The following is a 144,179-nucleotide window of genomic DNA, read 5'->3' on the forward strand; positions in this document are numbered from 1 at the left end:
GCTATTATGTCTTCCCATTAATGATGCTTTCAGATTTCGATTTTAGATGCCCGTGTCATATGTCTGAGTAGGGTGAGCCTTGGTTAAGTGCCGAGTCCTATTGACAATGTCTGATTTTTTTTTCAAAGGGGATTCGCAAACATTTGAATTACCATGAACGGGTGCCCTGAATTCGAAGGAACGATGGGGTGATGTCGTAGAACAATCCTCTTTATTGCGAGCTTACTGCCTTTACTACTTGTTGGCGATTATGACTGTGTCTAGGGGTGAAAGAAGGCCTTTAAGAGAACGACTATGAAAGAAGGTCTTTAAGTGAGTTAGTTCGTTTTAGGGAGGGTCAAGTCGAGTTTTTTAGAGGTCATGGACGCTTGAGCTAGCCCCCATTCAATTGAGGCAAAGCGGTCTTTTGAGTCTTGGCTAAGTGCCTAGGAGTGTGAGTGCTCCTTCTAGCAAGGGTACGTGCCCTTATTATTTTTCGATGTGTGCTCAGTAATTTTGGCATCTTGATGACTTGGATTCTTCCTTTGACTTAAATTTTTCTTTCGACTTGGATTGCAAGTAATTAAATTTCAATAAGGGACTTCTGTTTTTTATTCATGTTTTTTCTATAGGTTTTAATATTTTTGCAAATTGGTTGGACCGAATCATGGATTGTCTACGTATCCGCCTTAAATAGATTTAATTTGGAATCAGGTCTTGCGTAGTTCTTAGCCTAGAAAATGGTTTCTTAGAATGCCGATTTTAAACAAATACGTTCTGAGGTGGGAACATATTATTTGAAACGGTAGAATAAGTGAAGTTTATTATTATTTTAATCTGCTGCCTTGCCGTAAGCCAAAATTTTGTTTTATATTTTTTTTGAGTATTTTTTTTTTGGTGGTACGTATATCTGAATATGTGTTGTACCCCCCAAGTGTTCGTTATTTTTCCGTGTATGTGCGGATAAAATGACGAGCACTTCTGGACAAATTTTAGCAAGCAGAGAGATTCAGCGCCCAGGCTGGGGCGCTAAAGATTTTGGCGCCCAGCTGTGGGCGCTGAAAATGATTTCTGGGCGGATCTTTTTGGTGCGCTAAATGCTCTTTTTTCCTTTTAGACGAACTTTAAAGGTGCTTTGCAAAGTTTGCTTTTTATTATTTTTGTACTTTTCATTGGTCTTCTTTTTTATCCGTGACTCAAGACAGCTTGAAAGACGGGTTGAATGAGATAGGATAATTTGTATAGGTATTGGTCAAGCGCGAGGATTACATCAACCAAGGCCAATGAATAGCATGGGGACAGCTCAAGGGTATAGGATGTACCAGTTATATGGTCATTATGCTAATGGTGGCGTAAGAACAGGTTTGGGCTTTGGAAATAATGGGTATGACGCACGTGTCAATGGCCGTGCGTGGTTTGCGGTTGATAACAAGTTCAAAAACAAGAGTTGAGGTAATGGTTTCTTGGGTTATGGCAATGAGAACATGGATGAGTTAAATGAGCTGAACAGGGATCCCAGAGCGGAGGCGTCTAAGAGTATAAGGATTGGAAAGGGTAGACATCGTAGAATTTTATGATTTGGATTGGTTGACTCAATTCTTTTCCTTCGTTTACTTGGGTAGATTTCGCACTTTGGGAGGTACGGTAAATATTTCATGGCTCTTTTCGCTCTCCCTTTTCTCTTTCTCTTTTTTCTTTTTGCTTGGGATTTCTCCCCAACATAAATCCTTCAATCAATTTTTCGTTTGGGCTAAAAGGTAGATGGTTGTGGTCTTTGAGTCACGAGGCGAGACTGAGTGAGCCTCGTTTGGTAGGCCTATAGTGGACCTTTAACTTTAGTAGGCCTAGGGTGGACCTTTAGCTTTAGTGGGCCTTGGATGGACCTTTAAATTGTCTTACTTTGCAAGCGTATTTAGTCGTTTCTTAAAATGTGCAAATAGCGTAGATTCAAAATGTTGTTTTTACCTTATTGAAATTTAACGAAAGAATTACATCGAAAATAATTTTTTACAGTTCTCGGGATTTAATTGGAAGTTGTGATTTAGACTCGAACTTTCATTAATCTTTCTGATTATAACCCGTGTATGAATACAAGGAGGTGGCCTAGACTCAAAATAATGACGTGGCGTAAGCCTATAATACTTGACCAAGCGACTCTCAGACTTAGGCTAATTGGACTCAGACTTTCGTTGGTTGACACTTTAGATTTTAACCCTTGGGTGTTTATTTGTCATGCGCCATTTTGCTTAAAGTTGGCAAGGTAGTTAATTGGGGAGATCAAATTTTTATTTTTGTAAGACTAGAATCATTAGTGCGGCTTCACTCTTAGTGTGTATTGCTTTACCCCGATGGTAGCCTTATGGTATGCCGATTTGGGTATTTTCATGGTTGGTCATGTTGCATTCATGGAAAATCTTTTAGTCCGTAATTAGTAGTATTTCAAGGAGCGAGTGACTTGAGAGGACTATGATAGTCGTGACCCAATGTGATTATAAGCCTTGAGGCCATTAATTTTTCTTTGCCAATGGTGTTAATACCTTAGGTTCACTTTGGGGGTTGTGCGACTATGTGGGAATGATTTTCAGAATGTGACTGTTTCCATTTTGCAAATACTACAATATTTTCTTTAATTAGTGAGAGAGAGTATTGAGGCCGTAGACTCTTAGCAAGGGATGACAATTACATATTGGTGCTTATTGATTTAAATGTTAGGAAGGGAGACTCAATATGGTTTAACCTTTTGACTTGCAGAACGACACCAAGCATTAGGACCGATTCTATGGATAAGACAACTAAGACTTAGGATTTGGATTGTACTTTGGCATAGCCTAGTCTAGACTCGGATTTATTTATTTTTTATTTGAACATTATTTTTCTTTGAAGACTCTATTTGAACATCATTTTTTGAATACTTTGCCCATGTGACATTCAAGGTCATTTAATTAGCATGTTCGATTTTTTGGTGCCGAGCATTGTCGTCGTAGGAGGCCTAACAACGACACAAAGAGTTATTTTATTTTTTTACAAGTCGTTTTTAAAATCGAGTGCTTTTTCATACGCCCTCGTAGCAATTTTTTCGATTTTTTTTTTTTGCTACGTACATTCTTTTCATTCGCGGGCACCGAGGCTGCTGTGCCTGACCAAAAGGCCAGGCAGCAACTTCAGCGCCCAGCAGTGGGCGTGAGAAATTTTGGCGCCCAGCCAGGGGCGTTGAAAATGCGTCCCTGGCTGGTTCTCGTTTTCTGTTTGCGTATACTTTTTTTTTTGCGACTTCGATTTTGCGTGCTTGCCTAATAACGTCCTTTACGCATTGTGCAGCGTTTGTGGGATTCGTTACAGGCCATCCCGAGCGTCACTTATTTTTGTGGCGATCGTTCGGGTTTGTGGAACACGTATTTTGGTATAACTCTTTGGCCAATTGGTTTATGAATGTTTGGGTGATTTTTAAGGTCGTTGGTTTTCTAGCATTATTTGTCTAGCATTATTCGTACGCACAATCATAACATAGTCACACAGTTCGCTACACATAACTACATTACAAACACGGATTTGAAAATTAAATATATCACGTAGTTTATGATAGGCTTCTATGGGTAGTTATTTGCGCCTGGCTTGGTACCGCTTCTATCATAGATCCAACACATGCCCTGGTCGAGGTAGTGTCTTCAACAGACGAATTTCGCTCAAGAGGCCGACCCGCAAGTGCAAGCCAAGGGGGCATGCAGGCGAGAGGGACCTAATGAGCGAGCGATTGGGTTCGGGATAGGTGTACTACCTGCACAAGTACCGAGTGGGCAACATGCGCGGCGTATGCACCTCCCTATTGGCGAAAAAAGGTATCCTTAGTCCCAACTCCCGAGGGAGTCGAGATTCGTTATGCTGTTCTGCCCGTTCACATTAATATGCTGATTTTCAGGTCGTCCCAACTTGATGGGGAAATAAACGCGGGGTAGGATCGTTTCACCCTTCGGCTATTTTGATTACCTACAAGCACGAGTATTTCCTTCACTATCCTCAGTGGAGTCGCCACTGTGAGGGGGTCGAAAAAGCACGAGGCTAATGCGTGACCTCGTCCCTCGTGGGTGTGACGATTCTTTTTTATTCAATCAAGTGTAATTGGATTTCCTGTGAGTATACACCCAATTGACTAGTAATATAGGAGTCGTCATTCAGTTTTTAACAACAATGAGAAAAACTGACAAAACCCGGTTATCGTGACATAAAGGGAGTGCAATTATGTTTGACCACGACGGCCGTAGGTTCCCTTGTGATCCCTGGTGTGGGGATCTCTCAACATACACCCGCAAGGTAGAGATTGAGGGTTCGGGGGACTGTAACTACCGAGAGGAGTACTTCGCTCGTCGATAACTCCAGAGGCAGGATATCCTTACTAGCTCAGCATAAATAATTGAAGGGACATGCGTTAACTATTAAACTAATCTGAGTTGGTTTTAGCAATATGCAACATATAATACTAGATCGATCGCGATTATCTGATTTAGATTGCATTAAGGGACCTAGCATGATAATCCAATTTCCCAAAAACATTATATTTGTTAGGCGTGATAGAACAATCAGATGTAGTTAGTTTAACAGTTCATAAAAAGGGCGAGGAAAGCAATTAAATCATCGAAAAGGGACACATTACGACGCACCCTTGAGAGGTGCGTCACGGTTCTCAGAAAACTAACCACTTTGACTTTGCTATTTCTCCTTTTTATTTAACGAATCTCAATTATGGGACAGGATACGTTCTGTTCGATTTATGGATCGATTGCGACAGAACGCGTGAACAATTTCGCAGCGTGAGGCTTAGGCTAAGGGTTGGAGTCAATACTCCGAATATGAATTGTGTGTTGTGTCCTTTTCACGTCGAATTTGGGGCTGTATTTATAGGGAAGAGTTTGTGGAAAGATAGAATTGCAGAACTCTAATCCACGAAGAATTAGGAAAAAACACATACCCAGGTATTTTCAGCGCCCAGTGCTGGGCGTCAAAGATTTCGGCGCCCAGCTCTGGGCGTTGAAAATAGGATCCAGGCAATTTCAGCGCCCAGGGTTGGGCGTTGAAATTGCTGTTTGGGCCGTTTCTTTGTCATATTCGGATTCCTAGAATCCGGAGTGTTTGAGATTTAATCGAGTCTTTCATTGCGTATCAATTTCTTGACGGAATGCGCCTGGGCCCGTTACGAACTCTAGGCTCGTTAGGATTTTAATTAATACGTAACTCTTATTTTCGAATGATATTAGGAATAGGATTCTCGCAGTTTTCTATCTCATTTAGGATTTATGTTGGAGTGCAACACCTAATTCTGACAGGTTTCTATCTTTTATGACTTGCCACTTTTAGAAGCTACCCTTTACGGCAGTTACTATTTTTAGCAGGTTTCTATAAATAGCAGGTTTCGGGTGAAATGAAGAGGGGAATTGAGATTCATTTATTTTATAGGAGATGCGTTGTCAAGTGGAGATTTACGCTTTCATCATCGGACCTTTCCCTTTTGGGAATGGGGACAAAAATAGGTGTCTACACCTTCTAACATTCTTTGAAGCACAATAATCAATTATATCTTTATAATCTATTGTTTTCAAAATATCATTCTCAATTACAAATACAATATTTCAGCATTTGAAAAATCAAACAACAAATTAAAATTACATAAAATTATACTCCGTAGCAATACAAATATAAATCATTAAGAAAGATAGATACAACCTGGATTTATGGCTTGTCAAACAAAGAAAGAGGAGAAATTGATTGCTTCCCCTCTTAGAATTACTGCAAATTGTAGTTATTGATACTCTCAATTTCCCCTTCTTTGAATTGAAAAAATTCGAACTTGCAGATGACACTTGAGAGATCTTGATGACTTGATAAATATACTATAAGAAATTTACGTTGAACACTTTGATTTTAGGTGGATTTTTGAGAAAATGGATTGATAAGGAATAAAGAAGATGAACGGCAGTTTCATAATTGCAGAAAAGGTAGGTGAATATTTCAGTCAATTAGAGTATTTTTAGGAGAGATAATTAAGGGAATTAAGAAAATTAATTGATTATTTTTTGGAAATCAAACCATGGGAAGGAGAGAGAATTTGAAGAGTTATTTTTGGGTTCCATGATTGACGGTTTCAAGAATTCACGGGGAAGGGAAGAACTGAAGAAGACGTGCGTTTTTTTTTTTAGTTTTAATCCAACAGGCGTTTTTTTTTGGGCCCCCAAAATTTTGGGGCCCTGTGCCATAGGTCCGACCAGACCTCCCAATGGCCGACCCTGACTACAATAAAAAAAACTAATAACATCAATAAGGGTAACTAAAAGAACATAATAGGTGCTATAAGAAAAATGAAAAAATAGACTGGTGGACTAAAAATGGAGAAAAGGGCTAAGAAATTTTCGAACAAATGAATGAATTGATGAAAGATTCCTCCAGAGAGGAAAGAAGGAAAAAATTTGAAAAAAACATTGATGTGGACACGCTGCCTATAATTTAATTTGTTGGGCGGATAATCTTCGTCTTTTGGGTCGTCACACGTACAATATATATATATATATATATATATATATATATATATATATATATATATATATATATATATATATATATATATATATATATATATATATATATATATATATATATATATATATATAAAAGGCTCCCGTAAGAACACTTCTTACGGTGAGAACACTCCTTACGGTAAGAACACTCCTTACACCGTAGGATGAAATCTAATCCGACCGCCCAAAATCAACCTAATATTAATGGCATTTTCGTAGTTTAAGATAATCATTTACCCACTTACCCCTTTCCTCTCCTCTCTTTCACGACATTTTTTTCTCTCTCTAAGAACTCATCACAACTACCTCTCTCTCTCTTCTCTCTTCTCTCTTCTCTCTTCTCTCTTCAATTCGACATGATTTTTACCCCAATTATCACAAATTTTGTGTGAATTAATCAACAACTCTTAATTTCGTTTCGATTCGTGCAATTTGATGACAACGTTAGCGAGTTTCTTTTCTAAATTTTCGAAATCGAAATCGATTTCTTAATCGATTGTTCAATCGATTTCTCAGTTAAAATCGAATTTTCAATCGATTGTGTAATCGATTCTTCGAAATCGATTTCAAACGGTTTCTCAATCGGTGTTCTTCCTAGATTTTTCGATCCAGCAGCGGTGGCGGCAGCGGCGGTGGCGGCAGCGGCGGTGGCGGCAGCGGCGGTGGCGGCGGAGTCGGAAGCGAGGAGGCAGCGAAACCGAACCAGAAATCCGGCGAAACAGAACTAGAAATCCGGTGAAATCAAACTAGAAGTCGCCGGTGTGGTTGATACGAAAATAAATTCATTGATTCTGAGTAAGATCTATTTCCAGTGATACAAAAATAAATTCAGTGACACGAAAATAAATTCGCCGGTGTGGTCGTCCTTTCTGTCGATCTCAAGGTTGGCGGCTTCGTCTTCTCGGTCGCTGACCTTACTGGTGACTCTGAGTAAGATCTATTTTCTCTCTTCTCTGTTCCCTCTCTTCATTTCATTTTCTAACCTTTTGCGATTTTCTGGTGATTCGTGGCGTTATTTGCTTGATGCATGTTCTTTGGTTTTTGATGGAGTAATTTCTTATTTGGACTATTATTTTCTCCGATTAGGCTGAGTTATTATGCAGATAATTTATTTTCTGCATTTTATCTTTGTTTTAAGGTTGATTGATAATTTAGTTTCTTCATTTATTTTTTCTAATTTTGAAGGTTGATACGGAAAAAAATTCGACTTCTCGATATACGAGCATCGAGTTTTGAATTGAAATCGATTTCTCAATGCACAAAATTAAAATCGATTTCTCATTTCAAAACTCCAACAAAATCGAACCGAAGTTTGGAAGATATCGCCGATTGTGGTGGTGGTGGCTGAACTGGTCTGCGGTGGTGGTGGTGACATTCTCAATTGATTGTTCAAAATGTACTCGAATCTTGAAAAATGTAAAAATTAGAATATACTTTAATAAAATTAGAACATGCTTGAATATATTTTAGAACATGCTTGTATAACATTTGAATACTGCTGAATAAAGTTAGTACATGCTTGAATAAATTTAGAACATGCTTGAATAAATTTAGGACATGCTTGACTAAAGTTAGAACATGCTTGAATAAAGTTAGAACATGTTTGAATAAAGTTAGAACATACTTGAATAAAGTTAGAACATACTTCAATAAATTTTGAAACACAGTTGAATAAAGTTAGAACATGCTTGGATAAATTTAGAACATGTTAGAATAAATTTAGAACATGCCTGAATAGAATTAGAACATGTTTAATAATTTTAGAACATGCTTGAATTAATTTTGAAACACGGTTGAATAAAGTTAGAACATGCTGAAAGCTTGAATAAATTTAGAATATGCTTGAATAAATTTAAAACATACTTGAATAAATTTAGAGCATGGTTGAATAAATTTATAACATGTTTAATAATTTTAGAACATGCTTGAATTAATTTAGAACACGAGCTTGAAATTTTAGAACATGTATATATGTATATGTGTTGACTAGGTTCTCATGTTCTAAATTTAGAACATTGTACAATAAATTTAGAACATGCTTGAATAAGTTTAGAACATGCTTGAACAAATTTAGAACATTGTTGAATAAATTTAGAAAATGGTTGAATAAATTTAGAACATGAGCTTGAAAATTGAGGACATGGTTGAATAATTTTAGAACATGCTTGAATTAATTTAGAACACGAGTTTGAAATTTTAGAACATGGTTAAATAAAATTAGAACATGCTTATATAAATTTAGAATATAGTTGAATAAATGTAGAACATGGTTGAACAAATTTAGAACATCGTTGAATAAATTTAGAACACGTTTGAATAAATTTAGAACACGGGCTTGAAAATTTAGAACATTATATATGTATATGTGTTGACTTGTTCTAAATTTAGAACATGGTTGAATAAATTTAGAACATGCCTGCATTTAGAACATGGTTGAATAAATTTAGAACATCGTTGAATACATTTAGAACATGCTTGAATAAATTTAGAACATGAGTTTGAAAATTTAGAACATGGTTGAATAAATTTAGAACATGGTTGAACAAATTTAGAACATGCTTGAATAATTTTAGAACATTGTTGAACAAATTTAGAAATTTTTGAATAATTTTAGAGCATAGTTAACAAAATTTAGAACATGCTTGAATAAATCTAGAACATTGAGAGTGTGAAAGTGTTCTTACCGTAAGAAGTGCTCTTACCTAAGGAGGTGTTCTTACCGGATTCCTATATATATATATATATATATATATATATATATATATATATATATATATATATATATATATATATATATATATATATATATATATATGTGTGCTTACAAGTTATATAATCAGTAGGAAATTGCCCAAAATACATTTGGATAGTAACGATAGATTGCGTAACAAAAAACGGCAAGACCGTAAGTGACAGGCTAAATCGCACTCCTATCAAAGATAAACCTAACGTTCACCAACTAAAAATATAGCAAGGGAAGCAGGGATCGTATCCACAAGGAAACAGTGTTCTTCTACTATTAATAGACTAATCTAGACTACTGGTAACAAGAATTGGATTGGTTTGTATATTAAACTAAAGCAAATAATCAAATCGGAAAATAACAATATTGTACATAATAACCCTTATTGGACTTGGAATATGAGGGGTAGGGGTTGACACAACAACAAGGGTTTTATCAACTTCAACTTCCTCATGGACTTGCTCTATGACATATGGCTTTTCAGTTTCAACAAATCCTTCATCCATTGATCCAACAGTCAAATCATCATCCTCCAACTCATCCTCAACCTCTGTTATAAGTTCCTCCCACTCTTGGTTGCCTATGGGTTCACTCAGTTGACCTCCATCCCCAACACAACTCGAATCATTAATTTTCAATAATTTCTTGAACTTTTCTAAATCTCTCAAGAGTAGCCTTACTAGCTTTAATAATCTCATTAGTAGCCTCTTGAGATCTAGTACACTGAATCTCAATTTCAGAGTTTAATCTTCTTAATTCCTCTAAGAAGCTATCTCTGCTTTCTGATTCGGGTTGAACAGGATTGGGCAAGGGTTCACAATAATACACGGGAGAAGCAACAGTGGAATCATGAGGCAAAACATTGATATCCATGCAAGGGTTAGATAAGTCGTTAGAATATACATGATTATCATAAACATTAGAATGCACCTCATTATAACAAGCATTCAAGGGAGAGGGGGTAGAAACATGTAGATTATGCTCATAATTTGGATTAGCACATGTAACATGAATCGCCATTTCACGCTCATACAAATCCCTTGCAAACCACATATAGTAATCCCACATATCATCCAAAGACAAGGCTCGAAAATCACCATTAAATCTACTTTCTATCACATTCCTTGTATACTCATTTAACCCACCATAAGCAAAACCACAAGAATCCCAAAGATTAAAATTGTGGTAACCAATAAAATCATTTAGCCTATCGAAATACACCCAAAAATGCTCATTTACAAATTGAGGGAAAGAATAATAATCCATTTTTTCAGGGGGAAAATAAATTTTAAAAAAAATAAAAAAAAATAAAAAAATAAAAAAAATAAACTAAAGAAAATAAAGAAAATAAAATATATACATGGTCTCAAAGAACAGGAAGTTCTATGAGACTCAAGCAAATAATCTAGATCATAAAATTAGTAGCAGAAAATTAAACCGTTTCCCCGGCAACGGCGCCAAAATTTAACAGGCTAAATCGCACTCCTGTCAAAGATAAACTTAACGTTCACCAACTAAAAATATAGCAAGGGAAGCAGGGATCGTATCCACAGGGAAACAGTGTTCTTCTACTATTAATAGACTAATCTAGACTACTGGTAACAAGAATTGGATTGGTTTGTATATTAAACTAAAGAAAATAATCAAATCGGAAAATAATAATATTAAAGGAATCTAGGGCAGCGGTTCACCATAAATGCAGACCGGGATTGGACAACGGACAATAACAATCAATTAACAATCATAACTAGAAAAAAAAATCTCTCGAATCTTATGAATTCCCTAGAATAGAACAACTAGCGGGCTTTCGCTACGTACTAGAAATAATTCCTATCAAATAGCCACAGACCAGAAACATCAGATTTATACCTCTCGGCGCATAATCTAAGGTTAATCAAACTCAAATCAAAATAGTCCGGCCGAACAGAATTGACGAGCAATAATAATAAGCTATAGAAATTATAATCAATCAATCAATAATCAAGTCCACATATAATCCCAATCATGCATTCATGGATCCCCTAAACCCTAGAAATTAAACTACTCACTCATGATAATAAATAACAACGAAATTAACATAATGGAAAACATGATTAAAGCAATGAAATAAATTAAGGTAAGAAATAATACTGAATTAAAGGACAAATAAATAATAAAGCTTGAATCTTTGATTATAATTAAAACTAAGTGTTTGGAGAATATAGAGAGAACTAAAATAAACTAAGTAATTAGAAACTAGAATAATCAGATATCACTAAAAATATAAGGGGCTAGTATTTATAGTTTGCCCAAAATAGAGCCCAAAATCGGAAATAAAAACTCGCGAAATACGCTGGAGGTTGGCGTCGCCCGATCGGGCGATGTGCTCGATAGTCGGCCCGATCGGGCGGTTGCAAAATGCCCAGAACAGCGCCCAGAATGACGGCCCGATCCGGATCGGGCGAAGCCCGCCCGATCGGGCGCGTGTTGAAACTGCATGATCCTCTATCTTCAAAACGTCATATCTCCTTCGTTATTCGTCGGAATTAGGCGAGTGACCACTTGTTGGAAAGCTATTGAAGTCTAAAATACAACCCAATTGGAATTACTTCATTTGGATTTGTATAACTTGAGTTATGCTTAAAATAGTGGACTATAGTCATTTTTCTACTTCCTTCGTTATTCGCTTTGCTTCAAAACTCTTCAAACTTAATGTTTGTGCTCTCGAAAGTACATAATCTCTTGTATTGATTCAAATGAGTAGGAAATGCACAAAAATATGCTAATTCCTACAATGATGAACCTGAAACTACAAACACACTACAAGGAGCACATTAGTACTAAAAATCGCTCCGAAGAGCTCATTTGAGATCAAAAAGTACTAAGGGACGGGGGTAAAAACTCTATATAAAACACACATATCAGTAAGATTATTTGCGATCGAGATGAAAGAAGATACTCTTATCATGAATCTAACCTGACCAGATAGGAATTCAACAAATGTTCTACTCAAAAAAGTATAAGGGCAAATTGTTTTTTACCACCTATAAAAATCGAAAAATTGTTTTTTACCACCTAAAAAACTAAAACTTGTAATTTACCACCTAAAAAAGAATTAAAACTTGTTTTTTACCACCTAAAAACAAAAAAGTAGATGCAACCTTTATGTGTGGCTACCTAATTCAAATTCTCTCCAATTTTTTACACTCCCTTTATGAATTTCTTTAACTCTTTCACCATTCTCTCTTTATTTTCATTAAATAATTTTATGAATTAATAATAGTGAAAAATTATGTGAATTCATGGAAAATAAGAAAGCGGGGGAAGAGAGAGAGTTAATTACATGAAATAGTAGAAGAAAAGAACATATGTGAAATATTACCGTTATTGTGCACCCCACATAACATTTTCATCTATTTTTCCATTTTTCAGGTGGGAAAAAACAATTTTTTTAAAAAAATTAGGTGATAAAATACAAGTTTTAGTTTTTTAGGTGGTAAAAAACAAATTTTCGATTTTTTTAGGTGGTAAAAAACAATTTATCCAAAGTATAATGACTCTCTAAGAAATTTCATGTGAAAAAATTAAGAAATTATAATTCACATTATTATAAATTATTAGGAACTAGGAAGCAAAGTAGTACTCTTAGTAAATTTTCATTAAATAGTAAAATTAAATTGATTAAAAGACATACTACGTAGCTAGCCAGGGGCAGATCTTTGTTGTGGCTGGGGTGGGCCTGGCCCTCCGGCCGAAAAATTTGTAGTGTACTTTTAGTTACGGCCCCCTCCAAAATTTGTGTATAATTGTATAATTACATAGTATATTGCTTGATTTTTTTCTACCGGCCCCCCTCGTAAAACCGTTCAAGGTAAGCTAGCTAATACGACGTATGTAGTAATAGTCGAAGTATAAGTTCTTATAAAATATTGTTCAATTGACAGTTAATAAAATAGTAGACTATATATTATGTCTTTCACCTTCTAACCAGCTACTTCATATTATATTACTGGACATGGTTTCTGACAACTAATTAAATATCAACCGGGTTAATAGAAGACTAGCTAATTGTAGTCAATGATATGAGAAAAGTAAAAGTACATTTGTTCCTTATTTTTTTTTTTTTATGTTTGAAATCTTATAACTATTTAAAATTTGAGGAATCTACTAATTTATTTCAAAAATATAAGAAAAATCATAGTCTTGTGTAGTTTTATTTTATTCGTCCCGATAAAAGCTTTATTAATAAAAAAATTATATTTTTTACTAATACGAAATAAATATATTAATGATAAAAATTGTACTTATAAATGTGTACAGTAAAAAGATTAATTAAAAAGAAAGAAGGAGTACCAATAACTCCCCACAAAAAAAAATATCTACTTTACGTCATGAATTTTTTGTATCATTAGGTCATTACCCTTTTTTTTTTTATCGGAACTCGATGGTTTATAAATCTCATTTAAAAAAGTTTCAGCATCTTCTAACAATTAGCCCAAATATGTATCTTTTGATTTGTCAAATGAATTTGTAAACTAGTGGGGTAGGTTATGTTCTTTGGACATGTGCTTATATAATACTAATAATAGTATGTAATAATAACTCTATTATTCTAATTTATCAAACGAAATTATTTTATGCCTCTTCAACTTAACGACAAAACTAAAATTTGAGTACTAAATAGCCAATGTATTCAATAATTTTAATTTTTTATGGTGTAATAAATTCAATAATTTCTTGTAATGAATTGTCACAAATTTTCAATGTACAAAGATTCTACAAGTTTCTACATATTATAGCAATAATAATAATAACAATTAGTTATTGGACCGATAATTTCTCAAGTCACTACATATAATACGTTCCATGCTTTAATGGTTTAACTCTTTTAATAATTTGTTATTCCCTATCATCCGAAAGAATGAATTAGGTTGGTCGTAATTTAGAGGCTAATCTAGTTTTATTTTCTTATAAGAAAATACTATGTATAAAGTAAAAAAACCTACATGTAATACGTATGAGATTAGAAGGAGATTTTTATTTTATTTTTTTCTAAAAAGCATTTGTTGAACGTAGGAGATGAGGACAAAAGGCACACAATAGTTTGATGACTTTCCAATGTTTGGTATCACGGTCGATTTTCCATTTTTATTTTATTATTATTATTATTATTATTATTATTATTATTATTATTATTATTATTATTATTATTATTATTATTATTATTATTATTATTATTTATTTATTTATTTTTAAGGTAAGGAGAATATACTCAATAGCCTCTCCGCACGAGAGTCACTCGTAAGTAGTCGTTACAAATAATAGAGGATAAACTTTGACTAGTAGTAGGGTCTATATACATATTTCGACTAATTAGATGTCCAACATTTGCAATCCAATCTGCTAGTCCAACATTTGTAATCCAATCTACTGCCAAGTTTGCTTATCTGAAAACGTGCTTGAATTTCCCAAGTGTCAAAAAGGCTGAGAAGGTGCTTCATGTCGGTAATGATATATGTTGTGAATTTTTCAAGGTGTCGCCCATAATCCTTTGACTGCATTAATGATGAGAAGATTGTTGCCCTCAATCAGAATATGACCATGTTGAGTCTTCGAGCTTTTTGAAGTCCTTTGTGAAGAGCAATAGCTTCAACCATGAATGCTTGAGTGCGACCAAGGTTAAAAGTACAGGCGGAGATAGAATTTCCTATACTATTCGGATGATAATCCCTGCTGGTGATGAAGATTTACTAGAGCCATCAAAATTGAGTTTGAAGCTGCCCCTCTGCCTCTGTGCCTCGCCCAATGCGCTGGATTGTGGATGCCTAGCTACTCGCCCAGCGCTGCTACTTGCAAGCGCAGCGCACACAGCAGGCCAGCGCCTATAGCAGCCAGCGTGCAGCACATTGCTCGCCCCTTCGTCTCGCATGGACAACAACCACGTACCCCTCGCCCAAGTGCGAGTGGCTTGCTCGTCCAACAATTAAAAAAATTCAATTTGAATATACGAAATGAAAATTTGCACGCTTTAATTTTTCATAATTTCAACAATTGCAATCGTTTTAGATTACGAAAAATAATTAAAATGGGCGATGTACATAATTTCAAACAATCCAATTAATGAAATTTATAAATCTAGGCTAACGTATATTCAAATTTAACGAACGATGAACATCACCAAAAATTTGAATAATTATGATACTCAAATCTAAACATTTAAATCGTTCTAAACATTTAAATTTCAGATTTTTATCAAATTTGGTTTAGGTGAATGATTAAAATTAACAAATCTAAACAAAATTTTAATCCATGAATTTTTAAATAAGCCATTAAACATGAAATCATAGTCCCCTTCTCACCTAAATAAATTTTCAGATCTAACCAATTAATAAAAATTAATTTTCGATCAAAATTCATTAATTTAGGTTAAATTGGGATTAGGATTTATAATTAAAATTTATGAACGAAAAAATTACTATAGGTACATAATATTATAAACAACAGTAGGACAAAATTTCAATTAATTGGAAGTCGATTTGCTCATATAATTAACTTAAAAAGCCATTTAATGAATTGATTGCTTAGATCTCCTTCAAGGTATTTTGACTTTTTTGGAAAGAACACGGTTTGGAGGCAAGGAGAGAATTGAGTGTTCTCACTTAGATGCCTAGGGTTTAGTGTAATTGAGTGTAGTATGAAAAACTTGTGTATATGTTATTAAAATAACATAACAAACATAAGCAAGCCAACCAACCAAGGCCAATGGCCTTTGGTCGGCCAGCAAGCCTATGAAGGCACAACAACAAGCACGTAGCACGTTGGGCCATGGGCCGCGCCCTGGCCATCAATGTTGTTGTTGTTGCCTTATTTCTTTGCCATGCACGCCACATCAGCAGGCCATGGGCCAACACTGGTGCCTTGCGCGCTACACCCATGGGTCTTGCGCTTGTGCGACCCGGCTCGTGGGTGTGTTGCGACTTAATTATCTTACGATAATTTATTTATCATATAGTACATACGATCCAACGTCGTACATGCGATTATTCGTTTCGCATAGCTTACGAATATACGCAATACGATATACGATTCCGATCCAACGTCATATCGTATATTATGTTTTCCAAACTAATTTCCGAAAAAGCCATTTAATGAATTTCCGATTCATTTAATCTGGTGATCTGTTTTATGTCATTCGTGTGACCTTCTAAGTTCAGTCAAGAGTAAGCTGTGACCAATAAGGATTTAGAACTCACTGATCAGAAACATTGCTCCAGCTAGCTGTTCCGATCACTTGATCTTACTAAATTAATTATTCGTAATTAATTTGAACCTTGGTATTGGACCAATGCACCTTGTGTTAGGTTATGATACATATGATAATTCATAAATCATGCGGAAAAAACTATTTAGCCAGGAATACATATTATTTACACATAATCATATAGCATAGTTTAGATGCATACTCTTTGTTGCGTGCCTTCCCTAGCTGCGCCCGAACCGAACAAGAACAAGTCTTTAGGACTCCAAGTGTCGTCCCTCCGTAGATAGTCCACAGCACGTCCGGATCCGCCTTAAGATTGACCAACTAGAATCGCCCTTAAGGTACTAATAATTTCGGCACTTTTAGGCAAGATATGTGACTGAATTTTCTCTCAAAAACTCACTTTGAATACTTGAAAACTCGTTATAAATTGTGAACCCAGGCCACATATTTATAGGGGTATGGAAAGAGAATTGGAATCCTACTAGGATACGAATTAATTAAATTAGAATCCTAGTGAAACTCTTATTTAATTAATTTATCTTTTAGGATTAGGAATTTAATCATTAAACGAATCCTGTACGTTTTAGGTTTCGTATGTGAACACAAACACACACGCACGCACAGCAGCCCACGAGGGGCGCCATGCGCGCGCGCGCACAGCCCGAGCAACGCAGCCCACGAGGGGCGCCATGCGCGCGCGCGCACAGCCCGAGCAACGCAGCCCACGACTGCCGCAGCCTTGGGCGCGCGCTGGGCCTGCCTTGCGGTGGGCCTGGCGCAGCCTTGGGCTGGCGTGTTGTGGCGCGCGTTTCCCTTGCTGGACGTGGGCCTGGCTTCGTGCTGGGCCTTCGTCTAGCAAGCTCGTCCGATGCTAATTCGTACGACGCGCTTCCGATTAATTTTCCGATTCCGGAATTCATTTCCGATACGAACAATATTTAACATTTCCGATTCCGGAATTAATTTCCGTTTCGAACAAATATTTAATATTTCCGTTTCCGGAATTATTTTCCGATTCCGATAATATTTCCGATTCAGACAATATTTCCGTTTCCGGCAATATTTCCGATTCCGGCAATATTTCTATTTCCGATAATATTTTCCGATACGTACCATGTTTCCGTTTCCGGCAACATCTACGACTTGGACAATATTTATATTTCCGATACGATCCATATTTCCGTTTCCGGCAATATCATCGTTTCCGGAGTATTCATTTGCTTGCCTTTGACGATCTCAGCTCCCACTGGAACCAAGATCCGTCGATTCCGAATATCCATAGATGGAGTATTTAATGCCATTAAATACTTGATCCGTTTACGTACTATTTGTGTGACCCTACGGGTTCAGTCAAGAGTAAGCTGTGGATTAATATCATTAATTCCACTTGAACTAAAGCGGCCTCTAGCTAGGCATTCAGCTCACTTGATCTCACTGAATTATTAACTTGTTAATTAATACTGAACCGCATTTATTAGACTTAACATTGAATGCATACTTGGACCAAGGGCATTATTTCCTTCAGTCTCCCACTTGTCCTTAGGGACAAGTGTGCATTTCCTAATTCCTTTGTCGCTCGATGCTTGCTCTTGAACATAAGGTAAGAGTTGTCATCCTTATTATGTCCAGAGGTGTTCCTCGGTTTCAGAGTTCAACTGATCAAATAAACAGATAATCATAGCCTATGATTCATCCGAGCACGGCCATGCATTTCACAGTTTCTAGCTCTCCGAGTGGCCTTGTACAACTTTTAAGCATCTCATCCCGATTTATGGGAGGACAATCCCAATCTTGCGATCTTGAGATTGACTTCGTTTGATAGGTGATTACCTAAGCGTTGCCTTTATAGCCTCCTTTTACGGTGCGACGGTTGGTCAACGTCAAAGCAACCAGTTCTCAAACAAGTAATCTCAAATCACTCAGGTATTGAGGATTTAGTGTCTAATAATTTTAATGAAATTTACTTATGACAGATTTTCATCTCTTACAGTAAAGTTTCATAGGTCTTGTCCGATACTAGTCTTCCCAAAGTAAGTATCTATGCAAATGATTATGACATTGCCATGTCCACATAGTTCAAGAAACAGAACTACTAGTCATCTTGCATTCTAGTCGTCTAACATTTTCTATGCGTCCAATTTTATAGAAAACTCCGACTAGGGACCATTTTCAACCTTTGACATTCAAGTTCACTTGATAGACATTTCTTAGTCACAGGACTGGTCCTGACAGTCTATCTTGAATATATCGTCAAATTGAAGGGACTCATCATTTAATAAACCACAAATTAAATGGAAAAATGAATTCCTTTCATTTATTGTGAATGATTAACCAATAATGTTTTACAAAGATTTAAACTCTAAAACTTTAAAACATTAAACAGAGACATCAAAGCCATTCTCCAATATGCTTGATTCCCATCGCTGCAGTGTGCGAGTTATGCTTCGCCTGCGGCAGAGGTTTAGTCAATGGATCTGATATGTTGTCATCAGTTCCAATTTTGCTTATCTCGACTTCTTTTCTTTCAACGAACTCTCGTAGAAGGTGAAATCTACGAAGTACATGCTTGACTCTCTGGTGGTGTCTAGGCTCCTTTGCCTGTGCAATAGCTCCGTTATTATCACAATACAGGGCTATTGGTCCTTTAATGGAGGGGACTACACCAAGTTCACCTATGAACTTCCTTAGCCATATAGCTTCCTTTGCTGCTTCATGTGCAGCAATGTACTCCGCTTCAGTTGTAGAATCCGCAATGGTGCTTTGCTTAGCACTTTTCCAGCTTACTGCTCCTCCGTTGAGGCAGAAGACAAACCCAGACTGTGATCTGAAATCATCTTTGTCGGTTTGGAAACTTGCGTCCGTATAGCCTTTAACAATTAATTCATCATCTCCACCATAGACCAGGAAGTCATCTTTGTGCCTTTTCAGGTACTTCAGAATATTCTTGGCAGCAGTCCAATGCGCCTCTCCTAGGTCTGACTGGTATCTGCTCGTAGCACTGAGTGCGTACGCAACATCCGGGCGTGTACATATCATAGCATACATTATTGAACCAATCAATGATGCATATGGAATCCCATTCATTCGTCTACGCTCATCAAGTGTTTTTGGGCACTGAGTCTTGCTTAGAGTCATTCCATGAGACATGGGTAGGTAGCCTCGCTTGGAGTCCGCCATCTTGAACCTATCAAGCACCTTATTGATATAAGTGCTTTGACTAAGTCCAATCATCCTTTTAGATCTATATCTGTAAATCTTGATGCCCAATATGTACTGTGCTTCTCCTAGATCTTTCATCGAAAAACATTTCCCAAGCCAAATCTTGACAGAGTTCAACATAGGAATGTCATTTCCGATAAGTAATATGTCGTCGACATATAATACTAGGAAAGAAATTTTGCTCCCACTGACCTTCTTGTATACACAAGATTCGTCTGCGTTCTTGATGAAACCAAAGTCACTGACTGCTTCATCAAAACGTATATTCCAGCTCCTGGATGCCTGCTTCAATCCGTAGATTGACTTCTTTAGCTTGCATACCTTTTTAGCATTCTTTGGATCCTCAAAACCTTCAGGCTGTGTCATAAACACAGTTTCTGTTAAAACGCCGTTTAAGAAAGCAGTTTTGACATCCATCTGCCATATTTCGTAATTGTAATATGCAGCGATTGCTAACATTATCCGAATAGACTTTAGCATTGCAACTGGTGAAAAGGTTTCATCGTAATCCACACCGTGGACTTGCCTGTAACCTTTTGCAACCAATCTAGCTTTGAAAACTTCAAGTTTCCCATCCTTGTCCTTTTTCAGTTTGAAAACCCATTTGCTTCCAATGGCTTGGTAGCCATCTGGCAAATCGACCAAATCCCATACTTGGTTTTCAGACATGGAGTCTAATTCAGATTGCATGGCTTCTTGCCATTGCTTGGAGCTAGGGCTCGTCATAGCTTGTTTGTAAGTCGCAGGTTCATCACTTTCAAGTAATAGAACGTCATAGCTCTCGTTCGTCAAAATACCTAAGTACCTTTCCGGTTGAGATCTATATCTTTGCGATCTACGTGGGGTAACATTTCTAGATTGACCATGATTCTCACCAGATTCTTCTAAAGATCTCTGAGTTTCATCCTGAATGTCATCTTGAGCATTCTCTAGAGTTTGTTGTTCGACTCGAATTTCTTCGAGGTCTACTTTTCTCCCACTTGTCATTTTGGAAATGTGATCTTTCTCCAAAAAGACACCATCTCGAGTAACAAACACTTTGTTCTCAGATGTATTGTAGAAGTAATACCCCTTTGTTTCCTTTGGATAGCCCACAAGGATACATTTGTCAGATTTTGGATGAAGTTTATCTGAAATTAATCGTTTGACGTATACTTCACATCCCCAAATCTTAAGAAAAGACACATTTCGAGGCTTTCCAAACCATAATTCGTATGGAGTCTTTTCGACAGCTTTAGACGGAGCTCTATTTATAGTGAGTGCAGCTGTATTTAGTGCATGTCCCCAAAATTCTAATGGAAGTTTGGCCTGACCCATCATTGACCTGACCATGTCTAGCAAGGTTCTGTTCCTCCGTTCCGACACACCGTTCCATTGTGGTGTTCCTGGAGGAGTCAATTCTGATAGAATTCCACATTCTTTCAGATGGTCATCAAATTCATAGCTCAGATATTCACCGCCTCTATCAGACCGCAGTGCCTTAATCTTCTTGCCTAATTTATTCTCTACTTCACTCTGAAATTCCTTGAATTTGTCAAAGGATTCAGACTTATGCTTCATTAGGTAGACATAACCATATCTACTGAAGTCATCAGTGAAAGTGATAAAGTAGCTGAAACCACCTCTAGCATTTGTACTCATTGGTCCACATACATCTGTATGGATTAAACCCAATAGTTCATTTGCTCTTTCTCCAACTTTAGAGAAAGGTTGCTTTGTCATTTTGCCAAGTAAACATGATTCGCATTTACCATAATCCTCTAAGTCAAATGGTTCTAGAATTCCTTCCTTTTGAAGTCTTTCTAAGCGTTTCAAGTTTATATGGCCTAATCGACAATGCCACAGATAGGTGAGATCTGAATCATCCTTTTTGGCCTTTTTGGTATTTATGTTATATACTTGTTTGTCGTGATCTAATAAATAAAGTCCATTGACTAATCTAGCAGATCCATAAAACATCTCTTTAAAATAAAACGAACAACTATTGTCTTTTATTAAAAAGGAAAATCCCTTAGCATCTAAGCAAGAAACTGAAATGATGTTTTTAGTAAGACTTGGAACATGGAAACACTCTTCCAGTTCCAAAACTAGCCCGGAGGGCAACGACAAATAGTAAGTTCCTACAGCTAATGCAGCAATCCGTGCTCCATTTCCCACTCGTAGGTCGACTTCACCCTTGCTTAACTTTCTACTTCTTCTTAGTCCCTGTGGATTGGAACATAAGTGTGAGCCACAACCTGTATCTAATACCCAAGAAGTTGAATTAGCAAGTATACAGTCTATAACAAAAATACCTGAAGATGGAACGACTGTTCCGTTCTTCTGATCTTCCTTTAGCTTTGGACATTCTCTTTTGTAATGGCCTATTCCATCACAATAAAGACAGCTTGATGTGGACTTGTCCTGCTTTGATTTAGCATTGCCCTTGGACTTTCCACCTTTCTTGAATGGTCTCCTTCTAGCCTTGAGTAAATCTTTGGCTTCACAGTCCAGTATTATTTCAGCCTTTCTGACAAGGTGAACAAATTCTGCAACTGTTTCTTCTCTTGGTTCACTTAGGTATAGTTGCTTGAAGCGACCAAACCCACTGTGTAGTGAATTGAGCAAGATAGAGACTGCCATCCTTTCGCTTATTGGTGTTCCTAGTAGACTTAGGCGATCAAAGTATGAACGCATAAGATCCACATGGAACCTCAGTGGGACGCCTACCCTCTGTATAGTGCGAAGGAGCTGAACATGTGTTTCTTGGACCTCCATCCTATAACACCTGTTGGGAGAACTAACCTTTAGACCAGACATTGATTCAATCAACTCATGGACGTTCAGGTCCCTGTCCTCCGTGCTTCCACGACAGATATCCCTCAGATTCTTGATGAGCGTAAAAGGTTCATAGGCTACAAACCTTCTAGCCCAATCATCAGGGATATTGTTCAGCATGAGACTCATAACCTTTTTGAGATCCGCATCCCAGGCGTAAAATCTCTCAGGGGTCATGTCTCTGGCATAGTAGCTTGGCATGGGATGTGATAGTACATACTCAAGTCCATTGAGTTTGACTATTTCAACTAGCTTAGCTTCCTATTCAAGAAAATTTGCCAGGTTCAGCTTGACCATAAGCTCAGAACCTATGATGATGTTTTGATTGTTGTTTGCCATATTAAAACTACAATTGAAAAGAATAAACAAATAAATAACCATTCACAGTTTCTCTTAATAAACTTAAATTCTAGCATACATGCATAATTCAATGTTTATTAAGCATTTTATTCAATTTATGTGTTCCGGCAGGTGTGAATAAAATGATTCCAAGATCCTAAAATCATTGAAGAACTAAGCACAGTTTGTCGACTTAATCCTAAAACATCTTAGGTAAGCAAAAGCCTTTTGCTAATAGTCTAGAAACTATTCTTGGTTGATAGGTACGTCTAAGAACTTATTAGGTAAACCTATCGATTTTGCCACGACATAAAAGGACTCCTTACTTATATCGTTGAGTTTCACCAAAACTAACATGTACTCACAATTATTTGTGTACCTTGCCCCTTTAGGACCAATAAGTAACACCTCGCTGAGCGAAAACTATTACTAGATTGATGTAAAGGATATCCAAGCAAGTGTATATTTTGGCATGGCACCTTTTAACTCAATTTTTAAGTTTGGAACTTAAGGCTCTTACTATGTTGGTTAGATTTTAAGTGAACTAAAATCCTTAATCATGCAACATAATCAAGCCACAATCTCATGCATAATTAAGACATATTTAAAGCAATAAATAACTTAAAGCATGCATAAGATAAATGTGATCTAGTATGGCCCGACTTCATCTTGAAGCTTTAACTTCAAAGTCCGTCTCGAAAATCTCCGTGGGAGGCACCATTTTCTTCAAATAGGATAAGCTATAATTAAAACTAATTACAACTATTTGATGGTACGCAGACCATATTTGAATTGAAAAACGACTTTGGTACTTTAGACCAATTACATTCAAATTAATGGTACGCAAACCATATTTTCTATCCTATTTGGGCCATACTAGTCACTTCATAACCTGCAAAACAGTACATATACAATATATACCATTCACCCATTCATTATCATGAATGGCCCACATAGCTGGTTAGTAAAACACATTATGCATCACGTAAACATTTGCAGCAATTAATCAAGGGCACCAATAATCTACCAATTATTCAGTCCTTATTAATTCTAATCAAGTTGTTTTAACCTTAAGGATTTGTAGACCTAATCAAGAGTTTATGACTAAAAGGGCTCCCACTTAAACCAATAAATTCATATGCTTTACTAATTTTAAACATAAAAATGTATTTCTAGTCTAACCGGAAACATACAAATTTAATTAAAATTTAAAGCTCATATAAATTTATAATTGAATCCAAAATTTAATTTAATTTCAGTCGTATTTAAATTAATTCATGATTTAAATTTTAGTAAAATAATTAGAATAAATAAAATTTATTATAATTATAATATTCAAAATTAAAATCCAAGAAAATAATTTAAATTACTAATTTTAAAATTAATTTACGTAAACTGAAAATTTCAAATTAAAATTTCAAAACGATCTAATCGCAACGCAAACACCTCACGCATCACACGCCCATGGGCCACACGCATACAGCCATCGCTGGCCATGTGCGAGCAGCCCATGAACTGCGTCGCATAGCTGCTGCTTCTACCCTTTCGCAAGCCATCGCGCGAGCTGGTGCTCGCTGCGCGCGCGCCAGCGCTCGATGCACGCGAGCCATCGCTCGCTGCGTTCGCTCGCTAGCGCTCGCTGCACGCGGGCCAGCGCTCGCTTCGTGCACTCGCCAGCGCATGTTGTGCGCGCTCGCTAGCGCTCGCTTGGTGCAAGCCAGCGCTCGCTGCGCGCGGCATCGACGCTGGGCGCAGCACTCGTGGCACGCGAGCTTGCGCTCGCTGCGTGCGAGGCTGCGCGCGCTTGCACGAGGCAGTGCGCGTTGTGGCGCAGCTCGCTTGCTGCCCACACGCGACTGCCGTGCCTTGCCTTCGCCCATGCCCATTCGTCCATTGCTCATAGCCCACGACACAAGGCAGGGTTGCTGCCTTGTGCTCGTGCATCATGCCCTTGCTCATTGCATTCGTGCCGCATGGGCGACGAGCTCCCTTGCTCGTCGTCACATGCCCGCACTATACAACACCCCTTAAGGGTAACACGCAGCGTCCATTGCTTTGTGCGTGCAAGTTATATGAACGAATCGCATAAAATTTAAAAAATTTATACTTAAAATTAATGACAAATTAATAAATAATATTAATTTCATAATTTTAGGGCGAAAAATCGAAAATTTATTATTCAATTGATTTCCGATTAACATGGATTCAAGTCTAGGTCATAAAAATTTAAAATTTATCATAAATTTACAATTTTTATGGTGGTTTTTAATCATAGGTATCTAATTAAATTATAATTAATTATGAAAATCAAATTAATTCTAAATTATTCTAATTTTCAACAAATTAATCATAATTACAAATTAGATTGCATAATTAACAAGGCTAGGCATTCAAACTTGTTAAACATATACAGTAGGTCAATCAAAAATTCAAGATTTATCAACAAGAATCGCAAATATTTAATTTAACATCTTAAATTTACGAAATTTTGCATTCGAAAAACTAAAACCTTCGAAAAGTCATAGTTAGGCTTCGAATTTGAGAATTCTGGGTTCGGCCGAAAAGTATTTATTTTGTCAAAATTTTAGAATGCCTTTTACATGCGGAATTGACACAAAAATCACTCGATTTGGATGAGTGACGAAGAAACTGCCGAAAAACTGCGTACATATAATTAAATAAACGCAATTTGCAATTAATTAACAATTACGAAAATTAATCACCCCTTTTAATTCTTGCAAATTTGTAATATTTAACCATGTTCATGCAATTTAGATTATGAAAATAATAAGAGGCTCGTGATACCACTGTTAGGTTATGATACATATGACAATTCATAAATCATGCGGAAAAAATCATTTAGCCAGGAATACATATTATTTACACATAATCATATAGCATAGTTTAGATGCATACTCTTTGTTGCGTGCCTTCCCTAGCTGCGCCCGAACCGAACAAGAACAAGTCTTTAGGACTCCAAGTGTCGTCCCTCCGTAGATAGTCCACAGCACGTCCGGATCCGCCTTAAGATTGACCAACTAGAATCGCCCTTAAGGTACTAATAATTTCGGCACTTTTAGGCAAGATATGTGACTGAATTTTTCTCTCAAAAACTCACTTTGAATACTTGAAAACTCGTTATAAATTGTGAACCCAGGCCACATATTTATAGGGGTATGGAAAGAGAATTGGAATCCTACTAGGATACGAATTAATTAAATTAGAATCCTAGTGAAACTCTTATTTAATTAATTTATCTTTTAGGATTAGGAATTTAATCATTAAACGAATCCTGTACGTTTTAGGTTTCGTATGTGAACACAAACACACACGCACGCACAGCAGCCCACGAGGGGCGCCATGCGCGCGCGCGCACAGCCCGAGCAACGCAGCCCACGATTGCCGCAGCCTTGGGCGCGCGCTGGGCCTGCCTTGCGGTGGGCCTGGCGCAGCCTTGGGCTGGCGTGTTGTGGCGCGCGTTTCCCTTGCTGGACGTGGGCCTGGCTTCGTGCTGGGCCTTCGTCTAGCAAGCTCGTCCGATGCTAATTCGTACGACGCGCTTCCGATTAATTTTCCGATTCCGGAATTCATTTCCGATACGAACAATATTTAACATTTCCGATTCCGGAATTAATTTCCGTTTCGAACAAATATTTAATATTTCCGTTTCCGGAATTATTTTCCGATTCCGATAATATTTCCGATTCAGACAATATTTCCGTTTCCGGCAATATTTCCGATTCCGGCAATATTTCTATTTCCGATAATATTTTCCGATACGTACCATGTTTCCGTTTCCGGCAACATCTACGACTTGGATAATATTTATATTTCCGATACGATCCATATTTCCGTTTCCGGCAATATCATCGTTTCCGGAGCATTCATTTGCTTGCCTTTGACGATCTCAGCTCCCACTGGAACCAAGATCCGTCGATTCCGAATATCCATAGATGGAGTATTTAATGCCATTAAATACTTGATCCGTTTACGTACTATTTGTGTGACCCTACGGGTTCAGTCAAGAGTAAGCTGTGGATTAATATCATTAATTCCACTTGAACTGAAGCGGCCTCTAGCTAGGCATTCAGCTCACTTGATCTCACTGAATTATTAACTTGTTAATTAATACTGAACCGCATTTATTAGACTTAACATTGAATGCATACTTGGACCAAGGGCATTATTTCTTTCACCTTGGGTAAAGGACGTATTTCCTTCACTTATAAGACACCTTCTTCTTGTGGTTCTAAACACTACAAGAAAAAGGCAAATTTCCGACCGCCAAAAATAGTCGCAAAAAGAGCGTTTTTGGTCGGAAAAAAGTTTACCGACTAAAAATAGTTGGAAAAGGGTTGTCGGTGATGTTCTGGTCGGAATTTGGCAAAATTCCGACTAAAAAGTAGTCGGAAAAAACTTACGACTACTTTTCCGACTATAAATAGTCGGAAAATTACCGACCACTACATTAGTCGGAAAATTAACGACAACTGCTTTAGTCGGAATATTACCGACTAAAAAAGTGGTAGGTAATTTTCCGACTAAAAATTGTAGTCGGAATATTAACGACTACTTTTCTAGTCGGTAATTTCCGACCACTTTGTTGGTCGACAATTTTCCGACTACAATAGTAGTCGCTAAAACAATTTTTAAAAATAAAAAAAAAAAGCTGAAACCAGTAACTTGAATGTCCAGTTACTGGTTTTCAGTTTGACGATTCCGATTTCACACCGAATAAACATGCAAATTTATCAAAATAAATAAAAATAACAATCAAAACAACTTTTCATATTATTAACCCACAAAGAAAATAAAACCCAAACTTATATTCAAGAGTTATTACAATAATACTTGTACCAACAAGTTAGATCTAATAGAGTCGAAAAAATTATAATACTTAATCTAATCTAAAACGAAAATTACAAAATAAGATTTTGCTCCTCACTCCAAATATTTGCTTGAGATCTTCCATCCCCTACAACCAAATAAAAAAATATTACGAAATATCATATTAAATAAAGAAATTAAATATGAAGAACGAAAATTAAATTAGAAAAATGAAATTAGTTTAAAAACGGAAATAAAAAAACGAAAATCAAATTAAAAAACGAAAATGAAAAAATTAAAATAAGAAAATTAAATAAGAAAAACGAAATCAGATAAAAAAACGGAAAAAAAAACGAAAACTAAATAAGAAAAACGAATCATTTTAATAAACGAAAATCAAATTTAAAAACTAAATCGAATTCAATAACGAAAATAAAAATTAAGAAAACGAGATCAGATTAACAAAACGAAAATCAAATTTGAGACGAAAATCAAATTTGAAACGAAAAACAAATTAAAATTAAACAAGAAATTAAAATCAAATCTTAACTCAAATTAAATCCAAAAAAATACAAATTTCATGACGAAAATTTGACGAAAAAAGATTAGAAAAACCAAATTAAAAAAAAAACTCACCAATTTTGATGATCATCTACGGTGTCGATGATGATAAAAGGAGGTTGATGATGAAGGAGATCGGTGAGGTGATGATGATCTGAAGAAGAGAGGATTGAGAGATATACGTTGCATAGAATTAGAAAGGAGAGAGTTGGAAGAGGGGGAAACGACGTGAAGAGGGAGGAGAGAGAGAGAGGAGAGTAGGTTAGGGTTTTTGATGCGTGAAATACTGAAATCCTAAAGCCCAAAGCCCAAATCTCTAAAAGAGTACAGTAACGACTACTTTATTTGTTTTAATTAAAAAAAATATCACCGACTACTAAATTAGTCGGTATTTATTGAAATTTCCGACTAATTTAGTAGTCGGTAATAAATTTTATTATTTTTAAAATAATACCGACTACTAAATTAGTCGGTATTTATTGAAATTTCCGACTAATTTAGTAGCCGGTAATAACTTTTATTATTTAGAAAAATGTTGGAATTTTTTTTGGGCCGACATTTTATCGACTACTTTTTTAGTCGTTAAATTAACGACCAACATCAAAGTAGTCGGTAAAACTCTATTTTAACGACCAACTTCAAAGTAGTCGGTAAATTCCGACTACATTAGGTAGTCGGTAAAATTATTTGGTCGGTAAAAGTAGTCGGTAAGTTTTTTTGAAAATTTGTTTTGGTCGACTTTATTCACGACTATTAAGTAGTCGTAGTTTACCTGTAAAGTAGTCGTAAATCACCGACCACAAAATGTTAGTCGGTAAAAATTGAATATAACGACTACCTATTATTTAGTCGGTAAAATTTAATTTTAGCGACTATTTTTTATACGGTCGGAAATTTCGGTCGTAAAATCACCGTTTTCTTGTAGTGAAATATTTTTTGACAATATTTGATGATATTTTGAGAGTCGTGTGGGTTTATTTGCTTAGTAGTAAAACAGAAGTTGAGTTGATGTTTCTTAATTTTATTGCTATGATTAAACGACAATTTAATCAGATTATCAAAGTTGTTCGGAGTAACAATGGTACGGAGTTCAACTGCTTACATGGCTATTTTTTTCAAAATGGAATATTGTTTGAGTCGTCTTGTGTTGGGACTCCCCAACAAAATGGAAGAGTACGTAGAGAGGAAACATCAGTATATTTTGAATGTTGGTCGAGCTTTACGGTTTCAAGGGAATTTGCCCAAAACGTTTTGTGGAGAATGTATTTTGGCCGCATGTTACTTGATTAATAGGATTCCGACACCTCTTCTTTCAAACCAAACACCATATGAAATGTTATTTGGGAAAGCACCATCGTACGACACTATTCGAGTATTTGGTTGTTTGTGTTATGCTTATAATCAACGGAGTAAGGGTGACAAATGTGTATTTCTTGGATATCTTTTTGGACAAAAATGGGGCGAATGTTTGATTTAGAGACTCGTGAATATTTTGTTTCTCGGTATGTGAAATTTCACGAACATACATTTCCCTATAAGGAAGAGTTGGGTGCCAGTTTGGTGCCTCATATGTCGTATAATAGGGGTGAAGAGAGGTCATTAGATGTTTTGAGAGTTGGTCGTTGGATGAGGTTCCCTCTAGTGTACTAGACGTTGGTGTAGAGGGTGCATTGGATGATGGCAGGGCTTTGAGAAGTGAGAGTGAGCAAGAGGAAGTTGGGTTGTCACAATATGTTCTTGCTGAGTGTGATGTGCAGAGGGGGGAGATACGAGTGAGAGCCGACGAGGTTGTGAGTGAGGCGCTGCAGCTATGCACAGCTGGCCCGGCATACAATATGCGGGCACAACAGACTCACAACGGGGCGAGAAGATTTCTGCAAGCCAATGCATACTGTATGCGGGCACAACAGAGTCGCGGGGGGGGGGGGGAGAGCATGTTTCTTAGCATCAAAATAAAATCAATGAGGGGGATTAAGGCAAATGCAAACGTCAGAAATTTCCGTCTACAAGATTGCAAGATTGTGTTCTGCATACGATACGGAAAAAATATAGTAAGTCAGTTAGTTCATCCGCACAACCATCCTTCCCAGGTACGCCTTATCCTATCACATATTTTGTTAATTGTGAACGTTTTTCGTCCAAACACAGAAATTTTGTTGCAGCTTTGCAGAAAGAAAATGCACCTAAAACATTCAAGCAAGCTATGCGACATGAGGGTTGGGGAAAGGCAATGGCAGTTGAAATTGATGCTCTTGAGGAACAGAGAACCTTGACATTAGAGAGTTTACCAGCAGGAAAGAAAACACTTGGGAGCAAGTGGGTTTATACGGAGAAGAGAGATGAAGATGGAAACTTGCTCATGTTAAAGGAAGATTGGTCTGTCTAGGAAATCATGAAGAAAAAGGCTTAGACTGCAATGGAACATTTGCCCCAGTGGCGAAAATGGCGACAGTTCGTACTTTTCTAGCAGTTGCAACATTTAAATTGGGAAGTGCACCAGATGGGTGTTCATAATGCGTTCTTGCATGGATACTTAGAAGAGGAAATTTAAATGAAGATCCCTCCGGGCTTTCAGAATAACAATGTCGGCAAAGTATGCAGAATGAGAAAGTCTTTGTATGGTCTGAAACAAGAACCTAGGTGTTGGTTTGAGAAGCTATCTACGACGCTAAAGGGATATGGATTTCAACAATCATATTCCTATTACTCTCTTTTTACTCTTCGAAGGGCGAGTTCTAATTGAGTGTGCTTATTTATGTGGATGATATGATTATTGAGGGAAATAATAAATTTGCGCTGGAAAGTTTTAAAACATATTTGAGCGAATGCTTTAAGATGAAAGATCTATGTGCTCTGAAGTACATTCTGGGGTTAGAAGTGGCTCGTAGCAAGCATGGATTTTATGTTTGTCAGAGAAAATATGCCCTAGGTATTATTTCGAAAAATGGATTATTGGGTGCTAAACCTACAGACTTTCCAATGGAGTAAAATCATAAATTGGCCTTAGCAGAGGGCAAGGAGTTAGCAGATGGTGAGAAATACATACGCTTTATTGGGAGACTCATTTATTTAGTTGTTACTCGTCCTGATTTGGCGTATTCAGTGCATATTTTGTTACAATTTATGCAAGCACCAAAAGAGGAGCATTGGGAAGCGACATTGAGTGTAGTTCGATATTTGAAAAGTGTCCGGGCGAAAGTATACTTTTGCGTACTGACAATGCATTACATTTAGAGGGATGGTGTGACTCGAATTGGGCAAGTTGTCCTTTGACTCGTTGATCGTTGACTGGTTGGTTTGTATTACTTGGTTTTTTGCCTGTGTCCTGGAAGACTAAGAAACAACATACAGTTTCACGCTCGTCTGCAGAAGCAGAGTATCGTTCTATGGCAGCGCTAACATGTGAGTTAAAGTGGTTGAAGCAACTACTTCGAGATTTGGGTGTCGAACACAAACAAGGTATGAGTATGTTGTGTGATAGTCAATTGGCATTTCACATTGCCCAGAATCTGTTATTTTATGAGAGGACGAAGCACATTGAGTCTGATTTTCACTTTATTCGAGATGCGATCAAAGAGGGCGTCATTTCACCTTCGAATGTATCGACAAATGTGCAATTAGCAGATATTTTCACAAAGGCGTTGGGTAAGGCGCAGTTTGAGTTTTCTCTAGGCAAGATGGACATTCGAGATCTTCATGCTCCACCTTGAGGGGGATGTTGCGATAATATATATGGAGTATACGAAGTTCATTATGTTAATATTGTAATATCCTAAATATACGGAATTACCTAGAATAGCCCTTCCCATGTAATATATATACGGAGTTCATTAATGAGAATATCAGAGTTTAAGCCGCGTTTTTAAGTGAAAAATGACGTTTGTTTTTTAAAAATGGCGTTTTTGATATGTTTTTGCTAATAAATCTCTGAGTGTCGTCTCATCGTTCTCATTCCCGTATAAGCGATCCATCACTCCACCCTCCAAATCTTAAATTATAAATTTTCCAATTTCAATTCGGTCCGATTTACTACGGTTTTGGACCGGTGAAAAAAACCCCAATCAAAGAATGAACACAAATACACAATCAATCAATCATAAATTCATAATGCACATTTGGACTTGCCCGACCTATGTAAGTTAGGAGGAAGGGTAAGTAGGTAAGTGATTGATGAGGAGTATGCGTCACCAACTTCACGAGGGAGGAGAGAGAAAGAGTGTGTTTTGTGTGTGTGGTTGTTCCTATAAATTCCAAAGGCATTGGAGCTCCACCCTTTTCCAATTCATAACCCTTTGTCACCCGCATTTTCTGTATATAAAAACAATAAACCCTTCTTTGTTTTTTTAACCCCACAATTATAGATCCTACCCTTCTTACTCCTCCAACTGAATCTTATGAGGTAATACATTCCTCTTAATTCTTCATCAAATTTGCTTTATTTTGTTAATTTATCATCAATAACATTTCTGGGGTTTAATTGATTTCATCTGTAATTCTATCATTTTGAACGATAATAAGTTTGATTTATTGTTTATCGTTTTATTTGAATCTTTTATCGTCTTGTTGATTGATTAAGACCCAAAAGAGCAGTATAATTTATGAGAATATTCTCCAAAATGAATACTCGAAAATTCTGTCAAATGATTGTAGATGTTATGTTTTCTCAATGTATGTGATTAAAGGCGTTTGATTTGCATAATTCTATGAATGATAGTATGTGTCTATGTGATATGACTGCTTAAATTGTTTTCTACGGTGGGAATGAACCACCGGGGGAAATACACATTACAATGAGGGAGGGGGAGTCGAATCTGCAATTTATTAGACTTAACCATTAGATCAAGACCTTATTTATATGAGTCCCTGTGACTGCTCAGATTGTAGAGTTCATTTTCTAGAAGTTTCTCCTAGAGTTGTTGTATAAGGCCCTCCGTTTGGTAGGACCTAAAACGTTTTCATGGAAAACGATTTTCCCCTTTTTAATCATTTTACTTGTTTGGTTGACTAAGGGATGTAAAACAATTTTCCATGACTCTTCAAAGTTGGAAAACCTTTTTCCATTTGAAAGGGAGGGAAACCACTTTTCCTTCTTTCCTCCTTACCTCCCTCTCATTTCTTCCCCTCAATCTTCACCATCTTCTCCCATTTTGCTTTAAGTTGCTAAACAAAGGAAAACTAGTTTGGAATTGTGTTTTCCCTGAAAAAAATGTTTTCCATGTAAAATCATTTTACAATGAAAACGTTTTACGCCCTACCAAATGAAGCCTAAGTATGCATTATTTGAACTGATATCTGACCCGGTTACTGAAATGGTAAAACAACCCTCCTGGAACGGTGCTTGATTTCTTCCAAAACCCAACCCGATACAAGTTACTAAATTACAAAGTTCATATGTTCTAAACATGAGCTTGTGAACTTTTTTTATGTGAAAGAGTGTGGGAAATTGCGTTGCATGAGGAATAAAAGTGAATCTAGAATATTCCAACACGGCCCAGATTGCTTCCTGGTGGTTGTGGCCCAATGATGGCCCGAACCCGATCCCGAGCCTAGAAATAAGATGGATTAAGACTTGCATTTGTTGTTCACCACATGAAAATGACTTAAACCTGCCCAAACAAATAACTAATTACTTGTCCAATTGCCACCTCATGTTTGGAGATGTCTTACCACTTTCAAAGTTGGTCTTGCTCCTATTTGATAATGATTGATTTTGATTTGTAACGTGCTAAAACTAAGGCAAGGTATCTTTTGATAGTGGCATACTGGCAACTTGTTTGATTGGAAGCACTAATAAGACAACTTTGTTTATTTCAATAACTTAAATTGGTAATTGAGATAATTTCTAGACAAATTTCTGTTATACTCCATATTTGGTTTAAAGCTTCAATAAGCCTACACATATAACATGGACCACATAGGAAGCATGAGTGGATGTATAATAACCTTTGAGGATCAATTGACATTTCTTTTAGCTTACAAATACATTTTGTGTCACACGATAGTGTGAGTTAAGGGAATTGATTTTGACACACTCACTATGAGTTTTTTGTGTTCTACTCACAAAGGGTGTGCCAAAATCAGTTATCATGAGTTGACCTTCTATGTTGAGAGATCTACAACCTGCACTCTTTTATAAGACAATACAATCGATTTAGAGTATTTTAAAATTGGAATCACAAGAGTAGTACGATCTCCCTTGCGCTATAGATGTTCGTAGTGTCTCGTGTAACATTAAATTGAGATATTCACACTCTATGCTCGTAGATTAAACCTCTCTATCTTTGATAAGACAACATAATTAATGAGTAGGAATTGCTAGTTGTGTTTATTGGGTTTGATAAATGACAATAAAAGTTGTATATTCTATGGTACTTCTTGTTTTGTTGGATTGTTTAGATATTAGCCTCATAGGTGTTTCGCTTTTTAGTTTAATCCAAAACATAGTAAACCAGAACGATCTAATTTGATGCCACAAAGAATTTCCTGAATCTACCGGGGTTTAGCTACATTCGAGTCCCACTGTCCAAGTGCGATTATAAAGTGAAGCTGAGAGAAGGGGAGTAACTTATTAGGTGTAGGTTACAAAGAACCTTCCTCTTGTTTTTTTTCATCTAGGACAATTTCACATGTAGGTTGTTCAGGTCCTAGATTATAGGAATCCACAACGAACCGATTCTCTGTAATGCATAAAGTTTTCTGTCTATTTATGTCGTATTATTGCTCGCAGATTTTCATACTTGTAAGTTACCTTAAGGAAGTATTTGACATGGTTATGTAACTTTCTACAAGAACTTTGTATATGGACATGATGATGCTTGTTCATATTTATGGCTTGTTATGCTCCATCATGTTGTTCTTTATCTGTTCATTTTGGTTGCAATTATCATAGGAGTTCCTATAGGTTTGAGTATTTATCTAGTGTTAAACATGCATGATATTCTGAAGTAACAATAATATACCACTGCGCTGACAAAACCTTCTGATTGTTCTTTACAGGTAAACTAGTTTGTAATCAATTAAAGCAAACTCTATTATACTCTAGCACTGAAAATTCCTGGTGTTTGTCCAACATATCCATCTTTGCAGCCAAACTTTATCAACTTTGGATCCCCAGTTATACACAAAATAAACAGGGAATGCTGCAAGATGTGCATGATTTCTAAGGATTCCTGGTCTAAACCCACCTTGTTCATAGCTCTATTTGAGCTACCTTTATCAGCCATCAATAAGAACAAGCACGTCATTTGCAGTTGTATATGTTTTGAGCTTTACATGCCCACTGTTGCCAAGAATGTCAAAGATTATCTTGTTTCTACATATGAACTCTGTGAAGATGGCTGATTGATTATCAGTATTGCATTTATCAGAGTAAGAAGATTAGATACTTCTCTGTTATATAATCTATCATCTCTGAAAAGATGGCGGAAAATAAAGTGACCATCTTGATGCAGAGGTATGAGCTAGGAAAGTTACTTGGACAAGGAACATTTGCAAAGGTGTACTATGCAAAAAACATCAAAACTGGTGCAAGTGTTGCGATTAAAGTAGTTGACAAGGAGAAGGTTTTGAAGGTGGGGATGATTGAGCAAATAAAGCGGGAAATTTCAGTTATGCGACTTGTGAAGCACCCAAATGTGGTGCAGCTGTATGAGGTTATGGCCAGCAAAACCAAGATCTACTTTATCATGGAATATGTAAGAGGAGGCGAGCTGTTCAACAAGGTTGCTAAAGGAAAGCTGAAGGTGGACGTTGCAAGAAAGTATTTCCAACAACTAATCTCAGCTGTTGAGTACTGTCACAGTAGGGGGGTTTACCATCGAGATTTGAAGCCAGAAAACCTCCTTTTGGATGAAAATGAAAATCTTAAGGTTACTGATTTTGGGCTTAGTGCTCTGGCTGATACCAGAAAGCAAGATGGGTTGCTTCACACCACCTGTGGGACCCCTGCCTATGTTTCTCCGGAGGTCATTCTCAGGAAAGGCTATGACGGAGCAAAAGCTGATATTTGGTCATGTGGGGTAGTCTTGTTTGTGTTGTTGGCGGGATATCTTCCATTCCAAGATCCCAACTTAATGGAAATGTACCGAAAGATTGGAAAGGCAGAGTTTAAATTCCCTACTTGGATTCCATCTGATGCAAGAAGATTGCTGTTCAAGATCTTGGATCCAAACCCCAAGACAAGGATATCAACAGCAAAGATAATGGAGAATTCTTGGTTCCGAAAAGGATTTGATTCTAAACTTTTACAAGTTAGGCCCGTGGTTAATGATATGATATCCGATGTGCTAGATGTTGATGCTATCTTTGGGCCTTCTGAGAACCTAGAAGCAAAGCAAGCAGATACCCATCCATGTTATAACTTGAATGCATTTGATATCATCTCCTCCTCAGAGGGGTTTGATTTATCTGGCTTATTTGAAGAGAAGAGCCAGAAAAAAGAGGTTAGATTTTCTTCGTGTCAGACTGCTTCAACTATCATATCAAATCTGGAGGAAGTAGCTCAGAAGTCAAAGATGAAGGTGAAGAAGAAAGATGGAGGGCTTATGAGATTTGAAGGGTGTAAAGAAGGTAGAAAAGGGGTTTTGTGTTTCGATGCTGAAATATTCGAAGTTACCCCGACCTTTCATATGGTGGAGATGAAGAAACGTGGTGGGGATTCGTTGGAGTATCAGAAAGTTGTGAAGCAGGAGATGAGACCAGCTCTCAAGGATATTATTTGGAGTTGGCAAGGTGAACAAGAAGCACAACCTTCCCCTGTGCTCCCACCGTCTGCACCTTCCTCAGCGGAGTCCTAAGTTATTGTATGCCTTTATTTCTATCTTGAAATATTTTTTACTACTACTGTCATAAACATGCTTTTGGGATTAATCCCCTTTTGTGTGTCTGATTATTTCTGAAGTACTCCTTGTGATATTATGTTTTAGTTAGTAATCATGTGATTCTATTATTTCCATATGTGATGTGTGTATATGATATGAAAGATTGCATATTCTGCTGTGATTCTGATTTCTGAAGCTGTCTAGACTCTAGACTCTGGCTTAAATTACGCTATTCTAACATCTGTCTAAAGGAAGAATATATACACTCGATGTGAACTTAACCCTGTTTCTTCTGTTTATCACCTAACATATGATATGGTGCTTGCGCAAACGCAGATATGCTGAAGCTATGTAGCTAGCCACATTCTACTTTAGATACCATGCATGATTCGATACTCTATACTCGATACTCAGACATGTGTGTATGATTCGATACTCGATACTCGATACTCAGACATGTGTATGAACAATTCACACTACATTTTCAACTAAAAACTTTGAAAATTTCCTTGGATGCTGTTTTAATTAAGAGACTAGAGCTGCGTAGAAATTATCAGTATAATGAGTGGTAATAATATGCATGCAGAGATGAGACGAGTAGAGCTGCGTAGAAATTATGAGTATAACTTGGATTTATGTCAACTATGAATGCGTACATTCAGCCGTCTCAGCCAAATTGAATGAATGATCATATGAAAAACATCGAATCTCTTAGGAGGATCGTTCATTACAAAATGTCTTTGTACTTGCCTCACTCCCTCGTGCATTTGCAAGTACTTTTCATAAGGTATTTCCATGAGTATTTTCTTAAGATTTGGAATTTCAGTAAGTGAAACTTGGACTGAAAATGTGGTCCAATCAAGAACATCACTAAAAGGAAGAATGTAATTCTGGGAGATCAAAACTGGGACACATTCAGCATAGATGGCTTCCACAACTCGGGGGCTAGCAACTTCATAACCACTAGGACAAAGGCAATACTTGCTTCTCTTCATCATTTCGCTATAAGATTTATCCTTAGGAAGTTCTTCATAAACTTGCAGGTCTTCATCTTTACCCTTCCAGTAACTAAGGAGTGCAGGCCTAATACGGCCATGCATCCGCCCTGCAAAGAATCCAAGGATGTTACGATCTGAAGGGACTGATCCTTGGATTGGAACTGCAAATTCCCCAGTTGCTAAATTGATTTCAGGGATTGATAAATCTTTTCTTGGATTGAAATTCTCGGATGTGTTTGCGTTGCATAATGCTCGAATTGAATGGAAATACAGTAGCGGATGGTACCATGTTGCTCGCGGCCCCTGCAAGTGCAACAACGTACTTGTAAAACCATACCAACTTTAACTTATGGAGCATTTACTTACTTTCATATACATCACTTCATAATCATATACTACATCCGTTACAAATGATCTTTGCAGTTACTATTTGTATAAATATTAAAGACAAAATATTCTAAGTGTAAAAACGTTAGTGGATATAATCAAATATGAATAAAGTATGGTAATTGTGTAAAAGGGTGGGTGAATTTTAAAAATATTAATAAAGTAAAAGAAATTGAGTGAAAAGATGTAAATGTTGTCAAGTAAAAGGGGTGAAATAGTAAATTTTCATGTCCAAAAATAAAATAAAATACAACGTAAGTATTGTTACGAGTCAGAATAAAATGGAAATTATAAAGATCATTTTTAAACGGCAGTGAGTTGTAACACATACCCAATCATGGCAAGATAGCATGAAGTGATCGGCTCCAAGACTCCTATTCCAATAAGGGTACTTGTGTGATATTATGCTCACATAATCAACAACTGTGCGCTCTAAAACTGCTTTGTCGCGGATAATTGGATCAAAGAGATGTTCGATTATCATTGCAACACTAAAGGGAAGAAAATAAACATGAGCTTCATCTCGATTTTTCGTTATAAATTGATTGTTTTTCTCTATCAAATTTATGAAGATGCCTTCCATGGAGTATATGCTTCTACATGGACCATGATGAAATAAGGGTGGCTCCCCTTCGTCATAGATATAAATCTTGAACATTTTTTCCATTAATAAGTAGCTCCTATATATAAATAAGAAAATCTCAAAGATTAAGATGAGGTGAGTGCTTACAAATTACAATTAATCAATAAAACAATAATAAGTATTCCATTGAAGCCACACATAAACCATTAAATTATATTTGAAAAACTTAAAGTGATGGACAATGCAGTAATATCAACCAATAAATTAAAAATAAAATAAAACGTGTCAAACAAATAATACACAAATGATTGGATATATCCAACGAAAATGATGTGAAAAGACTATGGAAAATTGTGCTTTCACAAAGTCATAGTTTTTTTTTTTTTTTCTACTATGAGGAGTTCTCACTCCGCCTCCGACAAGTTGGCTAATCTCCTACGAGAGTTTGCATGAATATTTCGATGGGCAATATCCCTCCAAGTTGAGATAGTGAGTGTGTTAAAATCATTTACCGTACATACATATCATACAACGAGTATTGCTTGGTTTGACACACTTTTTTTTTGGCAGAAGGTTTGACACTCTAGTACTCGTAAACTTGTACTTAAAACATTTTAGATATTTACATTCAAGAAACCTACTTAGATGAGATGGAAAGTGACCATGTTCCAAGTGTAAATGCATCACATGGGTTTAATTGCCGACGATTTAAATGCTGTACAAATCAGGTATTGTACGTCACACTTGTCAGACTATCAAATCAGAAGTATGGAGTAATTTTCAACAAAATGTCTTGCGCGCACAAGGTGTACAATAAATTTATTGTACACCAATATAACTTTTACTCATTTTCTTGTAACTTTAACCTAATTTTGATTAACTTTTATATTAGTAAAAAAAAGTTGATAGATAAACATTTTAAATGGTTATATGATTAATTTTATACATTTATTAGTGATTTTGAAGAAATAAGTTTTATTAAAAATGAAAAAAAATTCACTAAAAAATAGATAACTTTTACATATATAAGCTTGACTTTTAAGCATTTTGAGTTAACTTTTACTCTAGTGTACAATATTTATTGTACAACCTTTGTAAATAAGAATTTGTGAATTTTCAACGCCAAAATTGACAGACGGAAGCTGCTACTATACTCTCTTGATATCAAATAGTAACGAGTTCGGATTCTCTAGAGTTTTAATAAAAGTTTACGGGATAGAGTTGTATCTAAACCATACATTTTAAAATCAATGGTTTATATTGATGAGAAAAAATAGAGGAAATTTTGGAAAGATAATATATGAACCATTGATTTTTCATTCAATGGTTAATATGTTCAAACTCTACCCTGTAGAGTTATTTTAGAACTCTAGAGGAACCAAAACCAATAGTAACATACCCTGTTTTTCTATCGGTTGTTTTCACATAAGCAACCCCACATGAGATTAAAATTTAAATCTAAAACAGCAACTCCACGTGGAATTTAAATTTTTAGACCATTCACAACAAAGGGTATCATACCCTTAGTGTCACGGTCCGAATGTTTTGACACACCGTGCAGCGCACTCTTGCCTATTGGCGGCAAGGATGCGAGCCTTGTGCGTAATGAGTGTCTTGTGACTCGTAGGGGCACGAGTAAGCGTCTGGTTTTGAAAGGGCGGTCTTGCCTATTGGCAACAAGAACGAGGGACGAGGGTCGACCGGGGTGTTTGTGTGCGCACAACAGGCACAAGCGGGACCGGCGATGAGAATTTATTTGTTTGTGGGACTTTGTGGGATTTGGGATGGTTTAGAGCAAGAGATGGCACAATGTCTATAAAGGCCTACAACAAAACACAAGCAATAAAGCGATGGCGACAATTGGTGAGAAGTAGGAATTCATTCATTCATATCCCTCATAGAGGTTTATTTTGAATTAACTACAAACTACCAGTGAACACTGGATTGACAGTAACATAATAATTCTATCTAGAGTTCAACCAAAATTGTGTTTAATTTTCTTTCTTAAGACATTTTTGTTTAATTTTGAGGTCAAGTGCTGAGGAATTAATTGTACAAACATATACTTACAGTTCTTTCTTCTTTAAATTAGAATCTCGAGGATTCCGATCGAGTGTATAGAAAAAATGTATGGATTTTAAGTAATGGCGATGTTAAGATATGCTATGTTAGATCATAACCTTTTCCATGTTTCATCATCTAAGTTAAACCTTTGCAATTCAATCAAATAGAGAAAGTTTAACTCGTTTAATTTTGCTACATTAAGCTAATCTATTTTGACGGATAACACATTAATTAGAGTTAATATGTAGTACCGTTTAAAGGCAAAAGCATTCTTGTATATGTTGACATGAGGCTGCACATCATCTTCAAGAGAAATAATGCTGGAAGTATTCCTAAAACTTTCAAAGGCTTGTTTTGTCAAAACCCTTGCTCTTGTTAATTCTTCTTCCATATTCTCTATCTTTTCATCTTTCTTTCTCCCAATTAACACTTTATCAATCTCATCACGCAATTTAGTCATTACTCTTTGCCTTTTCTCCTCCTATATAACATGAATAATCAAATTAAAGCAACAAAAATAACAACATAAATATGAATGTCAACTAGTTTAGCTGATACGATATATTAACATGACTTCCTATATATAGAAAGACAGGAAGTGAATGATAAAGTCGGTAAGAATCAACAAATTAAATCCTTTCTTGCATTTTTTTAAAGGATACATATATATCGTAAATAAATCATTATTATAGCCAACAATATTAAGAAAATTAAGTCTTTACAAAATATTATCGAAATTCTTCTTATTTCACGTACGTATCAAATCCGGAAAGTGACAAGATTTCGTGTACAAAAATCGACATGAAAAGTGATTTGTATTGCTCTCGTTGCCCATTTGCCTAAAAAAAAGACATGGAAAAGAGTAATGAAATAGATTGAGATCGATTACGACGACTTACTGATTTTGATAAAGAAGAAGAATTGTGAATAACGGCAAGAGAATGCGCCAAAGAATCAAATGTTGTTGATGTGATTCCATGATCAATAACAACACTATCACGACTTGTAGGCCAAATCAAAGAAGATGATGGAAAATAGAAGAAATTAGGCAAAGGGTTTGTGTCTTTTGATTGAAATATGATAGCAACTAATGCCAAAATTGTCAATAATGATATGACGATATGTAAATGTTTTGTGTAAAATGAGCTCATTTTTTATTTTATTCTATTTTTCCTATCATCACTCCCATTTTCCCATTTCTTGCTCTTTTAATGGAGTATGGTTAGAATTCTATGGTTGGTAATAAGACCCCACTATTATTTAATTATAATGATATTTGCCCTTTTCATTTTAATCTGTTTTGAAATGTTCTTTATACGGAATATTGTATTATATACTATTTTTTGAAACAAAAATTTAATATCTTACTTCTTTTACTAACGTAACATTTATACATATTCACTTATTTTCTCTTACTTTATTTACTCATTTCTTTCTCACTCTCGATACCTTTTACCGTCTCTATTTTACTTTGTTCTATTTTATTATATTCGACGACATTTTTACATTTTTTCTTTCATTTATCTTAACATTTATGTAAATAGTTAAAAAAAAATCATGAAACAAAGTTAACATTATATAATTAACTATAAATATGCAATTAATTAATATGGAGGGAGTAATAATTACAATAAGTTCTTACTTCTTAGTTGTTCGGGATCTACTGACATCTAAGCCTAATTTTTTGAAAGATAATTTATTGTACCACGTATTTAGATTTCTTGGGGGTAGGAGTCATAAAAGAGGTGGACAAGAACTTGTCGGTAGATCTCTCTTCGAGGACAGTTTACTTATATATATATATATATATATATATATATATACTCCCTCCGTCCCGGAATACTTGACCTGTTTTCCTTATCGGGCCGTCCCTTAATACTTGACCTATTTCTAAAAATGGAAATATTCTAACAATATTATATTATTTTTTCACTCCACCCCTATTAACCCACCTACCCTTTACTCCATACAAAAAATAATTAAAAATTCAACCCCTACTCTCCCCCAACCCCACTTCTTAACCCACCTCCCACTAACTACATTAAAATAATACCCCACTATCAACTACTACCTATTAAATTAAATAAGTCAATTCAAGTCCAACTCTGTGCCGATCAAACCGGGTCGAGTATTCCGGGACGGAGGGAGTATATATATATATATATATATATATATATATATAGATTTGCACTCAAATGAGAAGACACCTCATAATGAGAAGAATGAGAAAGATTCCTACCCATTAGATCTCATTAGATCAAACGGCCAACAAAACCTCCGTGTCAATAACAGAATAACAACTTTTTTAAGTCTCTGCTTATGGGTATAGAAACCTGCTTACACGCAATTTAGAATTTGTATTTAAAAGAAAAATAACCACCATCATAATCACATGAATCCAAGTTGTAAACTGCAATAAAATAAAAATAAATATGTCTGACAACTCAAACCTCCCAAATTCTAACCATCTTCTCTTGTAAAATAAGAATCCGAAATCAAATTCCAAAATCAAAGAAATTATCTTCACAAAAAAAACAAATTTAATTAAACACCCAGTAATCAAAACGAAATATTAAAGAAAAGACAACCTAACTGATTGGCCAACATCATAAATCCACAAGAAGCAAAATAATCACATGAACTTTCGAAACAAAATAGCAACTATCATCATTTATGGAGAAGATGGAAGAAGATTGATGTTTTGCGAAAATTTGCTCATTTAGTACAAATGAGCAAAAAATAATTTGCTCATTTGTGCAAATGAGCAAAAAAAATTACACATTTGTGCAAATGAGCAAATAAAATTACTCATTCGTGCAAATGAGCAAATAAAATTACTCATTTGTGCAAATGAGTAAAGTTGAATTTCCTTATTTTCTTAAAACTTCTGTATCATCTCTTTACCATATTTTTTCCGTTGAATTTATGGGCTTTGTCATCGCGGATATGGAGCTCAATAATTTCGATTTAATGGGAAAACCAAAATCCATAATTAAGCTCATGTATTTCACTTATGTTTTTACGAAAATCTAAAAATGGGTAAGTTGATGTTAAAATTAAAAGAGATAAATCAATTAAATAAGGAAGAGAGATAATTATAAAAATCATAGTAGTAGTTGGAGATTTTAGATTGTTGCTTAATTGATTGATTAAAAAGAAGGGTAAAAATGGAGGAGGGATCAAGAAAAAAGAGGCAATAGGTATTTCAATGGAGGGAGGAAAATTACGGGTCTGGTAAATGAGAGACCATCAGACCATAAATGAAGATGGAGAAGATTGAAATAAGGAGGAGAGAGAAAATTGTTTGTGGGGTTTTATTTCAGTGGGGTTCAAATGTTCATTCTTCAGCTTTAAGAGCATGCATGACTGTGCGAAACAATCTTGTTACTGTTGTTTGTTGTCGCACGCGCGAAACAAGAACCTCCATCAGATTGGTTTAATTGTGTGGTCAAGATCCCTTCTCATTCTTCTCATTATAAGGATCTTCTCATTGGAGGGGGACCCTATATATATATATATTTTTTTTTGTGTGTGTGTGATCAGAGATAATCCCATATGGACATATGGTGGTGTAGATATGCGTATTAAACAGGATTCGATCTTTGATTTTGAGTAACACGAGCTCATATACGACTAAGTAACAAATTAAATTAGTTGCAAAACTTATTCTAGAGACTTTCTATGAACCATTTAGTGAACGGTAATTAAGCAATAGGGTCGTCGACGGTGGGCAATGCTGGTGTTGGATATGGTACGTTAAAGCTGGTGTTGGATATGGTTAAAGCAGAAAAGTCATTCCCTTATAATCTTATATGATATCTATTGAAGCGGAGGAGAAATGGAGAATCATGTTACAGGAAAATAAAAAGTACAAAATAGGATAAAGAAAATAAAAAGTACAAAATAGGATAAAGAAAAGAAAAAACGTCACAACAAACAACACGTAAGAAATCCAGTGTGTTTAATCTTCTACTTGTCCACAAATCCCATACCAAAGACCCTGAACCTTAAGGGATGCTTGGTTCACGAATTTTAGGTTATGAGGTGTGGTTTAGATTATTCTAAACTCATACCATGTATTTGATTGATAATTTTAAGAGTTTTAAACTTATGTCTCAAACCTTCAAGATAAAAGGGTATAGAAATTTAGAGGGGGTGTGGTAAGGTGGGTTGACTCGTACCTTTATTACATACATCAAAATAAAAAGAAAAATCTCATTCACAAATTGAACCAAGCACAATACAAAATACTACCTCCGTTCCTTAATGTTTTTTACACTTACTATTTGCACGGACTTCAATGCAATATTTAACGACTTATATTTCCATTTCTGTATGTGAAAAAGTTATAAATATTTGATATTTTTAAAATACATAATAAGACCAATCTAACACGATCTTACATGATAACATTTTGATGTATATAACAATGAGAATCCACGGTCAAAATTTTCATACGTTGAACACATATTGCACCATTTTGATTTTTACATTGTTCACACTACAACTTTGGTCATTTTGTTTGATTTATGTGTAAGAAAAATTGTCATGATGTAAGATTATGTTAGATTCGTATCGATATATATTTTTCAAATATCAATTTTTTATAATTTTTAGTTATACATAATTTGAGATATTAAGAGTCAAAGCAAAGTGTTGGAGGAGTAAAAGTCAACCATGATGCAATATATAAGGAACAAAGGAAGTATTTTGGTAAACTTTTATCCATGTGTATATCAATATTTCTGTATATGTACCTATTTAGGCGATATTTTGTTATACTGAAATTTAACTGAACTTAACTTATTTGCCTCTCTTTTTTCCCTGAAATAACTTTCTTGTGTGTTAAATTACTTGAATAACACTTATTTTGTTAAATTAAACTTATACTTCATATGAACTTATATAAGACTTATATAAATTTATCTGAACTTATTTTTGATGAAATAAGTCAAAATATATAAAAATAAGTTGAAACAAGCAGAACTTATACTTCTATGTGTATTAAGTAATTATTTAATTAAACGTGTATTACTTATATCTATTATTACTATATACTAAAAGAGACACCAGGAATGACACATGTCAATTCCTAATGCGATTTTTTCCTGCCAAAAATTACTTTCCCAAAAAAGTTTATCTTTTTTATTTTATTTTTATTCTCTACCTTTTTTTTATAAACTACTCATTATTTATGTATGGAAACAAATTTTAGTTTATAAATTATGGAAATAATAGATACAACGTAATAATAATTATTCTAAATTGGTAATATTTTAGTCAAATCGCTATATTAATAATGAAAAATATATCACTCAATATTTTGGTCAAATTGTCATATTAGCATTTTAAATATGAATATTAGATGAATAAATTTAAACGAGTATGTTAAAAATGTTATAACTATGCAGTAGTTTGGGAGATATTCAGTTGAATATTTTTTGAAAGTAGTGCACGGGATCTAATCTAGTATGGAATTATAATCAAGTTTACAAAAGTAGTGTTTATAGTGTACCTAATCATGGGCAGGACAAGCCTGAATTTGGCTAAAATTTTGGTCCATTCCAAGCCAAAGCTTCTAAATGGGCCGAAAAGTTAGTATTCAAACCAGCTATTTTGGGCAAAAAATAATGGGCTTTTTGGGCTATTTAAGAAAGGAACAATGTTAAACCGAATTTTCATGTTTGGGGCTTCCCAACTCCCAAACAAATTCAATGTAATCGTGCTTAAAAATCCTGCCTAAGCCAGGTGCTTTTATTTATTTATCTGGGCTACTCTTTATCAGCTCAAGGTCTCTCTAGTTTACAGTCATGTTCCATTACTAGACCTGAACAGATTAACCTGATCCGATACCAGATGTTGACCCACAAGACAACCTGAACATAGCGCAAAACTCATAAAATGACCCGAACCAAAATCAAAACCGAAACAAACCCAAAGTTGAGTTGACTCGATAAGATTTGATACCCGAATTGAATTGAACGAAGTAAACAAACTAAATCAGCCCGAACGAAATAACCAAACCAACTTGACTCGAATTGACTTGATTAGGAAAATACTAAATAGTAGTTTTCTACATCACAATAATTTATTATTATCACTAATGTATACAAAATATTGTATTTTTCCGTCATTATATTACTGGCTTACTGCTATTGGCTATTTTCATAACGGTTACACGATCTAACTCAAACCCGATCTGACCCAGAATAAAGATGATCCGATATACCCAATAAGACCTAGACAAATGTTAACCTAAATCAGACCTGATTTTACCACCCATAAACCTAATCAAACCCGTTACACAAATGGATCCAACCCAAACCTTACCTAACTAAATTGATCTGAAGTAGGAGTAGCCCAAAATGAAAGAAACTGAATTGACACGATCCGAAACCAATCCAACGATCCATTTGCGACGTCTATCTGCTGCATTGGTTACTGGTTAGTGCTAATTTATTTTGGTGAATAAAAAAATGGTTAATTACTGAATTTGTGTTCATTAACGTCCCACGACTCTACGGCCCTATTTGGTTCATTATTAGTAAAGGATAGGTCATTATTAGTAAAGGATAGGAAGAGAAAAGAAAGGAAGGGAAAAGAAAGGAAAAGAAGGGAAGGGAAATAGATTTTATTTTTCTGTGTTTGGTTTAAGGGAAAGAAAGGAAGGAAAGAGAAAGGAAATATATAGGATATATGATATTTATATTTATCTTTTTCATTTTTACAAAAGTTTGTGAGTAAGTTTGTTGCAAGTTAGTTAGGGTTAGTTGCTTGCTTGTATATAAAGCAATGTTGGCTTCTCTTCCAAGCTAAGAAACTTAATCAGTAAATTCAAGTTTTCTTCAACTATTTTCTCTCTAGCATTCTGAAACTCTCTTAGATTCTTCATGGTATCAGAGCTGAATCTCATTTTCGAGATTTAGGTTTTCGATTTAGTGAATCAATACTGCACGAATTGCTTGGATTGCTGCGAAACTTCTTGCAATTGCGAAGTTTCTTGCACAATTTTGCGATTTCAAATCTGCGATTGTGATTGTATTTGATTGATTGTTTTGAAACTCATCAAGATTCTTACCAAAACAATGGTGAAAATGGAGGTAATCTTGATCCTTATTTCATAGCTAATTCAGACAGTCCAACTTCTTCTTTAGTTTCTGCTGTTTTCAATGGTTCGAATTTCTTGCGATGGAAAAGGAATGTTATGAGAGCATTGATAGCTAAAAACAAAGAAGGTTTTGTGAATGGAGGAATTATCAAACCTGCTGTGAATCACAAAGATTATTGTAAGTGGAAACGTGCTGATTTCATGGTAGTGAGTTGGATTTTAAGCTCTATGAACAATGAGTTAGCAGATGATTTTGGATACATTGATAATGCTGGAGAATTATGGAAGGAATTAAATGAGAGGTTTGGACAGTCCAATGGACCTTTGATCTATCAACTGAAGAAGGAAATTGATAGTTTAAAACAAGATAATATGACTATTGTTACCTATTATGGTAAGTTGAAGAAGCTGTGGGAAGAAATGCAGAGTTTGAGGGCATTTCCTACTTGTATTTGTGGTGCTTTGAACAGCTGTAGTTGCCAAATCTTGAAGAAAATAGCTGAGTTTGAAGAAGAAGATAGAATGATGAAGTTTTTGTTAGGGTTAAATGGAGGATTTGAAGGAACTGTGACAAATGTGCTATCCATGGATCCTTTACCAAGTATAAACAGAGTTTTTGCTATCCCTCAACAAATAGAGAAGCAGAAAGAAGTCAGTGGTGCAGCTGTTGAGGCTAGTGCTATAAGTAGCAGTGCTATGGCTGCTCAATCATACAAAGGTGATCAATCTCAGAGGTTTGCTGGTGTAAAGAAAGACTGGAAAGAGATAAAGAAAGAAAAAATGCACAAGATATGCACACATTGCAAAGGTAAGGGGCATACTGTGGATCAATGTTTCAAGCTCATAGGCTATCCTGATTGGTACAACACAATTAAGGCCTCAAAAGGGTCACAGTATCAAGCAAATGGAAGCAGACTTGTTGCTAATGTAAACTCAGCTGCTGATGTTGTAGATAATCCTCTTGATGATCAGTTGAATGGTTCTGCTGGTTCTGTGAACAATGAAATGATCAATGCAATTTGCCAAGAGGTTTTGAAAGCAATGAAAGGCAAGCAAGTTCAGTATGGTGATACTTCTGGAGTTTCTGGTTCTTATGCAAACTATGCAGGTATCATTTCTCACTCTTTTAACTGCACTGTGAATAAAATGCTTAATTGTGGATTATGGATTGTGGACTCTGGAGCTTGTGATCATATGACATATGATGAGAGTATTTTGATAAACAAGAGACCACTTTAAAATACAATTAAAGTTGGCTTGCCTGATGGAACACAATTGAATTTGACACAGTTGGTGATGTTGTTCTTAGTGATAAACTGGTTTTGTCAAATGTGTTATTGGTCAAAGGTTTCAAACACAATCTGATGTCTGTTGGTAGGTTGATTGAACAAACTGGCATTCATGTTATATTTACTGGTGATGGGTATTCTTTCCAGGACCCTTCTAGTTCAGCTATGCTTGGTGCTGGAAACAAGACTCAAGGTCTTTACTACTTTGCTAAACACACAGATCTTCAAGATCTTAAGTGTAGTGGAAACACAGCTGCTACTGTAGTACATGATGGTAATACTCATGTAAATACTGGTGTTTTGCCAAATAAGACTGCTACTAGTATGTTTCAGTCTAAAATGGATAACAGGAATAAATTAGATCTTTTACATGCCAGATTAGGACATCCTTCTCTGTCAAAAATGAAGTATGTTGATGAAGCATATTGTAAAGGATTTACTGAATATAATTGTGATGTTTGTTTTCATTCAAAGCATCATAGATTTCCATTCAAAAAGAGTGACAGTAGAGCATCTGAATGTTTTGAACTGATTCATCTGGATTTATGGGGGTCATATAGGGTCAGAAATTTAGATGGTTCAGCTTATTTCTTGACTGTGTTGGATGATCATAGTAGAGTTACATGGACCTTTTTGCTTCACAACAAGATGCAAGTAGAAAAGGTGGTGGCAGATTTTATCTCTATGGTTGACACTCAATATCACAAAAGAATAAAAAGAATAAGGTCTGACAATGGAACTGAAGTAGTGAAAGATTCTTGCAGAGTTTTGTTTGCTAGTAAAGGTATCATACATGAAAAAAGTGTTCCTTATGTTCCTCAACAAAATGGTAGGGTTGAGAGGAAACACAGAAGTCTTCTTGAAATAGCTAGAGCCTTAAGATTTCATGCTGGATTGCCTAAGAAGTTTTAGGGAGAATGTGTACTTACAGCCACACATTTGATAAACAAAATTCCAGTTAAGGTGTTGAATTGGAAAACTCCATTTGAGGTTATGTTTCAGAGTGTTCCTATATATGACACACTAAGGGTCTTTGGCTTTTTATGTTTTGCTCACAACACTCAAGTCAAAAAAGATAAGTTTGATTCTAGAACTAGGAAGTGTATTTTCCTAGGCTGTCCTGCTGGTTATAGGGCTTTCAAGCTTTATGATATGGATACACACACTGTCTTTGTTTCTAGAGATGTCATCTTCTTTGAGGATGTATTTCCATACAAATCTCAACCTACACATAATCCTGATATTTTGAAACCTGTTCAAACAGTTCATTTTGGTTCTAAAGCCAATTCTCATTCTGTTGATCTTTCTTCTGATATACAGAATCATATTCACACTGAATCTCCACTTTTATCCTTAAACACTTCTCCACCACATTCATCTCAAAATTCTTTACATTTTGCTCCCAATTCTTCTTCTTCTTCTCATAGTTCTGGTTCAACACACAATACTGAACCTGAAATTCACATTACTTCTCCTAATACTCAACTTAATCAGTCTCCTAATATCATACAACCTATTGTTCCAACTCTTGTTACCAGACAAAGTTCCAGAACAATTAAACCTTCAACTGCTCTCAAAGACTTTGTTGGAGCATATATTCCACACAGACATGACACTTCTTCTTCTGAATCTGTTTCTTTTGCTGTAAAAGACTGCTCTCTTGACAATGATTGTGATGATCTTTGGTTAACTGATTTGGCACTCAATAGCTTTGACACTTGGGAATCATTAGCTTTTACTGTGTTTCAGTCTCCCAATGATCCCAAGCATTACAATCAAGCTAAACATGATGCTAACTGGTTAACTGCTATGGATAAAGAAATCCAAGCCTTGGAGAGTAATGATACTTGGGAACTTACTCAGTTACCCAAAGATAAGAAAGCAATTGGCTCTAAGTGGGTTTACAGAACCAAACTCAATCCTGATTACACTATAGATAGGCATAAAGCTAGATTAGTGGCAATTGGTTATCAGCAAGTGGAAGGAAAGGATTTTACTCAGACTTTTTCCCCTGTTGCTAAATTAGCTACTGTGAGAATTGTCATTGCACTTGCTGCTGTAAGAGGTTGGCCACTATATCAGCTGGATGTCAATAATGCCTTTTTACATGGCTATATTGATGAGGAGGTTTACATGAAGCCACCTCCTGGTTATCTTAAAGCTCAGCCTGGACAAGTTTGTAAACTCAAGAGATCCTTATATGGTTTGAGACAAGCATCTAGGCAATGGAACAAGGAATTGAACAAATTTCTGATTTCTCTCAACTTTCAGCAATCTAAGCAGGATTATTCTCTGTTTACAAGGACTTATGATGCAGAATTTCTTGTGATTTTGGTTTATGTGGATGATATATTGATTACTGGTACTTCAAAGGCTCAAATTGAAGAAGTGAAAGTTGCTTTAGACACTGCTTTTACAATCAAGGATCTTGGTCTGCTTGCTTATTTCCTTGGTATTGAAATCCACAGAACTGATAATGGTATTTTTCTTTCTCAAAGAAAATACATTCAGGACATTCTAATTGATGCTGGTATGGAAGAATGTACTCCTGCACCAGCTCCTCTTTCATGTGGTCTAAAATTGTCCATTGCTGATGGGGTTTTGCTTGATGATCCTGATGTATATAGAAGGCTTGTTGGTAGATTGCTTTACCTAGGCATCACAAGACCTGATTTGTCCTACTGTGTGCAGCATCTCAGTCAATTTGTTCATTCTCCAAGAGTTCCTCATCTCAAGGCTGCTCTTCATGTCTTAAAGTACTTAAAGGGTACAATAGATAATGGTTTATGGTATACAGCTGATTCTAATACAGAGTTAAGTGCATATAGTGATGCTGACTGGAGTGCCTGTCAATACAGCAGCAGATCTTTAAGTGCATATGCTGTCTTCCTTGGCAACAATTTGGTTTCTTGGAAGACTAAAAAGCAGCGTAGTGTGAGTAAATCTTCAGCTGAGGCAGAGTACAGAAGCATGTATGCAACTGCCAGTGAGCTTGTTTGGATTCAGGGATTACTTGAAGACCTTCAAGTTCACATTTCATTGCCTGTTAAGTTATTGTGTGATAATACTTCTGCTGAACATCTTGCCAAGAATCCCATGTTTCATGACAAGACCAAACACTTGAAAAGGGATATGCATTATGTTCGTGAGCAAGTAGAGGATGGTTTCATTGAAACTGCTCATGTTTCTGGTGCCCTACAACTTGCAGATTTGTTAACTAAACCACTTGCTTCTTCTCGACATCAGTTTCTATCTGCCAAGCTTGGACTTGTGTCTAAAGTCCAGCTTGAAGGGGGAGTATAGGATATATGATATTTATATTTATCTTTTTCATTTTTACAAAAGTTTGTTAGTAAGTTTGTTGCAAGTTAGTTAGGGTTAGTTGCTTGCTTGTATATAAAGCAATGTTGGCTTCTCTTCCAAGCTAAGAAACTTAATCAGTAAATTCAAGTTTTCTTCAACTATTTTCTCTCTAGCATTCTGAGACTCTCTTAGATTCTTCAAAATATAAATGGCGGTTTTTAATTTTCTTTTTCCCTCCAAATTCCTCCAATTTTGGGAGGAAAGAAAAGTGAAAATTTTATAAAGAAACTTTCCTTCCACTTCCAAAAAATTATTGTACCAAATACAGAAACCTTATTTTACTTTTCCTTTCTTTTTTTTTCCAATCTTTTCTTTTCCTTCCAATTCCTTCCAACTAAATAAAGGCTACGAGTCTACAACTTCCTTCTCGATCCTTCTTCTTTTTCTCTTCGGATTCGCGGGGTTTTCGATTTGATTTCACAAATAAAAGGGAGGAAACTGACGAGACCAACGACCAACACAAAAACAATGGATCATGATACTGATACAGCTGCTATTGCCGCAGCAATGGTGGCGAAGTTTCGCGAGGAATCCGAGAAAACCAGAAAAATGCTTGATGAAACTACACGAGCTTGCAATCAACAAACAGTGATGATCGAAAAAAGTTTGGTCCCTGCTGTGAAGCAATTGGCGGCCGCAGTGCAGGGTTTGGAGCAGGGTAAACTTTAACCCTAACCTTCAAATTTTAATTCGCGTTTTCGACTTTTATAATTCTTTGCGCTGATAAATTTTCTGCTTTTGTTCATTTTCAGTTAACAGGGGAGGTCGCACGCAAATTCATATTCACATCTCGTGCTTGAGCATTGTGCTTCTAGCTTTGATGATGGCTATGTACTGCCTTTCTGATTACAAACCTCAACACGGTTCAATGGTAATACTTCTCCTTCGTTTGAATTCTATTATTTTTTTTTCAATTTTTTGAACTGATTATATTTTAATTCCGTGTAGGAGTGGTACCTGAAATGGGCGTTGCCATGCCTGCTCGGAATTCTGGCAGCGGGTATGATCGAGAACTAGTGTATAGTGACTGTGTTAGTGTAGCTGGAATTGCTGGTTTTTGTGGGTTTGTTTCAGCAACTGAACTATTATAGCTATTATAGAATGGTGGCATAGGGTATTGGAATTGATTGTTGAAGCATTCTTAGTGGTTATTTTCTGCTTACTAAGGTGCTATTAGCTGTTGTAAATGAAGCAACAACTGTGCTATTTGTTAGATGGCAGCTTGGATTTTGAAATTACAAGCCTAATTAGTGTAATTAGCCGAAACATGAATTTTTTCCCTTTCATGTTTTCTTGGTACATTGACCATCAATTGCTTGGATAAATATTGCTTAATTATGTGATCACAACCGTTATGTTTGGTTTTGAAATGTGATTTCTTTAGCTTGTTTGGTAATGTGATAGTAAAGACATTTTTTTATGATCTTTCTTGCAAATTAACTTAGTTTGGGGTTAATTAGGTGTTAACAAGTCACAGTAATTGTTGACTTTGATCCCCAAACTTTAGCATTGATGATTCACAACTTTGTTAAGATGGGTTCTGATAGAGCTGTGTATGGCAAACTTTAAATAAAAGCTTTGTGTTCATGTATGCAAAATGCTGGATGTATTCTCTTGGGCCATTATATCTAAATGACGTGCTGTTTTATAGGGATGTGACGAGCTTGCTTAGAAGATTTTAGATGAGAGTTTGAAACCAGATGGTTAATTCACCAAACTTAAGCTCTGGTATAGTTGGACTGAAGTGGATGTTATGGTACATGGCCTTGTTGCTGGTGACAACTCACATCCTCTGGATTCAAAGATATGTAAATTTGAATGACATTAGAAATAATGGGTTTTAGATACCTTGGAATTCAGGAAATTACTGTTGTGACTGATCTTGACAGTCTTTGGGGTTTATGACATGAAGCTCATTAGTTTCTCAACACATGGCCATGGAACCAAATAGTATTGTTTTAGAAACATTTCTTGGTGGCTGTAAATTACATAGGAAAACACATTTGATTGAGAGAAATTAGCACAATTAGAACCTTACAATTAAGGAAATATGTTCCTTTTTAAATATTTAGTCTACGAAAAATAAGTGACATGATGTAGATAGAATAAGGCTAAGAATGAATTGAGGAACTGATTAAAAAAACATTCGGTTATAGTTGGATTGAAGTGGATAGTATGGTGCTCGAATTTGTAGTTGGTGACAGGTCACGCTCTTCTGAGCAGATACATGTGAAATTAGGTGAGTTGTTCTAGGATTTGCGAGTAGCTGATTACGTTTCAAGGTTTTGCTTTGTTTGATGTAGAAGAACTTGTACTTGAGTATCATAGCAAGAACTTGGCTATTGTGTCTGGCTTAATTAGCACAGCTTTGAACACTCAAGTGTATGCGGTGTTGTCATGCTGCATTTCAAGATTTTATAAGGATTGTTCATTATAGCAAAGAAGGTTCCACTTAGAGAAGACTGTTTTTGTTGCTTGTGTTTTGATGGATCTTGATCTTGAAAAGATTATTGGTAAACTTGCTATAAGTTTGCTAAACTTGTTAGTTGGATGACAGTCATGATAAATAGTTAGGTCATGAACTATATCTACATGGAAACTTGAACAAATACAAGAGATAGAAAGGTTTGTTGTCTGGTAGAGAACTTTGTTTGTCGCCCCCATTTTTATGTGGGATCTTGCCACTGTATCGTTTGTTTGATTAATAAAATCTGTTGTCAGGAATTTGGGATGATAATAGCACTACTGACTCCAAAATGTTCCTGTGATGCTTTCTATGTCCTGATTAGAAAGGGGAATCTTCGTTACTGTTCGATTGTTATGGCTATTATACAATTGTGGCATATGGTATTGGAATTGACTGTTGAATTCTCTTCTTATTAACTTTCATCCTAAAAGCTTGTGTTAAGATTTTATGATTCACAACCTCATTGAACGTGATATTGGTAGAGATGTGTATGTGACTAAAACTTTGGTGTGCATGTATGTAAAATGTATGGTGTAGAGTATCTGTCTTGGGTACTACTTCTTAAGACTTTACCAACTAAACTAGTTGAAAATGTGGGAGTATATATGATGCCCATGAGGTGTTTGATAATATATACCGGAGATAGATGTAGTCTCTTGAATCATTGTAATGAGTGGGTATCTAAATGGTGTGCTGTTTTATAAGTCAGTGAGCTTGCTTAGAAACTTTTAGATGAGAGTTTGAAACCAGATGGGTTTAGCTCAGCATACATAAGCTACATAAGCTCCGATCCAGTGCAGCTTTAAGATGAGAGTTTGAAACCAGATGTAGATGGCTTCGGAAGTGGTGATAAGTGAGATCCACAGGTATGTAAAATTGAATGATTACTGTGGTTTTGAGTATCTATCTTGGAACTCAGGAAATTATGGATGTGTAATTGATCTTATCGATGGGGTTTATAACATGAAACCTCATTAGTTTATCAAAACAATCCCATAGAACCAATTAATATTGATGTTTGGGTAGCGTTGCTTGGTGGCTGTGGATTACATATTGGCTGAGCATGTTTTATGAAGTAGCAATTAGTCCAATTAGAACCGTGGAACTCGGGAAGCTAGGAGATTATGTTATTTTATCGGTTATCCTTTCTACCAAGTCCATAGCTATTATTTTTAATAAAAACTAAATTAACCGCGGCAAAATTAGATGTAGGTGTTTCATGGTGCTCTCAGTCACTACCTGGTTTCCTTTCCTTATAAAAAAAAACGCAAATTAATATACGAAGTAAATTTTTTTATTTTTTTTTAATATAAAAATGTGAAATATAAGTCATGATTGTTTTTTTGCTTGTACACACATGTTCTTTTGGTACACCATTATGCACCATTGTCCTTGGTCCACGAATTGGTGCACTTTTACATAAGTTATAGTTATCGTGTTTTATTACCCCCATTTGTGTTTTCCTTTATAATTCAGGAAGTTTTATAATCATTTGAATGCTTTTGAAGTATATGGAGTGATAGAATACATAATTTGTAATTAATATAAATTAATTATTTTTGTAATTTTGTAATTAGTAGAATAGCCTTAGCTAAACCCTTATCTAGTTATGTATATATTCTGAGAAAATCAATGAGAAAGCACAGTAAATATTTCTCACATGGTATCAAGAGACTAGATTTCTCTTCCTCACAACCCTAGCAACTGTTTCTCCTTCCTTCCCCTTTCTTCAATGGCGGATGTCACAAAGCTCCACCCCGCGACCAAGGTTGCCAAAATCAAGACCTGTATTCCCAAACTCTAGATTATGAGGGCACTCAATACATTAACTGGTCTACCTTTTCTTCCTTCATTGTCGCGCCAATTTGGTCATCGAGCACATTGTGCCTCCTTCTTCCACCACCACGTCGATCGAAACAGGTGCAGAGAAAGCGACAGTCGCGAAATTGCAATGGCAGCGGCTCGATGATATTGTACGTCAATGGATTTACGACACCATATCCAATGACCTCCTTAACACCATTCTCAATCCTGAGGACTTGTATTAAGATGCATAGAATCGGTTGGTGCGCCAGTTTCAAGGGAACAAGTCTGGTAGGGCACTCCACCTTGACACTCAATTCACCAACACAAAACTAGAATATTTTTCCGGTGTCAAACCATACTGCACGCGCATCAAAGTCCTCTCTGACCACCTTCGAAACGTCGGGCTTCTGTTTTGGAGGATCGTATGGTTCTTCGCCTCGTGGAAGGTCTCCTTGTTGAGTATAAATCTTTCCGCACCAACGTGCAACATCGGGTTCCTCCGCCTCCCTTTGGAGAGGTGCAAAAAATGCTGGAATTTGAAGGGGAGTCTCTCGCCGACGACACCATTGATACAGGTTCAGATACTGCCTTTTTCAATTCTCATTTTAATAATGTTACGAGTGTTGGTCAGGAACAAAACTCATCCCATAACCATTGGAATTACAACAACAATTTCAATAATAGTGTGAAAAAGGGCCACCGTGGCCGTGGTGGGAACAACCACCAGAATAACAACCGGCACGGTGGTGGTAGGCGGTGGCCGTAATAACCAGCCACGGTCCAACGACCAACAACAACAACAACCTTATAATAGGGCACCTTCTTATTGTCAATTACCACCATGGGCCCGAAACTGCAGGCCCAACCTTGGGCTACTCCCCCTTGCCCATATCCTTCTTGTGGGTGGGAGTACAGGTCTCATAGCCCACGTCAGGTGCAGCCTCAGCAAGCTGGTGTTCTTGGTGCTCGCCCGCAACAATCATACTTCATGGCTGCCGCCCCACCTTCAATGGGATATGCTCCGACGGACATCGATCAGACTATGCACACTATGTCATTGCACTCTCCATATGATAATTGGTACATGGATACCGGTGCCACGTCACACGTGACGTCCTCTCAAGGTACTCTCTCGTGCTATTTTCAATTGAGCAATAATAAAAATAATGCAATTGTTGTTGGAATGGTAGCATGATTCCAGTTAATGGTTATGGTATTACCACCCTCACTAATACAAAACCACCTTTAGCCTTGACTAATGTCTTGCATACTCCCAAAATAATCAAAAACCTTATTTCCGTTCGCAAATTTACTACAAACTTTATGTAAATTAATCATTTTTGTAATTTTGTAATTACTAGAATAGCCTTAGCTGAACCCTAATCTAGTTATGGATATAATATGAGAAAATCAATGAGAAAGAACGAAAAATATTTCTCACGTGGAGTTAATCCGGGAGATAATTGGATGATCTAGATTAAAGATGAATTTATACTTGATTAATTTGATGATGGAGTCTCATAATGGATCTAGGCGTCGTTGAAGCCTAACATCATCGCAAGCCCATCACAAGAGCAACTGGGAAGCCGTTGGGCGCTAGCCTCACGGATCACAATTCAAAGAGAATGTGTCTTGGGCATTGGTAGCTGAATGCAATTTTCATCGGGTAGTCATCAGACGCTAGTTTTTGTGCCCAATGACGCAGTTCGTCGTTGCATTTATTGATCCATTGGCTGCCAACGGGTGCTAGAAATCACGCCTAACATTATCGTCGTTGTACTTCCACGTCTCGTCGCAGCACAACCTAGCTTTACCGCAACTCGTCGTCGACATCTCTCGTCCAATTATCGCCTATCGTTCAATGAAATCATAACTTATATAATTAACAGATTTTATGAAGCATATAAATACTTAAAGGGACTTTTTTCTTTATGCTATTTCTCCTTAGAATTCAAATATTCAATACATGTAATTTCGACCTAAGCACATTTTCCTTCAATTAATCAATCTAGACGTATTTTTCAAAAAAATTCTTGTTACAATTAGAGCATTGTTAATGGTGTGTATTTTTTTTTGCACTTGGGGAGAAATAAGGGGGGGGAAACCAAAATTGGAGTGTTAATGGTTGGGGAGAATTTGCACTTGGTGAGTGAAAAACCAAAAACCTCTTGGCACGGTGAGAAATGAATTTTTACTCATCAAAATCCTGACCAAATTGGACAAATGGCTCAGCCACATGTGTCATGGAAGTTTGGGTTTAACCAATCAGAGTTTTGTTTTCAAATTGTATAACGTTAATATTTCAACGCCTATTTTTTGCATTTTATGATGAATAAAAAATTACCATCAGTCATATTTTTTCAAGATCTATAAATTGACATTAATTTTCATATATTGTGACACAAAAAGATCTATTTCTCTCTCTAATTCGTATATTAGTTATTATTATTATTATTATTTTGCAAGATAATTAGTATTTAATTTAATTAATTATTACGTATAATTAGTATTTACTTAAACGAAATTAATTAACAAAAACATATTTGGTAATCAACATAATTGTATAATTAACAAGGTAGGTATACAGTTGATGGAGAGAAGTGGTGGGAAATGTTTTTTGCTCGTGGATAAGAGTGGGGTGGGGGGAAAATTCCAAATGGAAAAAATGGAAAATGATGGTGAGAAAGTGGGTAGAGAGAGAGAGAGAGGGGTGGGCATTTTTTGCACATGGTTAACAATGGTCTTATTGTCATTCACTATTCCGTCGTTCTTGGTTGTCAATACTAACTTCTTTTTGTCCTTTCTTTAATCTCCGTCCATAAACTCATACTCCAAATAAAAGAACGAAGAATATACGTAATTATATATAATCGATCAGATGGCCAAATATTTTAGTGATTTTGATTTTTCATGTTTCATGTAAACTACTTCGTAAAAGAGAACGGATGAAATATATAATTATATATAAACTACAGAGTGTTTTATACTTCGATAAATGATAGGAGTAGAATATAAATCAAAGCATTTGCAAATTTTATCCAATTTATTAATTTATCTAAGCTTTATTTATTATTTTATTTCTATCTTGTCCGTCTAGACAAAGAAATGAGCTTAGCCTCTTAGGCATGCGAGTGAGTGGTAGAATCAGGAACTCTTGTTTGTTTTCACTAGAACTCTATAACGATCCGAGACAACCCCGTGATAGTCGAGTTGACTTAATAAAGGGCTTCCTTTCGATGCGAAGGTGAAATACCAATGCTTTTTTACCTTGAAAATTACTAGGTGTACTAGTAATAGCGGACCAAGAGCTTGAAGTCAGGGGTGCCTCAAAAGTATTGTTCTATTAGGGCTTATATATTGTGAACTTTATATTTGGGATTTAGTAGGCTAAACTTGTATTTAGAGCATTAGGTCTAGATAAAGTCCGTAGCTAATGTTATGGCCTGTTTGGTTAAGAGGATTTCATTTGAAATGCCGGAATTGGGCCAAATCCATTGTTTTGGAATGCAAAGGATTTGGAATTGGATTTGGCCCAATTCCAAGTCATTAAAGAAATGGGTTTACTTTGGTGAATTTGAAATTCCACCTAAAATCACGTCATTTCAATTCCTTATCCTTGAGCTCTGTCTCTCACCTTCCCCCCCTCATCGGACACATTTTTCTCTCTCCTCTCCCAAACACCCTTGATCTCTCTCCTCCACCGCCTCAACCACCAATTCTCCATGGCCACCGCTGAAGGAAATAATGCCCTTGGTCCAAGTATGCATATAATATTAAGTCTTATAAATGCGGTTCAGTATTAATTAACAAGTTAATAATTCAGTGAGATCAAGTGAGCTGAATGCCTAGCTAGAGGCCGCTTCAGTTCAAGTGGAATTAATGATATTAATCCACAGCTTACTCTTGACTGAACCCGTAGGGTCACACAAATAGTACGTAAACGGATCAAGTATTTAATGGCATTAAATACTCCATCTATGGATATTCGGAATCGACGGATCTTGGTTTCAGTGGGAGCTGAGATCGTCACAAGCAAGAAATGAATACTCCGGAAACGATGATATTACCGCAAACGAAAATATGGATCGTATCGGAAATATAAATACTATCCAAGTCCTAGATGTTGCCGGAAACGGAAACATGGTACGTATCGAAAAATATTATTGGAAATGGAAATATTACCGGAATCGGAAATATTGCCGGAAACGGAAATATTGTCAGAATCGGAATCGGAAAATAATTTCGGAAACGGAAATATTAAATATTTGTTCGAAACGGAAATAAATTCCAGAATCGGAAATATTAAATATTGTTCGTATCGGAAATGAATTCCGGAACCGGAATTTAATCAGAAGCGCATCGTACGAATTAGCATCGGACGAGGCTTGCTAGACGAAGGCCCAGCACGAAGCCAGGCCCGCGCCCAGCAAGCCGAGCGCCCAAACACGGAGTTGCCACAGCCTCGCCAGGCCCAGCGCAAGGCCAGGCCCAGCAAGGCCTTTGGCGCGCGCGCTGAGCGTGCTGTTGGGCTGCGAGCAGCGACTGCTCGTGTGGGCCGCAAGGCCTGCGCGGGTGGTGCGATGCTCGTGGCCATACGACGCTCGTGTTCGTAACGAATCCTAGTCCTATCGGAATTCGTGTATTGATTAAATCCTAATCCTAATAGATTAAATTTATTATTTAGAGTTCAAATAGGATTCTAATTAATAAATCCACATCCTAGTAGGATTATAATTCCTTTTCCAAAACTCTATAAATAGGTGCCTAGGGTCATAATTTATAGACACAATTGAAGTATTCAAAGGTAAGGTTTTTAAGCAAAATCAGCCAAACACTTGCACCATAATAGCTGAAATTCCTAAGCAACCTTAAGGGCGATTCTAGTTGGTCAAGCTTAAGGCGGATCCGGACGTGCTGTGGACTATCTACGGAGGGACGCCATTTGGATTCCTAAAGACTTGTTCTTGTTCGGTTCGGGCGCAGCTAGGGAAGGCACGCTACAAAGTGTATGCATCTAAACTATGCTAAATGATTATATGTAAATAATATGTTTCCTGGCTTTATGGTTTTTCCGCATGATTTATGTTTTGTCATATGTATCATAACCTAACAGTGGTATCACGAGCCTCTTATTATTTTCATAATCTAAATTGCATAAACATGGTTTAATATTACAAATTTGCAAGGAATTAAAAGGGGTGATTAATTTTCGTAATTGTTAATTAATTGCAAATTGCGTTTATTTAATTATATGTACGCAGTTTTTCGGCAGAATGTTCGTTACTCAACCAAATCGAGTGATTTTTGTGTCAATTCCGCATGTAAAAGGCATTCTAAAATTTTGACAAAAATGGTGCTTTTCGCCGAAACGCAGAATTCCCTAATTCGAAGCCTAACTATGACTTTTCGGAGGTTTTAGTTTTTCGAACGCAAAAGTTTGTAAATTTAAGATGTTAAATTAAATATTTGCGATTCTTGTTGATAAATCTTGAATCTTTGATTGACCTACTGTATATGTTTAACAAGTTTGAATGCCTAGCCTTGTTAATTATACAACCTAATTTGTAATTATGATTAATTTGTTGAAATTCGAATAATTTAGAATTGATTTGATTTTCATAATTAATTAATAATTTAATTAGGTACCAATGATTAAAAACCACCATAAAAATTGTTAATTTGTGTTAAATTTTAAATTTTTATGACCTAGATTTTAATCCATGTTAATCGGAAATTAATTGATTAATAAATTTTCGATTTTTCGCCCTAAAATTATGAAATTAATATGATTTATTAATTTGTCATTAATTTTGGAAATAAAAGTTTTAATTTTTTATGCGATTCGCTCATAAAACTTGCACGCACAAAGAAATGGACGCTACGTGTTACCCTTAAGGGGTGTTGTATAGTGCGGGCATGTGACGACGAGCAAGGGAGCTCGTCGCCCATGCGGTACGAATGCAGCGAGCAAGGCGAGTGGCACGCGAGCACAAGGCAGTGGCCCTGCCTTGCGTCGAGTGCTGCGATGATGCATGGGCGGATGGGCGAAGAAGCAAGGCGAGCGAGTGATGGCAGGCGCGCGCGCGGGCAGCGAGGGTTGCCTCGCAGCACGAGCGCTGCCTCGCCCAGCCTCGCCAAGCAGCTGTTGCGCTACAAAGCCAGCGATCAATGCTGCGCGCAAGTATGGCTTGGCTTGCTGCGTTTGCGCGTGGCTGCTGCTCGTGCCTTGCTGTGCGATCACTCGTGAGGGGCGATGCTGCCTCGTGGACTCGACGGGGCATGGGCGCAAGCCCATGGCCTCGTCTTGACCCGATTGATGCGCTTTGAATTTAATTTTAATTTTCAGTTCGGAAACGATTTTAATTAATTTTAAAATTCGTAATTTAAATAGTTTTCTCGGATTTTAATTTTGAATATTATAATTATTATAAATTTTATTTATACTAATTATTTTACTAAAATTAAATCTTGAATTGATTTAAATTCCTTTAATTCAACTGAAATAAATTAAATTAATGGATTCGATTATAAATTTATATGAGCTTTAAATTTTTAATTAAATTTGTATGTTTCCGGTTAGACTAGAAATACATTTTTATGTTTAAAATTAGTAAAGAATATGAATTTATTGGTTTAAGTGGGAGCATTTTAGTCATAAACTCTTGATTAGGTCTACAAATCCTTTAAGGTTAAACAACTTGATTAGAATTAATAAGGACTGAATAATTGGTAGATTATTGGTACCCTTAATTAATTGCTGTAAATATTTATGTGATGCATAACGTGTTTTACTAACCAGCTATGTGGGCCATTCATGATAATGAATGGGTGAATGGTATATATTGTATATGTACTGTTTTGCAGGTTATGGAGTGACTAGTATGGCCCAAATAGGATAGAAAATATGGTCTGCGTACCATTAATTTGAATGTAATTGGTCTAATGCACCAAATTTGTTTTTCAATTTAAATATGGTCTGCGTACCATCAAATAGTTGTAATTAGTTTAATTATAGCTTATCCTATTTGAAGAAAATGGCGCCTCCCACGGTGAAATTTAAGACGGAGTTTTCAATCCATTTTCAAGTTGAAGCTTCAAGATGAAGTCGGGCCATACTAGATCACATTTATCTTATGCATGCTTTAAGTTATTTATTGCTTTAAATATGTCTTAATTATGCATGAGATTGTGGCTTGATTATGTTGCATGATTAAGGATTTTAGTTCACTTAAAATCTAACCAACATAGTAAGAGCCTTAAGTTCCAAACTTAAAAATTGAGTTAAAAGGTGCCATGCCAAAATAAACACTTACTTGGATATCCTTTACATCAATCTAGTAATAGTTTTCGCTTAGCGAGGTGTTACTTATTGGTCCTAAAGGGGTAAGGTACACAAATAATTGTGAGTACATGTTAGTTTTGGTGAAACTCAACGATATAAGTAAGGAGTCCTTTTATGTCGTGGCAAAATCGATAGGTTTACCTAATAAGTTCTTAGACGTACCTATCAACCAAGAGTAGTTTCTAGACTATTAGCAAAAGGCTTTTGCTTACCTAAAAGATTTTAGAATTGAGTCTAAATACATAATGTGCTTAATTCTTCAATGGGTTTTAGGGTCTTGGAATCATTTTATTCACACCTGCCGGAACACATAACTTGAATAAAATGCTTAATGAACATTGAATTATGCATGTATGCTAGAATTTAAGTTTATTAAGAGAAACTGTGAATGGTTATTTATTTGTTTATTCTTTTCAATTGTAGTTTTAACTATGGAAAACAACAATCAAAACATCATCATGGGTTCTGAGCTTATGGTCAAGCTGAACCTAACAAATTTTCTTGAATGGGAAGCTAAGCTAGTTGAAATAGTCAGACTCAATGGACTTGAGTATGTACTGTTACATCCCATGCCAAGCTACTATGCCAGAGACATGACCCCTGAAAGATTTTCCGCCTGGGATGCGGATCTCAAAAAGGTTATGAGTCTCATGCTGAACAATATCCCTGATGAATGGGCTAGAAGTTTTGTAGCTTATGAACCTTTTACGCTCATCAAGAATCTGAGGGATATCTGTCGTGGAAGCACGGAGGACAGGGACCTGAACGTCCATGAGTTGATTGAATCAATGTCTGGTCTAAAGGTTAGTTTTCCCAACAGGTGTTATAGGATGGAAGTCCAAGAAACACATGTTCAGCTCCTTACACTAAACAAAGGGTAGGCGTCCCACTAAGGTTCCATGTGGATCTTATGCTTTCATATTTCGATCGCCTAAGTCTGCTAGGAACACCAATAAGCGAAAGGATGGCAGTCTCTATCTTACTCAATTCACTGCACAATGGGTTTGGTCGCTTCAAGAAACTATAACTAAGTGAACCAAGAGAAGAAACAGTTGCAGAATTTGTTCACCTTGTCAGAAAGGCTGAGATAATACTGGACTGCGAAGCCAAAGATTTACTCAAGGCTAAAGGGAGACCGTTCAAGAAAAGTGGAAAGTTCAAGGGCAATGCTAAATCAAAGCAAGACAAGTCCACATCAAGCTGTCTTTATTCTGATGGAATAGGCCATTACAAAAGAGAATGTCCAAAGCTAAAGGAAGATCAGAAGAACGGAACAGTCGTTCCATCTTCAGGTATTTTCGTTATAGACTGTATACTTGCTAATTCAACTTCTTGGGTATTAGATACAGGTTGTGGCTCACACTTATGTTCCAATCCACAGGGACTAAGAAGAAGTAGAAAGTTAAGCAAGGGTGAAGTCGACCTACGAGTGGGAAATGGAGCACGTATTGCTGCATTAGCTGTAGGAACTTATTATTTGTCGTTGCCCTCTGGGCTAGTTTTTGAACTGGAAGAGTGTTTCCATGTTCCAAGTCTTACTAAAAACATCATTTCTGTCTTGCTTAGATGCTAAGGGATTTTCCTTTTTATTTTAAAGAGATGTTTTATGGATCTGCTAGATTAGTCAATGGAATTTATTTATTAGATCACGACAAACAAGTATATAACATAAATACCAAAAAGGCCAAAAAGGATGATTCAGATCTCACCTATTTGTGGCATTATCGATTAGGCCGTATTAACTTGAAACGCATGGAAAGACTTCAAAAAGAAGGAATTCTAGAACCATTTGACTTAGAGGATTATGGTAAGTGCGAATCATGTTTACTTGGCAAAATGACAAAGCAACCTTTCTCTAAAGTTGGAGAAAGAGCAAATGAAATATTGGGTTTAATCCATACAGATGTATGTGGACCAATGAGTACAAATGCTAGAGGTGGGTTCAGCTACTTTATCACTTTCACTGATGACTTCAGTAGATATGGTTATGTCTACCTAATGAAGCATAAGTCTGAATCCTTTGACAAATTCAAGGAATTTCAGAGTGAAGTAGAGAATCAATTAGGCAAGAAGATTAAAGCACCGCGGTCTGATAGAGGCGGTGAATATCTGAGCTATGAATTTGATGACCATCTGAAAGAATGTGGAATTCTATCAGAATTGACTCCTCCTGGAACACCACAATGGAACGGTGTGTCGGAACGGAGGAACAGAACCTTACTAGACATGGTTAGGTCAATGATGGGTCAGGCGGAACTTCCAATAGAATTTTGGGGACATGCACTAAATACAGCTGCACTCACTATAAATAGAGCTCCGTCTAAAGCTGTTGAAAAGACTCCATATGAGTTATGGTTTGGAAAACCTCCAAATGTGTCTTTTCTTAAGATTTGGGGATGTGAAGTATACGTCAAGCGATTAATTTCAAACAAACTTCATCCAAAATCTGACAAATGTATCCTTGTGGGCTATCCAAAGGAAACAAAGGGGTATTACTTCTACAATACATCTGAGAACAAGGTGTTTGTTGCTAGAGATGGTATCTTTTTGGAAAAAAATCACATTTCCAAAATGGCAAGTGGGAGAAAAGTAGACCTCGAAGAAATTCGAGTCGAACAACAAACTCTAGAGAATGCTCAAGATGACATTCAGGATGAAACTCAGAGATCTTTAGAAGTATCTGGTGAGAATCATGGTCAATCTAGAAATGTAACCCCGCGTAGATCGCAGAGATATAGATCTCAACCGGAAAGGTACTTAGGTATTTTGACGAACGAGAGCTATGACGTTCTATTACTTGAAAGTGATGAACCTGCGACTTACAAACAAGCTATGACGAGCCCTAGCTCCAAGCAATGGCAAGAAGCCATGCAATTTGAATTAGACTCCATGTCAGAAAACCAAGTATGGGATTTGGTCGATTTGCCAGATGGCTACCAAGCCATTGGAAGCAAATGGGTTTTCAAACTGAAAAAGGACAAGGATGGGAAACTTGAAGTTTTCAAAGCTAGATTGGTTGCAAAAGGTTACAGGCAAGTCCACGGTGTGGATTACGATGAAACCTTTTCACCAGTTGTAATGCTAAAGTCTATTCGGATAATGTTAGCAATCGCTGCATATTACGATTACGAAATATGGCAGATGGATGTCAAAACCGCTTTCTTAAACGGCGTTTTGATAGAAACTGTGTTCATGACACAACCTGAGGGTTTTGAGGATCCAAAGAATGCTAAAAAGGTATGCAAGCTAAAGAAATCAATCTACGGATTGAAGCAGGCATCAAGGAGCTGGAATATACGTTTTGATGAAGCAGTCAGTGACTTTGGTTTCATCAAGAACGCAGACGAATCTTGTGTATACAAGAAGGTCAGTGGGAGCAAAATTGCTTTCCTAGTATTATATGTCGATGACATATTGCTTATCGGAAATGACATTCCTATGTTAAACTCTGTCAAGATTTGGCTTGGGAAATGTTTTTCGATGAAGGATCTAGGAGAAGAACAGTACATATTGGGCATCAAGATTTATAGAGGTAGATCTAAAAAGATGATTGGACTTAGTCAAAGCACTTATATCAATAAGGTGCTTGAAAGGTTCAAGATGGCAGACTCCAAGCGAGGCTACCTACCCATGTCTCATGGAATGACTCTAAGCAAGACTCAGTGCCCAAAAACACTTGATGAGCGTAGACGAATGAATGGGATTCCATATGCATCATTGATTGGTTCAATAATATATGCTATGTTATGTACACGCCCGGATGTTGCGTACGCACTCAGTGCTACGAGCAGATACCAGTCAGACCCAGGAGAGGCACATTAGACTGTTGCCAAGAATATTCTGAAGTACATGAAAAGGCACAAAGATTACTTCCTGGTCTATGGTGGAGATGATGAATTAATTGTTAAAGGCTATACGGACGCAAGTTTCCAAACCGACAAAGATGATTTCAGATCACAGTCTGGGTTTGTCTTCTGCCTCAACGGAGGTGCAGTAAGCTGGAAAAGTGCTAAGCAAAGCACCATTGCGGATTCTATAACTGAAGCGGAGTACATTGCTGCACATAAAGAAGCAAAGGAAGCTATATGGCTAAGGAAGTTCATAGGTGAACTTGGTGTAGTCCCCTCCATTAAAGGACCAATAGCCCTGTATTGTGATAATAACGGAGCTATTGCACAGGCAAATGAGCCTAGACACCACCAAAGAGTCAAGCATGTACTTTGTAGATTTCACCTTCTACGAGAGTTCGTTGAAAGAAAAGAAGTCGAGATAAGCAAGATTGGAACTGATGACAACATATCAGATCCATTGACTAAACCTCTGCCGCAGGCGAAGCACAACTCGCACACTGCAGCTATGGGAATCAAGCATATTGGAGAATGGCTTTGATGTCCTTATTTAATGTTTTAAAGTTTTAGAGTTTAATTCTTTGTAAAACATTATTGGTTAATCATTCACAATAAATGAATAGAATTCTTTTTTCCATTTAATTTGTGGTTTATTAAATGATGAGTCCCTTCAATTTGACGATATATTCAAGATAGACTGTCAGGACCAGTCCTGTGACTAAGAAATGTCTATCAAGTGAACTTGAATGTCAAAGGTTGAAAATGGTCCCTGGTCGGAGTTTTCTATAAAATTGGACCATAGAAAACGTTAGACGACTGGAATGCAAGATGACTAGTAGTTCTGCTTCTTGAACTATGTGGACATGGCAATGTCGTAATCATTTGCATAGATACTTACTTTGGGAAGACTAGTATCGGACAGACCTATGAAACTTTACTGTAAGAGATGAAAATCTGTCATAAGTAAATTTCATTAAAAATTATTAGACACTAAATCCTCAACACATGAGTGATTTGAGATTACTTGTTTGAGAACTGGTTACTTTGACGTTGACCAACCGTCGCACCGTAAAAGGAGGCTATAAAGGCAACGCTCAGGTAATCACCTATCAAACGAAGTCTAATCTCAAGATCGCAAGATTGGGATTGTCCTCCCATAAATCGGGATGAGATGCTTAAAAGTTGTACAAGGCCACTCGGAGAGCTAGAAACTGTAAAATGCATGGTCGTGCTCGGATGAATCATAGGCTATGATTATCTGTTTATTTGATCAGTTGAACTCTGAAACCGAGAAACACCTCTGGACATAATAAGGATGACAACTCTTACCTTATGTTCAAGAGCAAGCATCGAGCGACAAAGGAATTAGGAAATGCACACTTGTCCCTAAGGACAAGTGGGAGACTGAAGGAAATAATGCCCTTGGTCCAAGTATGCATATAATATTAAGTTTAATAAATGCGGTTCAGTATTAATTAACAAGTTAATAATTCAGTGAGATCAAGTGAACTGAATGCCTAGCTAGAGGCCGCTTCAGTTCAAGTGGAATTAATGATATTAATCCACAACTTACTCTTGACTGAACCCGTATGGTCACACAAATAGTACGTAAACGGATCAAGTATTTAATGGCATTAAATACTCCATCTATGGATATTCGGAATCGACGGATCTTGGTTTCAGTGAGAGCTGAGATCGTCACAAGCAAGAAATGAATACTCCGGAAACGATGATATTATCGGAAACGGAAATATGGATCGTATCGGAAATATAAATATTATCCAAGTCGTAGATGTTGCCGGAAACGGAAACATGGTACGTATCGGAAAATATTATTGGAAATGGAAATATTACCGGAATCGGAAATATTGCCGGAAACGGAAATATTGTCAGAATCGGATATATTATCGGAATCGGAAAATAATTTCGGAAACGGAAATATTAAATATTTGTTCGAAACGGAAATAAATTCCGGAATCGGAAATATTAAATATTGTTCGTATCGGAAATGAATTCCGGAACCGGGAATTTAATCGGAAGCGCATCGTACGAATTAGCATCGGACGAGGCTTGCTAGACGAAGGCCCAGCACGAAGCCAGGCCCGCGCCCAGCAAGCCGAGCGCCCAAACACGGAGCTGCCACAGCCTCGCCAGGCCCAGTGCAAGGCCAGGCCCAGCAAGGCCTTTGGCGCGCGCGCTGAGCGTGTTGTTGGGCTGCGAGCAGCGACTTCTCGTGTGGGCCGCAAGGCTTGCGCGGGTGGTGCGATGCTCGTGGCCATACGACGCTCGTGTTCGTAACGAATCCTAATCCTATCGGAATTCGTGTATTGATTAAATCCTAATCCTAATAGATTAAATTTATTATTTAGAGTTCAAATAGGATTTTAATTAATAAATCCACATCCTAATAGGATTATAATTCCTTTTCCATAACTCTATAAATAGGTGCCTAGGGTCATAATTTATAGACACAATTGAAGTATTCAAAGGTAAGGTTTTTAAGCAAAATCAGCCAAACACTTGCACCATAATAGCCGAAATTCCTAAGCAACCTTAAGGGAGATTCTAGTTGGTCAAGCTTAAGGCGGATCCGGACGTGCTGTGGACTATCTACGGAGGGACGACACTTAGAGTCCTAAAGACTTGTTCTTGTTCGGTTCGGGCGCAGCTAGGGAAGGCACGCTACAAAGTGTATGCATCTAAACTATGCTAAATGATTATGTCTAAATAATATGTTTCGTGGCTTTATGGTTTTTCCGCATGATTTATGTTTTTTCATATGTATCATAACCTAACAACCGTCTCAACCACCAATTCTCCATGGCCACCACCTCGACCACCAATTCTTCATCACCCAAACCATGAGTTCTCCACCATTCTCTCTCATCTATTCAAGTCACTTTCTCCTTCATCCACCTCCGTCGTCTATTACCTGCAACGATATGCGAGATTGGCTGGTGAACTATGCAATTTCAGCGTTGATTGGATCAGTACATCATCAAAATTCTCACACAATAATTCAACCAAAACTTCCATATCTCCTCCTTCCCTCCGAATCTCTGGATAAAAAAACCCTCAAAACGACGTCGGATCTGCCATCAACATGCTCATGTTGAGGTTGAGAGGTTTCAATCTACTATTAACTCATCATCATCACCACTGGAATAGTAATTTCCAGATCTTAAAGCCAGTCATCTTCGCTCGAAAATCATCGATAGCTGACACTCGGGAAGCCGATTTCCGCTTCCGGCGGTGAATGCAGCGGTGAAAGAGAAAGTGAAAAAGGAATTTAGATGCGTGTGGGATGTTTACTACGAGGAGCTCGACGCTTTTTATTTAGAAGTTGTGATTAATTTTGATGAAATCTTGGTGTTGTTTTACCATTAGTTGTGGTTTGATCAATTTAATTTTTAGTATTGGTTTGTATTCATTGTTTATATTTCTGGTGATATGGTCGATTTATAATTTTTTATTGAGAGTCAAATTGTAATTGAACTCAAGAAATAATCAGTAATATCAAATTCTGAAATGAAAATTTTATTACCTCCAAACAACGTATTGAATTTGAAATGATAAATTTAAAATTCTTGAATTTTTCCAAACAGAGAATTTGGAATTCAATGTGAGTATTTGAATTTCCATATTTGAAATGATTCATTTGAAATCAAATGATGGTATCCAAACACTACCTTATAGTATATGATACCAATTCATGCAATACAAACTCAAGGAAATTCATAACCCTAACAAACTTGTCATGGTATCGGAGCTAGCAGCCTAGAAAACCATATCATCTCAAACTTAACAATTTTGTTCGTGTACAGATTACTCAATTTTTTTTCTCTCTCACCATTTTTCACGGAACTTGAAGCTCTCAATTTCTCATTGAAGGAGACGACAAAATCGATCCGGCCTCTCCGTATTACCTAAGTTCTGGAGATCAACCGGGGATTGTTATCACCCATGTATTGTTACGACTAACGGGTGTGAATAATTATATGGCATGGGCTAGGGCTACGCAACTATCGCTACAATCGCGTCGAAAATTTGTGTGTGTTGATGGAACAATCACAAAACCTACGGAGAAGAAGAGGCAACTAGATTGGGTCACGGTTAACTCTATGCTTGTCTCATGGATGTTGAGGAGTATGGAGCCCAAGATTGCTAATTCTATCCCTTTTTATGATAATGCTAAGAAATTATGGGATTACTTAGCCAACAAATATGGTGTTGCAAATGGGCCTCGTCTATAGCAGCTACGTGGCGAAATTTTTGCGTACAAGCAAGGTAAAGGGATGTCCATAGATGACTACTACACGACTCTTACGGGTCTGTATGACGACTCGGTGTAATTCAAGCTGTTACGTTCTTTTGGGTGTGGAAACTTCTCCTGTAATATGGACGGGAAGCTACAAGATGACAGGGATGAGGAGATTTTGCATCAGTTTCTGATTGGAGTTGATGATAACCTCTATGCAAAGGTGCGCACGAATCTTCTTTCTAGGGTCCCTATGCCCACCTTGGATGAAGCATATCTTGCATTTGAGCAAGAAGAAAACTCAAGAGGGATTGCCCAATCTCACGCAGCTAAGGAACAAGTCCAGACTCAGTCCAGTTTTGCGTTGCAAGCTGATTGTCCAAAGGCCCGTTCTGAGCGGCCTGACATGTCGTAACTGACCTGTATCCATTGCAAACGGGATGGTCATGAAAATAGTACGTGCTTCAAGCTTCGTGGCTATCCAGAGTGGTACGAAGAAATGTGGGCTCGCCGTACTTGAGGAGCGTCTGCTAGGCCTAGTACTGCTCCTGTTACAACAGTTCGTGGCCGCGACAAGCCTGCAAGAGCCAATGACGTCAGTTGCAGCACTATCGTGGAGGGCAACACCACTCTTGGTGCGTCTAGCAGTGGTACCACAGGAGCTCCTGTGGAATATACTCCATCGCAAGTTCAAGCCATTTTAAATCTTCTTAATAATTCCCATTTGGATAAAATGACAGATGATTTCTCATCTCTTCCTTGGATAATAGACACGGGTGTGTCTCGGCATGTAACTGGTGATGCCTCTCGTTTGATAAAATTCAGTCTATTTCGGCTTCTCCTCTTGGTTTATCGGATGGAAATCATGCTATTGCTATCAAGGAGGGTCGTGCGGTTTTATCTCGGGATTTATTTCTTGAGAATGTTTTACTTCCTCCGTTCCGGAAATAATGCACCATGGTTGACTTTTGCTCCTCTAACCATTACTTTGACTCTTAATATCTCAAATCGTGTGCAAGTAAAAATTATAAAAAACTAATATTTAGAAAATATGTATAAATATGAATCTAACAAGACTCCACATGACTAAAATTTCCTTATGTACGAATCACAAAAAATCGCCAAAGTCATAGTGTGAATAGTGTAAAAAACAAATGATGAGATATTTCCGGAATGGAGGAAGTATATGTTCCTACGTTACATAGCAATTTAATATCGGTGTCGCAATTAATTGATGACTCTAAATGTTTTGTTCAATTCACTGACTCTCTTTTTGCTATACAGGACTAATATTCGGGGAGCCTGATTGGGGCCGGTGAACGGAAAGCCGGACTCTATTATTTCCGGGGGATTCCTACCGTGTGTGCGGTAACTGTTCCTGAAGTACCTACATTTGAGCTATGGCTTCGTCGCTTGGGGAATCCTTCCGATAGAGTTCTCAAGTTAATTAGTTCCTGCAATAAAAAAAAATTCTAATACTATAACGAAGAAATTAAATAAGGCGTGCGGAGTTTGTCCTCAAGCCAAACAACATCGTCATAGTTTTCCTGTTAGTGATAGCAAGGCTAGTAGAATGTTTAAATTAATTCATTGTGATTTATGGGGGAGTAACTCTATTCCCTCCACTAGTGGGGCACACTATTTTTTTACATTGGTAGATGATTTTTCTAGAGCAGTTTGGGTGTGTTTGTTGCATTCAAAAGCAGAAGTTTATAAAGCTTTTCATTCTTTTTTCCATGATTGAACGTCAATTTGAAACTAATGTCAAATTTGTTCATAGTGATAATGATACGGAATTCAAGTATATGTTAGATTATTTTGATGAAAATGGGATAATTTTTCAAACTTCTTGTGTTGGTACACCTCAACAAAATGGTCGGTGGAACGAAAACACCAACACATTTTGAATGTTGGTCGAGCCTTGATGTTTGAGGGAAATCTCCATATTTCTCTATGGGGTGAATGTGTTTTGGGTGCTGTTTACTTAATTAATTATACTCCGTCCGGCTTGTTGCAAAATAAAACTCCATTTGAAATTTTATTCGGCAAGGAACCCGACTTGGATCATCTTCGCATCTTTGGTTGTTTGAGTTATGCTTTTAATCAAAAATCAAAGGGAAATAAATTTGCTTCTCGCTGTCAAAAATGTGCTTTTGTTGGTTATCCTAATCGCAAGAAGGGCTAGAAAATGTATGATATGGAGACATCTGAAATTCTCGTCTCTCGAGATGTCAAATTTCATGAAAATGAATTTCCCTTTGCGGTTGGAAATCCCAAAGTAATGGGGGATGTCACAGGAATTTGCAATGACAATATAGATGTAGATGTTGGCATTTTGGATGATATGGAAACTGTTTTGGGAAGTGATAGTGTGCAAAATAACTTGGTGTGTGATGGTGAGGCAGTTGAGGCCACGACTGGGGTGTGGGAGGAAGCTCCTACCCACTGTGTAGCTGTGGAGCATGTTGCTCCTGCTGTGACATCCAACCCAAATCCCATGCTAGCCCATGATGATACATCTCCTATAATAATTCAGCAATCTCCTTTGCCTTCCCCTACAGGCCCACCGTGCTCAAACATGGCCCAAAAAGATTTTCTTCCTATTTATCCTGCTCAGGAGTCCGTGTCAGCCTCTCTCTTTGGACAACAGGCCCAATCCCGTCCACATGGGTTGGGCGCTGCCTCTTTAACAAATGAAGGCCCTCTTGGCTTGGGTAAGGGATTTTGTCTCAAACGTCCTTCCGTTCTACTCAAGGATTATGTTGCACACACTGTACAAGACTCGAGTGCATCCACCCGTTCATCATCCTCCCCTAGCTCCTTTGGTACTCCCTATCCTACAACACATTTTGTGAATTATAATAAATTTTCAATACGACACCGCATATTTCTTGCAGCTGTAATTGCAGGACTTGAGCCTCGTACTTTTAATGAGGAAATGAAGGATTCCGGTTGGAGGGAGGCAATGCAAAAATAAATTGGAGCACTGGAGGACAATAACTTGGTTCATCGAAGAATTGCCGCCCGGAAAGAAAGCACTCGGATGCAAATGGGTTTATAAAATAAAGTTTCATGTGAATGGTGATATTGAGCGTTTGAATGCGCACTTGGTTGTTTTTGGGAATCATCAAGTCAAAGGGATCGACTATAATGAAACATTTGCTCCGATGGAAAAGATGGTTACTGTTTGTGCATTTCTTTCGGTAGCAGCGGCAAAGAATTGGTAGTTGCATCAGATACGTATTCATAATGCATTTCTGCATGGTGATCTAGACGAGGAAGTCTACATGAAATTACCACCGGGTTTTTCTGTGGGCAAACCCGACATGGTTTGTCGCTTGAAAAAGTCTCTTTGTGGTCTGAAACAAGAACCTAGGTAATGGGTTGCTAAGTTAGCTGCATCATTGAGGAATTATGGTTTCCTTCAGTCCTATTCAGACTACTCACTCTTCACTTTCACAAAGGGTACAGTCCAACTAAATGTGCTTGTGTATGTTGACGACTTGATTATTTCTGGTAATGATTCTTCTGCTATTGCTTCTTTCAAACAATATTTAGGCGAATGTTGTCATATGAAGAACTTGGGCGTGTTGAAATATTTTCTTGGCATTGAGGTGGCTCGTAGGTCTTTCTTATGCCATAGAAACTATACTCTAGATATTATTGCAGAGGCAAGACTATTGGGTTCGAAGCCTGCAGGATTCTCAATTGAACAAAATCACAATCTTGCACTTGCCAGTGGTGCTCTTCTTGAAGATCCGGAGCCGTATCTGAAGGAAATAATGCCCTTGGTCCAAGTATGCATTCTATGTTAAGTCTAATAAATGCGGTTCAGTATTAATTAACAAGTTAATAATTCAGTGAGATCAAGTGAGCTGAATGCCTAGCTAGAGGCCGCTTCAGTTCAAGTGGAATTAATGATATTAATCCACAGCTTACTCTTGACTGAACCCGTAGGGTCACACAAATAGTACGTAAACGGATCAAGTATTTAATGGCATTAGATACTCCATCTATGAATATTCGGAATCGGCGGATCTTGGTTTCAGTGGGAGCTGAGATCGTCACAGGCAAGAAATGAATACTCCGGAAACGATGATATTGCCGGAAACGGAAATATGGATCGTATCGGAAATATAAATATTATCCAAGTCGTAGATGTTGCCGGAAACGAAAACATGGTACGTATCGGAAAATATTATCGGAAATGGAAATATTACCAGAATCGGAAATATTGCCGGAAACAGAAATATTGTCAGAATCGGAAATATTATCAGAATCGGAAAATAATTCCGGAAACGGAAATATTAAATATTTGTTCGAAACGGAAATTGATTCCGGAATCGGAAATATTAAATATTGTTCGTATCGGAAATGAATTCCGGAACCGAGAATTTAATCGGAAGCGTATCGTACGAATTAGCATCGGACGAGGCCTGCCGGACGAAGGCCCAGCACGAAGCCGGGCCATCGCCCAGCAAGCCAAACGCGCGCCACAAGCCCAGCCAAGGCAGCGCCCAGGCCTACCACAAGGCAGGCCCAGCGCGCGCCAAGGCCACGGCTGCGTGGGCCTCGCTGCGTGGGCTGCTGCTCGCACGCACGCGCATAGGCGGCCCTTGTGGCTGCCGTGTGTGTGTGAATTTGTGTTCATGCATGATTCCTAAAACTATTAGAGTTAGTATATGATTAAATTCCTATTCCTAAAAGGATAAATTAATTAATTAGAGTTCTTGTAGGATTCTAAGTTTAATTAATTCGTGTCCTACTAGGATTACAATTCCCTTTCCATAACTCTATAAATACGTGCCTAGGGTCACATATTTTTAGAGATTAATTCAAGTATTCAAAGTGATTTTTGAGAGAAAAATTCAGCCACATTCCTTGCTCAATAGTGCCGAAAATTCTAGTACCTTAAGGGCGATTCTAGTTGGTCAATCTTAAGGCGGATCCGGACGTGCTGTGGACTATCTACGGAGGGACGACACTTGGAGTCCTAAAGACTTGTTCTTGTTCGGTTCGGGCGCAGCTAGGGAAGGCACGCAACAAAGAGTATGCATCTAAATTATGCTATATGATTATGTGTAAATGATATGTATTCCTGGCTTAATGGTTGTTTCCGCATGATTTATGAATTGTCATATGTATCATAACCTAACAGTGGTATCACGAGCCCCTTATTATTTTCATAATCTAAATTGCATGAACATGGTTAAATATTACAAATTTGCAAGAATTAAAAGGGGTGATTAATTTTCGTAATTGTTAATTAATTGCAAATTGCGTTTATTTAATTATACGTACGCAGTTTTTCGGCAGTTTCTTCGTTACTCATCCAAATCGAGTGATTTTTGTGTCAATTCCGCATGTAAAAGGCATTCTAAAATTTTGACAAAAATAGTATTTTTCGAATTCTCAAATTCGAAGCCTAACTATGACTTTTCGAAGGTTTTAGTTTTTCGAATGCAAAATTTCGTAAATTTAAGATGTTAAATTAAATATTTGCGATTCTTGTTGATAAATCTTGAATTTTTGATTGACCTACTGTATATGTTTAACAAGTTTGAATGCCTAGCCTTGTTAATTATGCAATCTAATTTGTAATTATGATTAATTTGTTGAAAATTAGAATAATTTAGAATTAATTTGATTTTCATAATTAATTATAATTTAATTAGAAACCTATGATTAAAAACCACCATAAAAATTGTAAATTTATGATAAATTTTAAATTTTTTATGACCTAGACTTGAATCCATAACAATCGGAAATCAATTGAATAATAAATTTTCGATTTTTTCGCCCTAAAATTATGAAATTAATATTATTTATTAATTTGTCATTAATTTTAAATATAAATTTTAAATTTTATGCGATTCGTTCATATAACTTGCACGCACAAAGCAATGGACGCTTCGTGTTACCCTTAAGGGGTGTTGTATAGTGCGGGCATGCGACGACGAGCAAGGGAGCTCGTCGCCCGTGCGGCACGAATGCAATGAGCAAGGCATGGTGCACGAGCACAAGGCAGCAGCCCTGCGTTGTGTCGTGGGCCACGAGCTATGAACAAATGGGCATGGGCGAAAGGCAAGCCAAGGCAGTCGCGTGTGGGCAGCAAGCGAGCTGCGCCACAACGCGCACTGCCTCGCGCAAGGGCGCGCAGCGAGCGCAAGCTCGCGTGCCACGAGCGCTGCGCCCAGCGTTGATCGCGCGGAATTGCTCGCGCACAGCGAGCGATGGCTCGCGCGCACAGCGAGCGATGGCTCGCGCGCACAGCGAGCGATGGCTCGCGCGCACAGCGAGCGATGGCTCGCGCGCACAGCGAGCGATGGCTCGCGCGCACAGCGAGCGATGGCTCGCGCGCACAGCGAGCGATGCCTCGCGCGCACAGCGAGCGATGGAGCGCGCGCACAGCGAGCGCTGGAGCGCGCGCAGCGAGCGCTGGCGAGCGCGCACAGCGAGCTATGGCTCGCGTGCGACGAGCGCTGGCGCGCGCGCAGCGAGCACCACAGCGTGCGATGGCTTGCGATGGAAGATGCAGCAGCTATGCGACGAGCGCATGGGCTGCGCGAACATGGCCAGCAATGGTTGTGTGCGTGCGGCCCATGGGCGTGCAATGCGTAGGGTGTTTGCGTTACGATTAAATCGTTTTGAATGTTTAATTTGAAATTTTCAGTTCACGTAATTTTAATTAATTTTAAAATTAATAATTTAAATTTTTTTCTTGGATTTTAATTTTGAATATTGTAATTATAATAAATTTTATTTATTCTAATTATTTTACTAAAATTAAAATCATGAATTAATTTAAATACGACTGAAATTAAATTAAACTTTTTGGATTCAATTATAAATTTATATGAGCTTTAAATTTTAATTAAATTTGTATGTTTCCGGTTAGACTAGAAATACATTTTTATGTTTAAAATTAGTAAAGCATATGAATTTATTGGTTTAAGTGGGAGCCCTTTTAGTCATAAAACTCTTGATTAGGTCTACAAATCCTTAAGGTTAAAACAACTTGATTAGAATTAATAAGGACTGAATAATTGGTAGATTATTGGTGCCCTTGATTAATTGCTGCAAATGTTTACGTGATGCATAATGTGTTTTACTAACTAGCTAAGTGGGCCATTCATGATAATGAATGGGTTAATGGTATATATTGTATATGTACTGTTTTGCAGGTTATGAAGTGACTAGTATGGCCCAAATAGGATAGAAAATATGGTCTGCGTACCATTAATTTGAATGTAATTGTTCTAAAGAACCAAAGTTATTTTTCAATTCAAATATGGTCTGCGTACCATCAAATAGTTGTAATTAGTTATAGCTTATCCTATTTGAAGAAAATGGTGCCTCCCACGGAGATTTTCAAGACGGAGTTTGAAGTCAAAGCTTCAAGATGAAGTCGGGCCATACTAGATCACATTTATCTTATGCATGTTTTAAGTTATTTATTGCTTTTAAATATGTCTTAAAATGCATGAGATCAAAAGCTTGATTATGTTGCATGATTAAGGATTTTAGTTCACTTAAAATCTAACCAACATAGTAAGAGCCTTAAGTTCCAAACTTAAAAATTGAGTTAAAAGGTGCCATGCCAAAATATACACTTGCTTGGATATCCTTTACATCAATCTAGTAATAGTTTTCGCTCAGCGAGGTGTTACTTATTGGTCCTAAAGGGGCAAGGTACACAAATAATTGTGAGTACATGTTAGTTTTGGTGAAACTCAACGATATAAGTAAGGAGTCCTTTTATGTCGTGGCAAAATCGATAGGTTTACCTAATAAGTTCTTAGACGTACCTATCAACCAAGAATAGTTTCTAGACTATTAGCAAAAGGCTTTTGCTTACCTAAGATGTTCTAGGATTAAGTCGACAAACTGTGCTTAGTTCTTCAATGATTTTAGGATCTTGGAATCATTTTATTCACACCTGCCGGAACTCATAACTTGAATAAAATGCTTAATAAACATTGAATTATGCATGTATGCTAGAATTTAAGTTTATTAAGAGAAACTGTGAATGGTTATTTATTTGTTTATTCTTTTCAATTGTAGTTTTTAATATGGCAAACAACAATTCATTCAACATTCGATCAATTCTCGAAAAGGAGAAGTTGAACGGGAAAAACTTCCTTGACTGGCAAAGGAACTTGCAAATAGTTCTTATGCAGGAAGAAAAGGAGTATGTCCTAGATGAGGCGATGCCCGAAGCCGCAGGCGACGGGGTCACTCAAGCAGCCCTCAATCTTTGGATTGATGCCAACAAGGATGTGAAATGTCTAATGCTCGCCACCATGAGTGCGGATCTGCAGAAAACGTTCATCAACTCAGATGCTTTCACAATCATCAGTGAGTTGAAGAACATGTTCCAAGATCTGGCTCGAGTCGAAAGATTCGAGACTCATAGGCAAATTCTTGAGACCAAGCTTAAGAAAGGCGAGCCCGTAAGTCCACATGTTCTCAAAATGATTGGACTCATTGAGAATATGAGTCGGCTGGATCAGCAATTTTCTCAGGTAATGGCTATAGACACCATCCTCCATTCTCTTCATAGCGGGTATGATCAGTTCAAACTGAACTACAGTATGAATAGTCTGGACAAAACGCTCACTGAGCTTCACGGTATGCTGAAGACCGCTGAAAAGACGCTCAAAAGTGATAAGCAGGATGTGCTTATGGTGCGTGGGGGCAAGTTCAAGAAATCTGGAAAGAAGAGGAATGCTAAGAAAGGTGGCAACAAGGCCAGCCCAACTAAGCAAACTGGCGCCAAATCTGTAAAGAGGAAGGTCAGTCAACCCACTTCTGAATCCGAATGCTTCTACTGCAAGAAGAAGGGGCATTGGAAGAGAGATTGCTTGAAGCTAAAGGAAGATCAGAAGAACGGAACAGTCGTTCCATCTTCAGGTGTTTTCGTTATAGACTGTATACTTGCTAATTCAACTTCTTGGGTATTAGATACAGGTTGTGGCTCACACTTATGTTCCAATCCACAGGGACTAAGAAGAAGTAGAAAGTTAAGCAAGGGTGAAGTCGACCTACGAGTGGGAAATGGAGCACGGATTGCTGCATTAGCTGTAGGAACTTACTATTTGTCGTTGCCCTCCGGGCTAGTTTTGGAACTGGAAGATTGTTTCCATGTTCCAAGTCTTACTAAAAACATCATTTCAGTTTCTTGCTTAGATGCTAAGGGATTTTCCTTTTTAATAAAAGACAATAGTTGTTCGTTTTATTTTAAAGAGATGTTTTATGGATCTGCTAGATTAGTCAATGGACTTTATTTATTAGATCACGACAAACAAGTATATAACATAAATACCAAAAAGGCCAAAAAGGATGATTCAGATCTCACCTATCTGTGGCATTGTCGATTAGGCCATATAAACTTGAAACGCTTAGAAAGACTTCAAAAGGAAGGAATTCTAGAACCATTTGACTTAGAGGATTATGGTAAATGCGAATCATGTTTACTTGGCAAAATGACAAAGCAACCTTTCTCTAAAGTTGGAGAAAGAGCAAATGAACTATTGGGTTTAATCCATACAGATGTATGTGGACCAATGAGTACAAATGCTAGAGGTGGTTTCAGCTACTTTATCACTTTCACTGATGACTTCAGTAGGTATGGTTATGTCTACCTAATGAAGCATAAGTCTGAATCCTTTGACAAATTCAAGGAATTTCAGAGTGAAGTAGAGAATCAATTAGGCAAGAAGATTAAGGCACTGCGGTCTGATAGAGGCGGTGAATATCTGAGCTATGAATTTGATGACCATCTGAAAGAATGTGGAATTCTGTCAGAATTGACTCCTCCTGGAACACCACAATGGAACGGTGTGTCGGAACGGAGGAACAGAACCTTGCTAGACATGGTCAGGTCAATGATGGGTCAGGCCGAACTTCCATTAGAATTTTGGGGACATGCACTAAATACAGTTGCACTCACTATAAATAGAGCTCCGTCTAAAGCTGTCGAAAAGACTCCATACGAATTATGGTTTGGAAAGCCTCCAAATGTGTCTTTTCTTAAGATTTGGGGATGTGAAGTATACGTCAAGCGATTAATTTCAGACAAACTTCATCCAAAATCTGACAAATGTATCATTGTGGGCTATCCAAAGGAAACAAAGGGGTATTACTTCTACAATACATCTGAGAACAAAGTGTTTGTTGCTCGAGATGGTGTCTTTTTGGAGAAAGATCACATTTCCAAAATGACAAGTGGGAGAAAAGTAGACCTCGAAGAAATTCGAGTCGAACAACAAACTCTAGAGAATGCTCAAGATGACATTCAGGATGAAACTCAGAGATCTTTAGAAGAATCTGGTGAGAATCATGGTCAATCTAGAAATGTTACCCCGCGTAGATCGCAAAGATATAGATCTCAACCGGAAAGGTACTTAGGTATTTTGACGAACGAGAGCTATGACGTTCTATTACTTGAAAGTGATGAACCTGCGACTTACAAACAAGCTATGACGAGCCCTAGCTCCAAGCAATGGCAAGAAGTCATGCAATCTGAATTAGACTCCATGTCTGAAAACCAAGTATGGGATTTGGTCGATTTGCCAGACGGCTACCAAGCCATTGGAAGCAAATGGGTTTTCAAACTGAAAAAGGACAAGGATGGGAAACTTGAAGTTTTCAAAGCCAGATTGGTTGCAAAAGGTTACAGGCAAGTCCACGGTGTGGATTACGATGAAACCTTTTCACCAGTTGCAATGCTAAAGTCTATTCGGATAATGTTAGCAATCGCTGCATATTACGATTACGAAATATGGCAGATGGATGTCAAAACTGCTTTCTTAAACGGCGTTTTAACAGAAACTGTGTTTATGACACAGCCTGAAGGTTTTGAGGATCCAAAGAATGCTAAAAAGGTATGCAAGCTAAAGAAATCAATCTACGGATTGAAGCAGGCATCCAGGAGCTGGAATATACGTTTTGATGAAGCAGTCAGTGACTTTGGTTTCATCAAGAACGCGGACGAATCTTGTGTATACAAGAAGGTCAGTGGGAGCAAAATTGCTTTCCTAGTATTATATGTCGACGACATATTACTTATCGGAAATGACATTCCTATGTTGAACTCTGTCAAGATTTGGCTTGGGAAATGTTTTTCGATGAAGGATCTAGGAGAAGCACAGTACATATTGGGCATCAAGATTTACAGAGATAGATCTAAAAAGATGATTGGACTTAGTCAAAGCACTTATATCAATAAGGTGCTTGATAGGTTCAAGATGGCGGACTCCAAGCGAGGCTACCTACCCATGTCTCATGGAATGACTCTAAGCAAGACTCAGTGCCCAAAAACACTTGATGAGCGTAGACGAATGAATGGGATTCCATATGCATCATTGATTGGTTCAATAATGTATGCTATGATATGTACACGCCCGGATGTTGCGTACGCACTCAGTGCTACGAGCAGATACCAGTCAGACCCAGGAGAGGCGCATTGGACTGCTGCCAAGAACATTCTGAAGTACCTGAAAAGGCACAAAGATGACTTCCTGGTCTATGGTGGAGATGATGAATTAATTGTTAAAGGCTATACGGACGCAAGTTTCCAAACCGACAAAGATGATTTCAGATCACAGTCTGGGTTTGTCTTCTGCCTCAACGGAGGAGCAGTAAGCTGGAAAAGTGCTAAGCAAAGCACCATTGCGGATTCTACAACTGAAGTGGAGTACATTGCTGCACATGAAGCAGCAAAGGAAGCTATATGGCTAAGGAAGTTCATAGGTGAACTTGGTGTAGTCCCCTCCATTAAAGGACCAATAGCCCTGTATTGTGACAATAACGGATCTATTGCACAGGCAAAAGAGCCTAGACACCACCAGAGAGTCAAGCATGTACTTCGTAGATTTCACCTTCTACGAGAGTTCGTTGAAAGAAAAGAAGTCGAGATAAGCAAAATTGGAACTGATGACAACATATCAGATCCATTAACTAAACCTCTGCCGCAGGCGAAGCACAACTCGCACACTGCAGCTATGGGAATCAAGCATATTGGAGAATGGCTTTGATGTCTCTGTTTAATGTTTTAAAGTTTTAGAGTTTAAATCTTTGTAAAACATTATTGGTTAATCATTCACAATAAATGAAAAGAATTCATTTTTCCATTTAATTTGTGGTTTATTAAATGATGAGTCCCTTCATTTTGACGATATATTCAAGATAGACTGTCATGACCAGTCCTGTGACTAAGAAATGTCTATCAAGTGAACTTGAATGTCAAAGGTTGAAAATGGTCCCTAGTCGGAGTTTTCTATAAAATTGGACGCATAGAAAACGTTAGACGATTAGAATGCAAGATGACTAGTAGTTATGTTTCTTGAACTATGTGGACATGGCAATGTCATAATCATTTGCATAGATACTTACTTTGGGAAGACTAGTATCGGAAAAGACCTATGAAACTTTACTGTAAGAGATGAAAATCTGTCATAAGTAAATTTCATTAAATTATTAGACACTAAATCCTCAATACCTGAGTGATTTGAGATTACTTGTTTGAGAACTGGTTGCTTTGACGTTGACCAACCGTCGCACCGTAAAAGGAGGCTATAAAGGCAACGCTCAGGTAATCACCTATCAAACGAAGTCTAATCTCAAGATCGCAAGATTGGGATTGTCCTCCCATAAATCGGGATGAGATGCTTAAAAGTTGTACAAGGCCACTCGGAGAGCTAGAAACTGTGAAATGCATGGCCGTGCTCGGATGAATCATAGGCTATGATTATCTGTTTATTTGATCAGTTGAACTCTGAAACCGAGGAACACCTCTGGACATAATAAGGATGACAACTCTTACCTTATGTTCAAGAGCAAGCATCGAGCGACAAAGGAATTAGGAAATGCACACTTGTCCCTAAGGACAAGTGGGAGACTGAAGGAAATAATGCCCTTGGTCCAAGTATGCATTCTATGTTAAGTCTAATAAATGCGGTTCAGTATTAATTAACAAGTTAATAATTCAGTGAGATCAAGTGAGCTGAATGCCTAGCTAGAGGCCGCTTCAGTTCAAGTGGAATTAATGATATTAATCCACAGCTTACTCTTGACTGAACCCGTAGGGTCACACAAATAGTACGTAAACGGATCAAGTATTTAATGGCATTAGATACTCCATCTATGGATATTCGGAATCGACGGATCTTGGTTTCAGTGGGAGCTGAGATCGTCACAGGCAAGAAATGAATAATCCGGAAACGATGATATTGCCGGAAACGGAAATATGGATCGTATCGGAAATATAAATATTATCCAAGTCGTAGATGTTGCCGGAAACGGAAACATGGTACGTATCGGAAAATATTATCGGAAATGGAAATATTACCAGAATCGGAAATATTGCCGGAAACAGAAATATTGTCAGAATCGGAAATATTATCGGAATCGGAAAATAATTCCGGAAACGGAAATATTAAATATTTGTTCGAAACGGAAATTGATTCCGGAATCGGAAATATTAAATATTGTTCGTATCGGAAATGAATTCCGGAACCGGGAATTTAATCGGAAGCGTATCGTACGAATTAGCATCGGACGAGGCCTGCCGGACGAAGGCCCAGCACGAAGTCGGGCCATCGCCCAGCAAGCCAAACGCGCGCCACAAGCCCAGCCAAGGCAGCGCCCAGGCCTACCACAAGGCAGGCCCAGCGCGCGCCAAGGCCACGGCTGCGTGGGCCTCGCTGCGTGGGCTGCTGCTCGCACGCACGCGCATAGGCGGCCCTTGTGGCTGCCGTGTGTGTGTGAGTTTGTGTTCATGCATGATTCCTAAAACTATTAGAGTTAGTATATGATTAAATTCCTATTTCTAAAAGGATAAATTAATTAATTAGAGTTCTTGTAGGATTCTAAGTTTAATTAATTCGTGTCCTACTAGGATTACGATTCCCTTTCCATAAATCTATAAATACGTGCCTAGGGTCACATATTTTTAGAGATTAATTCAAGTATTCAAAGTGAGTTTTGAGAGAAAAATTCAGCCACATTCCTTGCTAAATAGTGCCGAAAATTCTAGTACCTTAAGGGCGATTCTAGTTGGTCAATCTTAAGGCGGATCCGGACGTGCTGTGGACTATCTACGGAGGGACGACACTTGGAGTCCTAAAGACTTGTTCTTGTTCGGTTCGGGCGCAGCTAGGGAAGGCACGCAACAAAGAGTATGCATCTAAATTATGCTATATGATTATGTGTAAATGATATGTATTCCTGGCTTAATGGTTGTTTCCGCATGATTTATGAATTGTCATATGTATCATAACCTAACAGTATCGACGCCTTGTGGGTCGACTTATCTATTTGTCATTCACACATCCTGGTTTGGCGTATACCGTTCACATATTGGCACAATTCATGCAAGCACCACATCAAGATCATCGGGATGCAACCATTGGAGTTGTACGTCACCTGAAAGGACGCCCGGGACAAGGTATTCTTCTCCTCACTGATTGTGATCTACAGTTGTCTGGTTGGTGTGATTCTGATTGGGCGAGTTGCCCCTTGACTCGACGATTTCTTACTGTGTGGTTATTTTTTCTTAGCGGATCACCTGTCTCCTGGAAGACCAAGAAACAACATACTGTTTATGGCTCTTCCGCGGAGGCCGAGTACCGGACTATGGTGACCATCACTTCGGAGTTAAAATGGCTTAAAGCACTTCTTTGTAGCCTTAGAGTAGCTCACCCTCGAGCCATTGCTCTTTTTTGTGACAGTAAGTCCGCCCTACACATTGCTCAAAATCCAGTATTACATGAAAGCACGAAACACGTTGAGATTGATTGTCACTATGTTCGGGATGCTATTTAAGAGGGCGTTATTACCACTAGTCATGTCTCTACCGAAAATCAACTAGCTGCATTTTCACGAAGGCATTGGGCAAGCGCAAATTATTGTATTTATTCCGCAAATTGAGTATTTGTGATCTCCACGCTCCAACTTTAGGGGGGGGAGGGGAGGTGTGGTATTATGGCTTATATATTGTGAACTTTGTATTTGGGCTTTAATAGTCTAAACTTGTATTTAGAGCATTAGGTCTAGATAAAGCCCGTAGCTAATGTTGTAGTATATAATACCAATTCATATGCAATACAAACTCAAGGAAATTCATAACCCTAACAAACTTGTCATGTTCTTACTTCTTAGTGTTCTCATATACAGTATATAAAAAAATATAGTATCGTAATTGTTGGTGTTGAAAATGAGCAGTTCGTATGATTTTTTTAAGTTTAAATGTGTTAGTAGTTGATTATAAACAATGCAAAGTGAAAACTTAAAGTGTAAACCGAATATAAAAAAATGACTACTATTACGATTGTGAAGTAGTTGAAGGATTTTATCTTATTCTGATCAAATTAAATATTTCCCCCCTTGAAAAAATTAGCAATAAATATGAAGGTCTTTCTAAAAAACATAAATATGAAAATGCTTTGATTTATACGTATAGAAAAAAAATAAATTAAAATGGACTTACCCCCCCCCCCCCCCCCAAAAAAAAAAAAAACATAGACGGCGAGCCCAATATCAGATATGTATTACAAAATACATCTCAGTCCACAAAACACAAAATAGGGAAAAAACAAACACTAAAAACAAACGCCATTTTTTAAAAATAAACGCCATTTTTAAAGAGCAAAAACGCCGTTTATCACTAACAAATGCCATTTTCACATAAAAAAATACATTTTGATTGATGTGTTTTGTCCATAGTGTTTTGACCTTTAGCGTTTGTCTTTAGCCTATTTTGTTGTTTTGTTGGTTGAGATGTTTTTTAATACATACTCCCTCCGTCCCTTAATACTCGCACCGCTTTCCTTTCCGGGCCGTCCCTTAATACTTGCACCGCTTCTATAAATGGAAATTTATATTAATATTATATTATTTCCCACACTTAAAAACTAACCCCACCTACACCCCTATTCCCTACAAAAAATCATTTAAAAATTCACACCTCCACTCACTACTCTCCACCTCTTACACATTTCCCACTAACTATATTAAAAAATACCCCACTATCAACTAACACACATTAAATTAATAAGTCAATTTAAATGTCTTAAACTCCGCACCGGTCAAACCGGTGCGAGTATTAAGGGACGGAGGGAGTATCTGATATTGAAATTTATTTCCTGAAAAAAGATTACAATGCTTGACATTATTGTGCAGGTTTTTACTATATGTTTCGTATATACTTGGCTTTGAGTCCAGTTTCAGTTTTTTTCCCTTTTTCTAGGGGTGGCATGTTCCCCACATGGTTCATAAGTAGGTCCGTCAGTGTGCACCAGGGTGCACTATGCATTTAAGGGTATTTTGCTCCTCACATACAAGGAGAAAATTTGAGAGGGTGTATGTAATATGCTCTAAGCTAAGAGAATCACCATTGGTGAGCCTTCACTCCATACTCAAAAACCTTGCGTAATTACTTTTCCCTGCAATGGTTTTAATGGTGAAATCTCAAAAGTATTTTCATTCATTACGTTGTCAAAAAAAATTAAAAATTATTCCATCTGTATTTTAAAAAGATATACACTTTATTTAAACGACCGTATTTTGAAAAGAGATACACTTTCCTTTTTTGACATGTTTTGGTCTCCATTTCCAATGATATTAATATATCTCTTTTTCTTGTGGTCCCCACATTTACTCACATCGTCCTTTTACTATAATAAATAATTCACCCACTGACCACTATCTTACTTTCATCTTATTTTATTAAATTTAACTCAACCTCCTAAAACTACATGCCGATCAAGGTGTATCTATTAATAAAATACGGAGGGAGTATTATTTAATAGTGAAGAAACTTTTTTTTTTAGAACTTTCTTTTATAGAGGAAAAAAATCTTTTGAAAAGAGGTAAAAAAATGAATATTGTTTCCATATTTTGATAACTCATCAAATGAAGGCTTTTTTTGTTAATATTTTTTCTTCTTTTAAGCCCCTATTTGAGTCTTCATTGAAGATGATCTAATATTTTCGCCTAGCACATTATAAGTCAAACTCTCTTCTAATTACCGACTTCATGCCTTTTGTTGTGGAATGTGTGGAAAATAAGCAAAGTTGCTTTACCTTATGGCTTAGGCTTTGGTGCGAACCGAGTTTCTTCTCAAGTTTCCCCAAATCGAATCAATCTGAGAGTATTATATGACTTGTCCAGCACTAGGGAAATGATTGTCACACTTAAAAAAGTTGATTTTGAGTTGACACTCCCTATCTCCCGCTGGAGAGCATAGAAAATTACTCCGTACATTCTACTCATGAGTAGAAGTGCCAAAATAAAACCAAGTGCTAAAATCAATTCCCATATTTATGTGACGGGAATTGCACAATTTTGTTGTTCATGTAGGCACCAATTAAGATGGCCAGGCTCCTAGCTGTAGCTACATGTGAATCTATACATGATCTATGATTCTAGAGTTCTAAAGCATCTGGGGATAACATATTTGCTGAACCTTTTTCTGTGCACAAAATGAAATCAAAGCTAGAACCAAAACGAATAACCGGATAACAGAACAAATAAGAACTTTCATGCTCATAGACATGGAATATAAACCGATGAACATGGGAAGGGACAAAACTAGTCATCTTTCCCGCGGATGCACTAAAAGCATGCATGCCCTTTTTTGTATTCCTAACCCATTGCTAATGTAAGTAAACATTGTCAAGAACATGTATACTAAAAAGTACCCTCGTAAGTTTTCTTCTTTTTGTTTTTTTTATGTTCTTTTTTTTGTTTTTAAAATTATCATCCAAATGACCAAAGAGACTGTACATCTGGGGGTGAATATAAGCCACCATACGGGGATTTGACAACAGATGGATTTGTAACGCCTTCTCCGGTTTCCTGAACAGACCATTCATTCCTGCCAAAAGAGAAAATTAATATTGTCGTTAGACATCATCTGAGAGCAATTAATGTCAAACAAGAGAGCTAATGAGCGTAGCAAACAGTATTCTGTCAATATATGGCCATTCAACCACTATTTGGCAACTTCTCCATCTTCTTACCCCTTCTGCTTGGGATAGGGGGTTGCAGAGGTAGGAAGACCTTTCATGAGGTTAATGTCAAATAAAGTTCAAATATTTATCTGATCTGAAATTATCAAGCAAGACATCACACAAACTCCGAAGAAGTAGAATTTAACAATGAGTACACAATGAATGCCAAGTGCAGCCGTATCCTCTGACTTGTGTATATCTACTCAATGACACATTCCACACGACTTAATAGAATTGTCCATAGAATTATAATGCATTGCCTAGAATTACTCCCTCTTTGTCCTTCACATAGGTGAAGCGAACGGGAGGTTTGGGCTTAGTAGGTTGCTATTGTGGTAACATCGACCTTCACCAAGCCCTTATGATAAAATTCAAGAGAGAAAGAAGAAATCTACAAATTTAAATGATCAAAAAGTAAAAGATGGACGTATAATCATATGGCTCGATCAATACTCTGATCATTGGGTTCAGGCCTTCAGGATTGCTGTTATCCACAAATTGTATAATATACGGGGTGGACAACGGATTGGAGTTAGAATGATGCAATCTAGAAACTTGTCATATATATTCTTCTGAGACAGTAATAAGAAGTGAAGAGGAAAAGGAAAATCATCAGAAACTTGTCTTTTAACTCTCTAGTCTTGGGAAATGGCAATTTAGACAAGAACCAAAGAACGGATGAGTGGTTAGACCTCCTACCCTTCAGCCCTTGACGAGTTGACGCAAGGGTTCAATTCTCGTAGGGGTCCTACGCTTCTATACCTGATAAAGTTGGGCCTGGCCCAGACCAATATGTACCTACCAAAGAAGAGCTATCCAGACAGTTGTTGAAATCATGAAAGTTCCCATATGGTCTTCAAATTTGAGATACGAGAACAAAAAGAAAAAACAACTAAAATAACTGGGCATCCTCAAAATCTGAACTCTGAAGGAATGTAATATAAAAACTGTTGTGATTTGTGAAACTACTTAATGTCTAAAATGTGACGGTGAATTAGAAGCAAACAACCAATTGTGGGAAAAACTTCTATCTTTTTGCAGAGAAAAACTGAACACAAATATACTGAACTTCAAATGGATACTTGATTTCCTATTACTACCTCCACTTCTTTCGTTTACAGGGTACCTTGGTAATGGTACAGGTACAAAAGTTACCTAGACATGCTTGGTTGCAACTAATATGATATTTCCATAAATCGGAAAGGTTCCAAATAAAAAGAACTGGAGGAAGATAAGTAGCTAGATCAAATTAACATAATAGCCTATTCAGATTGATTTCCGTATCAGCATTTTCCAAAATTCAAGATCTAAACTTGATAAGTTTGGCTGATAACATACAGTAAGGCAAAACCAAAGATTCAGTACAAACTCTACAATACTAACAAAGATCCTCTTTATCCATCGTTTTTTGTTGCTACTAAGCATTATCCTTTGCAACTGAAGGTACCAACTGTGAAGCATGGGTACTTCTATAAAGTGAAGAATCAGTAAGGGTACTTCATGAGTACGGGATGGTACGGACACTCCATGGATACGTCCTCGGTACGCAGGGTACGTTTCAGGGTTGTTGTTTGCAAAAAGTCAAAAGTACAAAAAACAAGGTACGGAAATTTCAGTAGGGTTTCAGACTTCAATTGCTCTCATAACGTAGTCACCCCCAACCAAGGGAGTTGGCTGCCGCTGCTGTTCTGGCATAATGTCTATCTCTGATGAGTAATTTCTGTCATATCTATCTCACTCCTACTCCTTTTCTCCCTTTTCTCTCTCCTCCATTCTTTTCCAAATTCTCCATCGAGTAATTGATTTTTACTTGTGGAATTAATGGGTCATGGATTTATATACTTTTGCAAAAGCGGCAATCTATGGGGTTGGATGAGCATGGCTGATCCACACAAAATTCCTACTTTTTCTTTCAAAATCCAACTAAAGCAATTCTCTTTGTTTTGGATCATTAAATTAACTTCTTTGTCTTTTATTCTGTGGTAGTGCCAAATGTATAAATTTTAAATTTCTTGAATTTATTTTCCAAATCCCTGCCGTTCCCGTTTTCCGTCCCCCCCGTATCCGTTTCCGTACTTACACCAATTGAATAGTTATTAAATAAAGCCTCAAAAGGACCACCAATGGGTTGGAAAATTCACCTCTTAAGTCAGGAAGATAAGACATTTTCACCCTTCCTTCTCTGTCTACCTTTCCTCCCCTCTCAGGAAACCCAAAAAAACCCCCAAACCCTAGCGCCGCGCCGCTTGCTCGCTGGTGGTCGTAGCCTTAACGGCCTCCGGTGAGCTTGCGTGCCTCCGACGTAGTAGTAATTAGGTGGTGGTCTTAATTTGTCGTTCTGTGTCCCAAAGGCTCGATACCCTGTTGTTTGTAGGCTTAGTTGCTCTTTGAGTGGGCTGGTTATTTCCTTATGTTGTGCATTAATAGTTTGATGTTACTATGGCTTCTTTGTGGTTTAGTTGTTCGGTTTCCTTACGAGTTTTGTTGGCGTTGGTAATCAAACATGGTTTTTGTTGGTGTGGTGTTTAGTTGTTCATACCAAATGGTTATGTCTTTTTAGGAGTATTGAGGCAGTGGAGGAGGAGTTGGGTGGTGCTGGGAGATGTTAAGTTGCTTTGGAAGTGACCTTAGAGTAAAGCTTTTAGGTTGTATGGCAGAGGAAGGAGATGTTAGGCTGTGGAAGGTTTGGTGTTCATGGGTTGTATTTGTCGTTAGTTGGTCTTTGGGATTACCTTTTTGTTAATTCTCATTTTAGGTTAGCGTTGCGAAAATTCAACGCTTTCAAAATCCATAATTTGAAAGCAGCTCCCCATTTTATGGGAGTTCATTGCTTGCAACCGAAGTCACATTCAGTGACTCTAGATGCTTGTGAGCGTTTAACAAGGTCTTTTCAACCCTGTCGTGACATTTTTATACTACCGATCCTTTCTTTGTCTTCCAAAGTTTACAGGTTAACAAAGGAATACCTCCCCAACTTCCTTTCCATTTCCTACAAGGAAATCATGGCCAACAACAGCTTTGGCACGATTACACCTCGTTGGTGGTGCAAGCAAGGCCCTCTCAACAAACAAGGTTACACACAAGGAATGCCTAGTTGTTTTGTAATGGTCTTTAAAGACCCAAGTAATGTAATTTGTTTAGGTTTTTTTGTAATGGTCTTGAAAGACCTTAGTGGTGTAGTTTAGGTTGGTAAACTTTCTTTTTATCAATGCAAATTAAGCCTATGTGAAAGAAACCAAAAAAAAAAAAAAAAGGACCACCATCAGTGTTACAAAACACGTGGACATAGAAATAGTGTCTGGCGTTTTACATTTTGATACGTCAAGATTCAAGACTGGGTTAATGATTAAAAGTGTACGAAAACAAGACAGTTTTTCAATTGGAGAACTATTACCACGGAGTGTCTTCAAAGGTAGCACAAATCAGGACAAATTTTAAATTGGTACAGTTTAGGAGCGACAGAAAAAAAGAGAAAGATATCGATACATCCGCCCCCCCCCCCCCCCCCCCCAAAAAAAAAAATACTCATCAGAGAAGCAGGAAGGGAAGTACAAACAACAGGAAGAAAGGACTTCGGAAAACACACTTGTCTGTCCCCAATATATTTTAAATTGACCAAGAAGATCTCAGATTCTCAAGAACTCTACCAGTCCTCACCCAGATGTACAACAGGTATAACTACCAAAATTATGCTAAATATTCACTGTGACAGGCGCACAGCGAATGTAAAACAAACAGAAGCAATTCATCCAACAAGATATTTCAAACAAATTTAGCAAACAATTGTTAATATACTACAAAAGCAAATTCTTCGGATTTAAGTGTCAGATTTATGCATTTCACCTTTTCAAATTTGTATGTACGTATTTTACTCAGGTAAAAGGCCTCAGATAATCACAAAGTGATACACTGCCCCTTCCTCAACACACTAAGAAAAGAGATAAAAGAGAAAGCAGTAAGGCAGTTATTTTTCTATACTGAAGACAACGAGGCAAGTCCTTGCATGTGTCCAGAGTATAAGTTAAGTAACCCGGGTAACAACAGAGCATAAAGAAACAATTGATACATAAGCTAATGCACATAACACATTACGTGTAAGTTGCCATCCATCCTCAAGCAATAGAACACCAAATAGTAAATGAAGGAATAGCATCCTAGATGGATAAAGGTAATAACTCACTTGGACCAGCTGGCAGTGGATGGATCAAGAGCATTGGCTGCAGCCCTGCTAGGACTTCCAAAAAAAATGTTTTTCTCAGAAGCTTCTTCAGAAGGACTAATAGGAAAATTGCTTTCACTGCTATACAGTGGCGGAAAAAAAGCGTTCTGCCATTGATCTTGATCATTAGAGCTAGGAACAGAGGCACCAAAGGCACTAAAACATTGACCATTTCCCATGAGATTCTTCTGTGGAGAATGTGTTCCAGAAACAATATGACCCTCATTTGCAAACAAAGAAGCCGTAGACTTCTGCGTTGATTGATGCATCATGTCGTCATTGTTCAGTCTGCTTCGCTCTAGAGGTGTAATCCAACTGGCAGAACCACCTACCATGCTTAACCCATCGGGACAAAGTGGGGAAGAATTCCACATATGCCATGTTCCCTTATCACTAATATCATTCAAGTCAGCAGCTGGAAAAAAGTGCATATCAAGGGCCCTTGGACTACTAGAGAAGTGGCTATGGTTATTCGACTTTTCATCAGCAACTCTCAGTCGCGACAATGGAGATTCGATTGGAGAAGGCCTAGTGACATCCAAATGAGTGGAAACATTGACCATAGCACAAGATTTTCCAATTCCATCTTTTACAAAGCTACTGCCACGGTCCAGCTGAAAATTATCAAGCGATTCTGAAACAGGCCCAAGAAGTGATACAGGGTCAGGTTCATAACACGGATCCTCGAACAGCTCTGGCTCTTCCGGGAAAAAATCATGAGGCTTGTCCAAAACACTAGGAAAGAATGGATCCTTTGCAACAGGTAGGCTAGAACTATTAGTCAGTGGCCCACTTGAAAAAGAGCGAAGCATAAATGGAGATGGCAAATTAATTGGGTTATCATAAAGCGGTGCAGAGGATACTGAGCAAGGTAGCTGAGCACTTCCTGCTGCTTGAGACTTTCCACTTGGTCTGCTAATTACATTGGGATGAGAGGGTGGAATTTGAGTAAATAACTGTTGCCATGACTTCGGTTGTGTCTTAAGCTGCATATCTGAAGTGACCTGAAGCACAAGCAACTAAAATTTATCAACATGATAATCATAAATTGCATTGGGTCACAAGTTTTCATATCTAGACAACAGGTAAATAAAGGCTACTTGTCAACCAAAGTGGAATAACATCCCCTCCCCATCCCCAACCCAAAAAAAGAGAAAGAACAAAAGAAGGGATAACCAAACATGTCAGCAAACAAATAGATAGATGACTTACAGGTTGAATATTGCTTGTGTCATCTACAGTCATAATAGTTCTTCCAGGCAGACGCTCTGGTGGAATAGAATCACGTTTGCTGTTTGATACTACGGAACATTCAACAGAACCATTGGGCTTGAATTCTTTGGAAGCAGGAAAGGCAGATGGGGCTTTGCCAAAAAAACCACTGCCAGTTAATGCCTTTGAAGAAGACAAAAAAGTACCCCTCATGCGATCAAAATATCTAGCACCAACATTCCCTCTACTAAAATTGTTTGTAGAATTACCCTTTGCTCCATAACCGGTCTCAGTGTACTGACCCTTCACACCATCTACCCCAGATTTTGGAGAATCGCGTCGGTCAGTTTCATTTTTTCTTTCAGTTTCCCGCTTCCTGTCATTTTCCTTCCCCGGTTTCTTTTCCAACTCATCCACATCAGAGTTACTTTTACTAGATCCTTTGTCTTTTTCCTTTCTCCGTTCCTGACGCCTTTTCTCAGCTTCCCTCTTACTATCTTTCTCCTTCAACGAGGAGGTTCCTTTAGCACGATTCTCAGCTTCTATCTTTTCATCTCTCAACCTCCTGCGCTCTTCAACCAATCTGGCCACCTCCTCCCTTTGCTTTCTTTCTTCCTCCTCCAAGAGTTCTTTCTCTATTCTAGCTTGCTTCTTCTCTTCAGCTTTACGGCGAGCTTTTTCACCTCTGCTCTCATGACCTGTGATACCATTCTCACCCTTCTTGATCATCCCCCTATGATCAGCATCTGATGAGGAATCCTCTGAGGAGCTAATCCTAAAAAGCTTTCTCCAAAGCCACCTTATACTTAGCAAAAACGACGTCAAGAGTCTGCAAGGGAAAAGGTATACACCTGAATAAGACTTCTCTACAAGGCATGATTCACTTCTGCCGAACAATCCAACACCATTCTTTCGTGGCGAAAAAGAAGACTTAACAGGAAAAGAGCCATTAACTATCCAATTCCCACTCTCTATCCATTCTTGACTGCAGGGCGAAATATTATCCGACCAGGGCTTCCCATTCAATATCTTTCCACCCTTACCAAACAATTCTTTAATAATTCCAGAATTTGAAATACCAGGAGGGATAGGCAAGTCAAGAACCGGTCTTTTTGATATATGCCCACAATACGAACACATGAATTTCCCTGCACCCGGGTTCTGATCCCGATAAGGTGTCAAGCAGTTCCTACACTTCCTAGTAGCAGTCTTTTTCAGCTTCTGCAACTCCAACGCCTCATTCCTCTTTCTCTCCCTCAAACGGGCATTTCTCCTCACCCGCCAAGCAGATAACTGTGGCATCAAAACCTCATACCAGAACAAGGTAACCAACAATACAAACACACAAGCCAATCTCGGGGATGTAATCTCGAACCTAAAAGCGGGCGGTAGGAGTTGAGATAAAGCCCATAGCCCGATAAGCGGGATGACTAACCAAGGCAGCATAGTAGCAACCCTGCGCGACCACTTCTGAATCACACAGAACATACACATTATCCCCCTGAACCTACACCTATCTTCCCCGTGATTGTATCCAGCGAAATAAACCCTACCGATTATAATTCAATAATCCCAGCTTCTTTTCCAAATGCTTCAAAAATCAAACTCCTTCCGTTCGACAAAATTAACAGCTACAAACCCTAATTCATCAAACCCTTAGTCGCATTTAACACGCAAAATCAAAGAAACCCCCAATCATACGGCAATCATAAAAAAAATCCCCAAATTTTCAATTGTTTGATTAATCGCAATACCTAGGTTTATCAATCGAGCTTCGAATTTCTCTGGCACGTATTAAAAAGAAGATAAAATAAAGTTAATTTTTTTAATAGAAATGGTTGAAGGAAGACGGAGAGAAGAGAGATATACTTACAAATTGGAGAAGGGACACCGCCATGGATTGAAAGATGCTGAATTAGACGAAACGTTTCGATTGATTGGAATGTGAGAAATGGTGCAGAAAGAGAGAAGAAGAAGAAGGTGAGCAAGCGAGTTGAGGCTGAGTCGACTCGGATGGGAGGGGGGCAGCTGCGGCGTTTGCTTCGCGAGTATTTCGGTTTTTTTTTAATTTGCCTTTTCGGTTTACCTGAGAAAAGGTGAGAGAGAGAGAGAGGGGAAGGGAGTGTGACCCAAAAAGATAAGACGATGTGACGAACAAAATTTTGTTTCTTAAAAATGAACTGCGGGGTAGTTTTTTTGGTTTGGAAAATATCCCGGGTAATTAGATTGGCAGCGATATTTATAATTATACGAAATATTTGTGAATGTTACGTAATATTTCCTTCTTATTTACGTGATAATTGACACAGTTATGTAGTCACGTTTGTAAATATACGACTTTAAATATTACAAGACCTTTTCCAGATAAAATGACACTAAGCAATTCAAATTTGGGCGGCGACCCACAAAACCAAGCAACCCGGGCCTCGTCCCGTAAAACCGAATTCAAAAACCCGAAAACGGCTAGTTTTTAGTTGCAAAATCAAAGCTTTAACCATTAAGCAAGTGCTACGTGTCAAAGCTCGTACATTTTGTACAAAGGTACGCTCACTAAAAGCCAAACGCAAGGACGGTGTCATCGTCCTTGCTTGGCGTTTTATGTGCCACGTCAGCGGCGCCAGGCGTCGTGGCCTGCGCTGGGCGCAACTGTTATCTGGCATTTAGCCATCCATTTTTCTATTTAAACGCTGATTTTCAAGCACTTTAGGGCACCAAATTACAATCAGAACGTCGTAATTATGAAATTCCCCCTCAAAAATCAAATACAAAAACTTCAAAAATCTCATACAAATCTCAAGCATTCAAGCAATTGGGAGCTCCAAGAGGAATTCTAACCTAAACCTAACTAGGTAATTCCAAATCTCAATCCTAATCTACTATGTTTTCTACAATTTCTCTTTCAAAATGATTAGTAAAGTTGGCACTTTTACTCTTAAATTGCACTTACAACAATCACATATTTTTACAAAATCAACATTTTCTATGATTCAATTACAAAGTTATGGATTCCATGATGTTTAAGGTTGTTTGTAATCACTTCCTTAAACTAGAATCATTTTCAAAATATGGAGTATTCAAAGGTGAGGCCTTTTTAATATTTAAAGGTCCAATCTTTGAGATTCAAGACTCCTCTTTTCAATATTCAAGTCCAAGTTTCATTTTCAAGATTCTATGATGTTTAAGGTTGTTTGTAATCACTTCCTTAAACTAGAAACATTTCAAGTTATGGAGCACATCAAAGGTGAAACCTTTTTAACATTAAAAGGTCTAATCTTTGAGATTCAAGACTCCTCATTTCAATACTCAAGTGCAAGTCTCATTTTCAAGATTCTATGATGTTTAAGGTTGTTTGTAATCACTTCCTTAAACTAGAATCATTTCAAAATATGGAGCATATCAAAGATGAAACCTTTTCAACATTAAAAGGTCTAATCTTTGAGATTCAAGACTCCTAAGTTCAATATTCAAGATTCAATATTTCAAGTTCAATTTCTATGTCCAAAATCTAAGGCATTTTTGGATGAGCAACTTGTCCTAAAGTTGAGATTTTTATAATTGAATCCGTGTCGGACGCACTTATTATTAAGAAGTCGTTTGGCGTTCGGATCTCAAATACAATAGTTTAATTTCAATACCGCATCTTTCAATTATGCACTTCAATATCGCAATTGCACCTTTTAATTCCGCACTTACTATTTATGCAACTTTACTTGCCTAGTCCTTCTAGGCAATGTGGTTCCCACCTAGTCTTTTTTCTAGGTGGTGTTGTATCTTTACTAATTACGCATTTATTTTCTATTGTGATGTTGCTTTACTTGTTTATTGCTTTCATCACCTCACATGCTAAATACAACAAAATGCAAGTTACACCGCGCTTAACAAAGATAATTTCTTGGACTAACCGGCCTTAGGTTCCCTTAAATTAACTTTAAAGCAAAGTGGTCACAATACAAGTAGAAATTCTATGTGCTAAAATTCTAAGTTCAAACCCACATAGTGTCATGACTAGGGTTATTCGAAAATGTTTTATGCCATGCATTCGGATACAATTTTTAAGGCTCGCGGAATAAGCATCTCGTTCCCTTGCCCGGATCTCACCCATCCGTTTCTAAGATTCAATGTCTTATCCACTAAAGAGTCAAATTTGGTCTTTCCAAACGGGACCCTTAAAATTATTTGGTGGCGACTCCTTCGAAATCCAAAAACCTACAAAGCTCCAAGCCTTTATTCTCGTAGGGGAAATCAAAGAGCACGACGAAAAAACCCCCTACAATTTTGTTTCCCCCAAACTATACTCTTGATTTGTTTTCAAGTAGATCGGGTACATTCAAGACCAATTATTCCGTAAGAATCTAGTGTAGTCATGTGACCCAAAGGAGAAGCAGGGGCCAATTTAGTATAGTCAAAAGTTCAATTACAAATATTAACTTGGAAGTACGAAATAGACAAAAATTTCAGTTAATTATTTAGTTGTTTCTAATACTAAGCAACTGGTAAACCTAATTTTATCTTTTCCAGGAAGAGAAGCTTAAGAGAAACATAGGATTTCATTATGTTGAGAAGCTTAGTAGAGTACATTCACCTAATTTTATCAACTATAAACATCTAAGGCTACTATTTGGATTAGAAAAGCTTGTTCAAACTAAAATCAGACTTATATCATCCAAAACAATCATAATCAAATCTGCTAAAAGTCCATAATCAAATATCCATCAATAAAATTCAGATAATCTCAATAAAAAAATAGCCAAATCGTCCATATTACAACAACAAAAACGCAATAAAACAGAGAGTTGGGCAAATAGTGATGAACTAGAAAAAAAAATCAAAATCAATATGACACTAGTAATTTGCTTGTACATCTCGTAATTCGTCACTTAATTAGGTCCAAAATTCAAATACCAGCCCACACAAAAAAAACGCAAAGCGAAGGAGAAGTTCAGCAAATACGATACCAGACGAACTCCAGAGGAGCTTCAGATATGGGAAAATACGTGCCATTGGACCGAATTTCATGCGAACTCAAGCAAATTTCAGCAAACTCAACCAACTTTCATACGAACTCAACCAAATTTCAACCAAAACACATAAAATTAGGGTTAGCGAAATTGAAGACGGAGAGAGAAACTAAACTGGAGATTTAGGGGAGAGAAAGGGAGAAGAGAAGTTAAATTGAAAATTTAGGGAAGGAGAAAGCTAAAATGAAGATTGGGAGGGGTTTTAATTTTGGTATTCTTGAAAGAGAAATTGGGGATGGCGGAAGAAACCTTCTAATCTCTGGTTCCTAAGCTCTGAAGTTTCAAGGAGTTTGACATTTTTTTTGTTTTTTTATTAAATTGATCAAAGAGGGCGAAATTTAAAAGTCGCCCTCCTTATTATTGTTAAAGAAGACAAAACAAAATTTTCGCCCTCTTTGTTATTATCAAGGGAGGCGATGTACGTTTGCCCTGTTTGATTTGTTCTAATAGGACGATTTTTCAATTGCCCTTCCTTTTATAAAAAAATCGCCCTCCTTGCTACTGATTCTTGTATTGGAGCCTTGTATGCTGTCTTTCCACTCTAGTTTCTCTACAACCACAATGCTTGGAAACTTATTGACTGACGTTGAGTCAATCCCATTTATTGAAGCGCTACGACAATTATCTTTTATTGTTGATATGTCTAATTCTTTTTGTTGGATTTGAAGTAGTTATTGCTGAATAGATCTGATACAATTTAATTTTTTCGGTGTGTGAATACTCTTTACGGAAAAGAAAATTTCTGCCTCATTCATGTCAGCCTAATTCTTGTTCTGGGTGTTGTGGGTGAGCAGGTGTTTTTTACTCCTAAAATGACTCATGGGCTCAGATAATATTGTTTGCATTTTATTTGTTCTATGGTCATATTTCATGTATTTCTAATGTCTCTTTTTCTCAGAGCATGTTCTTTTTTGTCTGTTGTGAGTTGTGACCTCTTGTATTATCATGCAGGAAACGAAGCCTACTCAACATAGTGTTCAAGAACTTAGGGAATTAGGGATTGACTCCTCATCTGCTTGCATGTCGATCTGCACGAGTCGGTTTTTCTCTTAATTTTGTAGCAACTATTACGAGACAGATCTACTTAACTTATTGCTTATCTCCTTCGAAATCTCGGTTACTTGTGAATTTGAATGAGTTTTTCTCATTAGACATCCACTTCGAAGAGTTCCAATCTTCTCAATACTTAAAAAGAAGATGTGTAATTTTTTTTTATTTTATATGGCTGCTAGAATACTAAGGAGAAGTTTCCACAATTTTGCATGTTCCGGTAATTGGCTGTTAAAAATTTTGAGTTCACTCTATCAGGTTTTAGTTGCTTCTTTCTTGACTTCCAATATTGACTCGAACATATTCTTAATGTTCATGATGTTCCAAATATTTAGCATGTTCCACTTTTACTACAGGTGGGTTTATTCTTCATGTCAAAGAAATTTCAAACTGATTTCACATGCTCTCTTTTATTCCCAACAAAAAATTAATTTGTCTTTGGGCAATGTTGTTGAATGCTTGCATGACAATTCTTATTGACATTTTGGTTTGTGTTCTATATTACAAAATCACAAGGTCGTGTTGGCCTAGTTACAAGATATATAATGTAGATTATGGATCATTTGGACTCCCTTATTATGGACTGGTCCCTGAATTCTTTTCGTTGGTGTATTGAAGGCATAGATAAGTATCATGAACTATATTGTCCTATGACATATGCCATAAAGCCTTCTTGGTTTACCAAGAAAAGATTATAGAGATTATATGGAATCAATAGATTGACTTTTGATGAGATTCTTTATAGCTAACCTTATTCAATTTATTTCAGTGTTGTTGCACCTCCCGACTTGGAAGAGTGGACAAACCGAGCGGATTCAATTTCCTGAAATTAAAAAATCAAATATTAACCAGAATTTTTAGCCTTTAAATTAATACAAAATATTACCTTCACGCATCTTGTTTTTCAAAGATATTCTTGTTCTGTCTTCTCGTTTCACAAAGTATTTGGAACGAATACAACCCAACGTAAGATTTCCATCCACCTCATGCAAGAATATGATATGTTACATTACTTTGCCGCCTTATCAATGGGTTTGTATTTGGGTTTGATATACTTTAAACTTTTTTGCATGCAGATAAAATACGCAAATTTTTGACTATACCCGGGTACAGTCAAAGCTGGTTGTACCCCCATCCAAAACGATGTCGTTTTATGTTGTTTAAAATGAACATTAATATACTGGTACAAAAATGAACATTTACTATTTCAGAAATGAACATTTATTTATTTATTTGGAATGAACATTTACTATTTTGGAAATGAACATTTATTTATTTATTTGGAAATAAACTACAAAAATGAACATTTACTATTTCGGAAATGAACATTTATTTATTTATTTAGAATGAACATTTACTATTTTGGAAATGAACATTTATTTATGTATTTGGAAATAAACAATATAGACGCTTGTAAAAACATAAAAGACCAATGAAGTGAACAATTTCATTATGAACATTAACCATATATTTATTTTGAACAAACAAATAAACAAGAAAGAACAAATAATTCAACAAAAAAGAACAAACAATATAAAAAAGAACATAAAATTCCTGAAAAAAGAACAAACAATACAACAATTATGAACAATTTTATGATGAATTTTAAAGCCAACATGAAAGAACCAACAATAAAACAATAAAGAACAAACAATAAAGCAGATAATTATTATGAACAAACAAATAAACAAGAAAGAACAAATAATTCAACAAAAAATAACAAACAATATAAAAAAGAACATAAAATTCCAGAAAAAAGAACAAACAATACAACAATTATGAAAAAAATTATGATGAATTTTAAAGCCAACATGAAAAAACAAACAATACAACAATAAGTTTGATGCATGAATTTAAAAAAAAACAAGAAAGAACAAACAGTACAACAAGAAAGAACAAACAATACAAAAAGAAAGAATAAAAGATTAATGAAGAGTTTAATTATGAACATTAACCATATGATTATTATAAACAAACAAATAAACAAGAAAGAACAAACAATATAAAAAAGAACATAAAATTTCAGAAGAAAGAACAAAAAATACAACAATTATGAAAATTTGATGATGAATTTAAAAAACAACATGAAAGAACAAACAGTACAACAAGAAAGAACAAACAGTACAACAAGAAAGAACAAACAGTACAATAAAAAAGAACAAACAATCGACAAGAATGAACAAACTATATGAGCGCGTTGTTTTTGGGGTACAGCCAGACCCTGGTACAACAGTTACTCAGTTAGCGATTAGATAAAATATATGCCGTTACCCAATTCATCAGATCAGTTTTAGATTGTTTCAATGATTGCATCTTTACAAACACTATGTTATTGTCTATTTCCTACTCCGTATTAGTTTTAAGTTGCGTTTAGATATGCTTTGCCTTCGTTTATTGGAAATATACCTCATGAAAACTATATTTTTGTGTTTAGAGTGGCCTTGGTTACACATCAGAAGATACTTGGGGTTTCAATGACCTAGCTTTGGAAGACCTATTTCAGATTTCAAAATCCAGAGTTGACATGATTGTATAAGAAATTTGAGTCCAGATGATTGATATATACAATGAACAAGTCAGAGACCTTTTAGTTGATGATGGCTCTTCCATAAGATATCTTTAACTAGCGTGGCGTTAGGTATAAACTTCTTATCTTATAAGTATTGAAGACATTTGTAATCAAATCCACGTTAGGTATTCGAAACAATTCCCATGTCAATGGTCTGAATGTACCTGATGTGTGTTTAGTTGAAGTTAACTACACCAAACATGTCCTTGACTTGATGGGGCTTGACCTAAATAGTCGTGTTGCTGGTGCAACCCTGAACAAAAGGAGTAGCAAATCTCACAGGTTTACTTCTTATTCTAATGTCTCTTAAGTACTCGATTTCTTCTATCTTGTTTTACATATTTATTTTGTATTTTTGCAGTATTTTAACTATCCATGTCCAAGCAAAAGAGTTGATCATTGAGTCCGTTTTGAGAGGTTGTCTCCTTCTGGTGGATTTAGCAGTAGCGAGAGAGTTGAAAAATCTGAGGCTGTTGGAGAAAGGCTCAAGGAAGCATAGCGATGTTATCTATGCTCTTGCTTAGAAGAATGCTCATATTCCTTACAGGAATAACAGACTTACTCAAGTCCTCACAAGATTGTCTAGGTACCCCGCAATTTGGATGGTGCAGGCGTGTGCACGTAGCTCTAGGTGCACCGCGATTAAAACGACCAACATTAAACACAAAACGCGCGTTTTCATTAAATTCCCAGGAAAAAAAACAATGCCCTTGAACAAAAGAACACCTCTGAACAAAAGAACATTAAAGGCTCTGTTCTTTTCAGTTATGTTTATCGCGTTTTTATTTGATTTTTGTTATTTTTGCGATATATATTCTTCTGGGTTTTATGTTTTGAATTCAAACTGTGAAGAGGAGAGAGAAAGTCTAGGTTTTCTAAAATGGGTTTTAGAGAGAGAAATTAATGAAAATCCCCAAAAATTCGTTGATTTTTCTGCTTCAACATCAAATTAAATTGATTCTTCTTCTTCAAATCTGAATTCTACAGCTGATAATCAGATTTTGGGAGGTAAATTTTCAATTTTGTAATAACAAATGGCATGTTTTGATGATTTTGATTTTGTAATAGTTGTGTTTTTGATGATTTTGACTATTTTGATTTTGTAATAATCGTGTTTTGATGAATTTGATGATTTTAATGAATCAAATTATGTAATAACACGCTGATTTCGTTGAAATCGTTGATTTTGAAGATTTTGATTATGTAATTACGATTTTTTCCAGAAAAGAACAGTTTTACGTATTAAAAGAACATATGCTCGAATGAAAAGAACAGTTACATTATGCTCGTATTAAAAGAACAGTTTCATTATAGTAGAAAAATAGACCATTTGCGTTTCATAATTTGTTCTTTTGTTTTATTGTGTTCTTCTTTTTTATTATTTTCAATATTATTTGCATTTCATAACTTGTTCTTTTTATTTTATTGTGTTATTTTTCTTGTTACTTTTTATTTATCCTTTGTTATTTTGATTGCGTTCTTTTTCTTGTTTTTATACATATTAACCTATTATTTTTTCAGATATTATGAATAATGTGCTTGATAATGCATAACAGAATGATGAAAATGATGATTCCGAATCATATGTTATTGTGGGACAAAGTACTTGACTTGTTCTTTTAGTCTCTATATTTGTTCTTTAAGACTTTTCATTTGTTCTTTTCATAATACTCTGTTAAAAGAACAAAATAAAAACACGTGCACGGTTCTCATTATGCACTCCTTTAACAATTTTTCTTTTCTCCTTCTCTGTTCTTCAATTCTTTGATTCTACTTCCTATTTGTTCATTTTCTATTTTTCAGCAACTATATATATAATAATTGTACTTATGAGTCATAACCATTAGTCATTTTAGAAATACATTTTAGAGAGAGAGAGAGAGAGGAGAGGATTTATATTCTCTCAACATAAGAGAGATTTTTCGAGAGAGAAAGAGTGAGATGGTAAATGAAAGAGTAAAAAAATACATTTTCTCCTTATTCTCTCTCTAAAATTCCTTCTGAATGTTTCTCGTTTGTTGAAAATGAGTGAATTAAGAAAAACACTAGTTCAATGTTGATGCTCCTGATAAATGTTGATAAGTGTTTAAGGTACGTTTCCTTGTTTTTTCATCTAATGTTCTTTTCGGATTGTTATGTTCTTTTTCACAACTTTATTTTTACTGTGTCATCAACATAGTTTGTTCTTTTATATCAACGTACATAGATTGTTAAAAAAGAACATATAATGGTTTGAAAAGAACAAATAACACTTAAAAAAGAACATAGTCTGATTCGTGGTAAAAGAACAAATATACTTTTTTTTAAAAATATAGATTTAGTTTTAAGTGCATCAAAAAATCGTCGTTTTGTCTTTTTAATTAGAACATAAAATCGTTTGAATAGAACAAATAACACTTAATAAAAGAACATAGATCTTATGTGTGGGATAAAAACAAAAATACATTTAAATAAAAATATAGATCTAGTTTTAAGTGCATCAAAGTATCGTCGTTTTCGTCTTTTTAATTAGAACACTAATTGGTTTGATAAGAACAAATACAACTAATAAAAGAACATAGATTTGTTGTTCTTTTCGTCCCTTTCATTCTGTTCTTTTGTTTGATAAGGAAAAAGAAAATGATGTTCTTTTTTCATGTGTTCTGTTCTTTTTTCTTATTTTATTGTGGTTTTTTTTTTTTGAGTTTTTGTTATTTTATTTTTCTTCTAATTTTGTTCTTTGTGTTTTGTAAAAAAGTTGTTGTTCTTTTTTATAATTATTTTGTGTTCTTTTTAATTTTGTTACAGTTTTTTAATATTTAATAATATTATCGATAATATGTATTTTTTTTTTGTTTTTCTATTGTATTTTTCACACGATGTTCTTTTTGAAAAATAGTTGTTCTTTTTATAGTTATCAGGAGAGAGAATATGTTATTTTTATTTTTGTACATTTTCTTTAGTTTTTTGACATTAGTGTTCTTTTCAGGTTTAGTTAATGTTCTTTTTGTTTACTCTAGTTCTTTCTGTTTAGTTTTTTATGTTCTTTTTTGTTTTTTTGTTTTTTGCGTTTTCTTTTAATGTTTTTGCGTTTTGGTGCAGGTGCACGTAGATCTACGTGCAGGCCCCTGCACCATCCACGCGTTGCTAGGCACCCAGCTTAATAGATGTCATAATTTAAACTTTGATATTTTTTATTATTTATTCTTGGATATATTTCATCCCCATTACTCAAATTTATCTTGTGTTTTTTTCTTTGTACTAATATTTAAATTTATAAGTACCCTTGTCTATTAAGAGGCCGACCAGTCTTTGATTGCTAAAATATGAATATCTTTCTCTTGTAGGGTGGACAAGCTAAAACCTTGATGTTTGTGCATATAAATCCAAAATCTAATATTTTCGGAGAGACAATAAGTACTCTCAAGTTTGCAGAGAAGGTTGCCTGTATAGAACTTAGAGCTGCTCGAGCTAACAAAGAAACTAATGAAATTCGGGATCTCAAAGCTCAAGTTTGTTCCTTATCTTTTTGCTAGCCTTAAAACACTTGGACATGGAGAAAATATATCATTCTTCCCTTACTACAGATCTCTAATTTGAAATTGTCATTAGATAAATAAAAAAAGTTGAACTAGAACATCTGAAATGTGTGCTAATTTAAGAAGCAATTATGAAATTCAAAAGTCATGAGTCGTTTAACCAGTGCATTTGCTAAGGCTTGCGTAACCAGTTGATGATAAATCCATTAAGGTATGACTACAATAGTTAATAAATAACCTTATTTTCCTGCACTTAGAAGTGTTTACATATAGCATGTTCTGTGTCCTTGATTATTATAAGATGCTTGTTTATGTGTTTACCCACGTTAGTCTTAAAATGCAACAGAATATGAAGCCTCACTAATATGACAACATTAATTTCAGAACATGATCAATTTTTTCACCCTTTATGGCTTTGGCTTCTTTTTCTTTTTCTTTTTTACAATGAAGGTTGTGTTTTCAGGTCAGAAGTTGTTCTTCAGACAAACAGAGGAGGTCACGTTTCCCCTAGATTTAAGGAACATGAACCCATGCAAACGATGGCCTTCATAGCTGAAGATCAAGAAGCATCCAAAGACTAGAAATCCAAGGTCGATCTCCATCTCCTGGCCAGTGAGAAGGTCATGCTACTTATTGAGGAACACTCATAAGGAGAACGCTTAAGCCTGAAATGACAGAAAAATATGTCCAAAAGGTTCAGTGCCCTGCAGCTAGAGTATCAGTGAGTAAACATCTCTACCTTGTGTATTGTTCTCTGACCTTTATGTAGGAAAAATAACTGTTGAAACCGAGAATTTACGATTAATAGTCATATAAGATGTTACCCGATTATAGATCATATAGGAAAAAATAGTTGCGCCGTGGTATGTAAGCCACTGACTTAGAAGCAAATTTTGTCACTACCGGTACAAGCTCTCAAGTGACAAACGCCCCAAGGTTAACACAACTAGGTTTTATTTTTGTGTGTCTGCCTATATTATTGCTGGGACTCTGGGAGGCAAAATATATACTCCAAACTTCGTATATTTACACTAATATAAACCTGGTCCACGCTAACTTAGCGTGGACCAGGGCAACGGAGTAATTTGTATGGGAAATATGTGTAACTGTCACGTGATAGTTATTTTGTGATTTTAAATAGTAACTATATGCGTATGATAGTAACTATGTGTTTTAATGAGTTACTATGTGTTTTGTAGAGTTTAAATGCGATTTGTGTCTATCCCACTTTATATACGTTTTAAACTTTTTTATTTTTCAAAATTTCAGATCTACATTCTGTTCATTTCTCTTTCATTTCTCTCTCTTCATTTTCTCTCTATGCTTTTCAAAATTTAGCCCAAATTTCCAGGTTTTGTTCGATTTTCTTCGTAATTAGCTTACAATTCTTACAATTGGATCTATTAGATGAGGAAAAATTGGAGGAAGTAGTAGATCAAGAACGAGGTTCGTCGTTGTCGAAACCGAATCGGAGAATTTGCGCTCGTCTACAAATCTTCGCAAGAATTTTTAGAGATCACATCTCGGTTTGTTGTTTTTTAAAGAATTTTAAGTCTATTTTTATTTAAAATTGAAAATATTTGTTGTTTTGGAGAAATTAATGTTTGTGTTTTGCCGAAATATCGTTTTCACTTCGCAAATTCGATTAGTGACTTCATGATTTTAAATACTAATTGTATGAGTAATACAGTAACTATGTGGTTTAAAGAGGTACTATGTAATTTTAATGGTTACTATATGTGTACAATAGTTACTATTGCAATGGTTATTATTTTGTTGAGTGATTTGAAATGATTGTTGTTTTGTTGAAATTAAGGCCAGTGTTTCACATAGTTAGTATATAAATGATATAGTTACCTATAATTTATATTGCGAAATAGTTTTTTTTTAAAAGTTACTATAACTTTAAAACAGTAACTATGTGTTTAAAATAGTTACTATATTTTTTAGAAAGTTATTATAAGTTTAAAACAGTAACTATGTGTTTAAGATAGTTATTATGTTAACAGTTTATAGTGACTTTTTGATAAATAATAGTTACTATACGATTACATTATGTACTATGTTACTTAGAGTATGTTTTTGTTCGCTTCTTAGATAGTGGCTATATGATTATAATGGTTATTATATGTGTACAATAGTTACTATATTATAATAATAGTTCCTATATGCATGTTTTATATAGTTACTATATGTTTTATATAGTTACTATATTTTTGAATTAGGTACTATGTTTATTTTATCATGATTTGTTACCATATGTTTATTTTCTTTAATAGTATTTGTATGTTTTATATAGTTACTATATGTTCGAAATAGTTACTATTTTAATTTATTATGTTCTGTGCATGTTTTTGATGTTATTCTATATTTTTAGTGATAGAGTTACTATATTATAATCACACCAATTATGTCCGCAACAATGTGACTACATGACCATGAATAATATTTATAGGTATTATGTCTTGTATAATAGTAACTATATGTTTGATATAATTATTATGTATATTATAATGTTCTTTTTATGTTCTTTGTTGTCCTCTATGTTATTATTAATAAGAGTTACTATGTTATGATCAAGTTAACTATATGATCATAGCAATAACTATATATGCAACTCTGCTAATATATGACTATCATTAATATTAAAATATACTATATCATGTATAATAGTAACTATATGTTTTAAATAGTTACTATGTTATCATTTTGTTCTTTTTATGTTTTTTTTGTCTCTATGTTATTAGTAATTATAAGAGTGACTATATTATTATGACAGTGACTATATGACTATAACAATAACTATATCTGCAATTCTACGAATATCTTACCATCATTAATTAAAAGAGTTATTGTATGATGCATAATAGAAACTATATGTTTTATACAGTTACTATGTCATTTTTTCACACTTAATGTTAAATTATTAACTTAGTTTATATATTATTAATTCAGAAATACAAAGATGATTCATCTAGAATTGAAGTCGCGCGAAGAATAACTTCTGCAAGGAAAACAAAAGCAAGAGAAGAAGAGGAAGAAAATTTTGACAACAATGAAAACCAAGGACGTGGTAGAGAAAAGAGAGGACGCGGACGTCGAAGGAGAGGACGTGTTGGTGTAAAGAAGGGACGTGGACGTGGCGATTAGTACTTTTTAGTTCAAAAACATTTGAGTTTAATGTGTCTTATTGAATAGATGTAAATAATTAGAATGTCGTAGCTAAAAACAACTAATCATGTAGTTAATGTTTTCTTAATTATTGTTCAAGAGTTATAATTACTCTTACTTTTGATATAGTTACTCTTTTTTTATTTCAGTAAATATATGAAATAATAGTAACTATAATCGAAAAAGTTATTGTATGACCTCTAAAGCATCTATATTATATTGCTTATTTTAAAATATACTTCGTAATAATTGTTCTACAGTTAAAATTATTTTCTATATGATTTAGTTACTCTATAGATAAAATAGTTATTCTTATCGAAATGGCTATATTATTATTTTTTCATAGTTACTATTATGAAGATATAGTTACTTCACAGAACATATAGTTACTCTTTGTATAAAATAGTTATTCTTAATGAAATGACTATATTATGAAGATATAGTTAATTTACAAAAATACCCTGGTCCATGCTAATTATAGCGTGAATGGGGTCCATACAAGTGGGATTGAACTTCGTATATATGGTTGAAAGGGGATCGGAGCCACACGATTACAATCTAACATCTCCCAAATACCCCTCGTCCCAGATTAGTTGTTACACTTCTAAATTAAGAATGACCCCACAATTATTATATTGTCTCTCTTTTCCCACTAAATCTTTCTTTGTCCTCACACCTCTCGCATTCAATTAAAAAAATACCCCCACTAACTTCTATCACATCTACTTTTTCAATAAAATAATAATTGATAACCACACTACTACTTATCGCATTAAAATGTGTGTCCAGGAGAGTGTAACAACTATTATGGGATAGAGGGAGTAGATAATTAGGTGGGCCACCATGATTGGAAGAACTTTGATAGATTTGTGAAACCACATTCCACCTAAGAACTTGATCACGTGACTTTAGTATTGCAAATAATAAAGCACTGATATTTGCGTTATCAATTTTCTTCCATAAACAGAATGCTCCACAGTTGAGCCGTGGCCAAGAGTTATATACGCTGTATACCTGTAGATCAAACTGACTTCCTCACGCAACTTTAATCCAAGAATTACACGCTTTGCATTATCATCAACACTTTAGACACATGGTGGAATACAGTTTGGGTGCTCTATGCCACCTGCAAATGATGATTGAGGCAGGAGATATGGAGCTGAAAATCGAGAAATCAAGAAAAGCGGCAAGATTATAGGTCAAGACTCAAGAGCAAGCTCAAGTCTGATGGAAGGAAGATCTACTCTATCTTGTGTTGGGTGAATGAGCAGCAGAAGGAAGTTTGGTCTTCCCTATCGGTTCTTGTTAAGGCTGAAAAGGCTTCTCGGTTGGAGTATAAAGGCCACGAAAGGAAGAGATCCTCAAAGACAAAAGACGAAAACAGAGCTCTAACAAAGGAGGTTTAGTCTTGATTAATTTTTGTACTTCTTTTAGATTGGTATTGCTATCTTAGGTTATTAGTTGATTTAATTAGGATTCGGAATAGTGCATATAGCTCTAGCTCACCTTTTGGCTTGATATTATGCCTCCTAACTATCGATGACACTTACATTGTAAATGTTTTATGATTTTGTATTGTCTGTTACATGCAAATCGAAATTTAATATAGATTTCCTAGTATTTACCATTAATTTGTGAATGGATATCTTTTATGCAATGTTTTTAAAAAATAAAATTGTATATCTTGGACGCGCACGGTCCAACAACTAGTATTCACAAATATCTTGCATCAGTATAACTAAGGACATGTTCAACTATTTGGTTTACGTCATTTAGAAAAAATAAGTTCATATAAATTAAATTCGTGAAAATATAGGTTAGCCAAATAAATTTATAACTAAAATAAGTTTTTGATAAGTTCGTATAATATGACTTTAAATAAAATAAATGAAAATCAAGTAAAACGCACCCTAAAGTGATTCCACACTTAAAAGCTCAAGCTCTTATCATTCCTTGACCAATTTTTGGAAAAAAATTAACCACATTTTTCTTGCCAAACATGTAGATTGTTGAGTGTTTATACTTTATATTTTGAACTACCCTGTGAATCTGTAAGCTCGGACCAAATCCTTTCAAGACATTGTACGCGTTATAAAATGTGGAGTATTATTATTTGGTGCGCATATACGTGCTAGGCCTAGGTATACACGCATTGACAACATATCATGTGCTAATTGCTATACGACCATACAACTATTAAATACTTTGGAATAATTAAGAAGGCAAAATGATTGGAATATTACGGGGTACAAAGTTTAAGGCACTAATTAGAGTATAACCTGTGTGGCTGTGTTGTTAAGGATATCATAGTATCCACTTCCTCCGTTTCAAAATAGTTACAACACTTTGGTTTTTGGACTATTTGCATAATTTACTTTGTTTATTTTATATGATCTATACTTTAGGAAAAACATATTCATGTTGAATCTTATTAGATTCATCTTAATATATATTTTGTGAAAATTAATTTTTTATAATTTTTACTTACCGTTAATTTAATATATTAATTATTCAAATATGCATTGACAACGTAAAAAAACAAAGTATTGCAAAAAAAAAAATATTAAATTACAAATAATGGTCTTATTGAGATGGGATCACTAAATGACAAAAATGATGATGTAATCAATCAAAAGTTATCATGCAATTAAGAATATAATAAAAGAATAAATAAAAGTTGATAGCCAGAGTCAATAATCATACAAATATAACATTATTTATTAAATTTGATAAGGACATTAGAAGATAGGTAGGGACCCTTAACCTTAAGGTATCGTTTTCTTTCCTTGAAAGTTTTGGGTACAAAGTTTTGGTGGTTGTAAATTTGTCTTATAAAATTTCGTTCACTATTCTTCTTCCATGATTTGTCTTCTCTTAGAAATTTAAGATACAACAAATACATTACTATAACAAGGACAAGAGTCACAAGACTATAATTGTAAATTGATGGTTCCATAAATTGATGGACCCCCTCCCCTACCCGCCACCCGTAGCGAGTACATTTCTAAAATTGTATCCGCACCATCACCCAAGTGGATATCCACTAAACCTTTTTACCCGCTTTCACCCGCGTGCATAATAATATAACAAAATTAATTTCTAAATAATTTAGCAACTTAATTCCAAAACTCATTGCAGGAATTGCAAATCAAAATTCTGAAGAAACCCATTACACAAAAACAGAATCAAGAGAACCCAGATAGAAAACAAAAACCAATCAAAATTCAGTCAAAAAAAGTTGAAAGAAACAGGCATATCAATCCAACGCACCCAATTACTAGAGTACCACAACTATGGAAAAAAAATCTCAATAACTCTGTAACGCCCCGACCTCTAATTCACTTATTAAGGAATACTTAGCAGCGGAATTAACCTAATTCGATCGAGACATTACTGCCGTAACTCCCTCTTGGGAATTACAAGGCAACCATCATAATAATTACTATTAAACTCCAGAATTAACATCATAATCCTTTTTAATTCCTTAATAAAAGTACGTAACTTAATCAAGAATCTTTACTTAAACTCGTTACAACTTAACATTACTTAGGTAAACATAGCTATAGTGAAATCCTCGTCACTACTCGTTTCCGTGGTCCCCAGCAGTACCTAAAACAGAAAACAAAACGGTGAGACGAAGACTCGGTAACGAGTTACCCTAGCATCGTAACATCATTTCAATTCATTTTATTTAATAAACAGGGAGAATAGAATATAGTAAAACATTTAATAAATCATCATTTCAGAAGCATCATTTCGAAAGCATCATTTGAGAAATATCATTTCAGGAACATCATTTCAAGAATATCATTTCAGGAACATCATTTCAGGAATATCATTTCATTAATCTTTTTCCTTTTAACAGTATTATTCTGGTCGTCAGGACTTTACAGGAAAACATGTATGACGTCTCCTACGAACAGGGGAAGCCAGTGCTTCATAACAGGGGGAGCCAATGCTCCATAACAGGGGAAGCCAGTGCTTCTTATCACGGGGAACCTTGGTTCCATATCATGGGAAGCCAGTGCTTCTTATCAGGGGGAACCTTGGTTCCATATCAGGGGAAGCCAGTGCTTCTTATCAGGGGGAACCTTGGTTCCATATCAAGGGAAGCCAGTGCATCTTATCAGGGGGGAACCTTGGTTCCATATCAGGGGAAGCCAGTGCTTCTTATCAGGGGGAGCCTGGGCTCCATATCAGGGGAACTTGACTAGTTCTTACACTTTCATTTATCATGTTTACATTTCTTTTAATGGAACATTAATCAGGAAAAACTCATTCATTCAGGATTGTTCAATAAAACCATTAAATCTCATTATTTCATAAAATCATTCTTTCAGGAATAATAATTCATTAAATCATACTTTGCATAAAGCTGCATTATCGTAAATCAATTCAATCAAAACATACTTGTAAACCCGCAAATCATAAAACATCATTATAAAACATCAATCATTCATAACATCATTCGTACATAAATACATTTCGAAGGGATTGCGGGTACTAGCAATAACCGTTACCTCAATTCCATGATTTGCCAGGCCTTTTTCCTTGGTTCGTTCGTCCTGAGCTCCGAGTCCGAATTTTAGAGATATTGGGCCAAAGTAAATGGATTTGGGCTTGACTTGGGAAGTTAAAACCAACGTTCCTAAATTGGAATGTGGTTCCTGGAAAAACTGAAGCAGAGCAAAGTAGGGGAGGGCAGAGCGACGTGCGCGACAGGGAAGGAAGAAAGGGAGGAAGGAGGAAGGGACAGCGGCCCAGCCAGGACGGCGCGACGTCGAGGCAGAAGGAAAGGGACAGCAGGTGGCGGCGGTGATGGTGGTTGCGGGGTTGCAGTTTACGCGGAGGTGAGGGAGAAAAGGCAGGGGAGGTTGGAGGAGAGAGGGAAAGGGGAGAGGTGTGGCGGTGGCGAAGGGAGTGCGTGGCGTTGCTGGGTGGTTCTGGTAGTGAGGCACGGTAGTCACGGTGGAGAGAGAAAGCAGGGAGGGGTGAGTGAGGAGGAGAAAGTGGTGTGGGAGTGGTCGGTGTTGGTTATCAGTTTCAGCAGTAGTGGTGAACGGAGAAGGAGGCAGAGGTCGGCGGGGGTGGTCTGCCGGCGGAAGCTAGTGGTGGTGGTGGCGGCTCAAAACCGAAACCAGGGAAATTAAAATGGTGAAAACTCCAGAATAATTGAGATGAATTGTTGTTTGATTTTGCAGATTCAGAACAGCAATAACAAGTTTTTTTTATTTATGTAACTGATGATCCTAATTGCAAAAGTTCAAGTTGACAATTGTAAGAAATAGAGGAGAATAGGTGATTAGTAATTTGACCTAGTGAGTTTAGGTGAGTGCATCAGCAAAGCTAGAGGTAATTAGGTGATATAGCTGGCAAACTCCATGGTTTACACGACAGAGGAGAAGAGAAACAAGAGCTGACTTGGTTTACAATGGAGTCAAAGGGCATTTTGGTAAATATGCAATGTTGGATAAATTTTCAGAATTTCTATTGCTATATTTATGAATTAATTAAAATAGAAATGTTTAATCAAAACCAAGTTTTGAAATAATTCTTTATAAAAATATCGTTAACGAAAAATAAATAAAATTTTCAAATATCATAAGAACGTTTCGAAATTATTAAAAGTCCGAAATAAATTACGAAATATCTAATATTTAAAAAGTAGCTTAAGCTCGTAAATTTTAAATTAAATCATAGGATCTGAAAAATAATAAATCGTGTAACAATATTAAAAATTCAAGCGAAGTAAAACTTCGTTAATTAAAATAAAATTCGAAATTAGGATTTAAAACGATTTAAAACTAAATAAAAATAATTACGCATAATTAATCAAGTTTTTAAAAATTCGGGGTATTACACTCTTACCCCCTTAGAAAAAGTTTCGTCCTCGAAACTGGAGCTCAGTTGAACTTTTGACCAATCGTCATTCGTTGAAAACATACATGACATAATCATTTAATCTAACATACAGGCATGGTTGACCATAACATAATCATTCATATAGTCATTCATATATCGTTCGTTCATGGGCGAATAATTAGAGATATTTCGCTTTCATTTTCTATTGGCCTCTTTGTTGCAGGAATCTTGTCGTTGACTTCCGTTATTCGATTCGTTTCGATCTCCGATCTTTTCTTCTACGTCAAAACAACTTCGTTGACTAAGTTCGTTGCAGGGTTCGAGTCCTTTCACGTGACAGGAAATACATCGTAGATATACGACTTCGCTACTTATCCTTAGTATTTTAAGTCGACAAACCTTGGGTTTTGCGGATAATTCTAAGCCATCAAGCGTGCCTTTATCAGAAACAATCTAGCTTCCAGGAAACTTAGTTCAGACTACCTAGTTTTGCAGACAGGTCATTTTGTCGATTTTCTATTCTCAATTCCATTGCATTCCTCAATCACTCATAATTCTTTTCGAATTTTATAACATTAATTGATACCATCAACCTGATAGATAGACTAATTCTCGATAACTTGTTTCGTTAGGATCCTCAAAGCTTCATATGCAAACTCAATTTCATGTTTTCACCATAAATCACATTTTTCCAAATAACATTTTGCAAAACTTTACATTCTCTCGTTCAGCTTTTTTTATGGTGATTATCAAGCATCCCTTCAGATAGATGCATAAAACAATCCTTATAAATGATGCAAAAAGGTAAACTAAGAATTGATTTCAATCATAACTCCAATGCTTTAAACCTCGATTTAATTGTTGATTCGCCACTTATGAAATACAAACTCATGCTCTTTCGATACTCTATTATTCAACCTTTTTGATAGACTAATTCTTGATAACTCCTTTTGATAAAATCCTCAAAATCTTATTCATGTGTCAACTCAAACAAGTCTTTTACCATAACTCATATGGTTCATAACATTCATGTATAACTTCTTAGCTTCCTTAATAGATGCATATCAATCATCTTTTAGATACGAGACTTTTGTACTTATAAACACCAACATATTCATCATGGATAACACGGGAAGGTAACCCTAGAATCAATTTCATTCAAAACTTGAACACTTTAAACCTAGAATAACCTCAACTTAATTAGTGATCCACCACTCATGAAACACAACCTTATGCTCGTTTGGTACTCTAACCTTTACACCATCCTCAAAACAATTCATATTCACAAAATCTTTAAGTTTGAACCGTGCTTAACTTAACTAGCTTCTTCCAAGAAAACAATAATGCTTAAACTTTGCCTAGTCTGTCTAGGGTAGGAAACTCATAACATGACATGTGATGATAAACATGAAATCCAGGGAAGTTCGACTTCAAAGCGAGAAACAATTAAAATAATATCAACGTTGGTGTCATCTTCGTCTTTCATCATGTAAGCTCTTACATATGTCGTGATGGGTTATGATTAACCCTAGAAGTTGTTGTTTCGTTCCTGATTAGTCGAGGTTGCTCCTCCAATATTCGGGAGAGGTGGTTTAGGATAGTCTCTGGCGAAATGATCTTTCCTCCACATCGATAACACGTATTCGTTTCTACACGACATTCGTTTTCTATTCGTCGGGGCGTTGTGAAGTCTCGAATAGTTAATCCGTATGATTGATCCAGTCTTCAAATTCCAATGAATCGGGCTTGCCTTCATAGATTGGTGGATTCGAGGGTGAAAATTTCTTGAATGGTGACGCATTTTCGTTCGCACTATTGACTTTCATTTTCCGAGAATCTTTGACCAATTCAGTTGACATCGTACTTGCAGTTCCTAATCATTCCATCATCACCTTATGGTCTTCAATAGATTGGTCGTCATAGGGGTCATCATGGGCGACATCCTTGTGGATGACGTCATTGTGAATGTTGCGTTTGATGTGAGCTTCGTTCGTGGCATCCTTAGTAACCTCGATAATCAATATTTCACATAACATATTCAATAAGGAAAACATAAATAACAGGAAAATAATCCCTTTTTAGCCCATTCCTACACTCACACTCATTTCATTTTACTTAACATGATTTTAACATATTCATTTTAACTTATTCCCTAAAATCTCTTTTCTTAAAGCCTAATGAATTCTATTTCGTGCAAAACCCGTAAGGTTTAGCACTTATGGTCCAGAACCTTTGCTCTGAATACCAAACTGTGAGGGGGTCGAAAAAGCACGAGGCTAATGCGTGACCTCGTCCCTCGTGGGTGTGACGATTCTTTTTATTCAATCAAGTGTAATTGGATTTCCTGTGAGTTTACACCCAATTGACTAGTAATATAGGAGTCGCCATTCAGTTTTTAACGACAATGAGAAAAACTGACAAAACCCGGTTATTGTGACATAAAGGGAGTGCAATTATGTTTGACCACGACGGCCGTAGGTTCCCTTGTGATCCCTGGTGTGGGGATCTCTCAACATACACCCGCAAGGTAGAGATTGAGGGTTCGGGGGACTGTAACTACCGAGAGGAGTACTTCGCTCGTCGATAACTCCAGAGGCAGGATATCCTTACTAGCTCAGCATAAATAATTGAAGGGACATGCGTTAACTATTAAACTAATCTGAGTTAATTTTAGCAATATGAAACATATAATACTAATTCGATCGTGATTATCTGATTTAAATAGCATTAAGGGACCTAGCATGATAATCCGATTTCCCAAAAATATTATATTTGTTAGGCGTGATAGAACAATCAGATTTAGTTAGTTTAACAATTCATAAAAAGGGCGAGGAAAGCAATTAAATCATCGAAAAGGGGCACATTACGACGCACCCTTGAGAGGTGCGTCACGGTTCTCAGAAAACTAACCACTTTGACTTTTCTATTTCTCCTTTTTATTTAACGAATCTCAATCATGGGACAGGATACGTTCTGTTCGATTTATGGATCGATTGCGACAGAACGCGTGAACAATTTCGCAGCGTGAGGCTTAGGCTAAGGGTTAGAGTCAATACTCAGAATATAATTATGTGTTGTGTGTTCTTTTCACGTCGAATTTAGGGGTATATTTATAGGGAAGAGTTCGTGGAAAGATAGAATTGCAGAGTTCTAATCCATAAAGAATTAGAAAAAAACACGTACCCATGTATTTTCAGCGCCCAGGCCTGGGCGCCGAAGATTTCGGCGCCCAGAGCCAAGCGTTGAAAATAGGGTCTGGGCTGTTTTCTTTAGTCAGATTCGGATTCCTGAAATCCGTAGAGTTTGAGATTAATTCGAGTCTTTTAGCGCGTATCAATTTTATGACGGAATGCGTCTGGGCCCGTTACGAACTCTAGGCTCGTTAGGATTTCAATTAATACGTAACTCTTATTTCCGAATCATATTAGGAATAGGATTCTCGCAGTTTTCTATCTCATTTAGGATTTATGTTGGAATGCAACACCTAATTCTGACAGGTTTCTATCTTTTATGATTTGCCACTTTTAGAAGCTACCTTTTACGGCAGTTACTATTTTTAGCAGGGTTTCCATAAATAGCAGGTTTCGGGTGAAATGAAAAGGGGAATTGAGATTCGTTTATTTTATAGGAGATGCGTTGTCAAGTGGAGATTTATGCTTTCATCATCGAACCTTTCCCTTTTGGGAATGGGGACAAAAGTAGGTGTCTACAGTTAGCCCCCACTTTGACTGAGTCTTGGAGTAAGACGATGGTCAAAGTATTAGACGGAGTGCGTCACACAAGCCATGGTGTATTGTGACCTGTTTTGCGAGGGTCTCACGAGCCCCCGAGTGATAACATTTGACTTAAGGGTCATCACTTGAAGCGTCGACATATCCCTCACGTGTCATTGGGATTTGTCAACTGATAGTATAGAAACTTCCTCACTTTGTCATTGGAAGGATCTAAAGGTGCGTAGAAACTCCCTCACTTTGTCATTGGGAGTAGATACAGAGTTTTTCGAAATCAAAGCTGTAAAGTGTAATTAGGCCTGGCCAAGCCTAATCACGAGGTAAAAATGTTTTTAAAGATTCTCATTTTCAAGGCTAGTTAAACGAGAAAACCCCCTTGTTTTTATAGGACGTAAAACGAAGAAAAATCAAGCACCCTTGTTTTTATAGGACGTAAAACGAAGGAAAATCCAGCACCCTTGTTTTTATAGGACGTAAAACAAAGGAAAATCCAGCAAAAGTTATAGTTGCAGCGACTAAGGACCTGCGCGGTTTAATGGCACAGACCCTGCCGGCTAAAGATGGCGAGCCTGTCCGCTAAGGGTGGACACCCCGTCCGATAGAAGTGGACGAATCTGTTTTTGAAATTTGAAAATAAGGACCTACGCGGTTTGTGACGTAGACCCCGCCGGCTAAAGATGGCAAACCTTGTCCGCTAAGGGTGGACACCCCGTCCGATAGAAGTGGACGAATCTATTTTGAAATTTGTTTTGCTTTTTTGAAAATAAGGACCTACGTGGTTTGCGCCGTAGACCCCGCCGGCTGAAGATGGCGAGCCTGTTTTAATTTTGAAGACTTTATTTTTTCGAAAACTGAGGACCTGCGCGGCTAGTGACGCAGACCCCGCCCGCTGAAGGTGGGCGAGCCCTGTCCGCTAAGGGTGGACGCCCCGCTCGCTAGAGGTGAGCGAACCTGAATTCGTCTTTTGATTTGGGATTCGCGTGCCGCGGTCTTGCCTGATTGAGGTGGGCAAGTCCCTCACTACTACAAAATGTGTGTTATCTCGACGCCTAGGCCTCGACACCTGCCTTATAGCGTTAGGCTAAGATTGCAGTATCCGTGTTTTGTCGACGCCATTTGATGTCCACCTAATTGTCGTCTACTTCTGGCGTCGACAATTCAGCCAAATACCACCTGCTCTGCACATGGCCAAGGAAAAGAAACCCGCCCCACTCCTCTTTCTCTTTCTTAATCATCTTCTACTTTTCTCTCAACCCTAACCCCCAACAACTCTCTCCCTTCTCAGCCTCAAAAGTTCTCGATCTACTCCGCGCTCGAAGAATTTGCCGCAATTATAAGAATTACAACAAGCTGTAAACAAAATTCAAACATTTTGAGGTATTAATTGTCTCCCATGTTCTGAATTTGTTGAGATGTTAGGTTATTTCCTCAAGTTATAATTTTTGTTCCATATCTTGTTCTAGTTAATGAATTTTTGTTCCAGATCGATCTAACAAAACAAAATTCTTTGCCGAAAATTCCATCTCGATTTTAAGGTATGAAATTTCTATCCAGTTCAGAATTCTTTGGTTTTATGCGTTAGTTTCTATATTCTCTCTTATGTCAATTGCTGAAATGATAAATCTTCTATACTTTGTCAATTTTCTTTACTTCTGTACCTGTGTGGCATCTACGTTTAATTGAGCATAGTTTCAGATTTTGAACACCCCTAACTATATGTCAATTTGAAATTTTTGGTCTATAACTTAGATTTTGATTCAGGGTTTTCATAATGGAATTTTATTTTGTTTTTGGTCGAATGTAACATATTTAATTCGTTAGATGATTTGAGCATTGGACATCTGATTTAGGTTTTTGGTGTAATATCTAATGTAGTGAATCCATTTTAAGGGTATCATGGGAATTGATGGCATCCTTTCTCTTAGCTTTTTTGACTTGTTTTTGCTGGATACAAACTTAATGATAATTTTTCATGTATTTTAGCATATATGTGTGGCTGTGTGGGGTTGATATGAAGTTATGAAATAAGTTAGGTCATAAAAATATACTTCTCAGGGATCATTCTGACTTTTGAGTACATAAAAATAATAAAATGCAGATGTTACATGGAGTATTTTCATTGTATACTTGAATTTTAATATTTTTCGTTTGGGTTTTACATGTTATGCTACAAAATCTTTTGTGGCTTGATCCTTCATTTTTTTTCTGGGATCACATTCTTTGTTTTACTAGTTAGCTAAATTTCAGATTCCTGCTTGAATAGAATTATTACATGTCTGCCTTTCTCAATTGTATCTCTTAAGCCCTTTATATAGGATTCAAGTGGTCATGTTTACGTGCTTATTTTAGATATATACAGGCAGACCTGTTATTTGTCATTTTTATTTTGCAAATTTCAGGTATAGCTGGAGATATATGCTTTAACCATCTTATCAAGGGTATTTAGCTTCATGCCCTCTTTTAGACGATACTTTTGAGTTTTTAGAATTGCATATCTTTCATTAGTGTGTGAAAATGCGTGTAAATGACCAGTACTTTGCAACATTTGAGACTTTTTTGGCGAGATTTGCTATTGTGTGGCAATTAGGTACATTATCTCTTCCTCTTGTTTCTTTAATTTTTGTTTTGTTAAAAATGTAGGTATTATCTTATATATAATGGTAGAAGTATCATAAGCCTAATATCCGGAAATACATAATAATATGAAGTATCCTTGTCATCAACTATCGCTAATACTTCAGCCTCACTCTGTTGCAAGTTCTGGTCTGTGCTTCTCTATTGTTGTTGCTGTCCTGTTTGCTGAAGCGTGGTTCTGGTGCTTTGCTTCTTTTCTGGTTGCACTGCTGCTTTCTTTGCTAGGTTCTGCTGCTACTCTTTGCTGCTGCTGCTGCTGCGTCTTTGTTGTAGCTGCGGATGGCTTGTTTGTAGTTTTGACTGTTGTTTTTTGCTTTGCGTTTTAGCTTGGGTTGCGGGTTTGTGCGCCCTTTGCTTCTTGTTTCGTTGGTTGAATATTGTGTGGTTTCTACCTTTTGGTAATAAATATATCTTATTTACCAAAAAAAAAACTATCGCTAATACTTCATTGGTTATAAAACATATTACTACTAAGCAACTTTGCCCTCTTCTAGTTTGATCCGATAACCATGTTTCCCTTAAAGGCTAATAATGTTGCAATCCATGTCCATATTTTTTTAGAAGATGATCAAAATACTGGTTTCTATGAGGTTGGATCTCCTCATAAAGGATATTAGGTATTTGTCTCTGTGTGTCTGGTGCTGCCGGAAAGGTGATTTTCTTACTACTTTGTGTTAGCCTGTTACTAGTCCATATTTCTGTCAAACTTCTTAAATCATTAGACCATCAGTAAACAAACATTACCGACCATAAGAGTTGTTTGCAGTCTGTTTGAACTACTCAACCATTTTATGAAACAATGTCTGGGAAGAGATAGTCTATTCCATATAATAAAACACCATTCCTGAGTTATATAAATCTCACAAAGTTGCACTCTTTTTGTAAATTTTGAGTATCTAATTTATGTAGGACTTATTATCATTAACTATCTAGATTGGTATTGGTAATTTATCTAGGCCTTCATATTTATATTTGGCCTTTTATCATTAACTATCTAATTGAATGTTATAATGGAATCAAAAGGGGTTAAAGAAGATTCCAGTAGTAGTAATAGTAAATTATTGGGGGTGCCGTTTCATAAGTGTGTGTGTGTTATCTTAATACCATTACTTCACCCCTCTGGTCAAGCATTTGATATTTCTATATAAAACTTGAATCTTTTTGAATTCCTAGAAAGAATGAATGATTTGCTAAAAAGTGCTTGTATTAGGTGTTTACAAGAGCATATTCAATTAGGTGATTAAAGAGGGCGGGTATGCCAAACTACAACTTATAAGTTCACTTTTCAACCTTTTCGAATTGCTTTCTGTCAAGAACTTAGTTAGGTGTTATTGTACCTTTATGTTTCTCGAATGAAGGTGCCTCTACCCCAAGGGGACTTCAAACTATTGGCCTTAATTGCTTGTCTAGGGCCTGGTACCGTCTTTGAGCAGTCGCGTTGCTTGTAAGAGGTAGTCAATAGCTTGGTTTACTTAATTTGGGATGAAATTATAGCCTGTAAATTTTTAGTCTTTCTAATTTCCCGTTTTCTATATCTTTTCCCTTCTTTACCTCTGTTCTTCGCAGACTTGAGAGAGCCTCGCATCCTGTTATGACTCAAGCTGCACAAAAGCAACTCATTTGTTATTTTAGAAGCTATTAGTATAAGCTTTAGTGATTTATCACCTACAAATTACTTTTATTTAGGTTTGTTGCACCTTCTTCAGTCTTGGTTGAGTATTAGCAACTTCAGTCCTGTTGAGTTTTACATGTTTTCTTTCATTTTTCTCTTCTTTGAGTACCATGTGTTGTTTGACCTCTTTGAGAATTCTCATGCCATTCAATCATGTGTGATTTAGGTTCTAAAATTTACATACTTATTACAGAATTTGAGTTGATATTGTATTTCATTTTGCAATTTTCAGGTGTTCTCTTAAGCCCAATTAAATCTGACAAAAAGTTAGTTTTCCGGAGTTTCTAATTCACAAAAAGTGCAGCATGAGGTTTATTATTCCTTCAAGAAATTTGCCGAAGAAGTTGTTAACATGACTTCTTTTAGAAGAAGGAAAAGTTTGAATTTCTCATTTCCTATGCCAAATAAGTTTTCATACTGGTGTTATGATTCTAACTTTTATTTAACAAAGTAACTGGTTTTTATCTGTTATTGGATGCTGGAGTTTTTGATGCATCTTAGTTGCATGTTGTACAATATATGAAAATAGTCTAACTTTCAACCAGCAGTAGACAATAGCTGTTAGGTTTCAGGTTGTGGTAAATTTTACCTCAAGTAGTTTATACCTAAAGAATTCAATAGATTTTGGTTGGGCCACATCCATGCTCCTTTATTAGTTCTAAAGACAAACTTTGGTGGGGACCTGGTGCAGATATTAACATGGATTATGTTTTAGCAAGATATAGTTTAATTTGATTAAAATTATATTCTATTATACTTGCACAGATTTCTCTCCCCCATTTCCCTCTTAAAATGATGCTTGATATGGATTCTTTGCTTTTGAATTAAATTCCGTTGGCTGCAGATTTGATTTTCGGGGTTTGGTGTACTGATTTTGTGGTTTTGACTGAATAAATTGAGGGTTTATCCATTTCCAGCATGTTCTTGGCTGAATAAGTTGTTTCTATAAGCAGTGTTGGGAATGGAATTATGTTATTTTGATATAACATTTTACTTTGCAGGTTTCCTGGCTTCAAATTATTCATGTACTTCCGCTCTTGTGTGAACTTTTGGATGAGTATGGAAGGAAACCGCTTCTCTGTTTGACCATGTCTACTTCCATTTTCCTATTGGTATGTAACTCTATCTACATCTCTCTCTTCCTTTCTCTCTATACTTCATTTTGTTTTTTTCTTTTCAGATCGTCCAACGTGATAAGGAGCAAGATGAGAATGAAGGAAAAGACCCACTTGAGTTTCATATAAGCTACTACTACCACTATTATAGATCCTAGTTTTTCTAGGTTTTAGTTATTCTGTTTAGTAGATACAATTTGTATTTTTGATGATCTTTTGGAATATTTAGTTAGTAACATTTATATACGATGGAATTTGGTTAGTAACATTATCATGTACTATGGATTTTGGTTAATTAGTAACATTATCGTGTACGATGGATTTTAATTATGTACTTCTACATTTGTATAAGGCAATTTCAATGTTACATAATTGATTGGATACCAATTATTCAGAACCCAGGTTTCATTGATGAATAAAGTTTATTTATATATTTATTTTTGCATTTATATAGGTGGAAAAAAAATTATACAAAAAATTAGGCTGAATTAAATTAAAATTTCCAGGGAACACAAATTTCCCGACGCCTTTAAGCGTCAAGAATATTACATAGGTGAATTTGGATGAGGCGGGTCAGTTGACATTCTCGATGCGAAAACAAAATTTCTAGACGCCTTAAAGCGTCGAGAATATCGACGCCTAAACTGAAGAGGGACGATAAAAAGCGTCTACTCTATTGACACAAAAAGGCGTCGAGAAATATCGACTAACATTTTGACGACGCACTTGTGTAGGCGTCGAGGGTAAATTTCTGGACGCCTTTGGCTGTCGAAAAAAGGCCTAAAAGGCGTCGCTAAAACGCGGGATTTGTAGTAGTGCCTATTTCATTTTTTTCTTGTGATTTCTTTTGAGAATTTCTTTTCATTCATTCTTGCAGGAGCGAATTCTTTTGAGGGATATTCGGATTTAGTTGCAACCTGAATGTGGGTTGACAACGTGCTTAGACGGACCATTGTCTTGTGGTCATCTTCTTTCATGGTTTTGAGCTAGTCTTTATGGCTCAATTTTGCCACTACCTGGGTCCTTGATTAGGGGACTATGTATAAGTGTCAATGGCGACCTTTGTCTTGAGGTCGTAAACTGGTTTTATTTTTTGGACACCCAAACACGGGACTTCGTACAGCCTAGTCTGGGAATATTGTTTTTACTTTGCATAATATATATTTTCCTTCAAGCCCCCAAGCACTCGTGCTTGGCGGTCATTTTTTGTCAAAGAGGTTCCTACGCATTTTGTAATGTCTTTGATCGTGTTTGGGATCGCGGTCGTAAGTGCGAGCGATCTTTGTAGTGGTGTGCTATTCTTGACAAAGTCGTAAGGTGCGACTTTCAGTAAGGAAATCGGTAATTTTCGAGTCAAATGGATGCGGCAGGGCCCAATAGAAATTAGGGCCTTTTTTGAGCCTGGGTTCATTTTCGGCGCCCAGGCCTGGGCGTTGAAATAATTCACGCCCAGGTGGGGCGTTGAAAGTGTTGTTTGGGCTGGTCTTTTGATGACACAGTTGGCCTCTTGTTCATTCGTTTATTTCACTTGGAAGTTCTATGTATTCTCTTTTCTTTTGTTTTTTTCTTTGTTTTAGAACGTGATGATTTTCTTGAGAAGCCGTAGCCAATTGGTGGACTACGGTGCTTGTCGCTTTGGGGCGTTTATTTTAAGGAAATGTTGCTCTTAAGGTGTACAGTTATTGTAATAGCCGGGCGAGTCTATTTGGCCCGAGGAACATACCTTGAGGCGTAAGACTTTGATCGCTCTTGTATATATATTTTTTCCTTTTGAACGCGTTCGTGAATGTTCGATACTTAGAATGATGATATGTATGTGCAAACGAGCGTTCATAGAATGGCCGTTGTGTGCGGTCCATTAATCAGTTTGCTTGAATCATCATTTTTTTTTAGCAATGACTGATTTTGAATAGTTTTCTTAGAAGCTTGATAGGGTTCAGGCCCATTCATGAAGTGGGCTCAAACATCGTGCCCTTTCGTTTGTTCAAACATTTGCTTCGAGATTTTTTATTTTGCTATGGTTGTTTCGTAGCTTGGAGCCCCCAAGTATGCATGTTGGGATGCTTCCTTTTGGCGTACGATTTTTGTAGGTTCTTTCGAGAAAGATGCCCTGGGGTTCCGCTCGTGTAGGTGCGAGCTATCCCTTTCGTGGTAGGTAATACTTTGCTACTTTCAATCCTTAATGTAGAAGTAGTGTGGCTTGCATTTTGAATTTGGGCGATAAGTAATTTTTGCCTCTTTTACACATGCTCTTTGGTCGTGCCTACATTAGTGCAATATGCCTTACTTTTTTTTTTAGACTTGTACCGTGGGACGGTTAAATTTATGGTGCGACGTAGGCTTGTGTGGCCTAACGGCGTGTCTTAGAACATTGCTCCAGGTGTTGGGGTATTATTATTTTTTGTATTGGAGTACTTCATCATGCCTCGTTCAGGTGTTCGAACAAGTGTAGCATCTTCTGCGTGGGTTTGCACGGCTTATTACTTCGTTCGATGCGAGGATTCATAGGTGTTTCTTCCCTTTTTTTTATATCTGGGCAAAACGTGACTAGCAAAAAGATTCAGCGCCCAGGCTGGGGCGTTAAAGATATCGGCGCCCAGCTCTGGGCGTTGAAATTGATTTCTGGGCAGTATTTTGACAGTTTTTTTCTTTCTTGATTTTTTCCTTTCGCTTTTGCTTTGGAACGAGGTAGACCGTGTAACGGGCGCTTATAGGGCGAGCGTTAGGTGCAGTAGTTTAATCGGAGTTTTGGTGACTCGCGATTTTCAGTTACCCTTGTTAGTGGGGTGACTTTATATATTCTAAGTAGTGCTTAGAATTTGGGAGGGGTTGTAGCCATTCTAAGGTTCGTTTTACACGATTAAAGCTTAGGATTGTGCCCCTATGACATATGTATAGCATTAGCGTCGAGAATTTGCGATGAAATCGTCATTTCGAGCATTTTTAGAGTGTTTTTTCTCAAGCCTCCAACTGTAGCTACGGGATTGACTTGGGGCTATAATGCCTTGCATACGTCTTTATGCATTCATGGTGACATGGATCATGAATAGTTTGAACCAGACTCGTTTAGTGCGAGGTACGTTCGAGTAGTGACCTGCTACTTTTCTTGTAAATGTCGTATTGTGCGACATTGCCATGGTCAAGGTAATCATACGTTGAAGTGTGCCTTGACCAAAAGCTTGGTGCCTTTCTTTACCCATAATCATATTTATAGATCTTTTTGACTCACTTGCAACATCGAGATAAATGCATACTTAGATTAAACCAATGACACTTTATTATGTTCGAAGAAGTCTTTGAAAATTATTTGAAATCCGAGTCCTACTATGTACAATCCGAGGTGTCCTAAGTAAGTTGACTTATAGAAGGGTTCGTTACAGGATTACATGAGTGAATCAAAATACTGTTACGATTTTTGGAATGCTGTCTAAGGATTTGCTGGAAGCCAGGGTGCAGGCGTCAAGACATACTTGTGCCCGTTTGGCATATGCTTTAGGCTTTTAGGGCCATCTTTTCCAAAATTGCGGGAATATAAACCGTTTTCAAATTGACTTAGATGTACTTGGTGTATGTCTGTATAAAAGGTCGAGGTATACTTAGTTCCTTCCCTATCTCTTTCATTTCAATTTTTAGCCCCCAGTTACTGTTATGTCTTCCCATTAATAATGTTTTCAGATTTCGATTTTAGATGCCCGTGTCATATGTCTGAGTAGGGTGAGCCTTGGTTAAGTGCCAAGTCCTATTGACAATGTACCATTTTTTTTATGTTTTTTTTTCAAAGGGGATTAGCAAGCATTTGAATTACCATGGACGGGTGCCCTGAGTTCGAAGGAACGATGGGGCGATGCCGTAGACCAATCCTCTTTATTGCAAGCTTACTGCCCTTACTACTTGTTGGCGATCATGACTGTGTCTAGTGGTGAAAGAAGGTCTTTAAGCGAACGACTATGTCTAGTGGTGAAAGAAAGTCTTTAAGTGAGTTAGTTCGCTTTAGGGAGGGTCAAGTCGAGTACTTTAGAGGTCATGGATGCTTGCGCTAGCCCCCATTCAATTGAGGCAGAGCGATCTTTTGAGTCGAGTACTTTAGAGGTCTTGGATTCAGACTTATGCTTCATTAGGTAGACATAACCATATCTACTGAAGTCATCAGTGAAAGTGATAAAGTAGCTGAAACCACCTCTAGCATTTGTACTCATTGGTCCACATACATCTGTATGGATTAAACCCAATAGTTCATTTGCTCTTTCTCCAACTTTAGAGAAAGGTTGCTTTGTCATTTTGCCAAGTAAACATGATTTGCATTTACCATAATCCTCTAAGTCAAATGGTTCTAGAATTCCTTCCTTTTGAAGTCTTTCTAAGCGTTTCAAGTTTATATGGCCTAATCGACAATGCCACAGATAGGTGAGATCTGAATCATCCTTTTTGGCCTTTTGGTATTTATGTTATATACTTGTTTGTCGTGATCTAATAAATAAAGTCCATTGACTAATCTAGCAGATCCATAAAACATCTCTTTAAAATAAAACGAACAACTATTGTCTTTTATTAAAAAGGAAAATCCCTTAGCATCTAAGCAAGAAACTGAAATGATGTTTTTAGTAAGACTTGGAAGATGGAAACACTCTTCCAGTTCCAAAACTAGCCCGGAGGGCAACGACAAATAATAAGTTCCTACAGCTAATGCAGCAATCCGTGCTCCATTTTCCACTCGTAGGTCGACTTCACCCTTGCTTAACTTTCTACTTCTTCTTAGTCCCTGTGGATTGGAACATAAGTGTGAGCCACAACCTGTATCTAATACCCAAGAAGTTGAATTAGCAAGTATACACTCTATAACGAAAATACCTGAAGATGGAACGACTGTTCCGTTCTTCTGATCTTCCTTTAGCTTCAAGCAATCTCTCTTCCAATGCCCCTTCTTCTTGCAGTAGAAGCATTCGGATTCAGAAATGGGTTGACTGACCTTCCTCTTTACAGATTTGGCGCCAGTTTGCTTAGTTGGGCTGGCCTTGTTGCCACCTTTCTTAGCATTCCTCTTCTTTCCAGATTTCTTGAACTTGCCCCCACGCACCATAAGCACATCCTGTTTATCACTTTTGAGCGTCTTTTCAGCGGTCTTCAGCATACCGTGAAGCTTAGTGAGCGTTTTGTCCAGACTATTTATACTGTAGTTCAGTTTGAACTGATCATACCCGCTATGAAGAGAATGGAGGATGGTGTCTATAGCCATTTCCTGAGAAAATTGCTGATCCAGCCGACTCATATTCTCAATGAGTCCAATCATTTTGAGAACATGTGGACTTACGGGCTCGCCTTTCTTAAGCTTGGTCTCAAGAATTTGCCTATGAGTCTCGAATCTTTCGACTCGAGCCAGATCTTGGAACCTGTTCTTCAACTCACTGATGATTGTGAAAGCATCTGAGTTGATGAACGTTTTCTGCAGATCTGCACTCATGGTGGCGAGCATTAGACATTTCACATCCTTGTTGGCATCAATCCAACGATTGAGGGCTGCCTGAGTGACCCCGTCGCCTGCGGCTTCGGGCATCGCCTCTTCTAGGACATACTCCTTTTCTTCCTGCATAAGAACTATTTGCAAGTTCCTTTGCCAGTCAAGGAAGTTTTTCCCGCTCAACTTCTCCTTTTCGAGAATTGATCGAATGTTGAATGAATTGTTGTTTGCCATATTTAAAACTACAATTGAAAAGAATAAACAAATAAATAACCATTCACAGTTTCTCTTAATAAACTTAAATTCTAGCATACATGCATAATTCAATGTTCATTAAGCATTTTATTCAAGTTATGTGTTCCGGCAGGTGTGAATAAAATGATTCCAAGATCCTAAAATCATTGAAGAACTAAGCACAGTTTGTCGACTTAGTCCTAAAACATCTTAGGTAAGCAAAAGCCTTTTGCTAATAGTCTAGAAACTATTCTTGGTTGATAGGACGTCTAAGAACTTATTAGGTAAACCTATCGATTTTGCCACGACATAAAAGGACTCCTTACTTATATCGTTGAGTTTCACCAAAACTAACATGTACTCACAATTATTTGTGTACCTTGCCCCTTTAGGACCAATAAGTAACACCTCGCTGAGCGAAAACTATTACTAGATTGATGTAAAGGATATCCAAGCAAGTGTATATTTTGGCATGGCACCTTTTAACTCAATTTTTAAGTTTGGAACTTAAGGCTCTTACTATGTTGGTTAGATTTTAAGTGAACTAAAATCCTTAATCATGCAACATAATCAAGCTTTTGATCTCATGCATTTTAAGACATATTTAAAAGCAATAAATAACTTAAAACATGCATAAGATAAATGTGATCTAGTATGGCCCGACTTCATCTTGAAGCTTTAACTTCAAAGTCCGTCTTGAAAATATCCGTGGGAGGCACCATTTTCTTCAAATAGGATAAGCTATAATTAAAACTAATTACAACTATTTGATGGTACGCAGACCATATTTGAATTGAAAAACAACTTTGGTACTTCAGACCAATTACATTCAAATTAATGGTACGCAGACCATATTTTCTATCCTATTTGGGCCATACTAGTCACTTCATAACCTGCAAAACAGTACATATACAATATATACCATTCACCCATTCATTATCATGAATGGCCCACATAGCTGGTTAGTAAAACACATTATGCATCACATAAACATTTGCAGCAATTAATCAAGGGCACCAATAATCTATAAATTATTCAGTCCTTATTAATTCTAATCAAGTTGTTTTAACCTTAAGGATTTGTAGACCTAATCAAGAGTTTATGACTAAAAAGGGCTCCCACTTAAACCAATAAATTCATATGCTTTACTAATTTTAAACATAAAAATGTATTTCTAGTCTAACCGGAACCATACAAATTTAATTAAAATTTAAAGCTCATATAAATTTATAATTGAATCCAAAAAGTTTAATTTAATTTCAGTCGTATTTAAATTAATTCATGATTTTAATTTTAGTAAAATAATTAGAATAAATAAAATTCATTATAATTACTATATTCAAAATTAAAATCCAAGAAAATAATTTAAATTATTAATTTTAAAATTAATTAAAATTACGTAAACTGAAAATTTCAAATTAAAATTTCAAAACGATCTAATCGCAACGCAACAATCCCACGCAACGCACGCCCAAGGGCCACACGCACACAGCCATCGCTGGCCATGTGCGCGCAGCCCATGCGCTGCGTCGCATCGCTGCTGCTCACCATCGCAAGGCGCCAATCGAACACGCGAGCCAGTGCTCGCTGCGCGCGCCAGCGCTCGATGCACGCGAGCCATCGCTCGCTGCGCTCGCTCGCCAGCGCTCGATACATGCGAGCCATAGCTCGCTGCGCGCCTGCCTTTCCCGCACGCGAGCTTGCGCTCATCGCACGAGGCAGCAGTATGCGAGCTGGTGCTCGCTGCGCGCGAGCCATCGACGATGTGCGTAGCGCTCGTGGCACGCGAGCTTGCTCTCGCTGCGCGCGAGGCTCCGCATGCTTGCGCGAGGCAGTGCGCGCTGTGGCGCAGCACGCTTGCTGCCCACACGCGACTGCTCGTGCCTTGCTCTCGCCCCTGCCCACACGCCCATGGCTCACAGCCCACGACATAAGGCAGGGCTGCTGCCTTGTGCTCGTGCACCATGCCCTTGCTCGCTGCATTCGTACCGCATGGGCGACGAGCTCCCTTGCTCGTCGTCGCATGCCCGCACTATACAACACCCCTTAAGGGTAACACGTAGCGTCCATTGCTTTGTGTGTGCAAGTTATATGAGCGAGTCGCATAAAATTAAAAATTTATATTCAAAATTAATGACAAATTAATAAATAATATTAATTTCATAATTTTAGGGCGAAAAAATCGAAAATTTATTATTTAATTGATTTCCGATTAACATGGATTCAAGTCTAGGTCATAAAAATTTAAAATTTAATATAAATTTACAATTTTTATGGTGGTTTTTAATCATAGGTATCTAATTAAATTATAACTAATTATGAAAATCAAATTAATTCTAAATTATTCCAATTTTCAACAAATTAAACATAATTACAAATTAGATTGCATAATTAACAAGGCTAGGCATTCAAACTTGTTAAACATATACAGTAGGTCAATCAAAAATTCAAGATTTATCAACAAGAATCGCAAATATTTAATTTAACATCTTAAATTTACGAAATTTTGCATTCGAAAAACTAAAACCTCCGAAAAGTCATAGTTAGGCTTCGAATTTGAGAATTCTGGGTTCGGCCGAAAAACACTATTTTTGTCAAAATTTTAGAATGCCTTTTACATGCGGAATTGACACAAAAATCACTCGATTTGGATGAGTAACGAAGAAACTGCCGAAAAACTGCGTACGTATAATTAAATAAACGCAATTTGCAATTAATTAACAATTACGAAAATTAATCACCCCTTTTAATTCTTGCAAATTTGTAATATTTAACCATGTTCATGCAATTTAGATTATGAAAATAATAAGTGGTTCGTGATACCACTGTTAGGTTATGATACATATGACAATTCATAAATCATGCGGAAAAACCATAAAGCCAGGAAAGCATATTATTTACACATAATCATTTAGCATAGTTTAGATGCATACACTTTGTTGCGTGCCTTCCCTAGCTGCGCCCGAACCGAACAAAAACAAGTCTTTAGGACTCCAAATGTCGTCCCTCCGTAGATAGTCCACAGCACGTCCGGATCCGCCTTAAGCTTGACCAACTAGAATCGCCCTTAAGGTACTTAGAAATTTCGGCTATTGTAGGCAATTATATGACTGAATTTTTGCTTTCAAAATCACTTTGAATACTTGAATCGTGTATACAAATAATGACCCTAGGCCCTTATTTATAGAGGTATGGAAAAGGAATTGTAATCCTACTAGGATGTGGATTTGTTAATTAGAACTTTATTAGGACTCTAAATAACAAAGCAAATCTAATAGGATTAGGATTTTAATCTTCGCACGAATCCTAATAGGATTAGGATTTCCCGCACACGCATCGTACAAGCCGTGCACCCGTGCAGGCCTTGCGGCCCACGACAAGCACACAGCCCATGTGCGGTGCTGCGCGCGCGCGCGCCCTTGGCTGGGCCTGGCCTTGCGCTGGGCCTGGTCGAGGCGTGCGTTGCTGCGTGCGGCTCGCTGGGCGATGGCCTGGCTTCGTGCTGGGCCTTCGTCTAGCGGGCCTCGTCCGATGCTAATTCGTACGATATGCTTCCGATTAAATTCCCGATTCCGGAATTCATTTCCGATACGAACAACATTTAATATTTCCGATTCCGGAATTAATTTCCGTTTCGAACAAATATTTAATATTTCCGTTTCCGGAATTATTTTCCGATTCCGATAATATTTCCGATTCTGACAATATTTCCGTTTCTGACAATATTTCCGATTCCGGCAATATTTCCATTTCCAATAATATTTTCCGATACGTACCATGTTTCCGTTTCCGGCAATATCTACGACTTGGATAATATTTATATTTCCGATACGATCCATATTTCCGTTTCCGGCAATATCATCGTTTCCGGAGTATTCATTTCTTGCCTGTGACGATCTCAGCTCCCACTGAAACCAAGATCCGTCGATTCCGAATATCCATAGATGGAGTATTTAATGCCATTAAATACTTGATCCGTTTACGTACTATTTGTGTGACCCTACGGGTTCAGTCAAGAGTAAGCTGTGGATTAATATCATTAATTCCACTTGAACTGAAGCGGCCTCTAGCTAGGCATTCAGCTCACTTGATCTCACTGAATTATTAACTTGTTAATTAATACTGAACCGCATTTATTAGACTTAACATAGAATGCATACTTGGACCAAGGGCATTATTTCCTTCACAGGATGTATCCACACAAGTTATATGGTCATTATGCTAATGGTGGTGTAAGAACAGGTTTGGGCTTTGGAAATAATGGGTATGACGCGCGTGTCAATGGCCGTGCGTGGTTTGCGGTTGACAACAAGTTCGAGAACAAGAGTCGAGGTAATGGTTTCTTGGGTTATGGCAATGAGAACATGGATGGGTTAAATGAGCTGAACAGGGACCCCAGAGCGAAGGCGTCTAAGGGCATAAGGATTGGAAAGGGTAGACATCGTAGAATTTTATGATTTGGATTGGTTGACTCAATTCTTTTCCTTCGTTTACTTGGGTAGATTTCGTACTTTGGGAGGTACGAGCTAAGTATTTCATGGCTCTTTTCGCTCTCCCTTTTCTCTTTCTCTTTTTTCTTTTTGCTTGGGATTTCTCCCCAACATAAATCCTTCAATCAATTTTTTGTTTGGGCTAAAAGGTAGATGGTTGTGGTCTTTGAGTCACGAGGCGAGACTGAGTGAGCCTCGTTTGGTAGGCCTATAGTGGACCTTTAATTTTAGTAGGTCTAGGGTGGACCTTTAATTTTAGTAGACCTAGGGTGGACCTTTAAATTGTCTTACTTTGCAAGCGTATTTAGTCGTTCCTTAAAATGTGCAAATAGCGTAGATTCAAAATGTTGTTTTTACCTTATTGAAATTTAACGAAAGAATTACATCGAAAATAATTTTTTTTGCTTCTTTTCAGATTCTAATTTTCGGGATTTAATTGGAAGTTGTGATTTAGACTCGAACTTTCATTAATCTTTCTGATTATAACCCGTGTATGAATACAAGGAGGTGGCCTACACTCAAAATAATGACGTAGCGTAAGCCTATAATACTTGACCAAGCAACTCTCAAACTTAGGCTAATTGGACCATAACTTTCGTTGGTTGACACTTTAGATTTTAACCCTTGGGTGTTCATTTGTCATGCGCCATTTTGTTTAATGTTGGCAAGGTAGTTAATTGGGGAGATCGAATTTTTATTTTTGCAAGACTAGAATCATTAGTGCTTCAGGAACATCATTTCAAGAATATCATTTCAGGAACATCATTTCAAGAACATCATTTCAGGAATATCATTTCATTACTCTTTTTCCTTTTAACAGTATTATTCTGGTCGTCAGGACTTTACAGGAAAACTTGGTAGGACGTCTCCTACGAACAGGGGAAGCCAGTGCTTCAAAACAGGGGGAGCCAGTGCTCCATATCAGGGGAAGCCAGTGCTTCTTATCAGGGGGAACCTTGGTCCCATATCAGGGGAAGCCAGTGCTTCTTATCAGGGGGAACCTTGGTTCCATATCAGGGGAAGCCAGTGCATCTTATCAGGGGGAACCTTGGTTCCATATAAGGGGAAGCCAGTGCTTCTTATCAGGGGAACCTTGGTTCCATATCAAGGGAAGCCAGTGCTTCTTATCAGGGGGAAGCTTGGTTCCATATCAGGGGAAGCCAGTGCTTCTTATCAGGGGGAGCCTGGGCTCCATATCAGGGGAACTTGACCAGTTCTTACACTTTCATTTATCATGTTTACATTTCTTTTAATGGAACATTAATCAGGAAAAACTCATTCATTCAGGATTGTTCAATAAAACCGTTAAATCTCATTATTTCATAAAATCATTCTTCTAGGAATAATAATTCATTAAATCAATACTTTGCATAAAGATGCATTATCGTAAATCAATTCAATCAAAACATACTTGTAATCCCGCAAATCATAAAACATCATTATAAAACATCAATCATTCATAACATCATTCGTACATAAATACATTTCGAAGGGATTGCGGGTACTAGCAATAACCGTTACCTCAATTCCATGATTTGCCAGGCCTTTTTCCTTGGTTCGTTCGTCCTGAGCTCCGAGTCCGAATTTTAGAGATATTGGGCCAAAGTTAATGGATTTGGTCTTGACTTGGGGAGTTAAAACCAAAGTTCCTAAATTGGAACGTAGTTCCTGGAAAAACTGAAGCAGAGCAAAGCAGGGGAGGGCAGAGCAACGTGCGCGACAGGGTAGGAGGAAAGGGAGGAAGGAGGAAGGGACAGCGGCCCGTCCAGGACGGCGCGACGTCAAGGCGGAAGGAAAGGGACAGCAGGGGGCGGCGGTGATGGTGGTTGCGGGGTGGCAGTTTACGCGGAGGTGAGGGAGAAAAGGCAGGGGAGGTTCGAGGAGAGAGGGAAAGGGGAGAGGTGTGGCGTGAAGGAAATATTTCCCTTGGTCCAAGTATGCATATAATGTTAAGTCTAATAAATGCGGTTCAGTATTAATTGACAAGTTAATAATTCAGTGAGATCAAGTGAGCTGAATGCCTAGCTAGAGGCCGCTTCAGTTCAAGTGGAATTAATGATATTAATCCACAACTTACTCTTGACTGAACCTGTAGGGTCACACAAATAGTACGTAAACGGATCAAGTATTAAATGGCATTAAATACTCCATCTATGGATATTCGGAATCGACAGATCTTGGTTTCAGTGGGAGCTGAGATCGTCACAAACAAGAAATGAATACTCAGGAAACGATGATATTGCCGAAAACGGAAATATGGATCGTATCGGAAATATAAATATTATTCAAGTCGTAGATGTTGCCGGAAACGGAAACATGGTACGTATCGGAAAATATTATTGGAAATGGAAATATTGCCGGAATCGGAAATATTGCCGGAAACGGAAATATTGTCAGAATCGGAAATATTATCGGAATCGGAAAATAATTCCCGAAACGGAAATATTAAATATTTGTTCGAAACGGAAATTAATTCCGGAATTAGAAATATTAAATATTGTTCGTATCGGAAATGAATTCCGGAATCGGGAATTCAATCGGAAAGCGTATCGTACGAATTTGCATCGGACGAGGCTTGCTAGACGAAGGCCCAGCACGAAGCCAGGCCCGCGCCCAGCAAGCCAAGCGCCCAACACGAAGGCCACAGCCTCGCCAGGCCCAGCGCAAGGCCAGGCCCAGCAAGGCCGTAGGCGCGTGCGGAGCAGGTGCTCGTGGGCTGCGAGCAGCGACTGCTCGTGTGGGCCGCAAGGCCTGCGCGGGTGGTGCGATGCTCGTAGTCGTGCAACACTCGTGTTCGTAACGAATCCTAATCCTATCGGAATTCGTGCATTGATTAAATCCTAATCCTAAAAGATTAAATTTATTATTTAGAGTTCTAATAGGATTCTAATTAATAAATCCATATCCTAGTAGGATTATAATTCCTTTCCATAAACTCTATAAATAGGTGCCTAGGGTCACATATTTACATCGAGAATTAAAGTATTCTAAAGGTAAGATTTTGAAGCAAATCAGCCAAACACTTGCAACCTATTAGCCGAAAATCCTAGTAACCTTAAGGGCGATTCTAGTTGGTCAAGCTTAAGGCGGATCTGGACGTGCTGTGGACTATATACGGAGGGACGACACTTGGAGTCCTAAAGACTTGTTCTTGTTCGGTTCGGGCGCAACTAAGGAGGGCACGCTACAAAGTGTATGCATCTAAATTATGCTAAATGATTATGTGTAAATAATATGTTTCCTGGCTTTATGGTTTTTCCGCATGATTTATGTTTATTCATATGTATCATAACCTAACAGTGGTATCACGAGCCTCTTATTATTTTCATAATCTAAATTGCATAAACATGGTTAAATATTACAAATTTTCAAGGAATTAAAAGGGGTGATTAATTTTCGTAATTGTTAATTAATTGCAAATTGCGTTTATTTAATTATATGTACGCAGTTTTTCGGCAGAATATTCGTTACTTAACCAAATCGAGTGATTTTTGTGTCAATTCCGCATGTAAAAGGCATTCTAAAATTTTGACAACACTAATATTTTTCTCCGAAACCCAGAATTCCCAAATTCGAAGCCTAACTATGACTTTTCGGAGGTTTTAGTTTTTCGAACGCAAAAGATTGTAAATTTAAGATGTTAAATTAAATATTTGCGATTCTTTGTTGATAAATCTTGAATCTTTGATTGACCTACAATATGTGTTTAACAAGTTTGAATGCCTATGCTTGTTAATTATACAACCTAATTTGTAATTATGATTAATTTGTTGAAATTCGAATAATTTATAATTGATTTGATTTTCATAATTAATTAATAATTTAATTAGGTACCCATGATTAAAAACCACCATAAAAATTGTTAATTTGTGTTAAATTTTAAATTTTTATGACCTAGATTTGAATCCATGTTAATCGGAAATTAATTGATTAATAAATTTTCGATTTTTCGCCCTAAAATTATGAAATTAATATGATTTATTAATTTGTCATTAATTTTGGAAATAAAAGTTTTAATTTTTATGCAATTCGCTCATAAAACTTGCACGCACAAAGCAATGGACGCTACGTGTTACCCTTAAGGGGTGTTGTACAGTGCGGGCATGCAACGACGAGCAAGGGAGCTCGTCGCCCATGCGGTACGATGCAACGAGCAAGGGCCATGGCACACGAGCACAAGGCAGCACGCTGCCCTGTGTCGAGTGCTGTGCGCATGTGGGCGAGTGGGCAAGGGCGAAGGGCAAGGCGCAGGCCAGTGGCAGACGCGTGTGGGCAGCAAGCGTGCTGCGCCACAGCACGCGCTGCCACACCCAACAAGCAGGCAGACGCAAGGCGACGAGCAAGCGGGCGCGCGCAGCGTGGCCTGCAGTGCTGCGTTGCGTGTGACCTGCAGGCGCGACGAGCGAGCAAGCGCGCGCGCAGCGTGGCCTGCAGTGCTGCGTTGCGTGTGGTTGCTTGCGTGTTGCTGTACGAACAATCAAGGGGCGCTAAGCCTCGTGCACTCGATGGGGCTTGGGGCGCAAGCCCAAGTGCCTCGTCGTGTCTCGATTGAGTCGTTTCAAATTTAATTTTGAATTTTCTGTTCGGAAATAATTTTAATTAATTTTAAAATTAATAATTTAAATTGTTTTCTCGGATTTTAATTGAATATTATAGTTATTATAAATTTTATTTATACTAATTATTTTACTAAAATTAAACCTTGAATTAATTTAAATTCGTTTAATTCAACTGAAATAAATTAAATTAATGGATTCGATTGTAAATTTTATATGAGCTTTAAATTTTAATTAAATTTGTATGTTTCCGGTTAGACTAGAAATACATTTTTATGTTTAAAATTAGTAAAGCATATGAATTTATTGGTTTAAGTGGGAGCCTTTTTGTCATAAAATCTTGATTAAGTCTACAAATCCTTTAAGGTTAAACAACTTGATTACAATAAATAAGGACTGAATAAATGGTAGATTATTGGTGCCCTTGATTAATTACTTCAAATATTTATGTGATGCACTAACCAGCTATTTTTGGGCCATTCATGATAATGAATGGATGAATGGTATATATTGTATATGTACTGTTTTGCAGGTTATGGAGTGACTAGTATGGCCCAAATAGGATAGAAAATATGGTCTGCGTACCATTAATTTGAATGTAATTGGTCTAATGCACCAAATTTGTTTTTCAATTTAAATATGGTCTGCGTACCATCAAATAGTTGTAATTAGTTTAATTATAGCTTATCCTATTTGAAGAAAATGGCGCCTCCCACGGTGAAATTCAAGACAGAGTTTTCAATCCATTTTCATGACGGACTTTGAAGTTGAAGCTTCAAGATGAAGTCGGGCCATACTAGATCACATTTATCTTATGCATGCTTTAAGTTATTTATTGCTTTAAATATGTCTTAATTATGCATGAGATTGTGGCTTGATTATGTTGCATGATTAAGGATTTTAGTTCACTTAAAATCTAACCAACATAGTAAGAGCCTTAAGTTCCAAACTTAAAAATTGAGTTAAAAGGTGCCATGCCGAAATAAACACTTACTTGGATATCCTTTACATCAATCTAGTAATAGTTTTCGCTCAGCGAGGTGTTACTTATTGGTCCTAAAGGGGTAAGGTACACAAATAATTGTGAGTACATGTTAGTTTTGGTGAAACTCAATGATATAAGTAAGGAGTCCTTTTATGTCGTGCAAAATCGATAGGTTTACCTAATAAGTTCTTAGACGTACCTATTAACCAAGAGCAGTTTCTAGACTATTAGCAAAAGGCTTTTGCTTACCTAAAAGATTTTAGAATTGAGTCTAAATACATAATGTGCTTAATTCTTCAATGGTTGTTAGGGTCTTGGAATCATTTTATTCACACCTGCCGGAACATTAAATTCGAATAAAATGCTAATAACTTGTTTAAATTGCATAAATGCTTTAATTTTCAAGTTATTACTCATGATAAATGTTTAGACTTTGCATGCTTCAATGTATGTTTTAATTATTGTTTATAATTAAATATCTTGCACTGCAGTAAACCCTTTTAGAAAGGTAACAGTAATTTCCTCGATTGGTAGTGAATCCAAGAACGATTCACGGAAATGAGAGAAAGTGGGCAATTTAAAATGTACGTTTTCTTATATCGACTTTTATGGTTGTTTTCGAATATCAAAGTCGAATGGCGAACCTATTGGTGCTTGTGAATTCAAAATACAATGTAGTTTTGAGATCATAAAGCATTGAGTTTAAAAGCTCAGCTTTACCAATGGTTAACAACCTGAAATCTTTTTCCATTTAATTCTCGAATGAGTCTGGTCCCTAGACATTCGAATAGATCGATGCTTAGAGAACTTTAGAAGCTTCTGGTAAGATCATCTAGTTGAAACAGAATATTCAACATAAATGGTAAGAACTTTGATAAAATGACATTGGACATGTCTAACAAAGTATAAAAGTCAACACTAGAGAAGTCAATTCTTAAGACTATAAGAAAGGGTACAAGAAATAGGAAAACAAGGAACAAATGAAAGGAATTTACGATTCCGTTTCTACCTATAAGTTTGTGTTTAAAGAGAGTGACCTAGCAATCAAACTTCCTTGGTATCATATACCGCTTGAGGTTCTTACTTCGGTAATAACTCAAACAATGGAAGCTAGGCTACACTGATGGCCTACAAGTGGGAAATGAAGCATGGCAATGCTACATTAGTTGTAGGGTCATCTAGTTTGTTTTAAGTCCTTTCAAGGCTGGAACTTAATGACTATTTTGTTCCATAATCAGCATACCTAAATTTCTGCTTCAAACACAGAAAGACTCACATTCAGAAGAACAAAAACAAATGCTTGTTTGTTTGTTTATTTGAATGAAATGGTCATTTACGGGTTGAGTCAATATGCTTGATTAAAACAAACAACTCTTTAACAATAAGAACTTTACTAGGTTCAAATCAATCTCTTGATTTGAGTTCCAGTAATCTTTGGCATTGTTACTTAGACCATGTCAACAAGTTAACATTCAAAAGCTCTATTTTGATGGACTTTTGAAAGTTGATTGATTTCTAGATCAATTCAAGACAAGCTAGTCTTACTTGTTGAAAGTAACAAAAGATATGAACTATTGTTAGAACGCCTAGACGATAGAGTTCAAAGCTAAAGAAAGGTTTTATGACTTTATTATTTCACATATATTTGAGTGAATATAGGTTTATTTACTCAAATGTGATATAAGTTTGAATCTGTTTGGCTAGTTCAAAGATTCAGAAGTATAAAATCCCCTTGGCAAGAAATCAAAAAGATCTAGGTTAGATCATGACGATGATTACTTTAAGACCAAATATGATCATCAATGATTGTGTGTTATAATTTCACGATCTAGCTCCATAAGATATGGAATATCTAAGTTGGAATGATCGAAGTCAATTAGTACTTGATTCGATCAATGATGGATCATATGACTTTTCCTATAATTTCTAAAACAAAATGCTCAACTACCACCAAACTAAACCAAATTCGTCAAAGCTATTGAAAAGTAATTTCAGAATATCTTTTCATAATATATCTAAAGAGTTCCTAAACTCAGTGGGAGCTTAGTGTT

At 36.8% G+C, this 144,179-nt stretch overlaps 5 protein-coding genes, 1 long non-coding RNA gene and 1 pseudogene across 11 annotated transcripts; 5 read left to right on the top strand and 2 right to left on the bottom strand.

Moving 5' to 3' along the window:
• The first annotated feature begins 32,461 nt into the window (after positions 1 to 32,461).
• Positions 32,462 to 37,291, top strand: LOC110779463 (CBL-interacting protein kinase 2). Its single transcript, XM_021983973.2, has 2 exons — positions 32,462 to 32,690; positions 35,288 to 37,291. The coding sequence occupies exon 2, from the start codon at positions 35,710 to 35,712 to the stop codon at positions 37,084 to 37,086; it is 1,377 nt and encodes a 458-aa protein (XP_021839665.1). The 5' UTR covers positions 32,462 to 32,690; positions 35,288 to 35,709; the 3' UTR covers positions 37,087 to 37,291.
• Positions 37,292 to 37,714: 423 nt separating this feature from the next.
• LOC110779464 (probable glycosyltransferase At3g07620) lies at positions 37,715 to 42,373 on the bottom strand. 2 transcript variants are annotated; one of them, XM_021983974.2, is made up of 4 exons: positions 42,042 to 42,373; positions 41,394 to 41,623; positions 38,827 to 39,175; positions 37,715 to 38,411 (listed from the first exon to the last, which is right to left on the bottom strand). In XM_021983974.2, exons 1-4 carry the CDS (start codon positions 42,291 to 42,293, stop codon positions 37,749 to 37,751), a joined length of 1,494 nt encoding a protein of 497 aa, XP_021839666.2. In that variant the 5' UTR covers positions 42,294 to 42,373; the 3' UTR covers positions 37,715 to 37,748. The 2 variants fall into 2 exon arrangements, with proteins under 2 accessions (XP_021839666.2, XP_056685055.1); XM_056829077.1 differs by lacking the exon at positions 42,042 to 42,373 and adding an exon at positions 41,899 to 42,029.
• A 10,837-nt stretch (positions 42,374 to 53,210) lies between these two features.
• Positions 53,211 to 54,203, top strand: LOC110785110 (uncharacterized). The gene is made up of 3 exons (XM_021989552.2): positions 53,211 to 53,560; positions 53,655 to 53,773; positions 53,851 to 54,203. The coding sequence occupies exons 1-3, from the start codon at positions 53,371 to 53,373 to the stop codon at positions 53,917 to 53,919; spliced, it is 378 nt and encodes a 125-aa protein (XP_021845244.2). The 5' UTR covers positions 53,211 to 53,370; the 3' UTR covers positions 53,920 to 54,203.
• Positions 54,204 to 58,016: 3,813 nt separating this feature from the next.
• Positions 58,017 to 72,618, top strand: LOC130461372 (uncharacterized). The gene is made up of 2 exons (XM_056829456.1): positions 58,017 to 58,299; positions 72,257 to 72,618. The coding sequence occupies exons 1-2, from the start codon at positions 58,017 to 58,019 to the stop codon at positions 72,616 to 72,618; spliced, it is 645 nt and encodes a 214-aa protein (XP_056685434.1).
• Positions 72,619 to 90,143: 17,525 nt separating this feature from the next.
• Positions 90,144 to 98,232, bottom strand: LOC110785133 (uncharacterized). Its single transcript, XM_021989575.2, has 4 exons — positions 97,942 to 98,232; positions 96,069 to 97,852; positions 94,818 to 95,860; positions 90,144 to 90,501 (listed from the first exon to the last, which is right to left on the bottom strand). Exons 2-4 carry the CDS (start codon positions 97,560 to 97,562, stop codon positions 90,384 to 90,386), a joined length of 2,655 nt encoding a protein of 884 aa, XP_021845267.1. The 5' UTR covers positions 97,563 to 97,852; positions 97,942 to 98,232; the 3' UTR covers positions 90,144 to 90,383.
• Positions 97,903 to 108,992, top strand: LOC110785118 (kinesin-like protein KIN-14F; annotated as a pseudogene).
• Positions 108,993 to 122,058: 13,066 nt separating this feature from the next.
• Positions 122,059 to 126,764, top strand: LOC110788780 (uncharacterized). Of its 5 annotated transcripts, none has more exons than XR_008921641.1 (6): positions 122,059 to 122,364; positions 122,451 to 122,522; positions 123,387 to 123,425; positions 123,520 to 123,574; positions 125,526 to 126,405; positions 126,474 to 126,764. It is a non-coding gene; the product is annotated as an uncharacterized lncRNA (long non-coding RNA). The 5 variants fall into 5 exon arrangements; XR_008921643.1 differs by lacking the exon at positions 123,520 to 123,574 and having other exon boundaries at positions 122,068 to 122,364; positions 125,526 to 125,603; positions 126,295 to 126,405; XR_008921639.1 differs by lacking the exon at positions 123,520 to 123,574 and having other exon boundaries at positions 122,062 to 122,364.
• The last annotated feature ends 17,415 nt before the right edge of the window (positions 126,765 to 144,179 follow it).

The sequence above is a fragment of the Spinacia oleracea genome, chromosome 5 (assembly GCF_020520425.1).
Source record: "Spinacia oleracea cultivar Varoflay chromosome 5, BTI_SOV_V1, whole genome shotgun sequence".
Taxonomy (NCBI): Eukaryota; Viridiplantae; Streptophyta; class Magnoliopsida; order Caryophyllales; family Amaranthaceae; genus Spinacia; species Spinacia oleracea.

Coding starts and splice junctions, on each gene's coding strand:
- LOC110779463 (XM_021983973.2), top strand. CDS start 35,710: ATGGCGGAAAATAAAGTGACCATCTTGATGCAGAGGTATGAGCTAGGA.
- LOC110779464 (XM_021983974.2), bottom strand. CDS start 42,293: ATGAGCTCATTTTACACAAAACATTTACATATCGTCATATCATTATTG. Junction 41,624..42,041: donor CTTCTTCTTTATCAAAATCA/GTAAGTCGTCGT, acceptor CATGTTATATAG/GAGGAGAAAAGGCAAAGAGT. Junction 39,176..41,393: donor AATGCTTTTGCCTTTAAACG/GTACTACATATT, acceptor ATTTATATATAG/GAGCTACTTATTAATGGAAA.
- LOC110785110 (XM_021989552.2), top strand. CDS start 53,371: ATGGATCATGATACTGATACAGCTGCTATTGCCGCAGCAATGGTGGCG. Junction 53,561..53,654: donor AGTGCAGGGTTTGGAGCAGG/GTAAACTTTAAC, acceptor GTTCATTTTCAG/TTAACAGGGGAGGTCGCACG. Junction 53,774..53,850: donor AACCTCAACACGGTTCAATG/GTAATACTTCTC, acceptor AATTCCGTGTAG/GAGTGGTACCTGAAATGGGC.
- LOC130461372 (XM_056829456.1), top strand. CDS start 58,017: ATGGGCCCGAAACTGCAGGCCCAACCTTGGGCTACTCCCCCTTGCCCA. Junction 58,300..72,256: donor ACACGTGACGTCCTCTCAAG/GTACTCTCTCGT, acceptor TTCTCATTGAAG/GAGACGACAAAATCGATCCG.
- LOC110785133 (XM_021989575.2), bottom strand. CDS start 97,562: ATGTGTATGTTCTGTGTGATTCAGAAGTGGTCGCGCAGGGTTGCTACT. Junction 95,861..96,068: donor ACACAAGCAATATTCAACCT/GTAAGTCATCTA, acceptor CTTGTGCTTCAG/GTCACTTCAGATATGCAGCT. Junction 90,502..94,817: donor TCCACTGCCAGCTGGTCCAA/GTGAGTTATTAC, acceptor CTCTTTTGGCAG/GAATGAATGGTCTGTTCAGG.